The sequence below is a fragment of the Coturnix japonica genome, chromosome 1 (assembly GCF_001577835.2).
Source record: "Coturnix japonica isolate 7356 chromosome 1, Coturnix japonica 2.1, whole genome shotgun sequence".
NCBI classification, from domain to species: Eukaryota; Metazoa; Chordata; class Aves; order Galliformes; family Phasianidae; genus Coturnix; species Coturnix japonica.
The window spans coordinates 72,614,590-72,758,768 of NC_029516.1; the positions used below are offsets into that span (position 1 = coordinate 72,614,590).

The window sequence follows — 144,179 nt, forward strand, 5'->3', positions numbered from 1 at the left end:
AATGTTTGGGATTTATTTTTATTTTGACAAATACCTTTACAGAGTTTTGTTTCTGTTTGTATTATTTTTCTCACTGGGTTTTTCAGTGAGATGTTGCAACAAGCAGGCCTAATCCTTCTTTGGTCCACTTGAACCTTAGCTACTCCATCTTCTCATTGTTTAATCAGGAGAAAGGCAAAGTAAAGTATTGTAGAAATGTCAGACTTGAGAGAAGTACTAGCTCCCTTGTCCAAATCCCATTGGCTCACTCCTGAGGTATGCATGTCCCTGATGATGTAGGGCCTATTAAAAAAGACCGCATCCTCAAGATATCCCTTCCTTAAGTGATGCACTGTCTCCAGTATTTTTACAGGACAGCACTAATTTTTCATAATGAGACACATTAGGCTCCAGACCTTTAATAGGCTTGTCAAGTCTCATGTATTCAGAATGAAATTAGCTCATTTGGTTCCTGTCTCTCACTCCCCTGTTGTGGTGCTGCTAAGATGCAGATGTGGAGTGCCACGACTGCTGCTGCAAAAGGACCTGCCCAAATGTAGCCAGGCAGTCCGGTCCTGCATGTAGCACATTCTATGTGATGACCACACAGAATGCTCTCCTCCTATGTCATCCATGTTCCCTTATTGTGTCACACAGTGCATGTGGGAGCTCCGTGTGATTGCCCAAAAGAAGGGTAGGAGATGAAACCCTTTAGCCTGAGACCTTAGTCCGCTTTGCCCAGTATTAACGTTAACAATAAGCACTTTCTTTGGGGTTTTACAGCCCACCTCCCCTTGCTGCAGTGAACTTGCTCCTACCAGCAGTGAGGACTACGTGGCAGCTAGTCTGTGAAGCCTCATGAACTGGGATCTAACAAGTTGCAGGTAGGCTGATTTCTTGGAGGAAAGAGGCAAAGACATTGTTGGGAAGGGGTGTTTTGTAGGCTCTGGCGTGTTGCCACATCAAGCAGTTGAGGATGACAGTCCTATGGCTGAGAAACTGGGTACTCTCCTGGTGCTGAGAGGCTTATTGTGACTGCATCCCGCAGCATTTTGGAGGAAAAATTATAAAAGAAAATGATTTTCTGCTGAAAGATCTCCTACTGTGTCACCAGCACACCACAGACTGGCATTCCTCAGCAGTGTCCATGACACCTACCATTAGTCATTTCCAGCAGCAGTGTTCCCAAGAGACTCAGGCCCAGGCAGATGAGAGATGGGCAAGGTAAACTTGCCCTTCCTAGATCTGCTGGGATTTGCTGTGCAAGACTTTGGGTCACTTCATCTCAGAGGGGCTAGTGAGAGATACTCATCTAACACCACAGTATGTTCTGAGATCAGGGAAGGAGGGAGAGACCAAAATAAGAGAGAATAAAAATGGCTTAAGTAAGGACTTGGGCATGCAAAATTGTGTTCTTTTGTGTGCCCAATCAGCCAACCTGCCCTGCTTTTTGTCAGCTTTTCTCAATCCAGGCACATGCGCATTTTGTCCTCAGAAGGACAGAGCACTACAGCGTGTCAACACGTGCTGAGCTGGTGTCCGCGCTGTGGCACCTTGCACCCGGTCTCGGGTGAACGCCAGTCAGAGACGTGTGCCCATCTCCATCTAACAGCTGGCACAGCCGAGGAGCTTTGCCTGCCTTATTAACAGCCCACTTATCTGGAATCTGCTCACTGAGCAGAAACTGCTTCATAAATCCTCCCACAATTTGCATTCCTCTTTGCTGTCGCTCATTACCACTGACCTCACTTCTTCTGCTGGAGCTGATCTGCCTCCCACAGTCCTGCCTGCGAGACATCTCTCCATTACCACAGCCTATTAGCAGCGGCAGTGCCTCCACGAATGAGCGTGCGACTGCTGAGTCAGGAAACTTTCACAATTCTGCTCCTGTTTTCTCCCTCCTTAGCCCTGGGAGGGAGGCAGCGACAGCCGGCACAGCTCAGCCACTCTCCTTGCTCACTTCAAGGCCAGGCTCTGCATCCTGGTGGGCTCAGTGGGGTCATTAGTGGACTTGTACCCTTAGAGACACGGGTGGGAAGTGAGGTACATCAGCTGGAAGCATCTGAAAGCAGAAGTGCTGGCTAATCAACCCTTAGGTTTCCAAATTAGCAGCTCACCTGCTCACTGCATCTGCATGCATGTTTCCAGGTTTTTGGCTTTTCAGTCTGCAGGAAGCGTGTCTCTTCTGCTTCCTTCCTCAGAGTCAGACGTGAAGCAAGTGCACACAGATGCCTCCACCAAGCTGAGGGGAGCTGAAGTAGCTCAGCCTGCTTCACTGTGCTCATCGCCCTTGACCTCAGATATCTCCAGTGCAAGGGGCTTGAAACGGGCAGCTCAGGGATAAGGGAGGCAATGGTTCATTTGGAGGAGGAAAGGAGCTGCCTGTTTTCTTTAGAGCCAGTTGTGATTCCCGTACGTCTTAGGAACTGCAACATGATCTTCAGGTGTGCTCCCTGGTTTCCGATTTCCTCTAAAGGTCCAGATGTGTTGTGACTGGTATGGAAATGACTTATATTGCCTTTGCTCTGTGAACAAGCGCTCATTCTGTAATATAGGGGAGTTTTATTTTAGTGCAAGGAAAGAGTGGGGGTAAATGAAAAGCCCCCTGGTGTTCCCCGAGCTCTTTTCCCTTCAGCCCAGGCAAGCAAAGCCTATCTTTGCAAGGGGAGAAACATATTTACTTAGTATAGCAGAGGGACTGAGATGTAGCCTCATTAGAACACAGCTCACGTATAGCCAGGGCTTTCATATATAGCTTTTTTTTCTTTTTTTTTCTTTTTCTTTTTTTTTTTTTTTAACCTTCTGTGTCTTGATGGAAACAAAAGGAGAAGAACAGGGGGGAAAAAAAAAGAGAAAGAAAAGGAAGGAAGTGAATTGCTAAATGGAGGTGCTCTGCCTGCATATTTAATACACCAATTTTATTGAATAGAAGGTGAAAAAGTGCGTCTTGTTTGTTGCCTGCCTGTCAACCCATGGCAAGGAGGCATCCTTTCCCCTGGCTGGTGCCTTTTATTAGTCAATGGTTTCCAGAGTGTAATTATACCGCAGATCTGAGATGCATTATACACACAATTACAATTCCCCAGCCAGCCTGTTATTTATTAACCGGGGGGATATTTGTTCAGTTGTTTCGGAGAGCTAAGGTTTTCTTTTGTTTCTTTTTCTTTTTCTCCACTCTCCTTTAAGCTAAAACACAGATCTTGGCAAAAGGTCTGTCCTTTGCAGCTCAGCGGGAGCAGGGTGAATGGCCCATTCTCTGATAGCCCACCGCGTCCCCTAAAAGTCTTGGCAGGAGGAGCTGCAGCCCCAGGCTGCATTGCAGGGACAGCTCGTTCAGGAGGCTTTCTTTGCTGGGGTCTGTGTTTGCTTCCATGCAGCTGTGAGGGCACCTCGCTTGGAGTGACCTCTGGGCTTTACAGAGCCCCAAGGGAAGGGCTGTTTGAGACCAAAAGGCCAACGCAGCCTTGCCTGTCTTTCTGTGTACTTGTGTAACTCAAGAGTCGTGTGTTTATGCGCAGCTCTGTTTTGCCACATCTGGATACCCATCCAAAGCCTATTTTGACTTTTTGTGCATTGAGACTACTTGAGAGCATAAATTAGATACTAGGACTTGGCTGAAGAGTTGAAGGATGGATTTTAGAAGTCTTTCAGGGCAAACAGCAACTTTCCAGATTCTGTGGGCCGATCCAGACATGCAGGAGGAACAGCTTGGCTCACGATATTTTATCAGCTCCTGTTCTTTATCTCTCTAAGAACCCTCAGAGCAAAGGAGAATGGTAACAAAAAAAATATAAAGGCAAGGTTACAGGCTCAGCCAAGCATTTGGGGGCCACTGAGCACAATATAATTGGCCACCAGTTGGGCAGAGCGAGGGTACACCTTGCCTTGTCTGGTAGTAGCAGAGTGGGAAAGGAATATAAGAGCTTTGCAGGTACTCTCCCCTCAGAAATATGTTTCCTGAAATGTGGTGAGCTCTGTTAAAAATGCATCCCATCCATCTATCATCCTAGGTGCTGTCCTGCTGGGATTTTTCCATTTCCACAATATCCTCGCTTTAATAAGGTGACCAGAACAGGGCGAGAATCATTTCCTTGTTATTAATTATTAGCATGACTGCTGTACAGCAGTGTGCTCAAGGGTGTAGAGCTATAATCCCCAAGAACCTCCTCCTGAAGGGCATAACATTTCTAACCAGTGCTGCATCAGACCTGCAGCACTTCTCCCCTTGACCCTGTGTAAGTGACAGCAGTGCCCCCAGCTCCTCCTGGCCCATTTTATCCAGTTTTTAGACCCTGTCTATGTCTATGTATGGGAACATCCTTTTGATTTGACTGAAGAGATGGATTGAACTGGTAGGGTTTGTATGTATAATCCTTGTGCAGTGTGTGATTTATTTATTTATTTGTGTATGTGTGTAATGGAAGCTTGTTTCAGGTTAGCTGTCACCTGGGAAAGTGTTTGCATTATCCCTAAGTCTCTTTCTCTCATACTGGGATAATGGTGTTCATGCTGGGCTTTATTCTGCTAAATTGTACATCTGTATCCCCACTAACATCACTGCTGAAGCTGGTCCTTGCAGCCAAGACCTCAGATGGCACTTTGGGTTCTTGTTTCCATGTGGCTAACAGTTTGTGTTCCTGCCAGCTCTGCTGTTTGGCAGATACTGCCATCACTACAACCACCCCCTGGTGCCTGCTCACACATCAGCTGGATATGTGTGCCTCTGGATCCAAAAGAGAAGAGAGAAGATGTATCTTCTCTCTCACCACTGCAGCTGGAAGTGCAAGATGCCAACAGAAGCTGCTGGTGGAAGCGGGCGCATGCTGCTGCTGTGCATCACAGCAGCTACAGCCTAGACTAGTTCTGCTCCATCTTTACAAGCCTTTTGTACCTATACAGTTACAAGGACTTAAGAGCTGAACTTTCTTTTTTGCTTTTCTCCTAACAAAGACACGGCCTGCTTGGGGTTGGATTTTGGTTGTTTCTGTTTACTCTGACAATATGCTTGAAATGGACATGAGAGGAGACCCTGCCATTTGGACGCAGCATCTGTATTTTTCTCCCTTTCATTAAATGAAATGCAATGTCCATAAACAACGTAGCACACAAAGGTCTCTTTCGTACCTTGATGCATAGCAGAGCACGGTGTTGATGACAGCTCTCACATCTATTGGTTTTCTCTGCCAGGCTAAATCTAGTTGCAAAAAAATGATAGAAATAACTTTTAAAGGTCTTCGTTTCAAGTCCCAATACTTGCCCTATGTCTGAAAGATTGTAAAGATGAGATACTGGGTGAATTGTGATGTGTGCACAGCATATATGATTTAAGATAGTGAAACCAAAAGAAATATGTGAAAAACAGGCCTGAATTTCAAGGGTCATCTTTAAATGTTCACACTGTACAAGTTTCTAAATCTTTCAGTGGAGCAATTATTTAATAAATCCATTTGTCCTCAGTTCCGAAATTGAAAATTGAATTCAGTAATTGTATGTCATGGAAATCTCAAGGACTTCTAGCCACTACCTTCCATTAGACATAAAGAACAGGGAAAGAACCGATGAAATTAGTGAACGCAACACTTAGGGTTTCATTTTCTCTCGCCAGTCTCTGTCACTTTCTATCACCTGCAGAAGATGTGGTCCGTATCTCAGCTGAATGCAAGTGAAGTTAATTTCAGATGTTTGTTTATTAGACATCAAGTTATTTGGATGAGTTATATTGTTCCCATGAATTACACCGTGTGCATCATGTGAGATCATACTGCAGCGCCATAGGAGCTTGAACTGTAGTGTGATGCCTACTAATGGCTGGGGGATATGTTGTTCAGTGAAAATGATGGGTGTGGGGAAACCTGTGCCATTCCTGCTTTTGTAATCGTTGCTTTGCACAATAGTTGTTGCTCTGTAGAAATCACAAAAGACTTTTTAATAGATCTGGAGTCTTCAGTTCCAAAAGGGTGTCCACACTTCTCAGGATATAATGCAGAATCCTTTTGAGAACAGGGTTTGAGGGGGGGCTGTGCTTCTCATGGAAGACATTTTCTTTCATTACAAAAATGCTGCTGCTCATTTCCTTTTGGAGGCTTGCTATTAGAATGACTCCCTGAATAGCAATTATGAGAGAGCTGAAAAAGTTTATAATTTTTGATTCAGTGCAACCACTTCACTGCTATTAAACGTTTGTATAGAAATGCCACTACATACTGCATATATAGCGATTAATCTGCCCGTGACCAAATCAGCAACAATGTTCTTGGACACAGATATCTTAAAAACGGAAAGGTGATGATTAATTCAATTGATGAGTATGATCAAGGGTTTATATCTTGTAGTGTCTCAGATCAAAGATAATGTGGGCTTGGAGTTCTTAGCCTGGATCCCCATGGGCATGTGTCTGTGTAAGGAAGTCACATTAAAATGTGGCATAATTCAATATGATTAGCTGGTGCTGTTTAAGCAAGAGCTGTTTTAACAGCAGAGGTCTGGGAAAAGGGGGGAGAGAGGCTTCAAATGCAGGATAAGAGGCAGAAAAGTGTGTTTGGGGGGGGGGGGGGTGCTGTTGAACCTAGGGCTGGAATAGCATAGGAAAAGCAAAGCAAACAGGCAGAGCTGTGTAGAGGGGCTACAGCTCTGGGGCATGTGGGAGAGCAGAAAGGCAAGAGCTGGGGGTACCAAGAGCCGTGTGAGTACTGGGACAAGGTGCTGGAAAAATGGAGGGGAGAAGGGAGCTGCAAATCAGAGAAGAGCTGGTGACAATCTATGTACTGGTATAAGTTCTAAGGAGTGTGAAGTCATCCAAACACCAACTCACTAGGCGTATAGGACTTGGTTGTGCAAAGGCTGCTCTGAAAGTAATGTTTTTTATTTCGTTATGTTGGTGCACTATGTCAGAGGCTGGTGTTGGTGGAATGGCAGTAGAGGTTGAACGTTCCCACCAGTATTCTGTTACATGTTGTTGCTGTGTGGCAGATGGCAGCAGAAGGGCAGTTGGACAAAACAGCATCTGATGTTGAAGTGCGGATGAACGAAAGGTGTGTCACTGAATTCCACCATCTAGAAAGAAATGGTATCCACTGACACTCACTGATACTTGCTGAACATTCGTGGAGACCAAACAGTGAATGTGAGCGTGGTGAGGCAGTGGGTGATGCATTTCACCAGTGGTGACAGCAACAGCCGGGCACCTTCGCTGGTGCATATTCTTACAATTGCAGCATTCAGACTCTTGTTCATTGCTAGCAAAGAACATTAGCACAGAAAATGGTGGTGACTATGTTGAAAAATGTTTTTTTGTTGCTGAGAATTTGCTTTTACAAATAGTGCTATTGTGCTCTTTGTAACTGTTCTAGTTTCCATGGAGATAAGTAGGAGGCATTACTTTCAGAGCGACCTATGTATAATAATGAAAGGATAATAAACTGAATTTAATTTAGATGGTTGGTGAACTAGCTGACCCCTCAGCCTAGTGGGCAATTAGATAATGTTCAGAACTGCATCAAGCCTAGCTGTTTAAGGGGAAGGGAGAGGGGCAAAAAGCATCTAGTTAGAGTAGAATATAGTAATTATATGATGTGTTCTTATATTTCCCTTGGCACTTAAAATCAGAGCTGGGAGTCTTTGGCATCCAGCATTGTCTTTGTGCATCAAAACAGCAGTGCATTCAGTCTGGTATTGTGTCTTATGATAGAGACTGATATCAGGTACCTAAGGATGTACAAGACATCTCAGAGAGCACAGGTCTGATAACCTAAGTTCAGACTGCCTTTCTCCAGTTTCTACCTGAGGACACTCAGACAGGCAAATACTTGTGTTGGACAACCCATCTGCCTCTAGCTACCTCTCTAGAAGATCAGTCCCACATGGGAATACTCTTTCAAGCTATATGCTTTATTCTAAAACATTCCTATTTGTTAAGTCTTGCCATTTATAGTAGCACTTTGCAGCTTGTCCCAGAGTTCAGTGATGTTATGCACAGCAGAGTAAACTCTTGCTTATTGAGTGGGCTTTAAGGAAAAAGCTGAGTGGAACTGGAGAGGCAATTCTAAATAAAATGAAAGGGAAAGTAAGACTGAAGCTCCTAAGTCCCTTATGGATCCTTTGTAGTACCCATCCCATGTGAGCAAATATTGCAGGAGTGGTCCATAAGCAAGGGTGGCAAATTATATATGTTCCTACAAAGTCAGTACTTCAGCATGTGCCTGTAAATATTCATTTGCATGTGCACATGAACAAAACTTAGCAAAGGAATGCACTAAGTAAATCTTAAAGTAAGGACGAATAAACCTTATGTTAGTAGCACCTGGTGACCTGTCTTGTAACAACCATTATCTAGCCTTTGTTGCAGGGAATCTGGGTTGCTGGTAGCACCATTTAAGAAGGCTGTGGTGTCACTTTGGCCTCAGGGAGCAGAGGCTGTGACCCTAGCTAATATCTGAATTAAAGGGCTTAGGAAAGCTGCCAAGCTTCAACCTTCTGCCTGTTGGAGAAGGATGATTTTTTCATCCACTGAAACCTAGATGCTCAGTGGGAAGATGGCCAGCATTGAAGACTTCTGAAAGAAGACTCTGCTGGAACTAGTCTGCAGCATAGGCATTCCTAACACCTAGGACCTTCAGCAGGCTCCTGTTCCCAAGGTCAGCAGCCCCCTTCCTATCTAGTATAAAGCTCTCTCTACAATTCCCACCAGCTCCTGGGCAAGTATCCGTTTCCCTCTAGTAAAGTAAAAATAATACTGAGTACAGATAGATGAACAATTCCCTGCTCCCGCTGGCCGTACTATTTCTGATACAGTTTGATCTGGCAGGAGATAAGAAAGCCTCAGCTTCCATCATGCTGGAGAATGGTGATGAAGATGTGACACAAGGCACCAAGATTTCTGCATAGGGCACTCTGAGGCCAGCAGAAAACCTCATGTGGAAACCTCAGTTTCTGAAAACCTCTTCCAGGCTGGACTGTTCCTTGACTCGGTTGTATGGAGAGACAGGAATGGCAATGTGAGTTGTTGGGAAGTGATTGCTACAGCTCCTTTTGATCGAGTGCTGAATTATGTTGAATTGAGGACATTATTATTCACAAAAAGGCATCCTAGAAAGCTTCAAAGTGGGGATGGAAAAAAAAATCAGGTTTTAATACTAATTAGAGAGCCTGTCTCCCAGGTGTGAGGTGTTTATCTGTGAAAAGCAGGAGATAGTGTAGCAAAGAAGAAATGCACACTGGAGAATTGAAGATCCAATAAATGGTTGAATGGATTTAAAGAAGAAAAAATAAAAAAAATAAAAGAGGGGGAAGAAAGAAAAGCAGCAACAAAACCACAGATAATAAAATGTTTGCACTGAATCTGAAGGGTTTGCAAAACAGCTCAGAGTTTATTTCCAAACCTGCAAAAAAGAAACCCTGAAAATAATACAGTAATCTGGAGAGTAAGAAGGAGAAGACTCTTATATATATATATATTTGTTTATCCTCTTCCTATTAGCAAGAGTTTGACAAGTCCATTATTTCCCTTTCACACCGAACAACAGCTGTGTCACAACAGCTCTGGGCTAGCCTCAAGTATAGGCAAAATTGGCTGTTTCTGCAGCTGTTGGATGGCCCGAACCAAGCTGACCTTAGTCATACTGCTTACCTGCCTCTGCATTTTCCTGGTAGATGTTGGGCTTGCAGGAGTTTCTGCTTTGGGTTACACAGCACAGAGGAGGGCAGAGGTGGATGGAGTGCTGCCTACCCATCCCATGTACATGTGCTTGCTGCTGTCCTTCTCCTGGCAGTGTCAGGAGCATCATACTGTTCCAAGATCACCCTAAAAACCTTCTGGTTTTGACCGACGTGGCTGTATTTGTCCTTCAGCTGACCTCAGATAAGGTTTAATGAGGGAAAGAGAGAAGAGAGGCCTGGGAACTGAAAGGATGTTTTTCTGTGAGGTGCCACAGGTCACTGTTGGTTTGTATTCTCAGGCATGCAATATAGACATAGTCATGTGGCTGCTGTGTCCTGATAAGTTTTTTCTACGCATGTACTTTGCTGTTTTCCTGTTGCTTTTCCCCCAGCTCAAATGTGAGTTAAGGAATCATTACAGGCACAGAAAGCTGGAGAGGATGGATGTGCTTTCATAGCTGACTAAATGACAGCTGGCCAGCTTTAATTGCCCTTTGGTATACTCCTGGAAGATAGTTTAAGTGAAGAGATTTCATTTTGCTATCATCTCTATGGACGTGGAATGTGGATATTTTTGCTTCTGCAGTTCAGCTGACGAGCAGTAATTTGTTAAGCATCAGGAACTTCATCGCTTGTCGTTGCCCGTAGCCTCTATTCGTGATGAGATCACATGGGGTAGCATAAGGGAGAGCAGAGCAGGGATTTGACTCTTTCTGCCATACATCTTTGCACTAGTCCTATCACCCAAGCTATCTTTCTTCTGTGATCCTCTGTTCAGAGCAGAATTTAACAGAGAAAAAAGCAACTTTTTTTTCAGTGTTTTTTTTTCTTTTTTTCCTTTTTTTTTTTTTTTCTTTTTTTTCCTTGTGGACTATTCCCTTAGATGACTACAGAGAAATGCATTCAAACAGAACATTAAAGTTAAACGAGGCGGTACAAGGCTGTACTTAAAAATAATAGAAAAATGTTTCAAGTTCTCATTTGATAGGAGCTGGACAGCTCTATCACCCTAGCAGGTCGCCATTCTAATGACAATCCCCAACAAGAAGCACAGCCTGATAAAATGCACTAAGACAGAAGATGAGAGCTGCATTCAGAGGCATGAGGAGCAGCGGGAGATGCTTATTCAGTGGAGTTAGACTCCCCCATCTTTCCTTGAACTTAACATAACTAGATGCGCAGCAAAAATATCTCCAGCATAGGACAGAAATTAACATTAAAGATATAATACCATCACAGAGTTACTGATAAACCCTCACCTTTCGTACTTTGCTAATTTCTCATCAACTCCTCTCAAAAAGGAAGAATGTAGCAGAACTTGGATATGGCAGTGAAAATGGTCCAGAGGCTTGGAAGGATTTTCAGATAAGGAAAGACTGAATAAGATGAAGGAAGATATCCTTCAGAGAGGAGATGAATAAGAGAGAGTAGGTGTTAGAAGTAGATAAATAATATTTTAAAAGGTTCTCACTACTGGGACAAGAGGATATGCTTTGAAATTAAAAAGGCAACCCAGATTTCTAAGTGTTGAGAATATTATTTTTTATGGTACTCCATTAAGCTGTGGAACTCCCTGCTGCAGGATATCACGCTCAAAGGTTTAGTTAAAAAATGGAGAAGAAGAAGAAGGAGAGGGAGAAGAAGAAGAAGAAGCCATTTCTGTGGATAGTGAGAGCATTCACAGTTACATTAGGGAAAATAAAAAATTTATAAGAAATATCAGCCTTTGAGATTCAGGACATAAATCTAACCACTAACTGCCTGGGGTTATAAAGAAACTTCCCCAATGGACATATTAGTTAGTTATTTCCCATTTTAAATGTTTTACATTATCCTTGATGCTAGCCACTATCTGAGACAAGGTGTTATGGCAGTTGGACACTTGGTATGATTGGCTATGAAGGTTGCTGTATCCTTGAAAAGCGTTGCAGCTCTCTACTTCCCTTCCCCATTGTCTCCAGCTGTGCCTCAGAACCACCTTTTCTTGGCCTGCAGCAATAAGACATGACTCCTCCACTGCTATTTGGGTATTCTGAACTGTGGGGAGCCCAGGAGCAGATACTGTGATAATGTTTACCTCCATGACCAACAGCTGCCAGACCAGACCAACTGTTGTCTGTCTCCATGTCTGCAGCTTCTACCATGCCTGACTGTGTAAGAGGATCAGGGAAAGCCTTGTTTTCCTGCACTTTCCATATCCTTGATCACCTTAGTGCTCAAACTCCTTGCAAATGTTACCACGCTCTTACTGCTTCTTCTGAAGTAGTTTATAGGCATTGTTTCTCTCTTATAATTGAGGAAATCAAAACTTACATCAGTGTGGACTGATAGTGCCCAAGTAAATCATAAACTGTGCCAGCGTTGAAAATAAATCCCAACATCCCCACATAGTGTCCTGACTGCGAGACCAGTTTAACCTTGGAATTTCTCTTTGTCTGCCTCAGATGTCTGAACTTAAATTCTCTATTCAGCTCCTTACTCTCCATTTGACCTCTTTTGTACCACAGCTTTCTGTTGACATCACTGTGATCTTTTGGAAGATAATGCCTAAATGACATCCCCTTGAGTAGAAATTGCATTCTTATACTCTTCAGCTCTTTCCAAGTTTCCTTGAATTTGTTTTGTTAGTCCATAAGTGGGGGTGGGGCCATTTACCTAGGGTTTGAAACCTTTCTAAATATCATGTTTGGAAGTTAAGCTTAAATTAGGGTGAGCTTGAGTTCCTCACCTTGGATCCCGAATTAGCTTTTGATGGTGACCCTAAAACAGATGACTGCAAGATAGGGTTGTTATTTGATATAGTGAAAAGCAGGAGCTCTGTGTGATGCTGTGACCTGAATGAGAACTTTCTCATCATTGAGAACAGATATGGCTGCTCACCTTATCTGTTCTGCCCTAATGATTACCAGTTAGTGCATGTGGAACAATATAATATTGATCACCAGCCATTTGCCTGTCCCACCCTTTGCTTTTCTTATGCAGCAGAAGAGTTCTTCTCAGTATGGGCTTAACACAGCACAGAGCAAACTCCTGATCAGGGCAGAAATAGCATCATGCCTTTGTTTGGCACTGGACAAAGCAAGCATATAGAACATAAAAGTGAATGGAGAATGCTTTGTCTTGGAGAACTGGTACAGCATACAGAGTCCTGCAAAACAGGACTCTAGACAAGAGTTCACCAATGTTCAGTGTTCCCTGTGCTGACTCTGGTGGTCCCACACTTCTGAACTTCCCTCAAAACAGTGTTTTGCAGAGTGACTGTGCAGGGAGCATCATCGTTTCCCACTCTTCTTTTCACTCCGCTTTTCTTGCTCTCTGCTTTATATTCAGTCAAGCAAAATCTGCAGTGGTTGGCAAATTTAGCTGCTGCTTTGTTTTGCTCTTTTGGTTTTTTTTCTTCCCCTTTTTTTTCCTCTCAGCCAGTAGCTGTTTTATGCAGTGTGTTTGCATTGACTGACCTGCAGCCTCAGTTTATGCGTATTTTGGTCTGGGAGCTACCTGCAAACCCTTAGCTGTGAGTAGTCGATATTCATGATTCGATATTTGGGTGACATGATTGTTCAATGAGGTGACGGAGCTGTGCTTTTGTTCCCTGATTAGATGGCTGAACCTTTGTTAATTACTTCTGCCAGAAATGAAGTCTGTTGCGTGATTAAGTGGTTCTAAGCTACAGGCCTGAGATTTACTCTCTGTGAACTCTTGTTCCAATGGGACTTTGCACGTGTGATGGCTCTCTAAAGCAAGTAATAACAGCATAAAAATGACCAGACTCATATTCTATTTCTCAGTTATTAAAAATGGCTGACCTGCATGTCTTTGCTATATATTTGGTTCTAGTAAGAAAAGTCTGTCTTTACAGACCATGAAGTTCCCTTTGGGACAGAACCTCCCAGGATGTCTACAGTACTAAACTCCATCACATACCACAGTATGGTTCAGGCTGGTTAAAATCCCTTTACTAATACAATAGCAGCAAATGAGACAAAGAGATTGAGCAAGCTGGGAGTAAAACAGCCCCTGTCATTTCCTCTGCTGCACCACTGTTATGTTCTTGATCTGGATCAGATGTTGGCACACCAGTTCCTACCTGCTGAATTAGCAAAAGTGCAACTTACAGATTTTACAGTGGCTTCTATGGTTTTTTATGCTGTCTTAATGCTCTGTGGTGGAGAATAGAAGGTATCTGACACCATATACAGTCCCTTAGAGCAGAGTTGAACTATCAAAACATTCTGGACAAATTGTCAATGAACTGAATATCAGATTGATTTTCGTTGTCATGTAGTCACAGCGTCTTCAACCCAGTGGTAGAATAATGGATGTTATGTATTATTAACTGTGTGCTCAGAGCCTCAGCATTTTATCACAAACTCAAAATATTAATAAATGGAGCTATTTGAGAGAAATCTGTACTATCAGTCATGCCTGTTGTATCCACTTTTTATTATGTAAGTGAGAAAGCATATAGGGATGTGCCTTTCTCCCCAGCCGACACCCCCCAGTCCAACCATTACAACCAACCTAAGGGAAAAAGAAGCAATTTGTTTTGTTTTATTGTGAGTTTCAGTAGTTCTCACCCTAGTGAACCAGATTAAACCATTGACAAAAGACAATGTCACTCAGCATGTGGATAATTTGGGTAATGGGTGCTTTATGAACCCCTTGGAGTGGCAGACAGACAGACAGAGCTGCTGTTTATTTAGCTCTCCCACTCAACATTTCTACTGGTCTAGTGGGAAAAGGCCAAAGTTAAGATTCAGAGCAAATGCTCATACAAGAACTGCCTTACTTTGAGCATACTCTTGAATACAGTGTGGTCTTAAAATGATGCCTGATGGAAATTCCTTGCAGACTGGTGCAGTGCATTAGCATTACTCATTGCAGTAAGACTGGGTGGATTGTGTTAGAAGTCATCACTGTGATGGATGCATGGCATGCATTAGAATGAGAATCATTATGATGGACTGAGCAGAAAACACTGGAATTAGAGTTCCTGTGATGGACTCTGTGAAACGCATCGGATTCTGAGTCATCATGAGTCATAAAAGGCACAAGTCCCCCAAACGTGCCTTATTTTTGCATAGGCACTTTAAAGAGGATGAATAACTTGGCTGGCTGTTGTATCACTTACTTGCAGATCTGTGAACAGCCTCATGGTTGGAGTAAATGATGAGTCAGGATTCTTTGGTTCTGCTGCCAGCTCTGCTGCTGACTCATTTTGTACCCTTGAGTGATAAACTTGCTCTCTCTTCCCCATCATGCATGTGACGCTGTATATACCCTTTCTTATATAGTACCAAGACTTGTTTCTGCCACAGTTCTCCTGTATGCCTAATATTATGCATTATAAATGATCTCATTGTCTTTGTGAGTGAATCTGTGCAGAACAGAAGCTGTAGAATGTGTGGTAGAAAGGTACCCTATATTATGCTAGAATCCCATCTGATTGTGCAATCTTTATTATGCCCGCTTGATTATATTTTTTTTTAGCAATTGTTTATGATTTTGAAATGTCAATACAGCTGAAGGATAAGAAATGTATGTTTGCTAACATAATAGCCTATGTCAGCTTAGATATCACTCACCAGTGTTCACATGAGACTGACCAGACGCTAAGGAACTCTTTCTGTTCCTTTCTGGTGGACTCTAGCTTGGGTCCTAACGCTGACTTTATCCACCTATCTACAGTGTGTTCCCGAGCTAGTTAAAATTAAACTTAGCTATCAAAATGCTAAACTTGATAGCTCATTTATCTTTCTGTCTCCCAACTCTACATTACAATACAGCAGTGATTGATCTTGCGTCTTCAAGGTACTATATGGTATAAAAACTAAGAGAAGATTAATTAAAAGCCGTCGCATCCAGACAGGTTTTTAAATAAGTTTTAGATTTAGACAATATATCAGCTGAAGCAGAAAGATTCCAAGACCATAAGCCTGTAACTCCATGTGAGATTTGCTTTCCTTCAGGGCATAGAATACCCTGTCTCACAATGGACTAATGGCCAAGTCTGATGTGGCTGGGCAGGCCCATGGCAGACTGCAGGATGTCATCATATTTGCAGTCTTTGTCTCCAGCAGCGGTGAATGTGATGTCCTTGAGGACTTCTGCTGGCTCAAGGGAGAATGCTAGGCACATGTCCGGATGCTGAATTGGAGACAGCATTAAGATAATCTTTTAAAGTCAGTCCCTAGCTCCTACAGGCACTGAGCAACTTGTCTAGGCAGCATTTAGAAACTGTACAGAAGATTAATCCCTGTGCGATTAGACTGAAACAAAATATTCCACAGTGGAGCTGGCATTTAACCTTTCTATCAGCTGGACTTTTCTGGAATTTTACAACAAAGTTCTTAAAGGGGCAAATTTTCAGCTGTAGCGTTTGCTTTTGTGCTGGCAGTCCCCACTGTCACCCAAAGTAAGTCAGACCTAGAAGATCTAAACGTTTGATATTTCAGGTATAACTGAGATCTGTAGGATAACACTGAACAATCCCAACTAGTTTTAAGGTTCTTTTTGGCTAAAGAAAAGTACGACTGCTGGTCAGTGTGAGCTTTCTGGCATCACTGTGCTTATCCAACTAGTTCAGAAATGCAGTGTCCTCAGAAGCCCTCAGTACTTGCATCTCTTGAGCATTGAGGTCTGGGAGCATTCAAAAATCTGGCAGCCTCCTCCCAGAGCATAACAGGGGCTGAGTCCATTGGAAAGATTGCTCCTTTCTTAGGTCACTCACTGGATGCTGGAGTCTTGAGTACCTGCAGACCCTAGAGGGAGGAGTTGAAGGAGCTGCAGGAGGAGGTGAATTCTTCTTGAGAGCAACAAAATGGCAAGGCTGTTACATTTTCATGAGTTTGCTTAAAGGATGATATTTAATCCTCTTGACAGCTGAAATATACTAGCTGGATGTGGGACAGCTGCCATGAAAGCATTCAAAAGCTCCCCATTTTGCTTGTGTAGTGGCAAATGTCTTGATCGGAAATGGCTGATTCAGGGATTTTGCCTTGGGGGAGGGCAGGGAAGGGAGGGAACAAAATGAATACAAGTTGACAGCAGAAACTCAACTTTACAGGGGGTCAGCAAAAATCTCTGTGCCGTCAGTTGGCCCAGCTCTGTCCTTTGTTGCACACTGGTATAACTCCTGGCAGAATATGACATTTTATCTCTAATTTATAGTATTTAATTTGTTATCAGTATTAAAAAATAATAAGAATTCTCTTTTTTCTCTTTTCCTATCACTTTCTCTTTGTTTTCTTTCTACTTCAGTTAATTTCAGTAAGTAGACAGTGTCTGTACCATTTGGTCTACTCTCTGACACATATATTTGTTTTCATGAAGTCAGAGAATTCTTCTGAATTTGAACCAGCTCCATATTATTTTCTTCAAATATTAGTTGGTTGTCCAGGGTATGTCAGGCTCTGATATTTCTTTTCCTGTATTTTGTAAATGGGACGTGTCTTACTTTCAGTTTTGAAAAGTAACTTGAGTTAGGATGGATATCAAAACCGTATCTCCCTTCACTCTTGCACAACTTGATTGTATACTATTTTCATCAATCCCAAATTCACTTTATTTCCCTTAGCTGAGGGAATTAACTGAGCTGATTGTGCCATGTATTTCCCCTTGAGGAAAATCCTGCTCCTAGAAAGATGGCAGTCAAAGAGCTAATTGCTGGGAATGTGGTAAACTTCTCACACCTTATATCAAGCACTTACATGTAGCTATGAATGTATTAATTCCTCTCTTTAGGAATGAGTAAATCAGAGAGACTGGTGGGAAAGAGAAAACGGATATTGGAAAAAAGTGAGATGAGAAGGCAGTTGGGAATAATCATAGAATCACAGAATCATCGAATCATAGAGTCATAGAATCATGATGGAATAAGGCACACTGAAAAACAAATGGAGTGAAATACAGGACAGAAATGAAGAGAAGGAAAATAAAAAATAGTGTATCAGTAGAGTATGGAGAATTAAGGATCTATGGCATGTTAACATAAGCAAATAGGCTTTATTAGTAACCCATGTAAATGGTTCTCATCCTGCTCTTCTACTCTGTTTTCCTTTTTACCTCATCTTTCTCTGCCACCTGCACTTCTGAATAGTAGTAGCCATAACCAAGGTTAGTGCAGGTCTCCAGGTTGTACTGAGCAACCACCACAAATAACCACTGCCAAACTAAGGTGCTGCTAATGATTCAATGATGCATGATGGGAAAGTGTTGGGGGCATTAGTAGCCCAATAAGATCACTCTCAAGTGTTCCAAGACAGTTGTGTCCTAAACTGTTTACAGTTTTTACGGTCATCATCAGTACCTGATAGATGAAGGTAACAGGCAGCTGGAGGCAGCGAACTACATTACTCACAAGGTGAAGGATCAGATAGATAGGAAGGTTTGGACCTGTGGTTCCATGTGATTTATTGATAGTGAGGGCAGTAAGCTGTGGGGGTTAACCAGCTAATCAAAGCACAAAACTCTCCCTCTGTTTTTGAAGCACCTATATGCAGAAAAGTACTAGTTCCTTGTTAAACAGTGCAAAATCTGGGTTGGAATTCCTTTCCCATTGTCCAGCAGAATGAAGGACCACAGGCCTTAGGCTTCAGTTTGTTTTCATCAAGTTGTTAACATAGATCCTTCTACAGAAGCCCTACTTATCCCCCAACTGGCTTTACATCATTGCTGTAAATAAAAAATAAAAACTAGTGAAGAGATAGAACATCACAGGGGAAGCTGGAGGAACAGCAATGGGTAATTAATGTACCGTAATGTGTTACAGCAAAAGACCTCTATGCTACCTCTGTGCTTTGGGTAATGGAAAGAATCTGCCTCCTCACTGGTTCATTTATTCCACTTGTCATCATGGTTAGATCTGCACCTATAACCAAAAGCAATTCCTACCAGGCTTCTCTGTGTAGGTCTGCATTGCTGTATGTTGTGATGTACCCATAATACTCATCTCTCATTTGTGTATAGTCCTTTGTGATGAAAATTATTAGAATATAAATATTAGAGAGAATCTGTCTATACTGCAAGCAAACACTAGCTCTTTATTTACTATTTTTGACCTACTGAAAATGCTGTAGAAAGCCACCAGGCTGTCACATAGGATGCTGTGTAAGACAGAAAGCAGGCAAAGAATTCATGTACTTTCTTGTTGGATCTCATCACCATGGCAAGAAATGCTAGTAGAACTCAGACCTCCTTCCCTCATTTTGGACCATCACCCAGTCATCCCTGCTCCTAGTGACACGCAGAAGATAATAAAGAAACATTCTCTTATACTCAAAAACATTTGAAAAAAGAAAATAAATAGATTCAGTAATACCAGCCCAGCTATTTTATAACTGCCAATTCTTTAAAGCAGTGGTGGCTGCTGATATCACAGACATGAGGCTCAAAGGCTGAAAGACTGCTGGCAAACAGGCCTAGTAAAGGAAGAGTATCTTTTGCCCGATCACCAAAGATTTATACTACAAATACCAGGATGTGAATCAGATCTCTCTCTGAACTTGTGAATGCAAACAGAAGACAAGTATTGTATAAAATCAGTAGTTTCCAGAGGAGATTGTAAATAATCCCCAAAGGCTTTTGGAAAATGCAAAGCATCTAGGTAATAGTAGTAATAATAATAATAATAATAATAATAATAATAATAATAATAATAATAATAATAATAATAATAATATAATTTAGTTTCCCAAAAGCCACACACGTATGGACACAATACCAAGTGTCAGCTACTGTGGGACAAACAGCAATGGAAGGTTGATTTGTCTGCTCTGCCAGAGTCTGCTCACTGGCAGAAGACTTGAGCTTGAGAATCATAGAACCTCTGATAATTCCCACTTCCAATTAACTCTTCCATGCTTTCTTTTTTGGTTCCAATCAGAAGCAAGGAGAGAAACAGTAAAGAAAGTAGAGATATCAAAGACAGTTCCAAAACTTTTTAAGGTGATTTTAGGCTGAGCAGTCTGAGTTTAAGAGAAAAGCTGCAGTCTTATTTAATATGAAAATTTCCCTGTGGTTGTGAAATCACTTTAATATGGACTTACATAATTCCTGGCATATTTGGAAACACACTCTTTGTTTCCAAATGGGACAGCACTCTGCAAAATCTCTGTTCAGTTCAAAACTTTCTCCAGATGCTTATGTATTAGGGTGGGTACACCTAATAGTATTGGTGGTTTGTACAAACATCTCCTACTAATAGAGGTGCATGGGAGAGGTGTCACCAGTAAGGGAAGAAAGTAAGCAGTGAAGAAATCCTACATCTGACCACAGTACTCTCATATACTTGAACATTTATCCTGGTTAAAAATTGCTATGAATCAGGGGTAAGTTCAGAACCAGATCTGGGTCTGAGCTGGGATGTGGTGGTGATGTGAACATTTTCCAGGTTAGAATGTCAAAGTTTTTAGCATGCAGTGTTGCCTCAAACCTCAGTTTCTTGTAGAAAATAGCCAGTATAAGCACTGTTGAGCAAAGATTTTAGTAATGTGGATGTTGCAGCTTGAAATTTATTTTCATTGCTCCATTCCGTGCACTTTGACTCAGAGACCAGTGTGTCTACCTCTAGACCTCTGGCAAATGGACTTCATACATGTGGGTTGGTGTTTTTTCCTGATCTCTGAGGGGAAATGAAACACGCACAGAGCATGCGAAGGAAACAAGGGTGACTGTGTGTTAGAATGGCTGCTGGGGAAAAGAAGCCATAGTCACAGGAAATAACCTTAATAGAGTGAAAATTAAGAAACTACAGACAACGCAGTCTGTCTCCAGGATACGAGCAGTATTTTCACGCCTTGCCAATTATTCTGTTTGCATCAATTTTGGTTTATTTTTATTAAGTTTCACATTTCATTTTTTTTATTATGTAAGAGGGGGTATAATTAAGACAAAAAAATGGATGAAAGCTTAGAAAATATTTAATTTTTGCTTTAATAAGGGAATAATTATTATTTTTACTCCACGAGCAGGGAAGGAGCCAGCCAATGGGGTTTTTCAATCTTTTTCATGTTGTTTTGTGCCTCTAGAAAGGTTAGGAACTCTATTTAAGTGGATTATCTTGGCACTGAAAGGAAAGTGGGAAATGAGTTAGAGAGGTAGGGTTAATTTATTTCACAAATATCTAAATGTGTGCATGCTTATATTAGCTGCGTTGTATTTGAGAAATGCACTTATTTAGCTTTACAAGGTCACATTAACCTTAAGAATTAATGGAACAGACCATTAGCTATGAGTGGATATGGAAGCAAAGTCCCCAAATTGTGTGCAGATAATGCAAGCCTACTCCCCGATAGCCTAGCGGGGCCCCATTTACAGCTCAGAAAGGAAGGCAGGGAAGGACTCGTTTCACTTAGCAATGGATATCTACAAAGCAGGTATCTATGTCCTAGATACTCTCCTGCAAAATATCTGAATTCCATTATTGTTAATGGATACTGAAGACAGGACTTCTGCAGATAAAACATGGATGTTTATTTTAGGACAAGATGAACTGCACCCTAAACAGCATTAGTTATATTGATTTGAACCTTACTGACTCACAAGGGATGCTTAGCGTGGCTTCCTCAGATGCAAATTTCTATGGTGTAGATCCTCATATTTACTCAGGCAAATCCCACTGTCCATAGTGTAAACAATCTTTCTTCTACTCTAAAATCGTAAACTAAGTGCAAGCTAGAGTGACTTCTCTGATAGTCCACTCACTGGTTGCTGAACAGTGAGATGTTTTTTGTCTTACTCTTTGCTGTTACTAATCACTGCTCGACTTGTAGTGAAACGTCTCTCTCTGAACATGAGGGATGTGACTTTATTGCCCCTGAATGAAGCAGGAAAGATTTCAGCAGCCAGTGGATTATATCCTTCCAGAGATTTTCCTAGGTTGTTCAGGATTTATTGAGTACGAGGGGTGGATCTGATCTATCAACCGCCCAGTTGTTTCACTGAGGTTATAACTGAAAGTCTCAGCAACTAGGGTATGTAAGAGTTTGATCCTCTGAATTTGCAACTCCCCTGATTTCCAGGTTCAATAGGCAGAGAGCTGCGTTTGTTAATGCATTTATCATTACAGAAACACAGGCAATATTAACTGTGCAACAAAGGATGAGTGATTTCAGAAACACACTGAAGAGTAACTTCAGACGCAGAGTGGAGATTAGCTGGGGGAGGAAAAGGGTGGAAGAACCTCAGATCTGTGCTTGCCCTGGAGATAGAGGAAAGCGAGCAGCTTTCAAAGGAAGCTGCAGCTGTCAGCTCTTTACTTTGGAAGGCTTTTCTCTTTCTCAGAGGTGATCTTCCCTGGGGCTGTTGCATGGATGGACAGCCCATTTTCCACTGCTCTGAGGCAGAGCAAGGCTTGGCACTGGCAGTCTTGACCTCTGCTACCCTGTGAGGCAGTGCAGTACAGGGGACAGACAAACTGTTCAAAATTAGAAACAACCAAACATTTCCAGAAGAAAGTGCACCTTGATATAGCAAGCTAAACTTGGCTAAAGACATTGTTTCTCTAGGTATCTTACACAGGCTCTTGAAGGCAAGCTGTGGACCTGCAGTGGTCTGTAGGTCAGAAGAGTGAGACTGTGCAAATTTGAGCATACTCTCAGATGTCTGCCCAGAGGAACTGCTGAGACTGTTGCTCCTCACACCTAGAAGGCTGTTTAGACACAAGTGATTGTATGCACTTCCAGCGCTGAAGGTTAGAAAAGCAATAGGAGAGCTGCTGTGCTCTTTTCTTTTCCTTCCCTTCTTCTTTCTCTAGCAATTTTCCATTTGTAAAGGCTGATTTTTATGAAAGCTTCAGGGTCCGAAGAAATGTGCCCCATTTGATGAAATTTCACTCAGAAAACACATCAGTACTTCCAGGAGGTTGAAATGTTTCATTTAGGCTTTTTTTTTTATGACTTCTTACTTAGATTCCTATTTTCTCCTTTAAAGTAATGGTGGAATATAGTGTAGTGAAGTTAAAACACAGGCTGAACTTACTTACTGACCTACAGTGAAGAGTTTCTTTCTATACATTGTTTTTTTATTCCTTTTTGACTTTTTTTTTTTTTTTTAAAAAAAAAAAGAGACAAACTTGATCTTGTAGAACTTTCTTTGGCAGAGATTCCAAATTCTGTTTAGATCTCTTGAATCGGTGTGTTAGGTGTACACGCATTTGTTTGATATACTTCCTCCTTACCTGAAAGAGCTACCAAGCCAAAGTGGTAGAGATTTACTTGTGAAATGGGAGCCACAAGCACACGGGGAGTCATGATTTCCCACTAGGTACAGTATTTGAAATCCTCCCTTTGAGGCAGTATAATTGACTCCTATGTCTGTTGTTCCTTGGAGATTTGGAGATTCTAAATATAATTTTTTAACAGCATGTCTCTGGGGCCCTAGCTCACTCTGTTATTTCTCCCTCCCTCCCCCTCCTTCTCTTTTTAATTGTGGATGTCACATTCCAGGTGCTGCAGGATTATAACATAGTTCCCTTGCTGAACTACATTTCAGGAGATCTTGTGTCATTTTTGCTGATTTGTAATAATATCTTATTATAACAGGCTGTGAGGCTAGGCATTTTGAGAGAAAATTTCTTCTTTAATTTCCCCTCAAGAATATTTATAATTGCTTTTAAAACTTCTTGATGTCCTAAACGTCTGAGCTTTTGAAGAAGACCTTTTGGATGGCTGTACACTTTTCTCTCCACGTTATCACAAACTTCTCTCCAGATCTGTTCCCAGCTTCATTCCCATTAAGTAAAACATTTTTTCACAAGGCTTAGGTAGCTTTCTGTGCCTTCCCAACTCATGATCCCAATGGAATGGAAGGACCTTGCTTGTAGTCTAGTTGAGAAGAAAAAGGAACTAGCTGATGGAGGAGAAATATAGTTGACAACAAGTATGCTGCACTGGAGACTGTAATGAAGAAAAAGGCAGATGATGGAGTAGCAAAATAATCAACCAATGTGCAGGAGAGAAAAAAGATGGGCATAGCTGGGGACACATTCACAGGGGAAACTGAGAGAAAACAGAAAAAAAATTGCAGCAGATAAATTAGGAAATGAGGACAGCACTCTACCACCAGTCCCAAAGGATTGCTCTGTTTTCTAAGGGATGCTTTAATTTCTTGGTCCACTCACCTCTCAGAGTGAGGCTACAGAGTAGAAAAACATCCACAGAATGGCATCTCTCACACAGGAGAGATGCTCCAGACCTTCCCCTTCCTCCTTCCTTGCTCTGTATTTGCTAGAACAACTGTCTCTTCCCCTTCATCTGATGTACAGTTTGTTGCAAGACTGCAAGGATCATGAGGGGCCAAGCCAAAGGACATAACATCCTCTGAATGCTCTTCTGCAACTGCTGTGTCCCTCTGTTTAGACAGCTTTTGCTGTCTCTGGGTCACAGCATACAAGGTTGCTCACTCTGACGATTTAGACATCTTTGGAAACATGGTCCTTGAATGGCATGTTGTGCGCTACCACAGACAGACCTGGACCAGTGACTTTGTTCTGTTTCAATGGTTATATTGTTGGCCTTTGGTCCCTGGTGCATCCAGTACGGAATCCCACTATGAAGACTTGAACCCAAAGGACATCCCTTGAAAAAGTGACTGTCCTTCACTCCAGGACAGGTGTTACTTCCAGAATCCTTTCAGAGAAGGTAAAAATTATCAGTGCCATGCTAAGGAAAATCCTCAGCGCAGTGAGTGAATTGCAGCTCAAATGAACTTGCAATTTCTTGCATGCACAGAGAGTATAAGAAAGGCTGTCACAAGACTGATATTACCAGGAAGGTTTTCAGACAGCCCATCCACTGAGACATGCTCCCAAAAGAGTAGCCATACTCCAGGGAGAGACTCCTCTGTGCCTGAGAGAATGATTTCTGGCATTGATGTAACACAATTAGTAAGTAAGTAAGATCTTGGTCTAGGAAATAGAATGGTAGTTTGGGATAAGCTTGTATAATACATGTCCCTGTGTTCACTTCTTTATTCATTATACAGAAATAGCAACATGGGGTAAAAAAATATGCAGGAATAGATGAATGTGTAGCAAAAAGAAGAAATAAAGCAAGGAAAATGAGAGTACAAGTGCCAGCAGGAACAGTAGTGAAATCAGTGATATTTTGGGGAAATGTTTGTACACTATTTAGTTGGGAAATTGATCAACATTAGACTGAAACAGCCAAGGTGCATTCAAGGCACATGAAAATCAGAGCAAGATAACTGTTTGTTATGAACTGGTTATTATAGAATCATCAGACACGTTAGAGTAGTAGTGAAGACTAGAAAACAGGTATTGAAGGGTGGGTGGTTTTCGGGAAAGACAGAAACAAACATTAAATTAGTTGAGAGATTAAGGATATGGTGGGCAAATAAGTAGCAGCAAAGCTCAAATGGAATTGGCTTGGGTCAAAATTGCTTTGGGGAGGAACTGGGAAAATGCTGTCTTTATTACCCTTGGGTGTCTGAAGATCATAAATCGCTGTAACCTGTGTGTGAGAGGGAGAAAAATAACTAGGAATTATGTCAGTTTAGAAGACTGTATTTTCTGAAATTTAGATTGTAAAATAGATGCTATTAATAAAAGTAGGGACTGGTTATTCTTGAATGTGATAGCTAAAAGACTTCATCACCAAATAATCACTGAGACCCATCAGAGTGCTGCTATTCTAGCCTTGATTTCAGTTAGCAGAAAGAATTTTACAGGAGAGCTTTATATGGAACCTAACAATAGATTGATCATGAGTTGGATAGCAACATGGTAAATAACAGGCAATTTGATTTTGTCAGGAACAAATTGTATAAAGCCAACCTGATTTCCTACTCTGACAGGTAACAAGTCTTGTAGATAACGACAGAGCACCTTGACTTGTTAGGTTTTGACACTGCCGCATGTGAGACTTCCATTAGCAGTCTGGAGAAATGCGGCGTGTATAAAATTACTATGATATGGATTCAAAACTGTTTGGAAAACCATTCTTGTAAAGCAGTTATCAACGATTCACTGGCTGACTAGAAGGATCCATCAAGTTAGATTCTATGGTCACTGATAATGGAGGTTATGGAATAATGCATGCCCTTAATAAATGTTAGAATACCCTGTTGAATACATGTGTGCATGCTACAGGGGATGTGATTCAAATTCAAAATGATCTAGACAGATTGGAGAAAATACCTGCAAAAAATGGGATGCAGATCAATGAAGATGCGTACAAAGTGTTGTGCTGAGGATCAAGCAATAGTAACAGCACAAGATGGGAGTGACCAGGTATAGGTCTGCTGAGAAGGATCTGGAGGGTTACTGCAGATCACAAAATGCCTGAGTCAATAATAGTAAGTCAGCTCTTGTGAAGAAAGCAAACATCATCCCGAGATGTATAAGTAAGTAGCACTGTCACATGTAAGATACGTGACGTAATCTGTTTTAAATTCAGTCTGAGTGGGATCAGGTTGTGGATGCTGCATTTTAAGATATGACTCTGTTGGACTTGGTCCGGAACAGAAAAACAGGAATGCTTTAAAATGTAGAAACCACAGCCAGTGAGGGAAGATTGAATGAGCTGCTTAGTCTGTGAAGAGAGGAATGAAAGTGTTTATGAGGAATGAGGAAGCTACTATGAAGACAATAACCTTTTCTTTGTGCCTATGGTAGAAAGGACAAGTAATAATGGCCTAAAATTGCAGGAAAAGAGATTCAGATGAGACATTAGGGAATGTTTTTGGAGGGTAAGGGGAGTAATATAAGGAACGGATTGCTTAGGGAGATTATGGAGTCTGCCTTTGGAGGTTTACAAAAGCAGGTTAAACACATGCCTGTCAGGAGTGATGGAGGTCTGGACAGCAGATCATCGCTTGGGGCAGAGATGGGCTACGTGAGCTCTCAAGGTCCATTCAAATCCTACAGCTATATGGCTCAGTTCAAATTGAGTAGCTGGATAAATAAGAATGAATCATAACTGAGAGTTTCTTTCTATTTCCAAAGGGCAAACTTTGTTCAAGCAGAGAAATCAGTAAGTCGGCTGGACCTGGAAACTCAGAGACTTTAAAAGAGGGCAGTAGGAACACATTTAATTGAATAGTGCAAAAACATTTGGAATTTGCATCCTAGGAAAAGGGAGCAAACTTGGAGGAGATGAACAGCCAATTTATTTTAAAAGGTTAACTTTAAAAAACATCTCACCCAGAAGCAGAGAGCCTAGAAGGAGCAAAGCAGGGCAGAAACTGCAAATTCTCTACAGTATTAACAACGTTCTGAAAGTTGCCTTCCCTTCAAAGGGTAATGAAGCCATTTCTGGTGGCATTGCAGAGCAGATGGGAGGCGAATGGAGATGGGATGAGGCTGGGAGGCTGCAGAGGAGTTACAGAAGGTTTCAGTGAACGACAGACAGAGAAAGGAGTCTTCCACTCTTCCTCCACTACTTGGTACCCTTTCAACTAATGTAATCTCAAAATACAGATTTGCCTCTATTTTCCCCCTGCCCTCATCTTCTGAGAGGTTACAAAAGTATCTTGTTTCTACTTTGATGCCAAGGCAGCTGCCCATCTGCATCTTTCAGGATGCTGCTAGTGGTAGCACCTTTGAAAGGGGGAATTGTGACTTCAGAAACAGGAAGCAAAGAAACTAGACTGGTAGGGGGCTGTGAGAAAAGTCTGCCTTTCTCCTCTGATTGCCATTCGGAGAAGCAGAAGACAGGACCAGAAGCTCCTGTTGTTTGGAGGGCATACTCCTGTGGTAGTAGCTACCACCCTGACCTGGTCTGAGTAGGTAATCACAGCAAGGCTAACTCTGCAGCTCTAGGTATAGGCCAAACATGCAATAGGTCTGTGGCCCCTTTATTACCCCCCAGCAGCCTGCTGCTCTTGATAACTGCCTGCACATCAAAGCAGCCTTGGAAAGGAGATTAAGCAACAAAGAAAGGTATGTCTTGGGAGGTCAGGAAGTGCAGGGATGAAGTGAGAATTGCCATAAGTCAAACTGAGTCAGTCCCTGCAAAGGAAATGAAACAAACAGACAAACAACAACAAAAAAACACACAAAAAAATCAGAATAAAAATCAAAATAAAACAAAAACCCACTGTTAGAGACTCTATACATAGGAGAAAAAATTGCACAGCTCTAAACAAGAGGAATACTTTGCCCCTAAAAGCAGTAATACAGAGTGTGGGGCAAAGTCAGGTGGACTAATGGGAATAAATATACTGAAAGGGCAATAATTGCATGCAAGATGGAAACATTTCAGAGACCGTACAGTGTTCAAGCCAGGGAAGCTGGGAAATCATCTTCCCCAGCATGCTAAAAGAACTGGTCCATGAAATCACAGGCCTGGTACATGGTTTCTTTAATAAATCTATCCAATCACTCGGGGGTTCTTCTGCCTGGATAATAGCAAATGTAGTACCCATATTTAAGAAAGGGAGGGAGAGTGATCTAGGCAGCTGCAGGCTTGTTATTTTGGCCTCAAGGGCATAGATGGATTCAGAACAAATTATGTCAGAAAGAATAATTGAAGACATGGAATATAAAATGGGATATAGTGCAACATGCCATTATCAGAAAGAGATTGTACCAGACTGACTTGATATCTGTCTTTGATAAAGTAAGTGATGTTCTAGACAAGGGAAATGCAGTAGATCTCCTCTATCTGCACTTCATTAAAATCCGGTATGGTACCTCCTGGGAAATCAGTAGTTAAATGAGAGAAGATGAGGATTAGTACAAGAATTGTGAGGTGACTAAGGAACTGGTGAAACAGAGGAAAGAAAGCAGTGCTGGGAGGACATGGCTAGGTAAGTTCTTAAGACTTGGTCATGGTGGCCATGTCTTCAGGGACAACAACAGGCCTAAACTTTGGGATGAGTTAACTTTAAGAGGCAGCATCATCAATGTCCGGAAACACTTCAGTATCACACAGGGTATTGTAAGGACTGGGTTAACAGTGATGTGAGGGAACACAGCAGTATGGAAATCAAGGCCATAGATTTGGGCAGCATGAGTGAGTTTCACCTTCATACTGAAAGCTTATCAGTTTGAAACAAGAAAACAGGAGACAGACCTGCTTGTACCAGTCAATCACAGTACAAGTATGAGCTCACAACTTGAAATGGCCATTGGTGAGAGGTAATTGAAATTTTAGGATGTGCAAGCATATGTTAGAAGATACATGAGAAACACAGCAATACCACAGCTGTTGTATGAAGATGGTATAGACATCACCTGGAAGAGCTGGTCATCATTCTTGTCAATCTTTTTCAAGAGAGAAGAATTAAAATTGGTGCAAATGCCAGTATAATCAGGATAATGGTTAACCAGTTATGTCAGAAGAAATAAGCCTGCCATGTTTGGTCTAGTCAGATGAAAACTGAGAGGAGACCATTATTCTCTGCAAACACATAACTGGATCAAATAGAAGGGAGGGAGATGAGCTGCTTGAACTGAAGTTCACTGTTCTCATAGAACTGGTCAGCCAAACTTGTACTGGGAATTAGATTGATCTGTCCATCAGAGGAGTAGCCCAAGCATAGCCTTTCAAGGACTGCATTAGGATCAGACAGCATAAGGTGCTATGAGCACTCCATGTTGAAGGATGAGGCTGTTCAGCATGTCTCTCTGTGAGATCAAGAGCTCAGTGCCTTGTGATGTCACTTTCTGCTTTTGTATCATGTATAAACTGGCAAGAAATTTCAAGGCAGTTGTAGTTAATGCCTGGATCACGAGGAGCTGTATCACTGACTGCCAGTGATACCTGGAAGCATATATAGAGGGTTACAGCCCTTATAGCTGGTCTAGTAAATTCCTCCCCAAACTGCTGTTTCTCTGGGATGTGCCCTCAAGGTGTTGTACACCATGATGCACAGAGACTAGGGTGGTATAAGCAGGCCACACTCATAAAGCAAGCCAGGAACAGGGATTTATACCTCTTTCTCTCCTAAAATCAGGTTCCATGTGGATGAGTAAACAGAGTTGCAGCACTAGTAGAACTGCTCATGAAAACAGTTCCACTTTCCTTTGCAGGGAGAGATATTCTCTCTGTAGCAAAGAAAGTATCCACCCCATTGCCCTGTGCATTCACAGAGAAATCCCACCTTGGACAACCTGCCACTACCAATAGTGACTGATGGCTCTCCTGTATGCGTTGGTGGCTTTGCACTGAAACGAATGTAAACATCACAGGCGCTATCACTGTGAACAGTCACTTCTTCCATCCGTCATCCTCAAGGGATTTGCTCCTGTCATCCCTTTGCTTTAAGCTGGTGGAGGGAGTATCACAGCCGTTCTTAGTTAAAGGAGGAGGGGGTGAAGGCCCATCTGGGCCCTTAGTTTGATTTCATATTTATGAAACAGCTTAAATGTCAGCTTGAGTGAAAAACGACACCTTCCCAAGCTTCTCATATTAATGCCCCTGGCTGCCACCAGTTTCTTTAGGAAGGCAGCTTGTGGTTTTTCCTCTCCCTCTACCCCAAAGGCTGCAGGGGAAGATGAATTGGACTGATAGATGAGACTGCAACTGCCGATAAACTGTTGCTGACAGGAGAGAGAGAGAGGTGGGAGGTGGCCAGCACTGAGGAGGAAGGGAAGGAGATGGTGGAAGAAAAGAGAGATACAGGGAATGGTATGTATTGCAGAGAGGTGGGAGTGTGGCCTACACTGAAGGCGGGCAGAAGATAGTAGATGGTGAGGAGAAAATAAGGAAGCCAACAGCATATGCTAAAGAAAGAGGGTGATGCTGTAAGAAAAAATAAAAATAACGTGCAATATATATAAATAATAATAATTTAAAAAAATGCACTTCAGAAGCATTAATTATACATTACAATGTATGTATGTGTGAAGCAACATATAAAAATACACCCAGCATCAGTGGAAGAACTTCCTCTTGGGTCTGTGCTGAGAGTGGTGCTGGGTTGCTGTATGCAGATCTGAGGGTCTTCTGCAGATGTACTTGCATGACACTAGGGTCTGCACCAGAGGGTGGTGGGCATGGAATGGGCTGCACAGGGCTGTGGGCACAGCACTGAGCTGCTGGAGTTCAAGGAGTGTTTGGACACTGCTCTCAGACATAGGGTTTGGGTTTTTGTGGTGCTGTGTGGAGTCAGGAGTTGGACTCAATGAGCCTTGTGGGTCCCTTCCAACTTGGGATATTCTCTGTTTCTATGATTCCTTGAATATGGAGAATTACCTGTTACTCTCTCTGGGAGAAATCTGATGTAGGCTTCTGATTACGACAAACCCAGTAATTACTGGATTGAGTCTGGACAACGTTTTTGGAAATGACATGGAGTAGATAAACAGTGAGAAAGTAGAGGAAACACCCTGTCTCTTGCATAGATGTGAGGGGGATAGAGGAGAATGAGACATTTTAGCCCAGAATTTTGAGCTTAATTTTTGAGGGACACCTTTTGTCCTACATGAATTCAGAGCAAGGTGGGGGTTGCTGTGAGCACTCTGGGGTAAGGAAAACCCCCATTGTATTTGTATTCCAGAGGAGAAACACACCTGCTGATTTCACTAGGCGTCGCTGCTGGCAGTCCCCAAATTTACCTGTGAGTCTGGTGCTCTCAGCACTGACATCTGCTCCCTTTTCTGTTGCTGAAAGCATTCAGTTAGTTTGTTGGTTGTTTCTTTTTTTCCTTTAACTCGGAGGTGTTTCTGAAGTCTTACTCTGTCTAGGTTCACAACGCTCAGTACCTCTATCAGCTGTTACACTGTTTTGAGCATTCTTTTGGCAATAGCATATCACTCACTTTTCAGCATCTCAGTCAGTTCTTGTCACTTTTTCTCCCTGATTGAGATAGTAAAAAAGCTTGCTTCCATTTCATCTTTATCCCCTATGGTCAGCTCTGTTTACAGACTCACTTCTTGCTTTTTAACTTGGCAAAGATGTGCAGTCTGAAGCCCCGTGTTCCTGGGGATCTGAGTCCCTCTGTGCTGACTCTTTTGTGACATTCCTCAGCTCTGTTTCATTTCCCTGTTTAATCATCCTCCTCCTTGCCGTGGGTCGTGTTAGATTGGTTCCTGACATCACATTTATATACCATCTGCTGGCTAATAACGTGCAGGGGCTTGGTTTCTCCTAATAACAAACCAGTCTAGCTTTAGAATACTTAGAGATAAGGAGCTCTGCTTGCCAGGCAGGGGCATGCAAACCACAGTTAAACACCTCTCTTGTTACCTTAGCTCTTGCCAGCCAAACTCAATGGCACCATCTTTTTAACAGCATGAAGGGCTTTTTTTCTACATATCTTAGAATCTCTGTTCCACTACTAAACTAAACTGCATCTGCTCATTCTTTCCCTGTTTGAAAGGCCTCACTGAAGCCAAGGAGCCAGTTTATGGAGCTCAGTGTGGCTGGAGAAAGCTTGCCTCTGCAGAGGATTGCCCTAATATTGACAGCGTGATCCTGAGCAGACTTTCATTGAAATAGTTTGCTTATGTGCCAAGGAATTAGATACACCTCAGAAAATTTTCCTGATAGTGAAGCTGCTTGGCTTGCAATGCCCTGCTGCCATTTAACAACACTCTCCTTTCCTCTGGAAAAGACTCCTGCCCATGCCAAACCACAGGCTGTGTCTAGGAGCAATCTGGGATGCCGTTGTCTGGCCTCAGCCAAAAGCAGAGCAGAGGTTGCACCAGCAATTTGGCAATGTGGACAATGGGATTCCAGTTACTGGGAAATCTCCCTGTGCCTAAGTCAGAAGCCAGAAAGGATATATTTGCTTTGCAGCGTTTACAAGCTTGAGGCTGACTACCAGTCTGTGCTTCAGTTTTGGCAATGAAACTTCATATCATGATGCAAACTTCTCCTAAGGGTGAGGATTTCAAATCCAACCCAGACACAGTTGGGTGAGTGGTTCTGAGGAGCTGTCTTGCCTCCTTGCTCATCCCACAATACCAGTGACTTCAACAGCTTTTTAGGAAGAGCAGTCAGCTGAGAAGATGCAAACTAGGCAGAAAGGCAGGAAAACAAGCTTCATACCAAAGCAGAGAATCACATCAGGTTGGACATTAGAAGGAGAGGTGAGGCAGTGGCACAGCTGCCCAGGGAGGTGGTGCAGTTGCTGGTGGCGTCCGAGAAACATGCAAGTGTGACATCGAGGGACATGGTCTAGAGTGGTCAAAAGGCATGGATGGATGGATGGATGGATGGATGGATGGATGGATGGATGGATGGATGGATGGACGGACGGACAGACTATTCCAACCATAATGATTCTATGATCTAATTTTATTTTCCTAGAAAACCTTTTTTTTTTTTTTTTTTTTTTGTAGCTGCATGCGACAGTGGGTTTGAACTCATGAGGTTCTGCTCAAGTTTTCCACTCCTGTCTCCCTGGTGCCCCTGTTGCAGACCTGCAGTCACTCACGTTCCCTCTTTGCACCTCCTGGCTCCCCACGGGGTCTGTGAATAAGCAGCGCTAAGTGCTGGAAGGAAGGGAAACGTCTGGGCCATAGCAGGAGAGTGAGAGACATGGCAATTCCAAGGCTGAGGCCTCCTGAGCCCCCTGCTCTGGCAGCAAATCCTTGCCGGTATCCTCCGCTGTGAGCAGGCAGGGAAGCCGGCATGCTCCTGCTGTCTCCAGGTGGAGCTTTTACTCCAGCAGCAGCCACTGTAGCTCTCAGCTGAGTGCCGCGAAGGGCACCGCGAAGTACAATGTAAAATTACCTCGGTGCTTGAGCACACATGAGCCCTAAATAAACCCGAGCCTAATGCTCAATCCCCATCTCTCAAATCCTAATTAAACATCCACTGGTAATTCTGATGTTAACCCTCTCCACTCAGGGCTGCGTCAGGATCTTTAGAATTGGGCCCTTGGCTCTTTAGGTTCCTGCTTTGGGTCTCCTGCGTACAGGATTTAATTAAGTTGACCCAGTTTATGTCTAAAAAGGCAAGAAAAAAAAAAAAAAGAAAAAAAAAAAGATTAACCCCATACTCCTTTCCACATCTGACCTTCTAATAATGTTTGACAGCACTGAAAATGCTGCTCCGGGCTTCGGGGTGGTGGGGAAGGTCAATACAAGATCCACAGGTAGGCCTATTTCCCTTCCCTTTTGCATGATGCTCTGTGTTTATTTCACTTATTTATTTATTTAACTAAAGAAAAGAAAAACATTGCCTCCATGGCTGCCTGCTTTTGTGTTGAGTTAGTGCTGGCATGGGCACTCATGGGGGAAGAGTAAGCCAACACTTGCTGCTTTACAGGTGGGGAAGCCTTAGGGATATGGGCTGCCTCCTGTTTCCTCTGAATAAGAAGAGAAATAGGGATGCTTTGTGAGAAGCAGGTCAGGTATTTTTGTTGCAACGGCCTTCTGTCAGAATTAGGCTTTCTTGTGTTTCCTTAGAATTAGGATGTTATCACTGATGCTTTATTTTGTTTACTGGGGGAAGGAAAATGGATAAGAGATGCAAAAGAAACAGAGCCTAGGGGGAAGAAAGAGGTCAGGCAATATTTAAATAGTATGTGCTATTGTTTTCTTCTATGGAAATGACTCAGTTAGTAATAAAATCTTCTTAATAAAAGGATCAAAATGAAATATCACTGTTTTGAAATTTTAACTGGTGCTCTAGAGAACCTGAAACATTTTGTCTGTATTTTTTCTGTGTTATTTAAAAACAGATTAACCAGGTTGTGTTTTCACTCAGCTCCAGTCGTCCTGTTGTTGATGGACCTTCTTTCATGATGTTCATTCCTCCTTCTCTTTCTAGAGCACCTGAGTTTGGGACTGTTTGTTTTAAAATGCTATTCTCCTACTGTAGAGAACAGGGTGTGTTTAAAAATGTATTTGTTAGGGCAACTGGACCAACTAGAGATGGCACATAAGCTAACCAGGCTTGGCTGGTTAAGCCCCAGCAAACACATGCAGGGGTGTTAGGAAAGCAGCAAATAAACAACTGGCTATTTTGTGACCTACAGAAGGGACCCAGTGGCACCAAGTCTCTGACAGGGAGATTTGTTAGTCTTAGTTATTACTGTCAGCCTGGGTTATAGGTCTAGCTAGGATCCAGCTTTCCAAGCACTTCTGCAGGTTCAACTGGTTGAGAGTCTCTCATCTCTCAGCCTCTGCACTGCTTCCTTGCACACAGGGATGGGACTGCAGGGTGCGTAATTTCATATGACTTGCTCTAATATTAATATCTCCATGTGCAGCCGTCATTGCACTGAGAATAAACTGTTATTTTTTATTTTAAATGGTTAATATTCATCAAATGTTTATGAAAATACTTAACCCATAATGATGACAAACACGGTGCCTAATAAAGATAGAAGTGAAGATCCTCTTTGTGAATATGTAATCAGAAGAGTAAAGAAAATTACATTAAAAAGACTTCATTATGCCATTAAATGTGAGAAATGACTTTTTCTTCTCCATTTTAATTTTAGCATATTTCTTTTTTTTTTTTTTTTTTTTTTTCTTTTTTTTTCTTTTTTTGCTTTTTAAATATCCTGCCACTTTCATGAGACGGGTACATAAAGAGACACTGGCTGCTGTAACCAGAAGAACTCTGACTGGCGGCATCCATCATTCTCATCCACATTTTCACTTCATTTATCATTAAGAAAAATCAACACAATTTCTACCAATGATTGTAATTTTTTTTCTCTTTATTTTCCTTAGGGAGAGAGAGATTCTTATTACTGTCTGTGAATGCAACACGTTGCCTCAAAACCGTCTGTAGAGCTGCTGGCCCAGAGTCATTCCTCTAACTCAGGGGCTTACTGATTTGTAAGTATGTGTGCGCCTATTTTTGTCTGACAGCCTGGGGCTTGTAACTCACACCTCTGAAGCTAATAGGGTGAATCTTTGCTGTTTGAATTGAAATTTTTAAAGTAAGGTATTCTGATAGATTCATTTAGGGCTGTGTGTTGATAGGTCCAGAAAAAAATGGGTCAGACAGTAGATGGCATGTCTTCCACAACTGCCCAAAACTTCACAGTCCCAGGCCAGTCAGAAATGTTACAGTAGCTTTCAGATACTCTAAGTTGAATTGCGCTATGACGATAAATCTCTACAGCTTGATGGTTTAATGTGGTTACCCAGATTTGGGCTGTGGCAGACTTTTCTGAGGAGGAAGGAAAAGAAGCATTAGTGAACATAAACCTGGTATCAAAAAGGACTCATGAGAAAGAAAAAAGCTAGATGCACCCAAAAGCCTTGGTCTCCTCTGCAGTCTGCATTCATTAGCTTTGCCGATCAGCCATGGAGAAGGGGCTGTGCTGCTCTGCTTAAACGGGCAGCACAGCATGTGTGCTCTCAGAGGGAGCTCAGGAAGCAGCAGGTTCCTTTTAAGGAACACAGAAAAGAGGAAAGGAAGAATTTATTTAAGTTGTGTGTTAAATGCAGTTTTAATTTAAACAACTAACGTTAGCTTTTGGCAAGAAACTAGCAGTTCTGTATTTAACACGCACCTCTATTGCAACAGTGCTTCAAAACAAAACATGTTCTCATCTATTTAGGCTCTTATGTTGTACTCATCTCCATGGTAGCCAAATAACATACACCTCTTCTGCATCACCCAAGGCATGTCCCATGTATAGGTCTGCTCTTACCAAGCATTTATCTGAGGAGTATTAAAATTCATCTGAGACCTGTTCCCCTTAGTCAGACAAATGTCTCTTTGGTAAGCAAGGTATTGATCTGATGGCTCCCAGTTTGTGAAAGGCTTGAAGAGCGCTGCAGCTCATCTGTGTGTCTTCAGAAGCTTGGCCTGAGTTATGTGGAAATATGTCCTTCACAGACTTGTCATGTTAGCTCTCCTTTCAAAGCTGAGAAGAGCTTCCACGGGTGAGTCAGGTGCAGGCATTCTACGGATAAACAGATTGTGAAGAAGGCTCAAAGAGTTGTGAGGAGGAGGAGAGTCCACAAGTCAGATCTGTGACAAAGAGGCTTCCTAATCAAAACATGATCAGAGAGGCTGCTGCCTTCCCTCAGCCTACTCCTTTCCATCTGAAACTGCTGACAAATGGCTATGCTGTTTTTGCAATTACAGCTCTCTGAAAGTGATAAATTATTCTGATAATTCTTAAATACAGCAATTTTACGTGTATAATTAATACACGGGCGTGAGCACATGATAACTGGTAGGCCATGTTCAGGTTCCATTTACACCATAACAGTTCTGGAGTAGCACTATCTCTCACTGTTCATGGTAAATTGTTAAGAGATGGGGCTTACATGCTTTGAATACTGTACAGAAGTCTTCCCTGTCAGAGTAACAGAGACATAGTAGAGTTCATACGTTTAATCCCCACAGGTAAAACTCTCCCTCCCAGAAAACTGCTGACAGCCTTTTGCAGCAGTAAGGGAGAGGACCAGTCTCTCAAGTACTGCACTGATACATCCAAGAATGAGTCCTAACCTAAGAGCTTCAGGCCCTGAGTGCATTCTAGCCCTGAAGTTACCATATTTCTGGTCAAAAACATAGGTGTGGAGTATATACCAAATAGCCTATTGACTGTGCAAGGGACAAAATGCATAGCATCAGTCACGAGATCCTGCCTTCTCACCTGCTAGCATCAAAGAAAAGCAAGTCCTATGCTTTTTGTAGCTGAGTGTTTCCCCAGAGAATGGGCACTGCATGTAGAGTTCACAGCATGTGATGTAAGGCTGGCACCAGCAACAAAAAATACTCCATTTACAAAGCCAGAATAAGAATAGGAAAAGGAAATTGTATAGTAATATAGCCTCATGACACGGTTACCCATTAATGCCAGCTTTAAAGGTTAATGCAATTTAACTCGCTCTCAGCTATTACTCTGAAATAATATACCAAAGCCTCCTCTATAAGCAGATAACAGATAAGGATGCTTTATGATAAACACCTTCAATAAAACTGCAGAATTTTGCAATATTATGCTTGCGGGAGTGGCAGATTTGCCTTTATTTGTGCATATGTATGTGTATGGAGGAAACCAGAGAGGAGAAAAGGGAGCTGGAAGAGGAATTTTTGGCTCTTAGACTATCAGATAACTTGATAAATCTGTCTTGTGTGTGTAGCTTCTTGCTAATATAGTAGAAATGAATTGACATATCACATGTCTGCCGCAAGCTGAGTTTCCTTTTACACCGTCAGAAACAAAGGTGCTGCTATACAAACTGCCGACGAGAAAATTTGTTGGGTTTTATTTATTTATTTTTCCTGTGACAGAACAGAACTATGGTATGCCAGCAAAACGTAAAGCTCTTTCTCTCCCCTCATCCTGTTTCAAAGTGCTCCTACAAAATATTTCGGTGTTGGAGTTCTCCTTCCAAATAGTAAAGAAAGAAGTCAACCATATTTCACTACAGAAAACTGTGAGGCAGCTTAGAGCAGGGCTTACCATGTCTCCTTGTGGAGTACACAGTAAACGTATAAGCATGTACTACCTGGGGATCACTGTAACATTTCATTAATATGCTTAAAATACTTTGAGATCTTTCATTACATTCTTTCACAGGTTAAAGGACAATATTTGTACGACTGTGGGACAGTGAGATATTTTTATTACAAATGTTATCCTTAAAAATTTCAGTACTCAGGAAGGTTTTATATGTCTCAAACACACACACAGCAGCGTACAAGCGCACATGTATTTGGGGACTATTATTTCTTAAATCACTAGGCAAAAAGCATTTCACTCTGGAGAGAGAAGGTGAGCCCTGGTGCAAGAGTTCTATTCAGGACACAGGAGACAGATCCGCCTCCTCTGCCTCCTTTCCCTCAGAGTTTTTCCCCTTACCGATGTGACACTGTCATCCCTACTTCTTCCAAAATGTTGTTGATAGGAAGCAGTGTCAGAGTCTGGTGTGAAGCTGAAAGGTCACACAATGCTAGTGCACTGTGATTCTGTGCAGATGTGCCTTGCGTCAGCTGTTTGTCTGTCAGTTATTCCCTCGAATTGCCTTTTTTACACAGCAGATTATGTCTTTATGTTTGAAGAGCTTTTTTTCCCCTCTTGAATTGTCTACTATTCCTCAGGATGCTTTTATTTTTCTGTTCAACATTCCTCTCTTCTGCTCCAAATCTTCTTTTCCTTTTGGCTGGAATATGACGTTGCCTTGAAAAGAACCATTGCTATTCTGTGATGTATCTGGCAAGGCTATTTTCAGAAAGGGAAATATGAGGTATTTCGGTAGTACCGTGAGAAACTGAGGAAACCTCAGTTAAAATATTGTGGCCAATTTGGGTCACCACTGATTAAAATAAAAAGTAACGAATGGTAAAGTGTTGTGAGAATGATTAGGGGAAAGAGCAAAGCTTTTAAAAAGTGTGTGTGGGAGGCTTGGTTAGACTAGCAAAGAAAGACAAGAAGGTAAATACCAGGATGCAGAATTGTTTCAACTGAAAAAAGGCAGTGCTTAAGGATCAGATGAGTATAAATTAGGTAGGAAATTAGGAGAAGGTTTCTGAACTTCAAAGGGAAGAAATTCTGGCCTTCCATACAGGATTCCAAGGGCAAGGAACTTAAATAATTAAGAACTAATGCTTGCTAAGTTCATAGAAGGACCTTTATTGCATTTATATTTTAATTAATTAATTTCATGCTTCAGAGTTTCCAGTGACCACTACTGGGGTAAAAAAGGAAGTGCCTTCATTTCCTAGTCCTTTATTTTCCTGGAAGGGTATGTAAGAGTGGGAGGTAGGAATAGTGAGGAGGGGCCAACTGATCTTTCTCTAGGCATTAAGTTGGCCAAACAAGGAATTGGCTGAAGCTGAAGACAAGATAGTGTGTTTTGCTGGTGCTTTTGTTGGTATTGTATGATTGATGTCACTTGAACTAAAAGCCTTGACTGGATGTAGGATTTGCTCTGAGCTATAAACCAAGGATGGTTTAGTCTGATTGCTTGTTTGGTCTTCCTCTGTAGCTGCATGGAGCCTGATTCACTTCCAAGGACTCTTTGTGTGTCCACCTGCATGCAATTGTATGAGTCTAAGAACCTTCTAAGACCCTTCATCCTTCCCATTGCCTTGGTTGGGCATGTTAGTTTTGTGGGTGTTTTTTTGTTTTGTATTGTTTTGTTTTCATTAAATGTTGTAAGGTTCTGCTTTGTTTTCACTTTAATTGGAATGGGATTGAAGTAGACATGATGGATGTTTCTCAGCTTACTGTCCATTTCATTGTTTCCTATAGTTGTTGGAAGATGTAATCAATAACCAATACATTCAAATTCTGTTCTATGTCTGTTCAGCAAATAATTTATCTCCTCTTTATTTCTGCCACTATCTTTGAATTTTTGGGGTTATTTACTTCTTCTTTTATTCTTCCTTCTCTTCTAATCAATTTTTTTTTCCCACTTGGTTTACCTTTCTCCTTGGATTTCTTCCTCCATTCTCTACAGGTTAATCTTTCCTTTTCCCACTGTAAGCACCTTTCTCTACGTGATTCCATGGAGGTTAGTGCATGAAATTTTACAGAGATATGACTTTTAAAGAAACAGTTTTGCACGCTGTGGATATCCACATTTCTGGCAGTGTTGTCACTGCAAATCTGAATTGGATTAATGTGGAATACACAAGTTGTTTCTTTGCTTATTCCAAAACTCATATTAAGAATCTAGACTAAAATCTCCAAAAGTTCTAAAGATCATTTTATGCCCTCAAATGCTGTGAAGCATCCTTTGTTAATAAAACCCCAAAGAACAGATGAGTAGACCAAGAACTCAATCCCTTCTGTTGTCCATATCCGTGACCTACCCAGAGGTTCCCTTCAGACATTTCTAGATTGTGTTTTCTGTGGTAAACCTTTAGGATCTTATATTCACACCTGTTTGGGATGCGTATAGTTTACTTGCTGATGCTCAGAAGGATTGCAGCTGAGACATAGTTCCTGGCATTCTAAATAATGGTGGAACTTCCATAACTTTCATGTTCATTTATTTCTATCTCTATGGAATGAGTCTCTCACGAGCACCTACTGAGTGAAGGCATGCCACACCAGTCCCACATTATTCCTTTGACATTCACATTTGTCTTTGCAGTTCTTAAATGGGGAAAGAAAGAGAAATCTTTATGCCTCTGTCCTGGCTACCAGCAAGCATCACATGGAGAAGACACTGGATCTCATGTCTGGTGTTCTTGTGGCAGTAAGTTCTAATGAGTAAGAGCAGACTGGTGTCATTTTTGTTCACCTCACGTGTATCCAAAATACCTGCTGGCTTTCTTGACGTCACATTGCAAAGACCTGCTTAGCAGCATAGCTGACTCTGAATTATTACACACACACACACAAATATATATATATATCTTAGCTTTGTTTTATATACTTTGTTTTATACGAAGATTTGAGTTTGTACACAGCAGATGTTCCAGTTGGACTGAATGAACAGTGTTCAATGAATCTTCTGTTTAGAAAGTTTTCTAAGGAAAGAGATGTGCTGCAGAATATCTGTTAACTAAATGCTCATTTTATGTGAGAAAGACAAGTTCAAGTCCCTGTTCTTCTTGATTCAGACCAAGGACTTGAACTCTGTGTGAATTACATCTCACATAATTTCCCCAGTTGCAGTGCTAGCTGTGAGCAGTTAAACTCTTATTCAGAATGACAAAGCACATCATACAGAAAGAAACCAAAGATGTCATAAAATACATACATCTACATTAGCCATAGGTCTGACTGTGTTGTGTCAGGAACAGCATTGAAGAAATGCTGTATGAGACACATACTATTTTGACATAAACAAAAAGCAAATAAGAGAGAAAAACACTTTGGCTCAGACAATGTCGAGGCCTAGCAGGAAATATAACAGCCAGGAAAGGAAGATGAAAATGCAGAATAGGTTTCTGATGGGAATTCAGGCTTCAAGAAAGAGTGAAGGTAAACAAGTAAGAGACACTAAAACAAAGCAGAGAGTTCACTCCTTGATGGATAATACTCCTTTCCACCATAGAAGACTGAATTAAAAAGGCAGGGAATATACAGACTTCAGAAGAAATTTGGGTGAAATATGTCCAGTCTTGCCACTCCATCCCTTCTTTCTCTTCAGATGACTCTTTAGCCTTGTGAGAGCCTGGCTGTTCCCAGGGTTTTCATTTCACTTAAATAAAGCAACCAGAGTAGAAATAGCCTGCTCAATCCCATGTTGCATGCAGCAGGAGGATTGGAGCTACTCAGCTGAAACAGTTCAATTCAGCCACTGAAGAACTGGAGGAGAATCTGATACCATCCTGCGGGGTGATGGTTCATAAGGGATTTTTGAGTGGGCCCAACTTCATCTGTGCAAGTAAGGGAAGAATGAGTCAATACACAATTTCTCAGTGCTCCTGCACAGCCTGTGCCAACTCCGTGGCTACAAAGATGTGAGTGAGAAATGTCCTCTGGCTCACCATATTGCTGAGAGGCAGCGTGTTCTCACATGGCATCTGAACATGATAAGGTAGCCCAAAGCAATGTCTAGGGAAAAGGAAGGTGCAGACAGTGCTCGAAGGTATGTAGTCAACTAGAGAAGGGCTGAAATCACATAATTTCTGTCCCCACTCTGAAACATTCAGGCCTTCAACCTTCATATCCCTCCAGCTACAGCCACCACCCCTCCAGAGACTTCTTTAAAGAGCTGAGTGATTTCTTAGAACTGTTCCGAAGCAAATTGATTTAACTCCTTTGTGCCTAAAACTGAAACTTGCTTATTGATGAAGTACCAGGAAAAATGCCAGGTCAACAGAAAGCACTGACATTTTCTGTCTTCCCAATGCCAAAGGAGAACAAATAATGACAAGAAAATAAATACCAAACATAGAACCCATTCCACCATACTTCTTTTTCTTCATCAAGCCTTTTTCCTGTGCAATATCATGAATGAGAAGACATGCTGGTAGAGCTAGGGCACAGAGAATCAGAGGAGGATGGGTGTAACTGGCATGTGAAACAGAGGATCTTTTAGAGATCTTCTTTTAATGTTATCAGAAGCTCCTTGCTTGCTCTGCCTTTACTGTGTGTGACACTTCATACCTGTTCTGTGATGGCTGCATTCTCTGTCCTCTAAATCCTGCTGATGACAAGGACTCTATATGCTGCATTTTCACTGCAAATCAGGAGCTTAGTGCCCTGGTGAGTGAACTTGGGAATTGTTCTCTCTATATAACTTTCCCTACCTCGCATGGCCTCAGGTGAATTCAATTTTTTTTTTTTTTGAAATCCTAGAAATTGCCTGCTTACAGACTTGTAGCTTCCAACAACCAGAGTCCCGTGTGGCTCTTCTTAATTGTCCATATAAATTGCTTTCTATTTTGGACACCGGGAATATCTCAATAGCATCTGCTTCTCCCTTCTGGGCACCACCAACTGTGCATGAAATTCCCCCCAAAGAGGCCAGGTAAGAACTTTTCCTTTGTTGAAAAAATAAAGAAATAAAGGAAATTACACAAAGGACAAGCTGACTTCTCATCAGTCTATGCAGGTGAAAATACAATACAACCTGCTACTAAGCCATAAGAAAGAAGACGCTAAACAGGAATTCTCCAGCTGTTCAAATGCACCTTCCAATTAGAATGAGGTTCATCATGATCTGCATATTTACCAGGATTTCTGGGACATTATTGGTAGTAGCAGCAACTCTGTAGAAGATCTATTTCTTCTTCAACTGTTTTATCCCCTCTGAAACTCAAACTACAGAAACTCAAAGCACATTTGACGTTGCTTAGTCTACAGTCTGCAACTTGGGAGATGTGGGTATCATTCTCTTCATTTTACTGATGAAGACAATGAAATAGAGAGAAGGACAAGTGATACTTTTTGAATCTCAGCAAATCAGAGACAAAGCCAAGATGTGCGGTGAAAAGCATGTCTTCTTTTCTTCTTCAACACAGCTGTATCAATGAGAAAGCGCCTCTCCTACATCCCTTCCTTTAGATTGTTAGGTATCTCAAAATAAGTCTGTAAAGGACTGATATGTCTATCTCAGTCTTCTCCTGTCTGCCATCCTGACCATTTTTAGGAGACAGGGCAAAATCACTGCCCGAGTGATATGGCAGCAGTCACGAAAACGAAGTGTGAAAAACTGCCACATGCAGTGTCAATCTTATTATTATCAGTCAAAGCTGCATTTTCCTCTCAGCATATAATTGCGCTTTGGACTAGATGGGTATAAATTGAAGATTGGCTACAGCATAAATGATCATTAGACTGAAACTAAAACAAAGCTAAATTATCAGAGAGCCGGGGAGGGAATGTGTTTTCCTATGCACTGTGTTGGCAGCACCATCTGAGTGCCTCTGCATTATGCTGTAATGTCTCAGGTTGGAAAAAGATGTAGCATGGAAGAAAGAGCTCTTCAAAAGAAGGTGTTGGTTTTCTTTTCCTTGACTACAAATTGTTTTGTCCTTGCAGTCTCCATTGCTGTCTATTTAAGCTCTAAATGGTAAAGAAAATGCTGAAACTGAGTTTGGATGATATCAACAAGTACCAGGAGAAGGAAAAATGGGGGATTTGCTATGAATAATGGAGGAAAGTCGTGAAGTCGTGTGTTTTGTTTTCTTTTCTTTTGGTTAGGAGCCCTTCATTGCCACTTTTTGTTTGATATTAGCCTACGAGGTCCTTTTAGATTCCCTTGTGGCTTCTAGTTATGAAGTGGACATCTTCCCCCTCACTGTACCAAGCCCGGTATTTTAAACTAGGGTAGGGGAGATTTAGGTTGGATATTAGGGGAAAGTTTTTCACACAGAGGGTGGTGACGCACTGGAACAGGCTGCCCAAGGAGGCTGTGGATGCCCCATCCCTGGAGGCATTTAAAGCCAGGCTGGATGTGGCTCTGGGCAGCCTGGTCTGCTGGTTGGTGACCCTGCACATAGAAGGGGGATGAAACTAGATGGTCATTGTGGTCCTTTTCAACTCAGGCTGTTCTATGATTCTTTGATTTTTCTTCTCACAATTGCCTGCTGTACATTCATGATCAATATGCAGCACACAAAAGTCTGCTCTTTACTTTGGTACCAGTTTGTTTTTTCAGCACTAATTTCAATGCTTTGAAGCGTCTTTTTGTGCGTGTGTGTGTTATATTGGCTGTTCAGCATGCTAATAAATGTCCTTTCTCTTCATTCTCTCCATCATACTTCCCATTGCCTGTGTATATCCTTTGGTTCAAGCCAGCAGATGACACAGTAGACCACATCTGGAAAAAGAAGAAAAACTTATTTCTTTCCTTTGTCTCTTATTCAGTTTGAAAGTCCTTATCCTGTACACTGCGTAATGGTCTCAGTCTCATTAGGAGGCTGTGTTTGGAAAACATCATGGCTGTCATGCTCAGCCAGGCATTCAATTAAGCATTAGTTGGGGCTGGAAAGGGGCTATACTTTCTTTTCTTTCTTTGATTGGATACTGCGAGTCAAAGGAGCTTTTATGAAGGGTTGAACATGGTGAGTAATTTCTATTTCTATGCGTGTAAGTATTATTTTATAGCATCTAGTTACTTTTGTTATAGGTATTATGAGATAATAAATAAATAAAATATTATGAGTTAGTGACTGCAATGCTGATTCTGTTAACAGGCTTATTCTCCCTCTGTTACCTATATTTGTTTAAAGTGGCTTCATTTAACATTTATGTAGGCTTTGGTGCAGAGAAAATGTATTACAACAGGAGTTTGTCCTGAGGGATCCTTACAGTACTAACAGCTACATCATCTACTGAGGCAGGTATTGCTAAACAGTGATATGAAAAGACATTATCTAGGTCACTAAAAATCATTTTTACACACTTGTTTTGCAGTGAAATCCTGTGAAAGCTAATCCAAGTTTATTCTCTTACCTCTCTATTGACTGTGAAGACGTACAGGCATTACCCAGGCACTAGGTAGAAGACGATGTCGCCATGTTGTTTTGTTACTGCCCCAGCAGAATGGATTGTATTACTCCAATCAAGATACAAAAGGCAGATTCACACTCCCTGCTAATCTGACTTCTCTGCCCCACTCTATCAGTTGGTACAGACAGCCTGAACCTAGGCTTAATCACTTTCCCCCACGGTCAGTCAAAATATCAGTTCCAGAATGTGCAGGGGCAAAAAAAAAAAAAAAAAAAAAAAGAACAAGAAAAATCAGAATTTCTTCTTTTCTAGTTCAGCCTGTGTTTATTTTGTGTTTATTTCTCATTATGTGGCTTTGGGCTTCATCTCCTTATTTCTTTGTACTGTTCTTTTCCCATCTGATAAGGAGGGTTGATTTTAATAAAAACTTCCTAAATCCTGCATAATGCTCAGAGCCTGCAACAAGCCCACATGAAAATTTAAATTCTTACTACTACAAAATGTTTATTTTCTGCTAGGTTCCTCAGAACTGTTCCCCTTAGTGGAACCCTGCAGGAGTGTGCTATAACTACCTTCTCTTGGGATCTACGGAAAATTGCCAAAGAGAAAGACATGTATATTCATCTCAAGTTTGGATACCAACATGCTGCTGTGCTCTGTGGGTATTAATATGAGGCAGAAAGCGTCACCTGTTTCTGAAAGAGTGAAATTCAGTCTCTGTGCTCTCTCTGTTTGGGGATCATGCTCCATACTCCATACCAGTGAATAAACAGTACTTTAGAACAGTCTTCAAGAACATAAAAACCTCTGGAAAAGGAGAAGGGATGAAACTATTCCCCATGGCTGTAACAGAGCAAGGAAATAATGAGTTTAAATTGCAGTAAGAAAGGTTCAAGTAAAACAAAGATTACTTGAGTATGTCATGCAGTTTCCATCACCGGAGATCTCTAAGGACGCAGTAGATAAATAAGTTTCAGGAACGACTTAGGTGTATTTGATGCTGACCCGAAGTCAAGAAGATGGACTAGATAACCTGTCATAGTCCCCTCTAAATCTCTGAATTAGACAAAAGAATGTGATACCTTAAATTTTATTGTAGCTGCAATGGTCTAAGGATATCAGCAAGGCAGAGATTTATCAAACAATCTGAAACAGATCTTTTATTAGCATAATATTAGACTAATTTTGCATCTAAAACCATAAAACATCCTCAGATTTTCTGCCTCTAAACTGAAGAACAAGAAATTGCATGTCTGCCTATTCCACATTTTTCCATGTCTTTCTAATAAATGACAATACCTTTCCCTACAAATTTTGCCTTGCATAGTCCAACTATAGCAATGACCTAAGGATATCTGGTAAAAACCTATCTCTGGTACACTGTCTTTGTTCTTCAGAATGAACTGTAGAAATGTTTTTATGCTATCTTGAACAAGAACTGCTGAACAAAATGGTCTTTTCAAAATATTCAGGCTTTATTTCAGCTTTGATTATTTGCAGTTGTTCCAATGAAGCATGTGATATTTCATTCATTTCCAGTTTGCGCAAATATACAGGTATGTCTCTCATGATGTGAAAGACTTTGAAAGGCATTGAAATTCACTTGGTCTTTTAAGTATTCAGGGTAACAACAGAAAGAAGAAAAAAGAAAAAGAAAGAAAATTAAAGAAAGAATTAAAAAAAAAAAAAAAACACCAAAAAAACACCCACAACTAAACACAGAAACCAAAGAACTGATCACACACCGGCGTTTTGGGAAAGCATGTTTGAAAACTGCCTATGTTGAAATACAGAGTTTGTGAGAACAAGTTGGGCATCTATTAGCGGCTATCTTTTTCTTCAGTATTATCCAGGCTTTAAGAATCTGCTTAATCGTATCATTCCTGTTCCAGGGATATCACTTTTCTCTATGCTGAAAGAGGACCCTTTCCTCACTTGTCATTTTTATTCGAGGCCATTCTGTCAGGATATATTCCCTCCCTGCCATACCAAGATCCATCTCTCTCACAGTTTCTCAATGCCCAGCATTGCTGCAAACACCTATTTCTACCTAAAGAATATATTTCTTTTGGCTTCCCAGAAAGACATTTTATAATATGATAGCAGAAAGAGAGAATGAGCTGTCACTGGAAGGAGTCAGAGATGGTTTATTGTTTTCAACCAATTCCCCAAATCCTAAGAATGGAAGGTCTGTGGATTAGACTAAGTTGTATCTACCATAGTCCCACGTCTCAAATACAATGAGAATGTGCTCTTATGAAATTACTTGATGACAGAAAAACAGATGACAGAGCCTGGTACTAATTCAGTATAGTCTGTGGCCAAAAAAAAAGCACTAGAAAGGGACAAAGGGGTGGCTTACACTGCTCAAAAATGCAGACTCCTTCAAGCAAAAGTATTATCAAGGATGAGATATACTTAATGCTAATCTTAATGCTTAAGATTATTAAGTTATTGCTTATTGACTGAATCACAATAAGTAACTGTTTTTACTCTTCATGTACAGATAATGCAAGATAAAACACAAGTCTGCAAGCCTCTGCCAAAGTGGCCTGAGCTAATGTGTTTTCCTTGCATTAGTGAGTTACCAGTGAGAGATTCTGTGGAAGCCCTTACACGCATCTGAGCACTTCCTCAGGTTGTATGCTGATCTTTTGCTTCTGCTCTTATTGCACAAATTAGTTGCTTTCCAGGAGAGCATTACTGGCACTGCTAAGGCACTACTGAGGCATGTTAAAAATCCTTAGACAGAAGAGTGATTAGAGTAATCTTCCAGCTGATTTGAGGCTCCTTTAACATAAATGTGTTTTTCATTTCCAGCCCCCCCCCCTTCTTTTTTAACATATACAGGCTTCAACTTCACATTTATGCTAAATATTAGCACTACTAAAGAAATAAACCTGATGTGAAGAATAAAAAGTCACAAGGCTTTGGTCATCTGTGGAAGACCACCCTCAGAACTCGTAATATCACTATAGCAGAGAACAACATCTGCAGCCTGGAATTTTCTGTGATGTTTTTTATATATTGCCCCCAGGCCATAAGGATAAAGACCATAAATATTGTTTTGAGGTCTGTGGAGGGGCAGTAGAGGACAAGTTGAGATGTCTTCAGAGTTGTTTGTATTTCTGCAGGGGCTGTATCAATTGGACTCTCCAAAGGGTTGTTGCAATTCTGTAACCCAAACAGAAGGGGAAAAAAGCTTGGCTTCTGAAGGCCAGAACATCATGTGCTTGAATGGAGTGGAAGTCTTCTAGCCAAATGAGGATGGCACAGAGCTGGCCGTGGCTGCACACTGCCTGTGGCAGAGGGTTCTGAGGCCTTTTGAGCAGTGCCTAAACAGACTGTTTGTGGATGCTTAAAATATGTAACAGCTACCACAGAAGGACTGTTAACTATTCCAAGTGCTTTATTTTGCCTGCCAATGTAATCTCCATCTTCCTCAGGTTCAGCTCTCACAATCTGTATTTCATCCACAGAGCCCATCACGTTGAAGAGATGGGCCACCCTGACCTGATGAGATCATTGTACACAGTGAAATTAAAGCGGGCCTAGGTCTAAAACTGAGGCACTGAGTCTATTCCATGTTCTCTCAGGAAATGTTAGGAAATAGATGTTAGATAGGAGTGGACTAAGAACTGGTGTGTCTCTGTGAGTGGAACCACTAGGTCTAGAAACCTGGCAATACTGCAGGAAGTTTTGGTATAGATCTATAGACTCTTTACTGATGCTTTGTCAAGGCTATATATTCCACATGGGAGAATTTATTCTTAAGCTTAGTATTCTTCTCTATTTTTTGACTTTTAGAATGTATTATTTCAATTTTAATGCTCCATCTCTCTTTAGCTGGACATTTCTTCTTCTACCACTTCTGCAACAGGACCTTAAATTGATGTGATTGTATGTTTTGTATTTCTTTGTGGGTTTTGTAAGGGAAAAATAAGGGTATCAGATTCAGAAGTAAGACCAGCACAATGTTATACTTCCCAAGCTGCAACTAGCAGCTCTGGCAGAACTGAAATATTTAATTCTGCCTCCTTTGAGATGCAGCAATCCCCAAATTTCAGATCCAGGTCTGAACTGTCAGTATGATTTTAGAACAGTGGCTTCAATATCAGCCTTCAGGCTCACCACCATGAAGAAAGAAACTTCCTATGAAATGTTTGGGTGTAGATGGACAGTATTTGAGGGGTCAAAACTGAATTTAAAAGAAGTCAACATAGTGAAAAGCAAATTGTTTTCTGTTATGTTGTCCAGGAAGGGGGAAAAAAAGATCTGACTTGGATTAAAACAGAAATTTTGGCATGGATGATGCAATAAACTGCTTATTTCATTGTTGGTTGAGAAATTACAGTCAGGTGGTCAGTGTCTCCTTTGAATGTCAATGTCATGTTTCGTTATTAGTTATTTAATTCTATTTCAAAATATATACATATATTTCCTTCTTTGCTCTATAGAGTTGACCAGTCCTTAAAAGAGTAAGAAAAGGTTAAGGTTTGTTGAGAAAATGTCAAAGTGAAAAATTTCCATGTCTTAAAAACTTTTTAATGAAAATATATCATTAGAACTCTCCTATTACCAATCTTTGCTGTTTGTTTATTGCAAAAATTTTCCCCTAGGGACAGCTTAGAATACTAAAGAAAGGTGGGATAGGGGAAATTGTTTGCTAAATCAGGACAATCCCTACAAACCTCTTCTTTCGAAAGCCATGTTACCATTCCTCACCATGTTCTTTTCCTCTTTTAGGGTGGACTATCAATTTGTCATTTGGGTCATCACTTTCAAAGCACTAAATCCCACGTACAGTTCTGCCACGTGCACTGTAATTTAGTCCAGACTAAGACTTCTTCTATATAGAACTTTCACAGCTCTAGGCCATCAGGTGAAATCTGACTGCTGTTTATAATTTGTCCAAAACTCTGTTGTCAGTTTTGTGAGCTTTGCTTTAGCCCAAAGTCTTTATGGTAGAATAATAAGTATTATGGTAATAACTGTAGAAGGGCTTCCCCCTCCTTGAAAGCATTCAAGACCAGACTGGACGGGGCTTTGAGCAACCTTGTGTAGAGGGAGGTGTCCCTGCCTATAGCAGGAGGTTGGAACTAGATGATCTTAAAGGGCCCTTCCAAACCAAACCATTCTGTGATTTTAGAAGATTACAAAGCTGTGCCACAAGCTCTTAGAGCAACTTCAGGGAAAAACATTGTAAGTTCTGTTACATTAGCTCCACATCTGTAAAATGGAGATAAATTACACCGAAGCACACCACTAGGGGGTATTTTGAGGCTGAATTATTCAATGTTTCCAAGGCTCCCAAAGCCTATACTAGTGAAGTCGGTTGAAAAATCCATTACATTACATAGGTCTGTGAAATCAACAGTAGTAAAAAACTTTCTGTATTTATGTGCATATGCCAGTTTTAAAATATTAATAATGTGGTTTTTGTTATTGTTTTTCCAAATGCCAGATGTGTTGCCTCAGCCTCTAAAATGAAGGACAGCAGTGATAGGTTGCCTGAAAAACCAAAGCAATTCAAATACAGTACAGTGAGAACTTCAGTTCTAGTGAAGGCAGCCAACCCATGCTATCAACTTTATAGACACAAAGCAGTCCCTGTTAACCAGTGCTGGGTTTTCAGTGTTCCAGACAGTGTTGTTCACAGATGATTTTCTTAGTTACCAAAGTGAAAAAGTAACATCCAAGGATGAATTTTCCTAAAGAGAAATGCTTCATCTCAGTACAAAGCTAAGTCTCTACAAGGCTCTTCGCTCTTCTTTTCTCTCTCGCAGGGATTTTATTTTCCCTTTCATAACACCAAGATGCATCCATCAATTTGGCTGTCAGAAAATTCCCATTTTCTACAGGATTCTATTGCATACTTCACAATAGAAAATGGTAGCCAGAAACTCAGATGGCACAATCGGAGGTTACCCTTTCCATGGAACTCTGCTGTCTTCCGTTCCTACATCCATGGCCATTCCATTGATTTTCTATAGCCAAGTTCACTTTCATTTGTGGACTTGACATGAGTGTACTGTCATGCAAATTGGGGATGGAGGATGCAGGTGGACACTCAGGAAAAGGATGATATAAGGATAGAAGAGGTTCAGTGTGCACATCGCATCAATTACTTGGCTGCAGAATGGGGAACTTGGTCATCAGCTAGAAAAGGAACAATACAAATACATTTCATGTTTTAGCCACCTCATATGGGAACAGAACAGTGAACTTGCTTCACTGGCAATGTTCTTTCTGTGTGTCTGCCACAAGAGGAGATGAATACTCATTGAGTGTGCTGAATACTTGCCCAGAAGTCCTAAAAACTGCAGGACTGCAAAGGCTGTGCACATTGTCATGTGCTTCCAAGCAGTGCAGACACTTTCAGGAATAAAACTCACACTGAGGATCTGTTCCAAAGTCTACTGAAGTTGGTTGTTGTTCTTACAAGGACTAAACCAAAGGCTTCTTATGAGTATATTTGCATATAATGGTAAGCAGGAGTAGGAACTGCATTTACTTCCTCAGGGGCAGGCAGTTTTCAAAGGGAAGGAGGCAGTGACACTGTCAATTTACTACACTTGTTCTTGAGAACCTGGTGAACATGAAGAGGCCATGTTCACTACAGTTCAGTGGAGCTAACTGCATAAATGTCTAATCTTCTTCCAGTTCAATTTAGAGGAATTGTTCACACTGATTTCAAAATGATTAGATGTTTGGCTTTGAAGGTCTCAAAGGTGCAGCTTCAGTGTGAAGAGAGTAGAAAAGAAAGGGGTAGCTATAAGGGGCCAGAGCTACAATTCAGCTATGATATCTGCACTCATATGAGCTTTCCCAAAACGCAGAAACAAAATCTCCACCCTGCCAAAATGATATGAGCTATATTAGACCCATAAATAGGAGAGCAGAAAAAAGCAGGCTCTAGTTGTTTTGAAATGGCCCTCCTCTTAAGCGGTGGCATTCTTTACTTGTAGCCAAGCGGCTCCTGTAAAAGCCTTGGCTCATTCCTGTGTTTGTGCACATCAAAGAAATGACTCCTAGTACAATCCTAGCAAGCAAAGCATCCTAATGATTGATGCAGTAGAATGGCAAATGTGCTCAGCACCACTACATAAAGTCAGTTTTGATCCATGGAGCCATTCAAACCAGCAGTGGTGATTAGTAAACCATATTCTGCAGCGCAAGACATAAGCTTCCTCCTCAAACAAAGGACTTAGGAATGTCTCTGGAACAAATGTCTCTCTGAATTCTCCAGGCAATCTGTATACTGAGTTTTGTGATGAAATTTCTACCTTAATTCCAGGCTCTGCCAAAATATGAAAGGGCATAGCGGTAGTTGTTAAACCTATGCATATCTTTCTTTGCTCCAGCATTCATGGTTTTTATGGGTTGTGCTATACAGTCTGTACCTTTTAAGACAGCAATACTGTCAATACATATTTGAGAAGAGTTTTCAGCAGCTCAGTTTGGTCTAGTAAAGCCATATCTTTCATCTTGCATTTTGCAGGTGTGTGGAGCACATTTTAAAGGCACAGAGAAAGGATGCATGTCATCTCAACTTCACAGAAGATAATTTCCAGATCACTACCGTAATTAATTAAGGTAATGAAAAATTAATTTTAATTGTCAATGGACATATCAATAAACCAAAGGTATAATAAGCTGTGTAGCCTAAAATATTTACAAGGTTAATAATTGGGCATGGATTCTGCAATAAGATACTAGCCCTGGCTCCTAAAAGAAGTCCCTAGCCAACTCTATTATGCAATGTGAGACCAAAATATTGCTGTGTTAATTCTAGCTTCATTCTTTTTCATGGTCAAGTCATCTTTCTGGTTTAGTATACAGAAGTCACCTAGAATAAATGTTGGCTTCTGTCAGTAATTGCTCTCCCAGCTGTGATGTTTTCCAGCTGGGACTGATGGAAACAACTAAAGGAGAAGAGGGATGCTTTCGGTTCATACTTTTCTGGGTTATATTTCCCTCTCTGTGGGTGGGCTTGGGGAAGGGAGTCTATCAGGAGTACTGTACAGTATGATCTTTCAGCTGTGAGGTACAAATGAGAAAGTGAATAGAAAGAGCCTCAAAGGTTATTTACGATCAAGTCCGTGATTTCTGTGTTCTGGCATGGCTCCTCATGGAGATGTGATGGAGGAAAAAGACAAGAGGATTGTAAGCTTTGTGGGTGACTTTTTCTCATACCTTTTTAATGCTGATGTGCATTCTTTTCTCGTAGTAGACTTTAGTGACTTTCAGCCTTTACTGAGTGTGGATTGCACCCAGGCCCTGAGAGACTCTACTAGGCCATTAGCATCCTCTAAACTATCATTAAAAATAATAATAATAGAGATAAATGACTTCAGTTATAGGCTGTGGATAGGAAATATTTGTGAATTAGCTCCAAATCAAGATGGAGCTGTACTATTTGGGGTTTTATGTTTTAGCTGTGTTTTAGGTTTACTATAATCTTGTCTGAGGATTTGGTCCTACCTTCAAGTATTGCTAGTACTTACAGAGGAATATATGAAAAACGAATACCTTAAACAACCACAACAGCAACAAGGAATCTCTTTGGTGTATCAAGAAAGATAAACTAGGATGATATTTTCAATTTTTTTAAATATTATTTTTAAGTAGAGTAGGCAAAGTGAGGGGAAGGGGGGGAAAAAAGGCCAGTGTGCCTTCTGATATCATCTGCTGCCTCTGGATGGTCCCCAGGTTGGGCTTATTCCCCGGAAGAGGAATAAGCATAACTGTGAACTGCCAGTCTGTATGAAATGGTCCTTTTGCTTCTGTGATCTAAAAAACATTTGCAGAACCAACCAACATGCAAATTCTGCTCAAGGTCACTTCTGCAAATCTTTCTGGCTCCTGTACCTGCACCAGGCTGTATCAAAGCATTTATAATCTGGGCCCTTATTTTAACAATTAGTCTGATTTTATTGAGAGTGACTGCCCTGATCAATGGCATAAATCAGGCACGTTGTCAAAGGTTGGCCCAAGACCTAGTTAAGTTTGCACTAGATGACAAGTCTGTCTACAATTTATTTTTCTCCTTGTCTTTATTCAGAGTCAATGTGAAATCTCACCTCAGAACATGATAGTGCTTTGTGGGCTTGAAATCAGCTTTAGATAACTCAGAGTCTTGTAAATGGCCCTTTTGATCAATGAACTGAACAGAAAAACCTCTAATCAACAGAAAAAGAAATGTCTCTGTGGCCGGGGCTTCTAAAAATAGAGGAGGTACAGAACCTCAGCTATTTCACAGTGGATTTTCATGCATTCATGAAAATAATTGCGACAGTGCAGGTGTAACCCTGTAGTTAAAGCTAGTGATGTGAGGATTGCAGGGCCTGATATGCTAATTTCTGGAGGGGTTTGAAGAGAGACTATGCTGAACTGTACTTAACAGAATTTAATCTCTGCCTCCCTTGAAAGGGAATTTATATATTCTTTTCTCCTTGGTTTTGAGTTAGCTTTGAGTTCTTATGGCTTCTTTGGAACATGTAAATGTTTCTGGAAAAGTCTCTGACTTCTGCAGCCTTTCTTCACAGTAGGAGTAATAAATAAATAGAGGCTGAAGAAAAGGTTTCAGCCATGTCACTAACAGGGTGTGATGCATTTTCTGGGATCATGTGGAGCTGGTGGAAGATCTTGGTCTGAAAAATCTCAGTGGTAGAGATCTGATAGCTATGAGTATATTGCCACTTTGCCTGCCCTAGGGCAAAGGAGAGAGACAAAACTGTGTGCATACAACGTCTATGATCTGACCACCGCTACCAAGGATAGGTGGCACATCTATGCTGCTCTGTTCTCAGTTCAGATAAACTGAATCATCTTCTGTTACTTCTAGGTTTTACCTGCATTATTAAGCTACTCTGGACCAAAGGTCCATTCCCTCTCTCCCAAATTGCTTCAACTACTGTATGCTTGGTGACAGCAGGAGCTTAACAGCAGACAGTTCTGCCAAGCCCACCAACCACTTCAAAGCATATTCATCAGCTTGAGGCTCCTCAGCGACTTTAGAGTTCCCAGTGGTGTCTATCATCAATGGAACATCACATGTATGGGCAACAGAGAGCATAAGGAATAAAAAGCATGGAACCATTCCTCTGTCAATTTACTGTTAGTGTCCAGCCTGAAGGCAAACCATTATTTCATGAAGAAGGAATAGCACAAGAAGCAGCAGAGAGTGTTCCCTTAAACACAGTCCTTTTGGCAGGAAATTTGAATGAGTAGGGAAAGATGGGGTCATGAGAGAAAGTCTGGTGGAACAGATAAGAGCAAGAAGTCAAAAGCTTGAGTAATTTTATACAAATAGTCCAGCCTTGCTCTCAGCCATGCAAATGGATGTAAGGAGCATCTCCCTTCACTAGCAAAGGATTAACTCTTTAGCAGTTAGCTGCCATAATGCCAGCCACTTTCAGGGAGGAATTATGCTTATAAGGTTTTCTCTTCAGATAAAGTAGATTGCTCCCAAGTGTAGGTGGCTCTTGCCAGCCCAAATCTTTACTATCCCTTTACAACAACAGGCATTTTATTTTTTCCAACATATGTTAATTACAGAAACTGTTAGTGCAGTGCAATAAATAATATAGGATTATCAGCTGTTGAAGGACTCCAGGTCTTTAAGGACCTGGAAACACAGGCAGCAAGGTGCCAGATACCAAACTGAAAAACATCTGCAAGAATTAATATTTTCTTAATATACATAGGTTGCTCTGAAAATAATGCCTCCTATTCATTTCCATGGAAACTACAACAGATATCAAGTGCATAATAACACTATTTGATAGAGCAAATTTACAGCTACAAAATGGTGTTTTTCAACATAGTCATCACCATTGTCATCAATTTACAAGCAATGAGCCGATAATGTTCCAATTAGAAACTTTTATTAATTGTAGCGGGTAAAACAAAAAGGCAATTCAGCGCTGGGCGACAGGGGAATCCTCGTTCCTCCAACTGCCGCACCTTCCCGTCCCTTGCAACTTCTTTTGTAAGGTCCATCCCGAGTGTATTGTCCTTTAATTGGTCGTGATCGTGCCACTTGGTGTGTCGTTCCTTGGTTGGTCCTTCCGTGAAACTTTGTATCCATCGGGGCGCGCTTTGCCTGTAACTATGCAGAGTACACAATCTACCCATAAAATTAGAGTGTTCTGCAACCCTTGTGGCCTCCATTTCCACCATCACATCCCGGTCCTAATGAACAAGCACTCCACCACAATGCTACCACATCCCGGTCTTAATGAGCAAACATTTTATCACAGTCCCCCCTTTTCTTTTATTGTACTATTTTGTTTTGCTCATTAAACCGTTTTAGTTCTTGTCGACTCCTGGGCTCTTTTTCTTTGTTCTAACTGTTTTCTTAGTTCAGCCATTGTATCTATTGCTACCCCCGTTTGATCAACGTAGGTGCAACATTGTTCTTTAAGAGCCACACATAGTCCCCCTTGCTGCAATAGGAGAAGATCCAACCCCCCTTCTATTTTGTAACACTACTTCTGATGGACCACTTAAATGGCTCATGTGTCTGTACCTCTGTACCCCAACCCTCATTAATGAGACTTAATATTATTATCAATTGAGCTAGTTTAGATAGGCAGTTTCCCACTGCAGTAGTGAGTCTTTAATTTTCGGGGAGTTATTTCCAGTCTTGGGGTATCTTCTGGATTCTAAATCTTTGGATTCATTCATAATGGAGCAGACCCCTCCACATGTTTTATCTCCTCTGCCTCGCCCATCGACTCGGTTGCCTCGAGCCATGGGGTGTATAATCTTCTCGGCAGCAAGAGTATTCTTCAGGAGGGCTGGTTTTGCTTCCCTTTAAGTGGGTCTTTGGGTACTGCACCCTATTCTTTTTCCCACTGGTTATACACTTAAGTGATGCTGGTAAGGATCCAAATTCACCCCCAGGTTTACCCCCTTCTATTAAAATTTCCACGGCCACTCTGAAGGCTAATAAAACCAATTTGTGTATCCCTGTTTCCGCAGTGGGTCCACTACCTTTCTAAAACATATCCCAACAGTTGCATTCACAATAGTCAAAATATTCCCTTCTACATTAAATTCTATACTGATACGTTTATACAATCATTGTTAATTCATGTTCTCATTTTCCTGACGGAGGTTTCGTGACAGTTTTACTTTCAAATCACCCGCTGGACTAGTGACTCTCCATTCGTGATTTTGTACTGGACCCTTAACACGACTAGCATGTGTCCATCCTTTTTCAGCAGTTCTGATGGCAGTATTGGTAGTCAATAATACCAGATAGGGACCTTCCCAGCGAGGCTGCAGTGTGGTTTCTCTCCAGGTCTTTATCAGAACCCAATCTCCAGGCTTTATTCGATGGAGGGTAATGTCCAGAGGGGGTCTTTGAGTCAATTGTCCCTTTTTCCACAATTCCTGTTTATACTTCATTAATTCCGTGATATAAGCTTGAATGTTCTGATCTACCACCCCCGGGTGATCTTTAGGGGTTCCTGCATCATATGGCATTCCGTATAACATTTCGAAGGGAGATATTCCTATGTCAGCCCGGGGCTGGGCCCTAAGGTTTAAGAGGGCAAGGGGAATGCATTTTATCCATGAGAGCTTAGTTTCTAGTGTTAATTTGGCCAATGCTTTTTTAGTTCCCCATCATTCTCTCTACTCGCCTGAACTCTGTGGGTGCCAGGGAGTATTTCTTCCCATTTTATTCCCAGGCTTCATATTATTTCTAGTGATTCTTGATGTAAAGTGTGGTCCTTGATCTGAATCTATTACTTCTGTTACCCCATACCTAGGGATGATTTGTTCGAGTAATATTTTTGTTACTACCTGAGCTGTTGCTTTAGTTTGGGATGCCTCCTACATAATGTTGAGGTGGTCTATTATGACTAATACATATTTATATCTTCCTACTTTAGGAAATTCGGTAAAGTCAATTTGGACTCTAGAAAATGGCCTAGTGGCCAAGGGTCTTCCCCCCATAGGCAGTTTTCTTTGTACGGCTCTGTTTATCTTTAAGCACGTAATACATCCTTGAGTAATATGTCTAGCTAGATTATGTAGGCCTATACACATGTACTTAGTGCAAAATGATCTATAAAGCTTGCTTCCCCAGTGGGTCCGTTCGTGCAACTGGGTCAGCACCTGAGATGCTATTGACTTAGGCAGTACCTCTCTCCCGTCAGCTAGATACCACCTCCCTTCTGTGTTTTTAGTTATTCCCATTTGATTCAGTTTTTGTTCTTCCTTCGGTGTAAACGAAGGGGCCTCATCATGTGTCAATTCTTCCTGCCTCTCCTGCCTCAGGACCAATTCCCTGAGGGCAGCTTGCTTAGCTTCTAGGTCTGCTGCATATTCCTCTAGTCTGTAATCGGTCCCCTGTTGTGTCTCTAAGTGTACCACCGCTATCTTCTTGGTTTTCGTAGGCCACTAAGAGTTGCTTTATTAATTCTTGATGTATTAAGTCCTTTCCTTGGGAATTTATCAATCCCCTTTCTTCCCAAATCTTCCCAAAGGTATGTATTACCCCATAACTATTTGGAATCGGATATAGATAGTGCCCTCTTTTCCCTGTAATCTTTTTAGTGCCTGTAAAACAGCATACAGCTCGCAAGCTTGAGCTGACCAAGTTACTCAAGGTCCTTATTCCAATACCGCAGGGTCTTTCCATCTACTATTGCATAACCTGATCTTCTCTTTCCCTCCACTACTCTAGAGGATCCATCCACAAATAATTTTCCCCTTCTCTTAATTCTTCTTCTTCTAAATCTGGTCTGATTTTGTTTGTTCTTCTATCGTATGTAAACAGTTATGAATGAGTCCCACATTTTCGGTTTTCCATATAAGAATTCTGCAGGATTCTGGAGACTTGTGGTCTCCAGGGTTAAGTTAGGGGCTTCCAGTAAGATACCCTCATACTTAGAAGACGAGAATCAGATATCCATTTTTAGCTTTTTGTTGGAGCACTTCTAATATTTGTGGAGATAAGTACCTTTATATTGCTGTTAAAAGTAATTTTCCTGGCTCTTCTACCAATAACGCACACCCAACAATTGCTTGTAAGCAAGTGGGCCATCCTCGGCTCACAGGGTCTAATAATTTTGACAAATATCCAACGGGTTTCTTCTTCCCTGCCCAATCCTGTGTTAAAACCCCATACGCTGTACCACTGTCTATGTTAACGAATAATAAAAGGGTCTTTTAAGTCAGCAGGCTCAGACAGGGCATTGTGAGATCCTCCTTCAGCTTTTGTAGATTCTCTCATCTTGTCTATCCCACTTTATTAATCCATCGGTATGAAGCTTTTGATATAGGAACTTTACTTTACTGCTATAATTTTCAATCCATTGTCTACAATATCCCACTAATCCCAGCAATTGTCTTATTTGTCTCTTATTGCTTGGCGACGTCAGGGACAATATTCCTTGTATCCTTTCAGGATCTATCTTCTTTTCTCCTTTACTCAGGTAATGCCCTAGATATCTAACCTCCTCTTCCACAAATTGCAATTTCCTTTTTGATACTTTAAGTCTTTCAGTCCCAAAAAGTTCAGCAATTTAATACTTTCTTTCCGAACCTTTCCTCATCCTCTCCAGCAATTAATAGATCATCTACATACTGTATTAATTGGTATCAGGATCTAGCTGATACTCTTGCAGGATCTGTTCTAGGGCTTGCCCAAACAAATTAGGGATCTGTGAAGCCTTGGGGAGTACAGTCCACCTTAATTGCTGTTTTCTGTTAGTATCTGGGTCTTCCCACTCAAATGCAAAAAAATCCGGCATGTCTCATCTAAAGGCAAGCCAAAAGCATCTTTTAAGTCTATGACACTATACCACAAGTTGTCCCCTAATTTATTAGCAATGTATAGGATTAGCTACAACTGGGAACCTAGTACAGTGCGCTTGTTAATTTCCCTCAGATCATGAACCAACCGAATGTTCATCAGTTTCTTTACCGTTATATAGGGTATAAATGGGACATACAGGTTCCATAATCCTTTGCTCACTAATCTATCTATTTCTGGTTTGAGACCCCTCCTTCTTCCAGGAAATAGATATTGTTTTATTTTTACTGGGATTCAGGATTTCTTGATTTTTACCGTGAAAGGGGTATTTTTAGTTGTCCACACTCTCGGGGTAGTACCAGACATCAGAATTGATCTCTTGTTCATCTCTACCTAAAGGGCAGAGTTTGATTCTCAATTCTTTATTCTCTACTTCTAGTCCTATGCCTAATGCAATAATCAGATCCCGTCCTAACAAATTGAAACTCCGCTTCAGGCAGTATCAAGAAATCACCCAACCCACTTTGACTCTGCTTCTATCATTACATTTTTAACTATTCCTACTGTAAAAGTTCTCCCTTTTGCTCCTATTACTTTTGGTAGTTCCCGGGAAGGTTGCATCCGAGGGGATCTTTGTATAGTAACGCTTCTGCTCCGGATCTACAGAAACTCTACCTCCTCAGCTTGGGGACCAATTTTCAATTTATCAAGGGCTCCTGTTGTTTCTGGTCCCCAATGATATAGAAGCCCCTGACACCCCTATAGTCTTCTTGAAGACTTTCGATCTCTCATTCTAACCCGCAGTCCTCTCATGCTGTCCCTTTTTCCTGCAATAATAGCATATTCTCTCTCCTCTCCTGTTTACAGGCTTCCTAATTTTTGCTGTCCTGGAATTCGATTTTGCGTCCATCCCCCATTTTCCTTTCCAATTCTACCTACTTTCTCGACCGCTCTACCATCATCCTAACCTGCCTATTATGTCCATTCTTCGCCCTTTTAATTATTACCTTTGACTTCCTCAAAGTTCATCAAGCCCCCGATCTCCTGCCAATTTCTATCTTTCTAGTTTCTTGCGATATCTTCCCAAGCCTTAGCTACAATCTGTGTTTAGCAGAGCCTTGCCTATCGGTGTATCGGCATACCAATCCTGAATATAGTTTTAAACTTTCTTGTGAACCTTTCTAAGCCATTCGTGATGTGTTCCTCCTTCTTTTGTCTTTCATTAAAACTTTATTTATATTCTGACCTCTTGGGCACTGCCTCCCAATGCCCTGGATAATGATAGTTCGCATGTCGCATGTGAGTCCCTATGATGTTGATTTTGATGTCCATGCGATTCCTGTAAGGGCCATTTACATTATCGCAGGCAGGCCCGTGGCATGCTTAGCATCAAATGCGCATCCTGCCACGGCCTTATCATACACTCTCTCTCTGCTCTGACACAGTATACTAGTAAAGATGTAGTTCCTCCCAGGTATAAACATTTTGCCCTCAAAGAACTGATCTACTCTGGTCTGCAGCACCCCCAGCGGATCTTCTAGTACTATTACCCATTTCCTTCTTAAAACTCTCTAACATCCCTGAATTAAGGGCACTGATATTAAACCCCATCGAGGTTTGACCTTCCATGGCATTGTCTCTCTAAAGGGTGAAGTTATTTGTCGTCCTTTGCCCGTTCCACAGGCCCTCCCCTTCTATCTTTCTTACTTCCCTCTCTCTGAAATCCATTGCCCATGATCCAACTTGGGAAGGAGAAGTAGGGAATTGCTTGTACAGCATATGGTGGGGTCCACTAAGCCTCCTTCTCCCTCGAGCTTTACGTTTTCGACATCTTTTCGTTTTCTGTCGTCAACATTAAAAATGGGATCCTAATACCCTACTGGCGAGTGACCCATCACTGCTGTCATTAGTCACTTCGTTCTTGATTGAAAGGGGTTTTGGAGTTTACCCAAAATTTATTGCTGTTGTACCCAATCTTCATTCTAGACCATACTTAGCCACCATACTGCCGCGGTCCAATTTGTGTATCCGCTCCAAATTCTATACAATTAATAAATCATCTTTGCTTCTATCTTTATTCTCATGTTCCTGGATAGTGTCAGTCCAGGCAATTAGGCATGAACCTCTAAAGGATGATCTTAGGGACATGGATGTGCGTTTAGAAGTGTGGGTGTGTAGATTTACACTGCCCCATCTCTCTTTACTTCTTGCATCTCTTGTTTATTCAATGTCTGTAGCTCCCCTAGTGCCCGTAGCTCAGGAACACCTAAAAAAATAATCATCCCTAAGTGTTCCGATAAGCTTCTAGGAAACACCAATAGTAATCAATCCTAGTGCTCGTTACTTAGGGGAACACCTAAATAATAATCAATCCCTAGTGCTCGTAGCTCTAGGGAAACACACTAAATAATTAATAATCATCCCTGATTGCTCGTAGCTCTAGGAACACCTAAATAATAATCAACCCTATGTCGTAGCTCTAGGAAACCTAATTAATAATAATCATCCCTAGTGTCGTAGCTCTAGGGGAACCGTAATAATGATCATCCCTAGTGCTCGTAGCTCTAGCGAACACCCTAAATAATAATAATTCATCCTAGTCATACATCTAGGAACGACCAAAGAAATAACCCTCCATATATGCTCTCATAGCTCTAGGGGTGTATTTTTGGGTTTGTGTGTTGTGAATAAGGTCCCGCTGTATACCCTGTACCCATCCCTTCCGGCGTGCCTCTCACTCAGTGTGCATTCACTCCTTCCCCTCAGGTCGTGGCCCACCTGCTCGGCGGCTAAGGAACCGCCTACTCTGTTGGGGTCCACCACTCGCTCGGTGAGTGCGCTGTCCGGCCCCCCCTCACAAGCACACAAACTCGCCACACGCCGGATCCCAACCCAGACGAGCTATACTCCACCAGTCATGCTCTTCGTCCGGACTTCGTCACGAAAATTTAAAAGGGCTTAACGACTTCTTCCTTGCTTGTGTGTTTAATTAATTTCGGCGGAGTTCGTCGGCAGGAGATAGGGGGGATAGGACCGAGGCCACCTGATTTAGCGGGCGCCCCTCAGGCTCGGTTACCCACGCCAGTATCCTGTCCTAGTCACTGCACCATTAATATGTCATCAATTTACAATGCAATGAGCCAGAATGTTCAATTAAAGAAACTTTAATTAATTGATGAGCGGTTAAAAACAAAAAATGCATCAGCGCTGAGCGACTAGAGGAATCCTCGTTCCTCAACTGCCGCACCTTCCCCCTTGCAACTTTCTTTTGGTATATGGTCCATCACCTAGTAGTATGCGTTATCGTATTTGATGTCCCTTTAAGTTTGAGTGTTGATATTATTGTGTTGGATGTGTGAGTGTTTTGGGTGTTTGTGGGGTTGGAGGGGGTGGGGTGGTCGCGTGATCGTTCCACTTAGGGGTGTTTCATTCCTTGTTGGTCTGAATCCAGTGAAAACTTTAAGTATCACATCGGGGCGCGCTTTGCCTGTAACTATGCAGAGTACACAATCTACCCATAAAATTAGAGTGTTCTGCAACCCTTGTGGCCTCCATATTCCACCATCACATCCCGGTCCTAATGAACAAGCACTCCACCACAATGCTACCACATCCCGGTCTTAATGAGCAAACATTTTATCACAACCATTAGCTATGCATTTTTGCCTGCATACTGCTCTCATAAAAAAAAATCTGCACCAGATAAGGCAACCCACAGTTTCACAACTGCTATGATGGTGTCGTTGCTAGATGCAGTCTGTCTTTCATTGGCCCAAACAGATGGAAGTCAGAAGGTACCAAATCTGGACTATACACTGAGGACAGTTAGCAAAGATTGGCAATGTGTTCTGCTCAAAGGCCAACATAGTGTCACAGGAGGTGTTACTTTCAGAGCAGCCCTTCTACTTGACAACACACAAGGTATGAGATCATCAGTCTTTAATCCACAGAGACTTGCTGTATGCTTACTGTGCTGTATGGAGTGGCACTCTGTGAGTGGTCTAGACAAAGCCAGAGTACTTTCAGGGCAGCCAGGTCTCTCATTACACTCTCCTGTTGATTTTAAATCAGAACAAATTAATTGCATGTTGTAAACTGGTCAAATGTGACAGGTTTGCCACTGCTCCCCTCCTCATTACCACATGCAGCTGTGCATCAGTGTGTGCCTTGAACAGTTCTTCGCTCTAGAAGGGCCAAAGGGGTATGAGATGTAGAGGCTGTTGGCTGGTTCAGTTATTGCAAAAACACAGGAGATGTTTTCTTGAGCAGTGAGTCCTTACCATAAGAAAACAGATACTCTCTGGGAAGTATTCACAGAACACTGGTTCTCCTGAGTTTTCACAGCAAAGAGAAGAGCTCCATGAATTATCTTCAGCTGTTTCCTGTTTCCTCTTCCATGTGGGCGTGTGGGCCTGCCTAGTGATACCCCAGTGCAGTCATTGTTGAAGATGCAGCTGTCTAAGAGAGCTCTCTCTAAGAGAAAACTCTCTAAGCTTTCTTAGTCCCACAGATCCTCTCTCATCCCCAGTGACTGTGAGGAAAGATTTCATGACTGGCACAGAGAATATAATTATTCTCCAGTGACACAGTAGGGAGTTATTCCCTGACCTTCTGATCCTTTGACCTCTGTACTCTGTGCACATATAGGAAAAGGGGGGGTGTACCCATCTCCCCGGAGGAGAGAAATGAGGTCTCAAGCAAAACACTAAGTAGTATTTCCACTTCTTGCTAGTTCTTGTTGTATGGCAGGAAGAGCAAACAGTGGGAGCAGAGGTGCTTAATTTCCATGTGCCTCTGCTGAAGTGGATACTTTCAGAACAAGTTGTTCCCAACTTATCACATCAAAGGCTTCAAACTATCTGCAGCACAAACACGCCCACATTAGGCAAATGAGCCTTTTGTTCATTTAAAACCAAGCACTGTGTTCAGATATCAATTCTTCCACAACCTACAGTCCCTGAAGCTATGGATGTAAAGAGCAATCCTGTAATGGATGCTGAAGAGGCCCCAGATACAAGTGCTGAATTCCTCTCTGAAGTGATGTCTTAGCACTGGTGCTAACACCTGCTCAGGTAACCCTCTCTCCCCCCCTGCTCTTGTTTGCTTGATATATGAAGGCTTCAGGTAATTCTTTGTGCAACATTTCAACAGCACCATCTTGCAGCGTTCTGTCTCTTGCTTAACGCTGCTTGTAGTACATCATTAGGCCATCTGCAGGAGACCCATTGTTCAGTGTAGCACAGAATTGAACTGTGCTGTCATGTGTTTTGTTTACAGGTATTGCAAATGAGTCATACCTGTCCAGGTACAGATAGCAGAGAAGGAAAGCCTTGTTGTTGTAGTCTGAATTAGAGGTCGGCATTCACAGCAGGAGTTTGCAGGCTGATGAACCAGTCCAATGAAAGGCCACCTTCCAGATGCAGGAAGCATTTCACTGTAAGTGCACATGCTTCAAAGCAGGAAGGGCAGCACCCCTGGAGCAAGCACTGCTGCTCTGGGGTCAGCCAGCTCCCATCCTGAGAGAAGTGCTGGTCATAAAGTGAGCATGCCAACACCATAGGTATATGCATCTGCATGCTCTCCCAAACTTGCTCTTGTCTCTCTGTCATCATCATTGCAGTGGTACTGTCAACTCTGGAAACAGAATCTTGTCATAATGGGCCAATTCAGCTGCAGATTCTTTTGTGTCTCTGCCAACCTGAGCAGTACAGTGTACACAAATTGAAGGAGCCACAGCAATCAAGCCCCGATATCCATTTCCTCTGGACACTACCAGTGAATTTTCTTCATGATGAAATGGCTCATGCTTAGCCTAAGACTAGAGGCCATGTTTAGGGGTTGTTGGATTCCTTGTTTCAAAATTGACCTGATTATTTCTGAACTATATGATGGGAGAAATATTTTTAAAGGACTATTTTAAAAATCAAGCTTGCCACAGATTTACAAAGCTAGATTGTATTTTCCTGTGTATTTGAACTACTTCGTTGCCAGGTTTTTCAGTATTTTTGGCTGCCCCTGCCTAGTGAACTCAATGTGAACTGCAGGCACTGGCATCTCAGGAAAACTGGTTTTTGCTTCACAAACACCAAGGGAGTGAGCAATTGCAAATAACAATCTAGTCATACAGCTGCAAGCTGCATCCCAGAAACATTTTCCACCACCCATAATTTCATCAGCGTCATTTTTAGGCTTTGCTTCAGTCACCCCATACTCCAGCACACATGTGCTTTTGACCTGCTTGAGTGTGTTTCTCCCCCTACATGCTCTGCCCTTGCAAGCCCTCACTCCCCCATCTTGATGTATCCACCAAAACTGCTTAGCTCAGCAGCAGTGAAAATACAGAGCTACACCATCTTGCCAGTATTTAGCCACAGGCTTGCAAAGAAGTGAGCATGCATCAGGCCTGGATTAGTGGCTTCCAAAATGAGCTTTTCGGTCACAATATAGCTAAGAGCTCTTACTCACACTATAAATGTTATTAATGCAATAAGCAATGTTAGAACGGGAATCTTTTTCCACTGGAAAATACCAGCTTGAAAAAAAATCAAAATAAAATTGCCTAAAGGATATGTTTGGTATATTTGAAAATTTCAAGGCAAACCTTTTTGAAATGACTCTTAGAAGCTTTATGTCAAAGTAAAATCTATGCTCTTTAGAGTAAAGGTCTAACAAACAATTAAAAGGAAGTGTGTTTGGTAAAACTTATTTGGGATTTTCACATTTCTCCAATTTAGTTTGTGAATGAAATTCCTATTAATTTTGGGCCGAGGGGAAAAAAAAATAATCAGCATGAATTTTATCTTGCTGGCTTAGAATATAAGATAAATGATTTGTTGTCTGCAGACCACTTTACTCCCCATGAACTTTTGAACTAATTGTCTGATCTCAGCTAAGTGCTATGGATAGAAGAAAGTTTTGCTTTCTTGTGATAGGAGGGCTGAAGGAAGCAATGAAGGAAACAGGAAGTATATCTCTGGTTGGCGCTCCCAGTAGAAGTAGAGTGACTTTGAAGGCGTGAATCTGCAAAGAAGTTATACCCTCACTAAATTCAGGTCTTCCAGAAGCAAAGTAGGTGTGACTAAGGAGCTTGTGCTGTTTTCTGTCTCTGCTCTGCTTCATGATGTTGGAGAGGATGTTACATTTCTTTCCTTCTGGATATCTTTGTTAGGTGGTGTGGACTTCTCACTTGCATATTTATTCAGCATCTATCACAGTGGGAGGCCCTGGATGTGACTGTAATACAAACAACACTGACAAATCCGTGTTTCCATGGTAGGCTAAAAATCTCTTCCTTCTGAACCAAATAATGGCAAGGGTAAAAATTACTTACTTTACATCCATAGATCAAAAGCCTTCCCGAGCACTTCCTGTAAAAGCCTTCCTTGTAAAGTGGCACTGACTTAAACAGTGCTGTGTGAATTGGCAGCCAGTTGTGGTCTGAACTTTTATCTCCTGGATGCTAATTTGGTGAATGCTGTCAGTTGCTGAGGGAGGAAAGACGGTAAATCTTCTGTATGTTCTTCCCCCCCAAAATAGGGAATTATCTGAGTTGCTGTGTGTGAAGATGAATAGTCACAATGATTTTTACCTGTCCATATTATTGAAATCCAGCTTTTGCATTCCAGAATTCAGAGAAGCTGTTCCATAGTGGAAGTCCAATCCTTTGTAGTACAGAAATGAGCCAATGTTTGCTAAGAAAAAGGGAGGAGGGTTCCCTCCTCCTTGCAAACGTAAAATGACTTCCCTTTTAGCTGACTTTTAGGACAGCGCAAATACATGCTGCTGTCCAGATCTGTGCTCAGTGCAGAAGCACTAGTATTACTCATGTCACACCTCTCAATTTTGTTCCTTGGTATTCCTGGGACTAATGCCAGACCACGGTGTATGACTTCATTTAAGGCACAAAGGTGGCTTCAGGAGTGGCTTTTCCTCATTGCTGGACCATGTAACTATGCTCAGGACTTCACTTATTACCTGTCTCTTCCTTTGGATTAAATTGTTCTCTGTGAAAAATACTCTGCAGCCTTTTCTTCATCAAAGTCCAGTTTTTTTGATTGCCAAATAGAAAGCAAGAATTCCCAAGAGGCTCCTTAGGCTGGAATACCAACATGATGGGTAGAAGAGCTTTGCAAGACCAGCAAGAAAACTGTTAAGCCTCACCTTTGCTTGGCATGGTTAAGAGAAATTTATTTCTCTGCTGTGATGTTTGTTTGAGCCACATAGTGCTTTTTAAGCATTGCCATCAAATCTTCTTAGTTTGAAGCACCCGAGTCTTGAGGGAAACATCAGTCTTCCAGGACTACTACTACCTCTCTTCTGAACAGAGTTTGGAAAATGGATTTTTTTTTCATGAAATCTAAAGTAGTGTCAAAATAAAAATACTGCAGCAGCCTTTAAGCATAAACTTTGGCCTCATCTTCTTTTCAGTAAATTGAAACTATCTTCCCATGCGCTATAGCCCGTACATTACTTCTTGATCTTGATGCTGCTGTTTTAGGTTGGACATCTGTTTAGTCCCAAACAAGTGTCCCAGTCACCTGATTCCATGCTCTCTCTACATCAGGATTTCTCTTGATTCTAGGCCAGTATAAGAAAATACTATCTTTTTATAGGACTGGACTACCATCTCTGCAGTCACTGAGCTCATCCTCTTTCCTGAGGTATGCTTTGCTCAATTTTCCAAATACATACCTGAAGACATCTCATATGCTGACCTTCCACATGTAGTTCTAGACCTTCAGATATGAAATGGTAGTTCCTAAAGTTCCACACATCCATAAAAGCAGTGTTTCTCCCTCTGGGCTTGAGAAGAACTTGTGTTACTCTATGCTTTCAATATGTTCAGCTCAAGCCCATCTCTGATCAAATGCAAAAAGGTGCTTTCCAGCATGCATGGGAAGATCCCTCTCATAAGCTATGCTTTCTCTGAGGATGTGTCTGAAGATGTCTCTACAATGAATGTCTCCCTGTAATGTTCCCGAGAAGAAAATTGTATGCTACTTTGACACTCGGTTTCTAGCTTAGAGTTGCAGGAGAAAGGCTGAAAGATCCATCTCCCTCTTGAAGCTGGATGGATGAACTGAAGCGGCAGACAGAGCCTGGAGGGAGAAAAGAAAGAACTGGTATGAATATTAATACATATAAAATATATACTATGTGATGCATTTCTCTTCTCACACATCCAATGATCATCTATCCTCCCTCACTCCCCTCCCCTCTGCTCTGCTTCACTCTGTCTATGGAGTAAATGTTGGATTTACATTTTCAGTCTATTTAAATCTCTCATTTTTGCTGCAGTGTAGCAGGGGAAAAGCCTTAACTCTCTGTTTGCTGCACTGCATCTGTCAAACACTGAAAGAGAACAAAGCTTTTCTCCCAAGCCATCTAACTAACTGTTTCTGCAACCTTTTGGTCTCTATTCCCGATAATTCTTGCTGGGCAAAGGCCATTGAACCTGTCTGCAAATATTCTGCACTTTTATGAAACCAAGTCCCCTTTGCCACCTCTTTAGGTTTTTAAAACCAAGTATTTGAAGTACTGTACAATTACGAGTTACCAGGTCTTGGAATCTTTGCAACTGAAGTCCATCTGCATCTATTGAACTTATATAATGCTGAAGAAAGTTAATATATTCACACATGTTTTTAAAGTAAGGAAGTGTAGTAGTGCAGTATTTAGGCTTGCCACCTACCCACTGAGAAGATCCCAAGTGAAAACAATGCAAATATAGTTTGCATTGAGCATTCTTCCATGAAGTACAGGGTTAGGGTGTATGATCCGTGGACCTGTGCCTGCACTATTAATGTTCATGCACTTGTAAATTCCAGAAAAAAAGGCTTCAAATTCTGCCTGGACAGAAGTTTGGGGGGCTGATCTGTCTGCCTAGACTGAAATATGATAACTCTGACAGTTTTCTTGACTTTCTTTTTCTCATGGCGTGACATTTGTGAGTTCTCATGAATGACTAAAGAAACCAGAAGGAAGGAAAAAGGCTGGGGCTAAAATAATTTGTAGCATTCAGTCTATGCTAGATTTTGTGTCCCCTATAACTAAATATGAGATGTATCTAGTGAAAACTTTGACATTGTCTTCCACCCTCCCCCTTCCTTTTGCAACCTTGCTTGTGAGCAGTATCACTCAAAAGGAGAGATGATATGGATGCTCTTAGGCACATGTGTCTCAGAGACTGCACTGCTCACTGGTATGAGGATGTAGGGGGACAGTCTGTCAAGAAATCAGAAAGAAATGTGGCAGTTTAAATGACCAAGCATGCAATAGCAATTGGTGAATACAGCACATGTCATGCAGTGCTGGAAAATATCTCAAGAGCTTGATCAATGCCGGCAGCCACCAACTGTGAGCACTGGACAAACAGTTAACAGTGATACTCCAGGCATAGGCAATCTGCTGTTTTTCCCTTTTCCATTTACCACAGATATAGGATCAACTAAAACGTCTCCTTGCTTCCTGCTTGATGGACAAAATGCTGTCAGGGAAAGCCTGATGAGTGACTGACACTCTTCCAGCTGCAACTTCCACTATTCAGTATAGTGTTATATGATCAAAACTGGTTATACAGTTCAGCAGGAGTGGGTGGTAGAGGTAAAACAACAGGAACATTGGGACTTTGTGCTGCCACTGAGCAGATTATTCAGGTCTTTTGAACTCTGCTGTTGCATTTCTTTATATATGGAGCAGGCCAAATCAGGACAGGAGTCCTGGCTCTTAATTTCAGTCTAGGACCTCAGAGGAGTTGGGGCTCTGGTTGTTGCTCCTCTCTTCATGGCAGGGTCAGAGGAACAGCAGGGTACTGCTTCCCTCTCTGTTAGCTCTCTCCCCTGAGCCACGTCCTTTCTCTACCTGCCCAAAGGGAAAGTATGATGGAGATCAAGTGTAGGGGTTACTGGGTGATCACCTGGGAGGTAAGGTCTTTGAGTTAAAGGGAAACTGGAGAAGCTTTAAATTTGTCTCAGATCTCCATCCTCCCTTTCTGCCAGAGCTTGCAGCGTCCTGGTATTTTAAGATGTGATTTTGACTTGCTGTGTTACGTTTATATATGATTCTTGTATTGTGGTTGTACTCAGCCTTTGTGTGCTCATTGAGATGATTACTTCTGCAGATGTGTGATAACAAGTAGGTAGCAAGTAAAGTTATAAGGCATCCCAGTAAATAACTGTAAGATAAAATAGTGACTACCTTATTGTTGCTCATGGATCACTGCCCGGTCTCTGTTCTGGGTGTGGATTGGGCTCCCTGCACTGCTGTAGGATAGAGTTATTAAAGGCCATAATAATATACACATGCAAGGTGAATTGCAAGGAGGTGGGAGAGTAGAGACGGTGAATTAAGGCTCCCCAAATAGGCTTAGGTCTAAGTGTTTGCTAACAAGCAAGCGCTTGACTTGGCAACATTAATAATATTCTTTTATGGTAGGTTTATATATGAGCAGGAGGGAAGATGAATCACATTGCAGAAATAAAGTCAAGCACTCGTGATGTTGAGAATTGGCTTGGCTGGTTAGGGAAATAAAGGGCCCTTCAATCAGGGAGCAGAGAGCTAATTGTCTCATTAGCTTATCTGTCTGAGTTGTATTCCCCAGAGAAGAGGGTGGGAGATGGAAAGGAGACAAATGAAATAAATGAAGCAGTCCTCTGGGAGGAGGATTTTCCCTAAGAGGAAGGGGAAGGGGCTGTTAGCTGTATAACAGCATGCTTTGCTGCAGTGGTTCCAGGGCTCACCTACTAAAAGACAAGGCTTAGAAAGGAAGGGGAAATACCCTGGAAAAAAAGGAGTGGTGAGGGGTAAAGGAGAATGACTGAGGAGACCTCTGCTCTCTCTGCTTCTAAGTTTCCTGTCCCTCCCTCTCCTGACTTGGTTTTAGTATCTCAACAATATGGTATTGTGGATTTCATATAGAGAAGTATTTAGCAGATTTGACAGACCAAGCCAGAAGTAATTCCTCTGCAATAATCCACAAATCTCTTGGCAAAGCCACTTGCATTGCTACATTGGCATTTCTCCCAATAATATAGCATCCCGGGAACAATATTGCAGGTGTGGTATTTCCATATTTATATATATAGCTCTAGGATTTATCATTCATATTGTGCTTCAAGGTTTCCTAACACCACTTTAATGCAAGGAAGCAACGTAGCACAAGGGGCCTTTCTATCAGCATTAGACCGAGATCCTTACAACATTAAGTTTATATTCAGCAAGACATGTCCTCTGGGTTTTTTTTCAGACCTACAAATCTATTTGCATGCCTCGGGTGCCCCTTTTTCTTGTCTCTTTTCCTAAGAGGACTATTTCTGGTCCTGAATCACAGGACTTATTCTGCCACCCGAACTAACAGCAGCATCTTGTGGAATACCCGCTATTGTGCAGTTTCCTTGCAGGGACTCCATTAAACTGGAAGCAAGTGAATTTCAAGAGAAGTGCTGCTCAGCCTTCAAGCCTTGGGGCTGAGGGCACAGCATCTGTCAGGAGATGTGTTCTAATCCAGATCTTTGCCCAACCTTAGTGATTTGATAAATGCTAACCTGCTGAAGTTAAGCTTGCTCCTGATAATATGACATTAGTCCCTGTAGGTATCATCCTACAAGCTTATGGGTAGATACAGAAATAAAAAAGATTTTTTTTTGTTCTTACCATTTAATAGGAATAGCTGTGAGTCAGGTTTCCAATGAGTCAATGGAAGCTGACTGCTGAGATAATCCTCCAAGCTACATGTTCACTGTGGAACCTAGAACTGCATCCAAGCAGGACATTTCCAGACAGCTTCCTGGCATTAACCATCACCACTACTAAATAGTGCAAATAGTTCTAGAATGAATGAGGATGTAGTTTTCTAAACCCTGGCTACAGTGAGCTCTTCCTGTATTGTATTTCTTGTATTTCTGAAATATCACCTGGAGGAAGATTGGCTACAAAGAATGACCTGGGGAGGGAAAAAAAAAGGTTACAATGACCTGAAATGCTCCAGTGTGTTTGCTTGAAATGCTTACTGTCCTGAAATGTGTTTTGGGGGGGGGTTTGTTTTGTTTTTAAATCTTTTTTTGTTTTGACTTTTAGAAGGCTAAGAAACCAACTGATTTCCTTTGATAAAACTTGATAAGCTGCTTATCTGATAGGAATATTGAAATTTGATGTTCTCTTTTGGGATGGCAGGGATAATGTAGGGTTCCATTGAAATCTGTAGCTGTTCGCAGCAGGAAGTCATTTGCAGTCTGATTCCACTGATTTCATTGGGTTTGGATAATTCCTAGTGAAAGGCTTCTAGCCATTTAAAAGCTTGTTGCAACAAAACCCAGCAAGAGGTTCATTTTAATTAGTACTGGCTAATGGTTAAAAAAGGATGTGACCATAGTCTCAAAGACAGATCTGCAGGACAGGCGCTTCTTGGGAGTTTTTCTCGGAGATGACATTCGCAGTCATTTTGCTTACTGGCATCTGGTGCTTATCAAAGAAGTTTTGTTTTGAAAACCAAGAAAGGCATCATGTCCTGTGAATGTCCATGTGTTGGAAGGGATGTCCACAAGGACAACTAGTGAGTAAAAACTGCTCAGCCTTCTTCCTGTGCTGACAGCCCCTCAGAGGGATACGTACCTGTTTCCATGGCATCAGCCATTTTCTTGGGTTTCTCCCTGCCCTTGCAATGTGTCTGCGTCTGTCTCTCTAAATCCCCTTCCCTTCTCCAAGGAGGAAAATGTCATGATAGCAGGGTGTGGGGGGAGAATACAGGCTTTTGGAGTCTGCAACCATATTGGGCTGTCATCCAGCCCACCACTGATCTCAGAGGGAATGAATTCACCATCTGTAGAAAGACCATGTCTCACTGCAGCCATCTGTTAAGCTCCTCAGCCCACTTGCACTCTGAACAATGGCAGCATCTTCCAGAAATCCTGTAGGAGAGCATCCTTCCTTCCTTCGTTTAGGTGACACTCAGCACACAACGCTGCCTCTGAACAAAAGTATCAGCAGTTCTGCCAGAGAGACAGCTTTTCAAGGCACAACTTTTTGTGCTCCTAATCTGAGCACCATAAAGAGCATGAAGACCTGGGAATAGCTGTAGCTGCCTTGAGATTCCTGAGACCCTGAGACTCCTAAGTTTCTCATATTCTGTGGAATGAAATGGATCTTGCAAACTCCTGGGCTAACTGTACATAGATGTTTCTCCTCAATTCTATTGAGTAGGAAAAATAATGTGAGTACCACCAGCACTGGCAAAGGCCTTGCTGCCCTTTATATGGAGGAGACACTACAGAAAAGATCCTGACAGCATCACATCATTGGCTTTGAATTGAACCTGATGCACAGGCTGTCCCTTCCAAGCCTGTTACATTCTTGTCCGTGGTCTACTGGGAATCATCCATTAATCAAACTCTGCATTCCTGCAAGAACTCTGATTTATCTCTCATGCTATAAGCTGCCAGGCACTGGTAGAGCAGAATTTAGGCATCCAGTGATTACTAATGTCTCAAAGGCAATCTAGATATTCTCCTTATTAAAAGGATTAGCCAAAACAAGCTCATGGCAACCGGGCTGTTCTTTCAGAAATTCTTTAGGGGTGATTTAACTCAGACATCTCTCTTCAAATTCATTACAGTGCTGGCCAGTCAGCCACATCACCATGACACATAGCTAAGTAAGAAACCAATCTAATGGACCAGTGATGGCCCCTCTCCAAAGCCAAGGACTTCAGCTGGACCTGATGGCAGAAAGCTGAAACAGCATCAGACGGAACAAGCTAATTCCCCAACAAGCACATGTCATCTTGGCTTACTTTAGCTGCTTCCCAAGAGCTGCTGCCACTTCCAAAGCCACGTGATGCCTGGGATTGCAGGGTGTTTCCAGATATTGCTAGGTAATTCCTGTCTTCTTCCCACCCCCACACAGATCATTTGCCAGACTCTGAAGGAAGGGAAGACTTCTCAATTAACATTTAAGAGAGACACTTGCTTTTATTTCACAAGAACAGGGATTTGCTCTTTTTTCAGTTACTCTGCCACCTCCGTCCTTTGGTGGAGTTAAACTGGGAAGAACCTCTCTCTTTTTTCCCTATCTCACCTACTGCTGCTTAGCCCTTGCAATCTGAGCACCAGCCTCAGGGCAGCTCTCTCTCCAAATTCTGATTTGAGAAGTGAGGCCCTCCCAAAAGACAACACAGGGGACAAAACTCAGATCTGAACTGAAACAGGGAAGGAAGAGCTGTTGCCAGCAGGGAATAGGGCTTTGCTTGCAAAGGAGAGGGTGCCCTGATAGAGATGTCTCATGCCACTGAACGCTGCTGTTAACAGGGGAGTGGATGTTCTGTCAAAAAGCTGTCAGGGAGTCAGACAAATATTTAAAGAAGCAGATTTCCTCTTGAGGGTGAAGAAATACTGCTCAGCGCTTGACAGTGCAGCCTGGTAGCTCCCAGCCCCAGGGATTAATATGCTTGCAGCTCCTATATCCGAAGGACAGTGAGAGAGGGCAAGGAGATGAAAACAGAAGGAAAACAGCCAAGTAATTCCTACATACAGCAGTCACATGTAGAAGAGAGTCCTGTGTTTTGCCTACACAGAAACAGACCCTAATCTCTGCAGTCTTCCTAGAGGAACAGATATGTGCCTGGAGAGCTCATCTACTCTGCAGCCACCTCCTGTGAGGAGGGAGAGGTAGATGCAAAGATGCATGGGAGGGCAGCTGGACATGCATAGCTGCTTTGGGAAGTACATAAGGACATTCCCCATCCATCAATTTATGTGCAGATTCTTCCTGAATTACATGCTGAGACTGACTCATGTACCTGAGTTTGTGCTCTGGTGAGGTCTCATACTGTGCAGAAGGAAACTGTCTATAAACAACAGGGCAGCATTTAATATCCCCAAGTATAAAGGGTTTCTAAACTTATCTTGACAAAAGCAATTGCTCTGAAAAGACCTTCCAGGTAAGTGTTTTGTATTTGGTAAACAGTGTGTGCAGGCTGAGAGGCTGAAACCCAAATTCAGAGCTACACCTGTGCCCCTGGCTAAAGGATGCCAGTCAAGTACTTGTCTGAGTGGGACAGTGTGCATCAGCTGGCCAGCCTGCTATCTAGAGAGGCAAATATTGGATGCTCACAGGCTCTGCAAATGCCTTTCTGCATGCAACTTCCCTCAGACACTTACTTGAACCCTGTGTTTCCCCAAGTTCATATAAGGGAAACACCCTTGTAAGCCTGGGCTCTGCAAGCATCTACCACAGGACAGTTAAATATTGACCCCTTTGGCAATGCTGTATGTATAGATCAGTAATTTTCTCCCTTCCCCACCTTCTCCACACAAAGTCTGGTGCTCCAGCTCCTTTCCAGCCACTGACCTAACTCTCTCTGTTTCCAGGGACACATGGGCCATCATGGGGAAAGGACACACTCTGTCTGTGGCTTGGTAACAGAGGCAGCAGCAGAAGCACGGTGCACGCAGATTGTAAGTGGATTTGAATATGGTCTCTTGAAAAATATGAGATAGCGCACAATATGTTTTCCTCGGTGCCGTAATGTATTTCAAACAGCTCACTTCCATCTCCTGCACTTTAATTAGCATGAAAATTGGCCAGTTCCACAATCCCTTTAAATACATTCAGTGTGTTACCAAATATATTTCAAAAGCAGTTACACACAGGCAGGCCAGGGCCTGGGGGTGGGATACAAAGCACTCCCCGTTTTGTTCCAACTCATTACTAACCTGTGTCGTGGCTGATACAAGAGGCTGGCACACTGGGTTTTGTTTTTTAGTGGACAAATGTTACCAGGCAAAAGCAAAGTGCACCAAGCATCTCTGGCTGATGGGCTGCAATGAGTAGGCGGAAAAAAATAGAAGCCCCTCAGTTCCTCATGTGCTGCTTGCTTGCTAACCTAAGAGGAAAGCTGTCCATTTAGGGTACATCCAGTACTGACACAGCTGGGGAGGGAATAGGATGTTATATGGGTGTTGGCAGGTGGGTTTGATCCAGCTCATGAGGAGCTGAAGGGGATTCCTGATCCCCACAAGAAGAACCAACTTCTGGCTGGTGACACTATGAGTACTGTCCACTTGTTGCATATGGTGAGGAATATGGAGGGAGGAGGACCTGAGGGAACAGCATGAAACTGTCAGGGGAAGGTCAGGGTGGGGGTTAGGAAAAGGTTCTTCATCAGAGGGTGGTGGGGCAGTGGAACAGGCTGCCCAGGGCAGTGGGCATGGCCCCAGGCATTCAGAGTTCAAGGAGTGTTTGGACAACACTTGTAGACATAGGGTTTGAATTTTGAGTGGTCCTATGTGGAGCTAGGAGTTGGATTCAGTGATTCTTATGGCTTCCTTCCAGCTCATAGAAACACAGGATCATTAAACTGAAAAAGATTCTAAGACCATCAAGTCCAACCACTGACCCTTCCCTACCATGCCCACTAAGCTGTGTTCCTCAGCACTACATCTACATGTTTCTTGAACCGGGAATGGTGACTACACCACTTGCCTGAAAGATGTGTTCCAATGCTTGAAACTCAGGTTATTCTGTGCTTCTAGGACAGACTTTTTTCCTACTTGCTAGAAGTTGTCCTGCCTAGCCTGAACGTAGCCTTGTCCTGCCAAGAAGGAGAGGAAGAAGAGGGCAGGGAGGAAGGAGCAGAGGGCCCAGCGAGACTTTCAGAGGCCTCTGGCCCATTTTCCTAGTCACAGTGGGTTTTCTGCTGTGCTGTGAAAATACTCCAGTGACTCCCTCCCAGACTGTCCCAGTGCCTTACAGCTCAGGAGATCAGAATTAATGTGCTGCTTGGCCTGTGGGAAAAACTAGGATTTGGGGAGTCTTGGGGAGGAGCTGCAAGTCCCTTGTAGAATCAAGCATCACTGTATGCAAATGTGGGTAATTTCATGGAAATGTATGTAATTTTATGCAGATTTAAAAGCTATTGACTTTCTGTCACAAGATGTTGGCAGCTATGGTATTTGTTTGAGTCTCTTTCTTTCCCTATTTAAGCCTTTTTCTTTTTTTTTTTTTCTTCTTCCTTTTGGAACTTCAAAACTTTAAATATTCATAGCACCATTTCTGTGAGTCACAGGGAGAGACTGCAGCAAGCTGAAAAGTTCAGATGTTCGTCCAAACTTCCTCAAAGTGCTTTGGGATAGGAAGTGGGATTTGAGAGTGGGATGTTTTCTGATGCAGTATGCAGAAAATCTTTTCCCACCAGAACTCAGCAGGAGCTTATGGGTGACCGGAAATTTTCCTAAGAATAAATGAAGCTTGGTCTTTTTTACTAAGAAAGCATCAGAAAATATTTAAGTGGAAAGGCAGAGGAAAGATTGCTTCATCTATCTTTTAACACAGAAACCAGTTGCTGGCATCAAGCTAGAGCCCTGGTGTTGCTTTCTGCGTCTTTGTATTTCTTGGTGCTCATTATGCCAGCGCAGTGTATAAAGGAGTAAGAAGGATCCGTGAATAATACGTGTGCCAAAGTAAAGGCTGCATTCCTTGTTAATTATATGCCATAGTACATTTGTGGAGGTGAGCATCCTTCTCTGAAAGCTGTTGGGTAAGACCTTGGTCTCTATTTAAGGATAGCTGCTCTGTGCAAGGCTAAGCCTGGCTTTGGAGATACCATCAGTGGGTGCTAGAATGAGAAGATGAATGCTGAGCCTGGAACCATGTGCAGGATAGCAGAGCATGATGACTGCAATGCAGTCAGTGCAGTACCTCATCCTACTGGGACTGGGGGAAAAAACACTAATGATGGAACCTTCCCGTAGGACCTTAGAGCTGGGATTTGTGTTTGTGCTTTCCTCTAGCAGTAGCAGGACATTCACTAGAGAAAGTGGAAGAGAAATCATGTGGAAAGGGGTGAAACAAGGGCAGAGGATAGCCTGAGCCACAGATACAATAGTGAGTGGAGATGGATGAGGGAGGAAGCATGTGGTCCTGCTCATACTGAAGCTCCAAACCATTACAGGATGCAATACCTTGCTGATTCGGCTTACATATTTGAAAGCACATGATTCCAGGCATGGGGATCTTCACAGTTTGCATGTTGGTCTCTGGTAGCTTTATTGGAGATATAAATCCAAAAAACACAGGAGCCTCAAGGAATGACTCCCTTACTGGGGTGCAAAGGCCTGAATTTTACTGCTTTACAGGCTTGATGCAAAAGTCATGTATTTTTAAGAGGTGATTTGGAAATGGCTGAAACTATTTTTCTGAAATGGCATGAAAAGAAAGGTCTTTGCAGCTGGCTGAATTGAAATGAGTTAATTTGTTCCCATCTGAATGTTTGTTTTTAATGATGCTGGAAATATTATTCTGTTGTAAGACTGAAGTATTGAGCACAGCTAGAACTCTTGCCCGAATTACTAGTTAGCTGATAACTAAATCTAATGAAAAGTAAATCATGTACGCACAGGCCTTAATAAAGCCTTGCTTTTCTATATCCTTCTCCCCTTGGCTGGAATATCATGTACTATCTAGTGTAAACCTTGAGCTTAAATAACAAGAAAAATTGGCTAATGAAGTTGTTTTACTTTTTTTTAATGGTTGGCTCAGGAGGTGTCTCAGCCCACGCACTGTAGTGTTTGTCCTCTTTTGACTTCCAAGGCGGTGAGACTTTTTAACAAGTTAAGGAATTTGCATCTGGGTCTGAACTTGAGACACTTTAATGCTTGGGAAGCAAGTTCCACCATGAGTGGCACTGTGGGAGGAATGAGCTGCTAAGTCTGGACTGAGATTTTGCCCTGTATATTTCAAACATCCTAACTCTGGAGTGAGTCAGCCTTTGCTTTCTGATTCAGGAAATTCTTTATTTATTTATTTTACTTCATAATAGACAAAAAAACACTCAAAAAAGGAAAAAGCTCCCTTTTGTGAAAGCTCTTGCTGTTTTACTTTTTTATCTTCATTGCTGTGGAAACTGCCACAGAACCGACCTCCTGTCTCTGAATTGTTCTTTGTTTTAGATTCAGTTTTGTAGAATCTTCTTCCATCACTAAAAACTGATGACATCCATCAGAATATTAGTTGAGAATAGTTCTGTGCATCAGTGTTTTCCATAATAAACAGCAGTTCTGTAGGGCCTGGACTGATACATCTATCCCAGTAAAGGATTGATTCTGATGCCACCTTCAACAACTAGTTTGCTCCTGCTATTTTTTCTCCTGTAAAATGCCAGGATATCCTTTCTTTTCTGTTTGAGACTTGCTGCAGCTACCCATTTCCATCTGTTGAAACTCCTCAGAGATCACTGAGTCCTACCCCCCTGCCAAAGCAGGTTCCCTACACCAGGTCACACAGGTAGGCATCCAGGTGGGTCTTTGATATCTCCAGAGGAGACTCCACAACCCCCCTGGGCAGCCTGTTCCAGTGCTCCGTCACCCTCACTGTAAAGAAGTTCTTCCTATGCTCCAGTTTCTGGCCGTTTCCCCTTGTCCTGTCTCCACACACGGCTGAAAAGAGTCTGACCTCACCACTTTGCCCCCCACACCTCAGATATTTATAGACCTGGATCAGGTCCCCCCTCAGTCTTCTTCTCTCAAGGCTAAACAGACACAGTTCACTTAGCCTTTCTTCATAGGGGAGATGGTCCAGGTCCTTCACCATCTTTTTGGCCCTCCGCTGGACGCTTTCCAAGAGATCCCTGTCTTTTTTGTACTGGGAGCCCGGTACACATACTATATACATATATACACATATATATATATGTATATATATATATATATATACACACTAAATTAATTTGAATGCAAATGTAATTCTATTTTTAAACCCTAGTTTTTTTCTCAAAGCATTCATAAGTTATCATAGATCTATACAGCAACAAGACAGTCATCTCTGTCTGATATTCCTGATATATGTCAAATTCAAGACCTCTTGCAAAAACTCTGCTGTGGACACAGAATGCATTACAGGAGAGGAAAAGCATTTTACACCTTTACTGCTGGTCATTGCTTGACATAGCACATCTGCAAGGCACAGGATCACCCAACATGACAGAGTACCGTGGGGAAATGAAGAAATGTGTGTTTGAGCTGCAATTCAGAAGAGACTATCAAAAGGAAAGGTAACAGCCAAAATAAAAGCCTCATTCTCTGTGATAAAGGCTGCTAGCAGCAGAAATGTCAGGGGTTTTGTGTTGTGTTTTTTTTACCACTGTTCTTCTTGTCTGTATTTGAATACACGTTAGTGAATGTGGGTTATTTGTTTTAAAGTCTCTTTCTTCCTTTTCAAAGGCTGTCTTCCGACTTCACTCTCTGTTTTTGCTGGAAAGCTGCATTTAGTAATGTAAATGCGATCCTTCCCCGAAGCAGCTGCAAAGAGTGGCACAATTCTGTCTGCACTTGCATCAGTAACACACATTAGCACAGAAAGAGAGCAGATTGATGGAAAGCATGGATGATTCAGAAGACTTGTAATGCTTATGCCCCATCCCTTCAGCTCCAGGATATCAGCTTTTGCATCTAAGCCCTGGACAAAGTCCAGTGTCCCAGCTGAAGGAGCAGAGCAGGATAACCCGATGCTAGTAGATGTGGATGAACAGAACATGAGGACAGAGTAGGAAGCTGGGTCTACTTAACAAGCCTGTAGGTAAACAGTCCTCCTTCTTTCTAGTCCCTGATATAAATGCAGTTAAATGAAATATTAAGTTCCTCTCTTTCACGTAGTTCCTCGGTGTGTGAAGTGGTAATGAAGTTTAAATGACAGACCCAGCCTATCCATCTATTTTTGAGGTCTTATTTATTTGTCCTCGAGAATGATTTTTTAAAAGCACAGACTTGTCAGGTCTCACAGATTTTCAAATGACTCCTCTGCTCACTTCCATCTTATGCTCCCTTCAGCCAGTCCTATGCCTCGTGAGCTTGCAGCACAATGTCCTGTAATAACTTACTATTTCTCAGGTACGTTTTTGTGTTCTGGTGTGGGCTGAACTGATTTCTCAGCAAGGTACTAGGGAGTGAGAGGAGGTGCCGTACCACTGTGCTATTAGGATGTATTCTCCCAGATACATGGCCCTGCTATACCATTGTAAGACCTTGTATGGAGGCCACATGAAGCTCATTTTGGTGTTCTTGTTTCCCCTCCAGTTGGAGAATGCAAACCATACTATGAACCCCCTCCGATTGATCACAACCAACCAGCAGCTCATGGCCAGAATACTAACTATAGAATACACAAACAATGTTTTTTGTGGTCAACTTGTGGTCAATTTGAAAGGATTTTTTTGTATGTTTCCTTGGTATGTGTCTGTGAGGACTTTTGTTGTTGTTGTTTTAAAGGAGAAAAAAAAAACAAAACCCTGCCAAAAATGTGTTGAGTATTTTCAAATAATGAGTACATTCGAGGAAATTTTGATTTTGCTCAGGGACCATCTGCGCGCAGAGAAAAGGGACTAAATTCTTTCAGCAAATTACTGGCTGCAAATTATTTTCTCAGCGCTAGTTACGAGTGTTGGAACTGCACAGCTGAAAAATGCATTATTAAGCTGAGAACTTGAGATTGAAGCTTGTGAATTGAGATTGAAGCTTGTAGCTTGTGAATTCTTTTGTTTTAGTTTTTGGGTTGTTGGGTTGTTTTGTTTTATTGTTTTTGTGTGTTTTTTTTTAAATGTGTCCCATGGTACATGGATTGAAAATGTCAGGAAGTTCAAAAGAAGTTCCCACATACTGAGGTACCCCAATAAGTTGGACAAGATCAAATTGTAGAGCATATTCATATGGGAATATATGCAAAGGGATAAGGTGGCAGCTGTTTGTTACAGAAATGAACCATCTTAGCTGCTGATGTAGAGATAAAATCTGCTTAATAGATCTGAAGCAAGAGATGCTGTGCAGGTTATTCAACTCAGAGATTACCATAGCTAGCAAAATCCGGAGATGGATACTTGATTGGAGGGGGACTGGTTCAAACCTACTGAGCAGTGTGGGAGTTTCGTAGCCTGTGGAAGGCAGCCATTTCATTTCACCAAGATATGGGGAGTGAAATGGGTGGTGGAATTTCATAATATGCCCTGTCAACCAGCTGTGTTTTTGAAGTCACTTCCAAGCTGTTGTCTCACATAGGTGGGCGCCTGCTGCCAACCCTGCCTCTAATCTTGCTACTGGCCATCGCTCCCAGAGGCCAGATCAAACCTCTGACTTCCAGCACCTAGGATTCAGATTTTTAGAACACGTGTAGATTTATTTTCCTATTAGAGAATATTGTGGGGAAAGGAATTTGTGTGCATGTATGTAACTTCTGGTTCAATGAGTATTTCATTTTGAAGAAAACAAAATGTCTTTCATGTGAACTGTTTCTTCTTGCATTATTTAATGTGTCACAGAATGCATTTTCTAGAATTATCTAATGAAAAGTAGCCTCGTAAAGAAAAAACAGAGCTGTTTTCTTCTAGTCCCAGCTGTCCCCCAAAAGTTCTGGCTTAGTTAACCTAATTTCTTGTCACTTTTTGATTCTAGTAGAACAGCAAGGCCTGTTGTATTAAGCTCTGTAATCACAACTCACTCACTTTACTGTATCAAAAAAAATATATCAAATTGCATGTTGCAAAATAATCTCGTTATTTTTCAGTTAATTGAATCCAGGAATACTTTAATCAAGCTGGGTGTAGGCCAAAAAGCCCGCTTGTAGACCTTATAAATGTTCAGATATTGATACAAGCCTTGCAGCTTAGTTTGAGCCTTGGAACATTTCCAGCTCTTGAAGACTGGTCTGAACATTAATGGAGGGAGAAGTAGAGGTAAGATTATGTCCCTTCTTCATATGTAACTCCTATGCATTTCAGCAAAACAAGACTCAAGCACTAGCCCCATCAGAACACCATTAGTTGCAGGCCTTCAACCAGACTCTGTGCCACTGATGACAACCCTCTGAGCTCTGGTAGTCAACCACTTCTCAATCCATCTCACCATCCATTCATCCGTCCCACACTTTCTAAGTTTCATTACGAGGATGTTGAGGGAGATGGCATCAGGCTCCTTGCTGAAGTCAAGGTATACAACATCCACTGCTGTCCCCACAGGTCTACACAACTGGAGATGACATCATAGAAGGTGACAGAGTTGGTCAAGCATGATTTCCCCTCTGATAACCTTCTTATCTTCCAGTTTCTTGGAGAGGGTATCCGGAACAAATTGTTACATCACTTTTCCAAGGATGGAGGTGAGGCTGCATGGCCTACAGTTTCCCAGATCCTCCTTCTTGATGTTTTTGAAGACTAGTGTGATGCTGGCTCTCCTCCCATCTACAGGCATATCTCCTGTTTGTCAAGACCTTAGAGAGCGGTACAAGAATCACCTCTTCAATCTCCCTCAACACACATGGTTGCATCCTGTTGTGGTCCATGGATCTGTGTGCGTTGATTTTGGCTAGACACTCTGAATCTTCTACTTTCCTTTTAGTTTATTGATGAGCTCCTTGTTCATCCACACATGCCTCCTGCCACCTTTCCCCAGTTTCTTACTGTTAGGATGAATCTTTAGCTCAGAAGAAGTGGTTTTTAAGTGTCATAAATGATCAAACTAAGTGCTACCTAACATAAACAGATCTGAACTGATCTCCTTCCCAGCATGCTGCAGTATTCAAATGTGGGCCCAAATCCAGTATTAGAATTAATCTGTAGCACTGTGCAGGTGATGGAAAGAATTACTAGAGGGATTCCAAGGATCACTAGTTCAGCCTGAGATTCAAGAATTACTTGAGGATTATGTTAAAATGAAATCCAACAATTTTATTTTTAAAAAATATCTATTTGAATCCTTCTATTTACTGCCTGTCATTCCCATCTTATCCCAAAGTCCAAAATACTTTTTCCTCTTCCTCTTTCTCTTCCTTTTCCTCCCCTTTCTTCTTTTTCTTTTTCTCTTTTCCTTGTTCTCTGTATTTCTTCTATATATTTTCTCTCTGCCTTCTTGTCTCCTCTCTCTCTCTTCCTTCCTTCCTTCCTTCCTTACTTGCAGGAAAAGATCTCTGAATTTCTGTATTCACAGAATCACAGAATCACAGAATGACCCGGGTTGGAAGGGACCTCAAAGGACATGTAGTTCCAACCCCCCTGCCTGCAGGGCCACCAAACATACCACCTTTACTAGATCAGGTTGCCCAGGCCCCGTCCAACCTGCCTTGAACACCTCCAAGGACGGGCATCCACAACCTCCCTGGGCAGCCTGGTTCCAGGACCTAAACCACTCTCCTAGTAAAGAATCTTCCCCTAACATCCAACCTAAATCTTCCCTCTTTTAACTTAAAACCATTCCCCTGTCCTGCTATTGTCAGCCCTTTTGAAGAGTTTACTCCCCTCCTGGGAGTAAGTTCCCTTCAGGTACTGAAAGGCTGCAATGATGTCACCCGCAACCTTCTCTTCTCCAGGCTGAACAAAACCCAACTCCCTTCAGCCTGTCCTCATAGGGGAGGTGCTCCAGCCCCCTGATCATCTTCGTGGCCCTCCTCTGGACCCTTTCCAAAATCTCCATGTCTTTTTTGTACTGAGGGCTCCACACCTGGATACAGTACTCAGATGGGGCCTCACAAGAGCCAAGTAGAGAGGGACAATCATCTCCCTATCCCTGCTGACCACCCCTCTCCTGATGGAGCCCAGGATCCCATTTGCTTTCTGGGCTATTCCTAACACTGAATTTCATTTGTTGAAAGACTTCTGATTCATTTGAGGTAGGAGGTCATTTACTGATTCCAGAGACACGTATAACAATAATATTGGCTCTAATAATAGCCTACTCAAGCTCTGAAGGAAAACGTACCCCTTCTGGAACCTTATGTCTACACCCCCAAAAGTGACTTCACTCCTGTGAAATGGTGGAAAGTTTCCAAGTTTCCAAAAAGAGTGGGAAATAGGCAGAAGCAATCAAGTATTAAAAGTGAGAAAGCACCAGGAAGAGAAGGAAGGAATTGGAGTGGTTAGGAAGACAGGGTTTAGGAGGCAAGGGGGAAAGATGGGGAAGTGACAGGAAAGATCAAGAAAAGAAGGGGAAAAGGTGACAGCATGTGTGCTTGGGAAATGAATGTAGAGAATGAATAGAAAGCAAGGAGGGGGGAGTGTGTGCGGAGGGAAAGATTAAAAGAATCAGTAACAGAAAGAAGTGAAGTTGTCTAACATGTAGAGATGGGAAGTGACATGTTTGTTTGAATTCTGGGGCTGCTCAGCCCAGCTGCACTCTGGTTTCTGCCTTTGATCAGCTGCATGGCAGGCTGGTGTCAGATCAGAAAGCAAATGAGATGATAAAGTGGCTGAAGCTGCAGTGAGTTTAACAGCAGCGGAGTGGCAGGGGATGGGAGGGAGGAACTGCCGAATGAGGAAAGCGCTGCCTGTGCTTTAATTCACGGAGACCTGGCGGTGAATGCAGCTGCAACCCTGCAGAGAGGCTGTGAATGGTCTGAAGAAGAAGCCTGGCTGCATTGATCATCTATGGAAAAAAGACCCATTGCTCTATGCTTGCACCATTATCAGCAGCACTCTTGCCAACCGCAAGCCTGGTGGAAGCATCAAAGGGGTTCGTGGGCTGCCAGAGTGATTAAAATATCGACACCCGCTTTAGCTCTTGCCTGCTTTAGCTCTGCTTGCTTTCCAGTTTTTGGGTTTGCTGTGGCTAGCAGAGAAATATAGACAAGTGTGAGAAGCTTTCCTGTGGCTGGCACCTATCTGTTATGAGTTAGGAATAAATGGACAGAAAAAAGGATGCTTTGCTGTGGAGAGAAATGGTGAATGTTCTGTCAGCTACCTCAGATAGCCATTGGGATGAACACTGTTTTCTGGCTTCATTCTGTGTTTTCCCTGTTGTCTGGGAGGGAAAGACTATCTGTGGGTGGAAATCTAGAACTGCAAAGGTACATTAAAAGGACAAAGATCCCCCAGCACCTAGCATGGTTCAGCCACATGCTGACCTCATAGCCATTTTCAGGTACAGGGTCCAAGCAGAAGCCTTGGAGGCAGGATGTGGATCTGGGAGGGAGTCCATGGAGCTAGTGGGAACTGCATGGGGCTGGAGGTGGTGCCTTTGGCAAGGTGAAGCATGGATGGTCTTGAGCACTGTCAGCTGACAGGGACATCCTATTTAGTGCAGTGTCCACTCTTGTCTGTACAGACCCCTTTTTTCTGGAGTGAAGCTACTCAGCCTTTTCTACTCAGTGCCCATAGAAAGAGTACCTAAAGCTGATCAATGAAAATATAGCCTCTGCTGCAGTGGGACCCGTGAGGTGATACTTACAGCTGGTGCACGGATGCATGGTTGTGAAAAGAAGATGCTGGGCTTTAGGACTGACTGTCACACAAGATTCTTGCTTACCTCGGTAAACCTTTGTCTCCTCCCAGCATGGGAGCCTGGCTACTTGTCCTGGCATGGATGATGGTACGCCAGACCTATGCTCTGAGAGTAGGCAACCTCATATCTCTGACTCCTTTGTCCCATCTTATAAAGCTGAATTAGATTGCCCATCTTAGTTCCTCTGTAGGGTGTAAGGTTGCCTTAATGTCCTGGTAGCAGAGTCTGTTCCAGGCAAGTTGCGTCCCAGTTCAGGAACCCAAGTGCTCTAAACACTTCCTGGCACAGATGCTGGGTTTTTGACAGCTCTATCATGCTGTTCCCGGAGTGAGGATTTCTACAGCGATGTTCTGGGGGCGGAGGTTGAAAGAAGTTTAGGATATCACAGAACTAATTAAATGCAAACTAGGCTGCCTGCAGAAAGCCGTGCATGCTGGTTGCTATGTTTCTGGCAGGAACAGACTGGGAGAAGGGGGGCTGAGGGGATGCTGTTTGTTTTATCAGTTTAAAATGAAGACTCCGACAAAGTTCTGGTTACTCACCAGCCTTTGAAATGTGGATGAAACATGAATTCGTGCAGCCATAAAAAGAAGAGAAGGGAGAAGCAGAGGTAGGATTAGGATCGATGAATGGATGGCTCGATATGATAGAGAAGGGGTGTGGGGGGTTGTTTCTGTTTGTATTCATCATACATTGTTATCTCTGCATTGACAGATGCTTTGCCTTCTAGATCACCTCCAATTAATATGGAGGTTTTGTGCTCTCCTTTCAAAACAGTTACTTGTAAATTACCTTGAATTATAAGCCTTCAGAGCACTTGGAGCTTGACAGAAATATACTCTGTGCTCATGTCAGCTACCTGTCACCAATGGCCAGCAGGATTTGGTTTCCTTTGTGAGGGAGGAACTGAAAGGACTAAATAAGCACACAGACATGTGGGCATCAAGACTCACTAAATCAGCTCTTCTGTCATTAGTCCTCTGTGGGTAATAAGAGGATATGTTAAACACAGTTTTCTGCTTCTTCACCTGAGTAGCACTTGTGGGGATAATTAAGGACTTGCCTGAGAGTAAGATTGGGACAGACGAGAGAATGAAGGACTTTGAGGAGGGAATGAATAAGCTAGCTGGGATCAATTCAAGAGTGAAGTTGGCTTTGAAGAACACCCACTGAAGGGATGCAACCTGCTGGAATGAAGGCGTTCCTCAAACATCCATGTGGAAATCAATGCTGAGCTACCTGGGGTTGCTTTCATGCGAATCCCTAGGAAAAGGAGAATAGACCAGTTCAAAGAATAGGGCTTCAGGGGTGATAAGAAATGTTTTAAATATCTTATTGAATTGTGGAAAAACCTGGCTGGTGACAGACACCAGGATGAATAAAAATAAGCAGAGACAGCATGAGAAGGAGATGCAGGCACCGCTTGGTTGAATGTTACATTCAGGAAAGCCCATTAAGCACAGGACAAGTCAGAACTGTACCAGATGGTTTGAGATCTATAAGAGTGGCAGCTATAAATGTGGGGGACAGGGTGCCAGGGGCACTGAATAAGGATGGCCAGGATGATTTAGAGACCACATGTCACCTGTCACAAGCAAGGGATGTCCTGCCAGCTGGCACCCCTGCTGTGACATCCCTGTGCACGTGTGTTTGAGGGTGAGCACTTTGGTGGTGAGGCAGCATGGCATGCCAGCAGGCACGGCTGCCTGTAGTCTATCCAAGTACAAACAGTCCAGGGCATAGATGCATCTGCAAAGGGCTCCTTGCCACATGGAGAAAATATGGCTGTGCAAGGTGTGACAGAGGCCGAGGGCTTTTCAGGAAGTCTCCTGCCATCTCCAAAGCCACTGTCAGGAAAGGAGAATGCTAAACTTGCGATCACTCACTGTCTTTCAAAGGCTGTACCCATCACCAATGCTGGAACCACCCCCTCCCTGCTGGAGGACTCTTCCCCTTAATGATAGCGTCCTGCTCTAATGAACAATTTCTGTGACAGCACAAAATAAATGGGGAACACTCTGAATCTGAAGTTCGTATTGAATTAAATATTACAGCATTGATTGGGTTATTCATTTAGCATCTCACTCAATAAACATCTCTTGCAGCACATGTTTCTCCATTTATCTTACCTTGTCATGGAGGCCAGGCTTACCCACCGCATGCGGCACTGCTGCCCAGCTCAGGCAGCGGGAGGAAGGATGTGTGTGCCAGGAAAGCCAAGCTCAGCATTTCTTCTGAAAAGCAAGAAATTCGCTTGGGAGTTACAGAACAGACCAGAGCTCTGGTCTTCAGAGGAGAGGTACTCATCTATCCCAGAACTATACAAAGCCAGAGCAGAAATCCAGGGTCTTGGCTGAGCTGTGATTCAAGACAAGAGACACGGGGAGAGATGTATGAAAGAAAGGTAGTACAGTGCTGAAGGTTTATCTATGACCCTTATGTGTGGTTCTCCAGGGGCTCTTGTTTTAATGCCCCAGTAAGTCATTTTCGTGGCTGAAAGAACGCAAAACCTAGTCTGATCCTGTTACTTAATCAGGAATATTATGGGAGGAGCAGAGCTATTTTAAGTTTCACTCCTTAAAAAACACTTGTGAGGCTAGAAAACCCCATTAAAATGTCAATGTAAATCCATTTGGGTGTAGGCAGTGAATCCACTTTCATAGGCACAGAGTGGAGCTAGCCTGTAAAATGCTTGGCAGGCTTTTGGGCTCCATAAGTAATCCAGGAACCATTCTGGGAGATGGAATGCAATTACTAGAACTAGTTGATACCAATTTATTTAGTGAATTTGCTTTATTCTGCTCAAGATCTGATCACGGCTGCCCAAATTTGTTTGTTGCTTGTATTTGTTCATTGAATTATTTGTGCAGGTAAATTATAGCCTATTAATCATGTTTATTATGACAGTGCCTAGGGATTGACCAAGAATACACCCCCTCTACCTGTTTTCTGGGTAGCGTGCAAAGACAGAATAATAGGCAATCCCTGGCCTCATTTATGTTTGGATTGAATGCTTTGATTATTTGCTATTTGTCAGATGCTGGTCATTCAAGTTGTTTAGCATTCTTTGTTTTCCTTAAACCTGGTAACAAAAGCTCTTCGAGTAAGAATTAAACATTACAACAAAATCACTGGAGCTTTGGCTTTCTCGGGTGGTGGGTGGTAGGCTGTGACAGTGGAGGTGAGAAAATTCACTAGGAAAGAAAGAACAGTCAGACCCCAATTTTTCCAAATAGCTGCATGTCTTGCTGAGTGGGGGAGTGCAGAAACTGTATACAATAGCAAGCTCCTGTTCCTTTTTCTTCCATCATGTTTCTTTGTTGTTGTTGTTGTTGCACGTACCTATACAAGAATAATTGACTATGTTGAAGTCAAAGCTGAGTTCTTCCTAACTTGGTTGTTTAATGCAGGGACTCAGAGCTATTGCCTTGTCCTCAGCTCAGCATTCTCCAGATCAGCTACAACACTGCTCACCAGTGAGCAGCCTTAGTGGCACATATTATTCTCCTGAAAATTCTACTTTTTTCTCTTTTTTTTTTCTTTCTTTTCCAAAAAATAGTGTTGTTGTGCAGCTCTGAATATGTGCCTTTCTCAGCTGATAAGAGACGTCTTCTTACCGCATCTGGGGGTCTGATAAAGCCACAACACTGGCTGTCTACTTTCTCCTTTGATTTGCCTTCCCTGCCTCCAGGATGGGTTGCAATTGATTCTTTTCCTTAAGTCTGCTCTCTGTAGTGAGCCTCCATCATTGCATGTCGACCCCTTTGCCTTCTCTGTTGCCCATTTCACTTCTCTTTTTTGTTTCTGTCTTTTTCCCTGCCTTCTATTAATTTCTCAGCACCTTTCAAGTGTCATCATGAAAATCTGTGGCCAAACTGTGAAGGGTTCTTTCTTCCTAGTGGGCAGTTTCTTCCCTTTCCTTATGTTCAGATGAAAATGTATGAACCGGAATTCTCCTAACTACCAAAGCCAAAATGGGCTAAACCAAACTCCTATCTGGAGAGTTCCTGTTCACCACAGCTTATCATATAAAGCTGACCCCAATCATGGGAATGATTTTCTACTAAATGAGAATAAAATGGAAAAACAACTTCAAATTTCAAACTGGATCTCCACTTTCCATTTAAAGCGCTGAACTTGAAATATTTAATTCATCCTTGTTCAGCTGGAATTTAAAATGGTGTCAGAGTGATGAGTGCAGTACCTGGGACCATCATTTTAAGACTCACCTCTAAGCAAGACCATCTCCCCAGTGGAGAACAGGATTAGGTGTTTTCAAATCTCAGCTTTCATGAAGCCCTGCAGCAGCATCCAAGGCATAATGCTACTTTTCTTTTTTTTTCCTCCATTTCAGGCTTAAATTTTATTTAGTCAAAATCCCAGGGTACAATCCAAGGATAGCCTGAACAATTCCCATGGCTGTTTCTCTGACTTAACTCTTATGAAGACCTTTGACAACTACTAGTATTCAACACTAGAATTTCGCTGGCTATAGATGTCAGTTCCTTTAAGCTTCAATTATCCTTAGCTTTTCTCCCTCTCTTCCTCTCTTTTTCTCTTGATGGGCTGCTGGCTTTGACACACAACTGACCACAGTGAAGTGTCTTTCTTTGACAGCTTGCTCGTGGTTGTTATTTATCTCCCCTCCCATGCCTTTTAGCACCCTGGTTTCTTTGCCAGATATAAAGTGAACCTCAGGGAAAGCAGAGTCGAAGCTGAGAGAGGCAGGAGAAGGATTAATCCCAGAGGAAACCATGATCAGCTGAGTTTTCAGTTTGAAGTTCTGGAGCTGGAGGGCTGCATTCCCTGACGGACTAGAAATAACTGCAGGTATGAAGCTTGACATTAATGCATCGTGGCTTAAATCCTTTTGTGCTCACCAACCCGAATTCACTGTAGTTACATGGCACAATGAAAGGTGCAGGCCAAAAAGAAATAATAATAACAGTAATAACTATGCTTTGTCTGGAGAGAAGATAGAAGCATTTCAAATCATTTCTTTGGTGAATAGTTCTTCCTGGTGTTGATTTGATTTTGTTATACATATACAAAGCATTCAAGCTAAATGCTTCTGCTAGCTCAATTACTGTAGTTTACTTACCAAGGCTCTGTTAAATGCTTTCAAGCATAAGTCCCTTCTGTACCATTAAGGAAGCTTTCCATTTCTGTGATACTGTATTAAGCTTCACACTTCCACTCCCCCGTGGACTTGGGCTTGTAACTGGATCCTAATACATTCTATTATGCAAACCAAAAGGATGAGGAAGGCTGGGCTATAGAAGGACATTTAGGAACTGCTATCCTAAATTTCTCCTAGCAGATAATTTTGTGCCACTTAATCATTTCCCAAATTTTCAACAGTATGCCTGAAGCCTGGCTGTTTTACCTGACACCATGTTTTCCTTGTGTTCATTGCATTTCAGTTAACATGGTGGCTTGAATGAGGAAAAACACAGCCAGGCTCCTCTGAGGAGGCTCCTTGACCTAGTTACTGTACAAGTTCTCAATCCTGTAATCTCAATCAATATCTCAAGTGGACATTGAGTTTTAGGAGTGAGGGAACGTTATTACTGACAGAAGTAGGAAAGAGGAACTCCACGTTCTTCTGCTGAGTTTGAGACAGAGAGCCCTCGCAAAGCATTCATGGCCAGCTCTCCCCTGTGTGAAGAGAAATGAAACTATATCCCCAACAGCCCAGCAAATCTCTGTTGAATTTCGTCTAGTGCCACAAAATCTGCTTTTCTGTTGGCTGGTGTCTCAGAGTGTTAGCTGTTTGCAAACACGCTGCTACCCATGTGTTTATTTGTGATTATCCCAAAGGCATATTCGCATATTCCACAGACACTCCGTGTTTTAGATTAAAATGAAAAATCGTATGGAAATGTAAGCAGAAGATGCCAGTGACTCTGCTGTGTTTAAAAACAAGGACTGGGCTGTGATATGGCTTTAGTGACTAACCACAAGGGAAGAAAACCAGCAGACCCAATATGGGTGAGTTGACGAGTTCCTGCTTTCTAAAAAGAAAAACCCAACCAAAAGGCCCAACAATAAACAAACAGCAAAGTTTTCCTATCTGGAGGCTCACAACATTTCCTGAAGTGTGGACTACCTCCTGTTTGAGAAGCTGCCTTGTAGATGTCTCCCCTTTCATTCAGAACCAGGGGGGATGTGTTTCCTCTTCTTGGCAAATTAATAACTCCCCTGCCACAGCTCCAGTGATCGCTTAGAAAGAGAAGTCATATGCTGAGGGTATTTTGTGTATTGTTAACATCTTTAAATGTGCTTTAGCATCTGGAAGCAAGAATGAACCACAGGACCGTCAGATTTGCATCGCCTGTGTTTAACATCTATGAGCTCAGAAACTGAGGGAGGAAAGAGATTTTCAGAGAATATCACCGCTAAAATCTGCCACAAGGCTAATGAGAGGCTGGGTTAGAACTGCTTGGGTAAAGCTGCTCTTTTCTGCATGCAACTGAATCCTACTTGTCTGTGCAGAGGTGTGCCCACCACGATAAAACAGTAAATACATAAGTTAATCAATACTTGCAAAGAGAAATACACTAGTAGAATCATGAATCAGTAAGTTTGGGAAATACCACTAAGATCAATAAGCCATGTCCTTCAGTGCTACATGTATATGTTTCTTGAACACNACATCCAGGGATGGTGACTATTACCACCTCCCCAGGCAGCCTGTTCCAATGCCTCACCACTCTTGCTGAGAAGACATTTTTCCTAATAGCCAATCTGAATCTCCCCTGGTGCAATGTAAGGCCATTCCCTCTCATCCTATCACTGTTACCTGGGAGAAGAGGTTGACCCCCATCTCGCCACAACCTCCTTTCAGGGAGTTGTAGAGAGTGATAAGGTCTCCCTTGAGCCTCCTCCACAGACTTGATTCTCTCAGCTGCTCTTCTAAGACTTGTGCTCCAGATATTAAACAAGGCTGGCACCTGTACTTCCTATGCTTTCTGTTTATAATGCATACTAGATGCAATTGCCATGTAAGGTTGCATTTGCCATGAGGCAAAAAGACTCTAAGTGAACAACAAAGCACTGGCTAAACCTTAGATAGTATAAGGCTTATTTTTAGCAGTGATTGATAGTCTCTGGTCTAACTATGAGCTAGACCAGAAAATTACCTACTCCATCAGGGGGCAAGCAGAGATCATGAACTTCTTTGTATGGAATCCCTGCCACCTTAGTAGTCTCCTCTGATGCATGTGTCCTCATATAAAACTTTGATAATCTTGTGGCTGGAGGATGTTTTGAGGGAGCTTCCACTTGGGGTTGCTCATAGTATTCCCCTGATTCTGATGTCTTTTGATTTGCAGTACTTGAGTTATCCTGATGCTTTCATGGGGGAGTGTTAGGGAAACTGTTGATCACAGCCTGAACCTCTGATTAACCATCCGAGGCAAGTGATAAGTCAGCTGCAGGAGCACAGGTGAAGATAATTCAGCTGTGCTTCCAGAAGGGGTGAAGCCTGAATCCACCTCTCCTAGATCCCATTTAAGGGCTGACCACCACTAAAGTAGCATCTCTTTCTGGAGGTTGTTCCTGTGTGGAGTTTTTGTGGTAGGCCTCAATATTGGTGAGCATCTATCTTGACTGTGAGCCTCAGCATTGGTGAGTTTTTTCTTATATACTCTCTGGCTATCCATTCACTTTGTAATTACAACTATACATTTGTATAATTGCAACTATACAGGAAGGCGTAACTGCTTTCATGCAACAAATGAAATATGTATGCGTCAGAAAGAAGTACCACTCTGGAAACTGTAGCTATCAGCTGCCAATAGTTTAACACACAGATCACTGTCCTGCAGGGCTGGGAAGCCTGCAGTGTGGTTTGAGAGTAGCTAATCCAAACTTTATCTTAATTTTAAATCAGATGGTGCCCTATTTCCCAGTAATGGCCATAAGGCAGGCATGTAGATGAGAAATGACAGCACATGCCTGTGCCTGGTTCAGGTTGCATTTGCACAACTTCATCAGCTGGTGCTGTATGGGTGTACAGATGTACAAGCTGAAACATTATCCCCACCACTCTCCTCTAACACAGCATTCTGGAAACCCTGATTTTGAGGGACAGAGAGACAGATTTTTATTGGGTGGTGGGAAATCCTTGCCTGCAGTCCACTATGGCTTTATGGCATTGCATTAGTAGACTGTCTACTCACATGGCATCAGTGAGAGGCACAAACTGCTCCCCATGCTGTGGGTTTTCTCCCTACAGCTGGATGGTGGGTGGCAGTGAGTATGTGCTAGGTTCCTTGGTAAGGAAGGAGCAGCAGGTCCATGTGAGGACCGGTGCTTGAGCCCTCCCTCCCAGCGCAGGGACAATCTGTAAGGATGCTGTTTAGCCAATACATATTTTCCTCTTTAGTATATAACGGTAACCTGAATAAAAGGTTTGAATTACAAAGCAGGCTCACCCAGCACATTCTGTGAGCAATGACTGCCATTTATGTCAAGAAAATAAAGAAGAGGGGGACAGAGAGTGTGAGCACATGGGCAGCAGCAACTGACCATGAGGGAGAGCGGGCAATTGAACAAGCTGGAAGGGAAAGGCTTACCCAGCTGAAATGAAATGAAAGAAAACCACAATGATAATGGAAATTTGATACAAAAAAAAAAAAAAAAGGATAGATTGTTATTATTGGAAAGTCAAATGCTTTGTTCCAGCAACAAAGCAGTATTGTTCACAAAGGCTGTATAATGATGGCTCCTCTTCCCCTTTCCTGTACCTTCTTACCTGCCTTGCTGGTGAATTGGGCCTGGAGATGTACATTGCAAGGGAGCAGGAGGAGGGGATGGACAGCTGTGGGGCTGGGGCCACACCGTGTCCCTCTGTGTCTCACCCCAGACTTCATCCCCTCTCTCCATCTGCCTCTCCTCTTGTATCTCTCACCCAGCCCCTTTGCCATTCCCATCCCTTCTCTTCAGGTGCCATTCTGCCCCTGCCCCTCTCTCTGTCCTTCCTTCCCTCCTTTTCACTGATGTGCTCTATTTTTCCTTCTGTCTGCTCCCTCCATCTCCTTTTTCCCACTTCCCCATCCCTCAGCTGTGCTCTCCTTTCCCCACTTCCCTCTCGCCTTCTCCCTCCCTGCCTGCGCCCTGTTACTAATGTGCAGTAATGGTATGGCTGGAAAGTCATTTGCGCTCCCCTTCTCTTTATTTTTTTTTTCCTGCAGTATTATTAAAACTGCTCCATCACTGGCTGTAATGGGAGCGTCTGTATTTTCTCCCTCGCCTGTATCCCTGACATGACATAATGCCTGCCCTCACCAAGACGCTATAACACCAAGGTAATTGAAACATAACTCACCGTAAATTACAGGCCCTTGTTCCACGCAGGGCCCTGGCCATGCTTCCTGGAGCTCATTCCAACTGGAAGCTAAACATTGCTTTAAAAGGGATGCTTAAGCAAAACAAAGCCATTTAAAGACCAACACAAACATGGAGAGGGAGGGGAACAGGGGGCTTGTTCTCTCCTGCAAGCGCAGGCTCCTGCCTATGCAGCAGTAGATGCTTCCTATGGCTTTTCTTTGCTTTGTGTGTACAGAGCTGGTACACCAGGGCTGAGGTGTCCTTTGGGAAGCCAGCAGTAGCAAACAGGAAGCTTCCCTGTCCACAGATAGTCTGGGTCCAGCGCAGGCCATAGGAACAACTTCTTAGTTCCCATGTTTTCTCTGCAGGTTGCAAGGCTTTGTTGGGAAGCTTGCTGTGCCAGTCAGATGTGGCAGCCTAAGGCTCTGCCTATCCCTGTGGGTCTGAGTTCTTCCATTGCAAATGTGTGACAACCAAACACAAGCCACAAATCAACATGGGTTTTAGGAGCCTCAGCACTGCAAGAGGCCCCACACATGTAGCAATGGACAGGAACTAAAGTATTTTGTGACCACGAGACTTGGAAGATCCTCGTGGTTTTGGTCACAGGTATCTGCTTAGTTACCTCGGGTAAGTCATGTCTCTTTCCTCTGTGCCTCAGTTCCCCCTTCCATAAATAAGAGTAAAAATACCAGCTGCTTTTGCAAGCAGCCTGTGGACCAGTGATATAAAAAGTATATGAAGATGAAGCAGGAATAACAACAATACAAAGCCCTGGGCCTTGGCTGGCTCTGTGCCCTTCAATAAAGCCAGACCAACATCCCATGGCTCAGCTACCCCTCCCAGTGGCATAGCCCAGTGAGCTGGCTGGGTTGGGTTTCAAACTATCATCTCTTGAAATTTTAAGCAAAGGCACTAAAAACAGTGTAGTGATTCTTCTTTTGTAATAGAAATGAGTATCTGGATACTTTGAAAAGGTCAGGATTAGACAGAACAGCCTATCTCTCACAAGTATGAACTGGAGTCTGTCCAGGGCCTTTCCATTCATTGTCAATGGAGACCATGGTCTAAATGCGTGCCTTGATGTTATGGGGCTGGTGTTGTAGGAACAACAGAGTTTTGTGAGAAAAAGCCCTCAGTGCAATGCCTCACAAAACACAAAGTGCTTTATACCAGGGAATGAGATTTACTGTTTGTCCAGGATGAAATGGCAAAAACTCAGGGAACTACAGCCTTGTGACCGCTCCAGTTTTCCCTGGAGCCCTTCACAGCTAAAACTGCTACAGCCAGCAGCCTAGAAGACACTGCAAACTTCTCTGGAAGAACCAGTGGAGTTCTCTAAGGGCTGGCACTCAGGCAGCCAGGTAAAAGTCCCTTTGCTGTGATGCTTTCTGCTGGATATATCCACCAGGGCTCCATGCTGTGGGTGATGCACAGGCTCACAAACAATTACTGCTGAGCAATGATGGACAGAGGTTGCAGCTGCAGAAGCAAAGCCTTGGCAGCAGCCATTCTGCAGTGTTAAGCAATGCATTTCTGAAGCAGTTCTGTCAGCAGAGAGCAGCTTGCTCATGGGGCCTTAGAGCTGCTCCATGGGTCTTCTGTGTTCCTGGTCCATGGTGCCTTCCCACTGCCCTTCTGGGCTTCCTGGGGACAGGAGAAGCCAGGCTGAGGACAAGGAAACGTTATGTGAAGAAGCCTAGCCTTCTGTTCAGTAGGTTAGCACCTGAAGCAAGTTGATGCTCTGTACCGTGCCACTCCTGCTCAGGCAGCTGCAGCAGCAGTAGCGTGGTAGTGCCATAGGTGCATGCTCTCCCACCCCCAGTTTTCCCTGGTGCCTGCTTTGAGTTGATTGCTTTCTGTGAGGCCTGCCACATGCCCCTTGAAAGCATTTCCATCAACCCTCTTACCATAGCTAAGGTTTCAGCAATCTCACCCCTCCTCTCCTTGACATTATTAGTTTATCTTTGTCCACTGGCAAGGTTCCCGAGCAATTCAACAATAACAGTTGTTTCTCCGTGGCTGAAAAAGTCATCTCTAGCTCTGGCTGTTATTGATCATCTTACAGGAACTGGACATTTTCTTTTTCCTTTCCCATTTTTTAAAATACATATTTTCAGTCAATTTTACCGCTCGTGAAAGACTGATAGTGTTGACTACAGCTAGACTTAGCTCTGTATGGCTTCCCTTGTGCACACCTCTCTTCTAACACGCTGCAGCACTGGCCTGCAGTAGCTTCTGGCTCTCCCAGCCAGGAGGTGCTCTGTCTGGATTTATTCACTAGAACAGGCTCAGTGTTGGTGGGACAAGTCAGGGTGATGTGCTTTGCCCACTGCACTCTCTTCCCAGTAATTCCAGGCTTGTACTGAAATCAGACAAAGCTGTGACTCATCTCACAGCACCGCTGTTCCCTCTTCTCTCAGCTTCTTCAGTTCACAGCTCTTAGCTGAGGCCAGCCGGTGTGAAGCAAGCTGTGCAAAATCCTGGGATGCCTCCTACCCTTCTGCCTCCCATGCAGGCAAATGGCTGTCGAGCTTCAATCTGCCCAAGCAAACGGGGTGGCAAAGACAAGTGACCTACTTCTTGAGACGCCCTGGTACTTCAGCATCCTCGCTTTCCATCAGCCCTCCAGGAATCACGTGCTAAGCCCCTGAGGAAAGCACTGAATTGCAACTCCCATGTCAAATCACCATTTCTAAATGAAATACTAAAAAGTTTAACCTGTCATTTCATTTTCAGGGCATTGTTCCTTTTTTTTCATTTTATATATATATCTGAACATAAATTATAGCCTGTTTGGTGGGGGTTGAGAAGCATTTGAGGCTAAAACTGAAATTGAGTTTTTGATTTTGAAGCATTGATTTAAAATAGAGGGGAGGAATTCATTTTAAATCAATTCAGAATTTCTGGTGAGAACATACTCATTTTTTCCCTTGTCTTCTTTCTCCTCTCCTCCCTCCCTCTGTTGTACTCTAACAGGTAAAGCAAAAATAACAGCAAGCAAGGACACACATCAGCGATGCTGAGGTTTTCATTAAAATGTTTTAAGTTGAGGCCATGAATATATTCATCTTCCACCCTCTGTGGGGGAAGCGTAGCACACGTGTAGCAAGCCTGAGAACAAAATGGCTGTATTCTCAGCAAACCAACTGGGATCCCAAATATTTAGTGCTAAGATCTCCCTTTGGTAGTCATGTGGCTGGGCAGAGATTCACACTGTGAGCATTGCCTTGCCCTAGGAGCCTTGCCACCTCCAGCCCACTTGATGGCCTTGCAGGGACCAAGCTGTGGGCTCCCCATCCCCACAGCAGGCCTGCCCTGAGCCCTGCAGCCAAGCTGCCTTGCATTTAATTGCATTGCCTTCCTCCTTGGCTTGTTTTCTGCCCAGATCTTGTTTGTCCCGCGTCCCTGAGGAGTGCTCTGGGCTGCTCAGTTAATTGGAAGTGGCTAAAGCCATAGGCGGCAGCTATGGGGGTGGAGTTGGTGGTGTTGGCTTCGATTTGAGGATGCTGTTGAAAATCTTTGTCTTAGTTTAGCAGTCATTCACTATTAGGGTGAAATGCTTGCCTGGGCACCTGCGGGGGATTTCTGAGATGTCCCAAGGGGCCAGAGGAAGTGATGGCAATTAGTTTAATCTGTGCTGTGCTTTATTAAGAGATGGTGAAGAGTGAATGAGCTGGAAAGGAGGAGAGGGGAGTAAGGCTGAGTAAAATGATGTGGGAACAAGTTGTATGTTGGGATGAGGAAGGGCAAGGAGCATGCACACACTGCCAGTTGTACAAAAAAGTGAATGAGAAGGAAAAGGCACAGCAGTAAAATGTCTGTGACGTGTGCATCTGTAGCATGAGGGAAGAGTAGAGAAGGGGATGTGCATAATGCAAGTCCTTGAAGCCAGCTTTGCTGGGGGAGGGAGCAGGCTGGAGGTGCATGTGCTGGTAAGCCAGCTCCTGGGCATGGTGACTGGGAAGGGCTGCAGAGATTCCGTTTATGCTGATGACACATCTTTCCACTTGGGCAAATGGACGGATTCCCTTTCTAAATCACTCCAACGTGATTTTAACAGCAGGCAGAGGTGGCTTTTGGATAATAAATGGGTACTAAACCCTAAAGAGACGGAGGCTGTGTCATACAGAACAGATGGTAAATTAAAAAGAATGGAAGCTTGTGACTTTGCTTAGCTTTGCTCTGAGCCGGGGAACTCTCACTCTTGTTATGCTAAGTATTTAGTATTTACATCAAAAGGTTGCTTCCTTGCCTGCCCTGACGTGGAATATCACAATTATGTATAATAGCATCAAGATCACACTGATTAGAGAGGTGGCAGGAACGGCGAGACCGCATGATGATGATCATCATCATCATTCTTATTAGTGATCATCAATAATTAGTAATTGCATTGTTTATTCTTCATCAGTGGTGGTAAAGGCATCCAGACGTGCCAAAAGGTTTAAAAATCATCTTGCTTTGTTTTGTTTACTGACAGAGGAAGTCTCCCTCTGTATTTGCTTTTTCACTTGGCATTGCCTGAGTCCCTGGTTCACCTTCTAAAGGGTATTCAGGACAGTGGTTTGTGCCCTCTGACTTCAATGGGATGCAAGCATCTGCTAAGGGTTAAGAAGATACCTAAATACAGTGCAGAGCCTTTGGGTTGGGCCGTGCTCTGAAGTGCAGCCAAGACGACCTGCTGACAGAAAGGGCACCCGTGCTACCTGGCCAGATCCAGATGGTATTTAGGGAGTTGTGATGTGATTGTTGTCATTCTCAAAGTGTGAGCAAGTACATGTTCATAAGCCAAAGGTGTGTTCTGGTATTTCTCAGGCTATTGCATGGCCCTGTGGACTGGGAAAACTGGGATTGTGGGACAAAATTTTGTGAAGGGTCTTAGTGAGAAGGCATGCAAATACATGAGCAGAGGAAATTACTGCTTTAAACACAGAAGCAGCCAGTTGAAGTAACACTGTTATTGCTTCTCTGTCTGATATACATAAGACGGAGCAAATCCTAACAACTGAAGACATAGAGGCAATTGCTTACCACCACCATAAAATATTGATCTTCCACCCCTCCCCGAGCTGAAAGTGCTGTTTCTTTCAGGTTTGGGCTCTTTTTGGAGCCTTCTGGGGTCAGCAGGGTCTCAATTTGGTTGTTCAGTGTTTTCAGAGTGGCATATTGGAAGTTGTTTGTACCTCTTTAGCAGGTATATGAGGAAGAAAGAATGAAGACAGCACTATCAACCTAGAATTTTACTTGGAAGATCTGAGAGAAAACAATCCTTCATCTTCTGGGACTTGAGTTCTCTCATAGCCTTGCTGGAAAAGATCTTTAAACCAAGTGCTTCTGTCTCTACTGAAATCTCAGAGGGAGAAGAAAAGGAAGAAGATGAGAGTGCATTATGTTTTGATTGTAGTTCCACATAAAAGGGCATTTATAGCCCAAGCTTCTCTGTTTTGCAGGCTCCAAATCCCCACAAATTCAGGGCAGTGTTCTTGAATTTGCCTACTTAATGACAAATACATAAACTTACTTTGAGATAAATTGTCAAGGAAGCCCATGAAAGCTGGAAGAAGGAACTGGACAAGAGAAGAACTTAAGCTAATAATTATTTGTCTGTTTTAATTTAAAGTCTTTAATTCTCCTCCCAGTCGATTTATGCACTTCGGAGACTGTGTATTATATACCTATTTTAAAAATAAAATAACCAAGAAACATAATTTCCTTTAATGTTTTGAGGGGAGAAAAATCCAAGAGGTGAAACCCTGATGTTCAAGCTGAATTACTGTTTCTGTTATTTACGATGAAGGCCTGTAGTAACCAACAAAGAGGAGCTCTTCAGTGTATCCATCACCATACAAATGTGGGGTGCAGATGTTCCCTTCCCCTATGAGCTCATTGACTCAACAGACAAGACAAATTCAGGCTGCAAGATGGATCGGTCACACACTCTGTACAGAAGTGGGAGATCCAGATATGCTTTCAGGAAGCTGAGCGTGCAGCTAACCTGCTGATGGAGTAGTGCAGTCTAATAGGATGATTGATGAAGCTGGAACATAAATACATGTTTGTTTATTATGTCACTACAGCCATCTTTGTGAAAGGACTGTGTTTTTAAACATGAAAAACGCCCTGGGAATGGTCCAAAGAGTAGAAAAGAAAGGATGGAAACAAGTAGGGATAAACAAACAACAACAAAATAAACCACCCTGCAGGTAAGATTATTTGTTGGGTTGTTTGTTTTTTCTGTGGGCATTATTTGGTGAGGAGCTTAATAGAAATTCAATAATGCAAACTTACTTTGATCCTTTGATTTGTTTGCATTTACACTCATAATTTTCCAGGATTTAGATTTTCATGATAGCAATAAAACAGTAACCGTGCTCTCTCATCAATTAATAATTTCAGTGGGTTTTCCACTGGTAAGATATGATAGGTTCAACAGTAAAAACAGATCCAACGAATAGGCAAGAAGGCTCTAAAGAAAAGAGAGAGGACAAATATAAGAAATGAAAAACGTAAAGACCAAAGCTTGAAAAGCAAAAAATAAGTAATAATCTTCCATGTTAACTGTTCTACCACTCCTTATTAGCATGGTAAACTTCCCCTACCAGCTCTGACACTTAGGCTTTTAGAGAGGTACAGAAAAGCAAAGACTTTGGTTGTACTGATGCGGTCAGCAGGTAGCACTCAGGACACACTAATACAGATGCTTCAGAGTGGATTGAAGTACCTTGCCGTGGTTTTCAATCCTATTTGTGGACCTTGGAAAAACTGCCTGGTGGAGGTACAGATCCCTTTGTCAGAAACTTAGGTTTAGAGACATTAGAGTGACTTTTCTTTTACTTTTGTGTTTCCTTTTGACACAGCCCATAAGCCATTAGCAACGCTGAATAAGTTGAAAAATGGTGCGTTAGATAACGGAGCCTGAATAGGGCCTTTAGAGGCTGGTTCTGCACAGGACTGACAACTTCCAGCTTCAGAAGTACACACATTGCCCGTGAGGTTACATCCCTGGGTCTGTTTGTAGAGACAGGCTGCTGTGCTGTCGGAGTAAGCTGTTAGTCAAAGCCAGAGAGAGTGCTGCAGTCAGCTAAGAAGGTCAAAAAGGCAAAGCCTTCAGTGATCAGAAGCGTTTTGGGGTTGTAACAGCACTCAGGCTTTTCTGAACTATCCTAACATGTTTTTTTCCCCCAGGGCTGTTAAAAATATATCTCTCCTTTTAAGATTGTGACAGAGGTGTACAGATAGTTCTTTGAAGAAGTAATTTCCCCCCCCCTCCCCCCTTTTTTTTTCCTTCAGATTTTCAACTTTCAGTGTCATTTCAAATTTCAGAAAATAAGTGTGGAAAACAGGCTGATGACAGCTTTGTGACATCCACCCCTCTGCCTCTGAGTGCCTTTTATCCAACAGGAAAACAAAGCATTCAGTTAAGGAAGACTGGAAAAATTAAGGTACGCGCTTTCCCTTTCTCCTCTATCCACTTCTCAGCTACCTGTGCTTATCATTTGCCTGGTGATGGGATTTTTGTCCGCTTTTCTCCACCTCCTATAGGTTTTAATCTATCTCATCTCCTACCTGTTTCCTGTAGGGCATCGAAACTCAGATGCCAGCTCCATTAAAATAAGGTTGAGTGCCTCTTACATTATAAACAGCCTTGATTAGTGGCAATAGTATTTTCGTCTCATCAGCAGCAAGTTCAAGGCAACTGCTGTCCACGTTTAAATGAATCCAGCTTTGCAGCCATATTCACAAGCATAGAAACAGTGCTGCATTCTGTGCTTAATTACATTTGTATGGGGTCTCACTCTTCAAGTCATTTTGGAGAAGCTGGTGCTATTGATTTCATAAAAGATACATAAATCTGACTGCCATTTCTGCTATTAAACTTCAATAGCTGGCTCTCTGTTGGACCTTAAGATCTGTCTCTTCCCAGGAGCTGGTGTGGAATGCACAGGGACACTGATGTGCTTTTGTTTTAGGAACTACTGGCCAGCAGGCCTTTTTCAGGCTCAGGTTAGAATGTCTGTTCTCAAGGCAATTAGGATGGACAAAAATAGCTTCCCTCTGCACAGGCAGAGGAAGGGGAGCTGGTCTCACTCAAATAAGGGGGATTTTTGTTTTGCTTGAAAGATGTTTGAGAGACAGAAGAGGTGTCATGGATTTAGTCAGGCAGCTGCACTGCGCTCTGAGCAGCAGATCAGTCTGCTGATGCATAGGTGGACCAGTGTGGAATGGATGGGATGGTTGTACAGATATACAATGAGAAAAAACATGAGCTTTTTGCACTTTGCTTCTGGTTTTGAAGGCTTTGATGATTCTGGAACTTTTCCTCACATCCCCCTAAGCAAAAAAAAAAAAAAAAGAAAAAAAGAAAAAGAAAAATCAAACTAAACTTAAGTTGGTTTTTTTTTTCATATGTGTCTGTTGTGGGTAAAACAGTCTCAGTTCAGGGAATTTCACTGAATTTGATTTATTTCCAATTAACATAAACCTTTATTTACTGATTCTGGTGTTGGAAAACAAAGAAGACTTTAATAATTAAACACTGAGGGAAGTTTCTTTCTTCCCCCTTCCCCAGGCTCTGCTTCAGTTCAATACCTTTCTCCCACCAGCTCTCCCCAACCCCATTTTTGTAGGTGGCTGGGTTGGTTTGTGATGGTTTCTTGTTCTTTTCTTCCTCCTCTCCTTCCTTCTCTTGTGTTTCCTGCTCCTTTCAGTCTGTGTATTCCATGGACCACAGTCCCTTGGGGTGTTGTTCTTTCTCCCCTGTGGGTCCCCAACAGCCAGGAGCACCTCCCTCTGAGTCCTGTTCCCAGTGCACCCTGTGCCCCATCCTGTAGCCCTCAAAACCCTGCAAATGATACTTAAGCCAATGCCTTTTTGAATGAATTGGAGGAGAGACTGCTGCATTCAGGTAATTGTTGCAGGCAGGACCCTGGGAGGAGAAGAAATCTGACAATATATGATGTAAGGCCTGGGGAAAATTCCAATGAGAGTCCATGGTGTCATGCTTTGTATGTGAGAGGAGGGAATTTCTACCTTATAGAGTGCTATATCCATTTTCTCACAGTAGGAAACCAAGGTTAGAAGGTTGCTAATTTTTTTTTGTTCTGGAGAAGTCTGATGGGAAGAGCATTAGACAGGAAGCCACCAGGAGCCCAGGTCTGCTCTCAGCCCTGCTGCTGGCTTCCTGGATCCAGCACTTCAACTTCAAAATGCTTTTTTCCTCATAGGTTCTCCAGACTTTGCCTGTTATGGTGTGTTTAGTCTGGAAGCTGTGCAGAACAGGCTCTGCCTCTCTTGATGAGTGCAACACCCAATACAATGGAGCTCAGTCCCTGCCAAAGCCTTGAGGCACAACTGTAATACAAATAATAAATAATAATACTGTTAGCAACAGAGCATACATATTTATATGAAAATGTACTGATGCAAATCACCTTTTATTGACAGCCCTGCTCAGCATACACACAGTGATAGGATTACATTATATCTGTGGCCATAGCTTGATGCACACAAAGTGCAACCCATGAATTAAACCAGAGATGATCTCTGCTAAAGGCACCAGCATCCTTACTCACAAGCTGTAGCAGAAAAACCTCTTGACTAACATATGGCTCCAGAGACACCTGGCCACACAGAAGGAGTGTGAGAACAGGAGCTCCCCTCTTTTATGCATCTGGGTTCAGCATGCAAGGTCTGGCACTGCACTTCCATGCACTGCCCACACATGGATGACAGTCAAGTAGGGAATAGTCCTTCCTATCTCCTCCTTTATTCTCTCCTTGTCTTCCATCCTCTTCTTTCCAGTCTGTGGTCAGGAAGGGATGTCAGTGCTGTGTTCTAGACTCAGGAGAAATGCAACCTGGTGTGTTTCCCAAGGCACCTGTCACTGTGGGAAGATGTATTCCTCAGCAGTATAAACCCTTTTGCTGTAGCCACCATCTCAGGGCCAGAATCTGGGCACTGGTGCAGAGGAAGCTCTGAAGAACACACACCAGCACCCAGACACAGTGACAGATATTCTACGCCGGTGGTGGCATCTCCCTTAGTCATCAGCATGGAGTGTGCTTCAAGCAGCTCCACATAAACACCGCCTTCAGACGGCGAAGGGAAATATTTTAACTCACCCACATCCCACAAATGCGACTACAGATCTCTCCATGTCAGCAACAGAGCTGTCATCGCCCTCGACAAATAGACAGAGTGTTGCTTGTTTTTCTGTGATTTCTTCCCCATAGCCATCTTTGAGGTTTCTTAGGTAAATCTGTGCCTTTTCCCCTTGTCAGGAAGCATGTATACATAGTGGAGGAGGCAGTCCACCCATGCACAGACGTCTCTCTGTCTCCTGTTGTCTAAGGGAGATTCACAAAGGCAGCCAGAGGAATGATTGGGTCCCAGATGCTCAAGAGAAAATGGCAGAGTAATTCTCCACTGCTGCCTACATGTGCTTCGAAAAAACATTAGGAAAGAGATAAATGCATAACTGAAAGGTGCTGAATAATTTGGGGAAATGGGGTCACGCCCACCCACCCATTTGTAGAGCTTAGAGATCTGTATAAAGATGCAAATGAATACATCTGTTGTGTCATTAAATGCAACTGCAGCAACCTAGATGAAAGGGAAAGAGAGTGAGAGAGTGAGGGAGAAGTGCTGACTGGTAATAGCACCACAAAGTTGTCTTCTGAGATGAAGATCTGCCAAGTGCAAAGCCCTAGGCTAGTAGTCTGGGTCTGGGTTGAGCATGCGTTTATTCTCTCTCTCATTCCCTGCTACATCTCATAGTCTCATGGTGGTACGCAGCTCTTTGTAGAAACCACAGCCCCTCATGCGCTTTCTATGAAGGCTGTGGGAGCGGACTGTTGTGGACCCAGTGGTTTAATCACATTTCCACCACCTTGGGGAGTGTGGCTATGTTGGCTGCTCTGCTGCAGGCTGGCATTTTGCAGGGAAGGAAGAGAAAGGAGTCACCTGTGCCTCTGATGGACAGCAGCCCTCTGCTGCCTGAAGCGCCTCTGGGAAGGGAAGGGGGACGAGGTCAAGTGACAAGGCGAAAGCACAGACTGCTGTGAGTAATTGAACATGGGAGTGATCCTGACAGTGTTTCTGGCCCCTCTGGCTGCCTGGGTGAGAGTCAGCTGTGAAGCCAAGGTCTGAAAAGATGTTTCAGAAATGTCAGGGCCACAAGAGACTCTTCATGTGATGCTTGGCAGCAACAGCTTAGGAGGGGGTGGGGGCACGAAGTTCCATCACATACTCAGCAAAACAAAGAGGACACCACAGCTACCCCTTCCCTTCCCCATAATTTCCATCACCCTCTGGAGACCAAGGATGGCCTAATCTCCCTCAATCCTGAACAAAGACACAGAATGGGGACTGTTCATAGAATCATAGAACCATAGAATGGCCCAGGTTGAAAAGGACCACAATGATCATCGAGTTTCAACACCCCTGCTATATGCAGGGCTGCCAACCAGCAGACCAGGCTGCCCAAAGCCACATCCAGCCAGTTCCTTATCTTATTACTTAGGCTGCTCTCTCTATTGTTTATACAAGTGGACTGAATGTAGAATAATCTTCAATTTCCCATATAACTGTCTTGAACATCTACCTTCTAGTTAGTACTGGTTGCTTCCATTTCCCTCCTCCTCTCCTTTTCTTCCTCTATATGTTACGTGAGCACTCTGAATTTCACACCATCTCTCTTTCTGCTCAGTCATATTGAGTTTTCCTCCCTCACCATCCTCTTATGGGACAATGTCACAGTGGCCTCTGATAAACTTTGCTGAAGGAACTCCCAATTCTCATTCATACATAAATCAGTATTTATACAAATATAGAGAGATATTGTATGCTCTCTCCTAATAAATTGTACTTTTGACATTTGGAAAGTTAGCTTTTTCAGAGGACCAAGTATATATATATATATTATTGCTTGGCATCACACTCCCTGTGCTCATACTGAGAATAATCAAATCATGATTGCTGGTCCCTGTAGCTGCTTTCAGGGGCTACAGCTTCTACTGCAACAGGTTGAATGAACATCCAGTGAGTATAACCTTTTACTAACTTCATCAGCCCTGGATCAGTTGGGCAGGCATGAGTGATCACTTATTTTTTGTGTGTTTGCAGGTGCAGAGATATTCACAAATGCAAAAGCACGCCTTAATGTGGCGTTTTAGTACCTATTTTTACTGTTAATGTTGTCCAAAAGCTCGTGCAGGTGCATATGTCTACTTTTCACAGTGACTTTTCCCTGCACTGTTATTAACTAGTCATACACTAATCATCTTGTTAAGAGTGGATCATTGAGTAGTTCTTCTTTTGAGTTATTTATAATTGTCCTAAATGTTTCTCTGTCTTAATTTACGATTCCCAGACTATTTCCTATTGACCTGTGGGTATCAGTGTAATGCATTCATCAATGTGTTTAGTAATTCTGTATTTTGTTTCTTTATACTGATTTCTACATTTGTCCATCTCAGCCTGAATCTCTCATTGACCTAAAACCCAACCTCCAGGAGTAAGCAGCAGCTTCCACATCATCCATTCACTATTCATTGTCCTTCCTAATGAGAACAACATTAGACTTCTACCTCAACACGACTGAAATGATTTCACGGTAGGAAATGATCATCTGTATACTTCAGAAGCACCGGTGATGTTTGCTATTCAAATTAGAATCCTTTCATACTAACTGTTTTATTATCACTATTATTATTTCTATTTGCTGCAGAAAAGAGGAGAATCATTATTTTCCATCAGTTCATTTAGCAGTGGCTGAAAGTTTCTTCTAGTAAACACAAGGATCAGTCTCTGCTCTGAAGAATCAAGTAAGTACAAAAACGCAGTGGCATCTTTTATGCAAAGCATCACCCCTATGCCTTTACTCACTGTGCTTTTCCTTAAATGACTGTAATGAGACTGTTAAGCATTCCAGCCTTGTGACTAATCCCTGCAGGTTTCACCGATGACAATAATATCATATTTCTTCTTATCAATGGGAATTTCCATTTCCAGCTTACTTGTTACCCCGGAGTCTAGAACTGCTGTATAAGTAATAGGAAACCCTCTTTTTTCTTTACAACTTTAGCACAGCAGCTCAATTTGTTTGCAACGTGCTGAGTTTGAGTTCAGATTGCATTTACCTTCTTAGCACCTTCCCTTTGTGACATTAGTCAAGCAACCGCCTGGCCGATCCAGCTTGGTTCTGACAAAACGGAGGAGCTTTGAGATAGAGGCCATTCTGCTTATATGTGATTGCAAATATATATAAAAGACTGAAAGCAGCATTATGAAACCTCCAGCAACTCGGCTACATGCTGCAGCCACTTATTTTCCAGTGACACCACAACACTCTTTTTCCTACCCACCAGCTGGTGGGAAGTGTCAAGCAACAATGCCGGAAGATCACAGGAAGAATTGCTGCCGTCAGACTCCAAACTTAATTACAATGAGAGCAACTCCATCATCCCTGCTGCTACTGGTCTTGGAATGCTCTTGTGCCAAGAATGCCCCTTCATTCCTTGGTAGCTGTTGGTAGGTGGGAGAAAGGATGAGCAGCACTGCATCACAACAAAGGAACTGCTGAATCAGATGTCATCTGGGAATTCTTTAGCAGTAACACCTTTCATGCCAAGGAATCATACTGACCGACTAGCACTCCTCCGTTTTCACAGCCACCGTACAGATGGAGCTGTTTTGTCATCTGTCATGCTGACACAAAGCTGGGACAGACCAGCAGCATGAGAACTCCATCTCCTGATCTGGTCACCTGAGGAAGTTTTATCTGCATCTTCTTTTCTTTATGTCAGACTGACATAAATTGGAATTTGATGTTCACAGTTTTCTGGTGGTAACCTTGGACTAGAAGTGGGTGATTATCAAACACGGACCAATGAATTCAATAAAGCTCTGATTTTAGGAAGCACTTGAAAATGTGGCTTTCTCTAATATCTAAGGTATTTCTTGTCTGGCAAAGGATGTAAATACAGCCAGCCTTAAGCACGTGCTGAGATACACTTGAGGTAAAGACCTCAACTGGTTAAAAAATTGTAACCATACCACAGTGGAAAATGACGATATAAAGCATTTCTCCAGGGCTGTCTGGCACTAATGTCTTTAATACAGCAAGCTAAACAAACTTATGTGGCAGCAGTGACTGTGAAGAAGGACTTTTAACTTGCCTACAATAACTACCTTGCTAGGAGCTGAGCGTTTCAGACAGTATGATGAATAGAGAACAAGAGCCAGTAGAAGATCAGCACGTGGAGGCAGTGTGGAAAGCAGATGTGGATGGGGCAGGGTGCAGAACGCAGCCATAGGAGAACCTGCCTGGAAGCCAAACAGTGACCTCATAAAGTACATGCTGGCAGCAAAAAGCTTGGCTGCACAGGGAAAGATCTGCCAAGCTGTGACTTAAAAATGCAGAAACAATATAAATAAGTATGAATGCATGAGTATGTATGTATAAATAAAATGTATACGTAATGGCCTGCAAAGAAGGCTGGTAAAGGGTTTGTGACCTCCTATGAGTCCATAGCAGATTCAAACCGTATAGGAGGATAAGAAAAAGTGTGGCGATAATATGTGTATGATGATACTGCTTACACCATAGTTGTTACTGCAAGTTAGCGGCAACATAAGACACAGGCAGAGTTAGAAGAACCATCACGTTACAGAGCTGATGGAGGGGCCAGTGTTCAGTGCTGAAGCTCTCTTGCTCTCTGTCTCTGCTTACATTCCCAGCTGATGTTCCAGTGCCTGTAGGTCTCCTGCTGTAACCTCAGTACTGTTCATCGTGCTGAGCCATACTTCCAATTATATTTATAAGCCTATTAGTATAACTTGTGATCTATTCATAGGCAAGCAATGAACAAAGAAAGAGAGTCAAATGCAGCCAATAAATTGCCTGCAAGAAGTAAACTGTGCCATCAGCAAAAATTTGTATCTCTGTTTTTTTTCTCTTTCTCTTAGATCGTTAATAAACATATTGAACATCCCCAGTCCTGATGCTGATCCCTGGAGCATCTTGCTATTAACCTCCTTTCATGGAGAGAATTGGACGCCTATTCCTTTCCTTTGTTTCTTACCTCTTATCTAGGCTTTAATCCATGTCAGGACTTTACCTCTCACCCTATGGTTACCAAGTTTCCTTAATAGCCTCTTGTGAGGGACTTTATCAAAAGCCTTTTGAAAGCCTAAATAAATTATATCCCCCCCCACCCCTTCTCCTCAGTCCAATATTTCATTAACTCTTCCCCAGAATCCTAATAGGCTAGAGAAGCACAAGTCACACTTACAGAAGCAGGCAGACAGGTTTATCTCAGTCGTGTTAGACCCATCTAGAAGCCTTCTAACTCTATCTTTAATGATTTTTCTTTCAGTGTTTTCCTCCTTGTTCAGAAGTAGAGCTCTCTATTTTATAATTGGATCATCTTTAGCTTCTTTGTTAAACATGGTTACAATAATTGTTCCCCTCTTGCCTCCTCAGTCCCACAGGCATTTGTACAAAAAGCTGTTTGAATGAGCACTACCTTCTCATTCAAACAGCTAATGGTCCAGCTAAACTGAACTCTTTGTTTCTCAGGCATCTGCTGATACTTATCATCCACTTTGAAGATCATATCTTCATCTGCTTTGTCATCTTCTCACGTCTCTGACCCTTCTCAGCATGGGACTTTCAGAAATACCCCAAAATTGCTTTCTCCTCCCACGCTTTTTCCACAGGTGAAAAAGCCCAGAGGAAGAAACATTAATTGCTCTCCATGAGCCAGAACCCACTCCAGATGTGGATAAGCAAGAAAGTGACTAAAGGAGTAGGTGAACTGATGGTGGCTCTTCTACCTTTCCAGGTACCAGAATGTTGTTGACAGCTCAGCCTTCACAAGTCAGCCTACTGGATTAATCGAACAGTCCTAAAGCCAGTGCTGATGGCTGCTATCCAATAGCCTACCATGGCCAGTCAGTGACTTTCCACCACCTTGACAGAACTGATGGAAAAGTTTAATTAGGGCTGAGGGCTCAAAATGACAGACACACAGAGGAAAAGCTGATTTCTACCAGTGCAGGAGAAGCTGAGGTCCCAAAAGAACCTTTTTCATGGCAAGGGCTGATGGTTTGCTTCTCCTCCTTATTCATAGGCAGCTCTTCTGCTGCAATAGAGTATTTTCAGTTCCAAACTACAAGAGATACATCCAGCCTCGAGGCAGAAAAAACATGTGGCCAAGCTGTTATCATGAGAGAGGAAAATCAGGCCTGCAAAACGTCCATTTGGTATTACAGACAGAAAGGTCTCTTAGCTGAACCCTCACAGCTGCTGCACTCATGCTCAGCAGCAAGTTAACATCCTGCTCTGTAGTGCTGGGCCCAAAGGTTGGCTTATGCAATGAATAACATGCACAACTCTTCACTATGTGCAGGGATGCAGTTCAAGCCTGCAAGACATTACAAATTACAGCAGGTCCTGAATCACATCCTTGAATGAAGAGGGTTTGATAGGATAGCTGAGCATCCTAAGCTTGCCCATGTGTCACTAAACTAGAAGCTTTCTGTCTTTCCTTCTCATCTGGCACCTTTGCAGGCACCTACCCTGGGAAACTACCCTCCTACTATTCTCCTACAGGACTCCCACACCTGCACTGCTGTGTGCTGGAAGATGCACATTACTGTGCTGCAGATGGACAGGTTTCTCAACTGGAGCATGGTAATGCACATATGGGAGGCAGAAGCTCCTGATCCATATTTTCATTTGTTTTGTTTCTTCTAAAAAGGCTCTTCCACAATATCAAAATTTGGTGCAGTCTTTTAGAAAGTTGATACTTGTGTAAGACAGGGTGCACTTGGCCTCCTCTTGGGTTACTGCATGGGAAGCTGTTGATCACAGCCTGAACTTCTGATTAACCATCTGAGGCAAGAGATGGGTCAGCTGTGGGAGCACAGGTGAAGTTAATTCAGCTGTGCTCCCTGAAGGGGTGGAGCTTGACTCCACCTCCCCTAAATCCCATTTAAAGGCTGACCACCACTAAGGTAGCGTCTCTTTCTGGAGTTTGTTCCTGTGTGGAGTTTTTGTGGCAAGCCTCAACATTGGGGAGTATCCATCTTGACTGAAAGCCTCAGCACTGGTGAGTCTCTTCCTTGTATATCCTCTTACTATCTATTCACTTTGTAGTTACAGCTATACTTTTGTATAATTACAACTATACAGTTACACATGGCTCTCTAAACAGAGTCACTAGCTCTACTGTGTCATTTTTCAAGTCCCTTGTAGATGGAGATTACCACTGTAAGGATGTGGTAGAGTTGTGTAGTCTGGGCTGAGGAACTTTGGGAGAGGAATCTTTTCATATCCCCACAATGGAGGAGCTGCAGTATGTCAGTCTAAGGAGGTCACTTCATTTGAATGGCTTGCAAAAATCCATATATATCCTAAATGCCTTCCTGGGGTAGAGCAGATGATGGCTTACCACGCCTAGTCCTATGTTTTGTTATGAAGTCTTCCTTGGTTGGGAAATTCCTATGCTGTGAGAGGGATGGCTCCCTAACCTGAGCTCCCCTTTGTAACCAGCTCTTGTCGTTTTGCTCGCAGGGGGTTGTCAGGTGCCCACAGAGTCTGGGCACAGATTTGCCATGGAATGATTTGTTCAGCAAAGCTCCTTATACCCTCCTTAATCTCCATTTTATATCTCCCCTGCTGCACTTTACAATCTCTTATATTACTGTAATTTGGGCTGGATTTCCATATTTTAGAAAATGCCTCGCTAAATGATGGTATCTTTCCTCTTATCCATGGTGTTACTTCTCAGCATTACTTCCTACCTGTGGGGAGAATGTATATGCATCATATGGAAGCATGTTAAGACTGTAGTAAATGGCCTCATGTCATTTTGCTATTCCATCATTCTACTATGCACATCATGTAATACAACTGCAGTGTTTCTTCCTGCAAGACTTGGGGTTCCTCTCAAGCCAGAGTCATTTCTTTTACCTACAAAGATCTCTTGCACTTAGAATCATAGAATTGTTTGAATAAGAAGGGACCTTTAAAGGTCATCTAGTCCAGCTTCCCTGCAGTCAATAAGGGCACCTACAGCTAGATCAGGTTGCTCAGAGCCCCATTCAGACTGACCTTGAATGTGTCTAGGAATGGGGCATCACCACCTCTCTGGGTAACCTGTTCCAGTGCCTCACCATCCTTGCTGTAAAAACACTTCTTCCTCATATACAGTCTAAATCTCCTCTCTTTCATTTGAAACCCTTTGTTGTATCATCACAGTCTCTGCTGGAGACCCCCTTTAGGTATTGAAAGGCTGCTCTCAGGTAACCTTGAAGCCTTCTCTTCACCAGGCTGACCAGCCCCAGTTCTCTCAGCCTGTCCTCATAGGTGCTCCATCCTTCAGTACATTTTTGTGTCCTTCCTCTGGACATGCTCCAGAAGGTCTGTGTATTTCCTGTACTGAGGGCTCCATATCTGGACACGGTTCTCTAGTTGAGATCTCACCAGCACAGAACAGAGGGGCAGAGTCATCTCTTTAGCCCTGCTGGCCATGATTCTTTTGATGCAGCCCACAATACAGTTGGCTTTCTGGGCCAAGTCCTCACATCTACTGTGTGAGCACACTGCAGGGCACACTTTGTCCTATAGGCTCCATGTGAAACAGCTGGCTGGGACAAATACAAGATGCAATGCTTGAAAATTCCCTGGAGGCTGCTCTTGTATCGTGACAGAAGCATAGCTCAGGAATCTGCATATGAATCCCTGGAATCCCATATTCAGAACCTGTGCTGCACGTGTGATTTTTATGCCTTGAAGTTTCACATGTTTCCTGTTTCACAGAAGTCATTAGGAAGAGCTATTGACAAACAGGAGCTGTTCAAAGTGGAGCAACCAGAATGATCAAGGGACTGGAGGAATTGATTCAGAAAGAAAGATTAAAAGGATAAAGTCTGGAGAGATTGGTTAAACAGCAACTACTGAGCACATTATAATCTACACATACTGAAAAAGTATCTCAGAAACAGGAAAAGACCAGTACTGTGATACATGGGGACACAAGTGGAAACAGGCAGAAATTGAAAGTAACTTGAATTTTCTCTTTGAGATTAACTTTCAGACAATAGGGAAAAGAGAGATGTTTACTGTCATTACTCTAGCCTGATGGCAGTGCTTTAGAAACCTGGCTGCTCTCAGTTTATAAAACCTAGGACAAAAAAGTGGCAAATACATCGTAGAGCTAATAGTGGGTCCAAGAATGGTGCAGGTATGCTGGTGAGGAGGGGTAACCCAAAGTAACTGTGGGTGAAGCAGCTCTCTTTCAAGAGCCCCGCATAACTCAGGGGAACACCCTTGACACAGCAAAACATGCGATGTACCTCCATGGGAGTCTGCTGTCCTCACTTTGCATGAGGAATGGCTTGTGGATAAGAGCAGTGCTGCTCTGACAAGGGCCACGTGCACAAGTAAGGTTCCTGCAGTCCTCACTCACCATCTGGCCCATGGGTTCTGGCATGCTAATATCATTTGTTAGTTTTAAACTTGACTACACAGCATGCCAGGCTGTGCAGCTGAGCAAGCCTGCCCAGATGCTTATCAACTGCAAATTGGTGCAAATATCTATTTATATCAGCTGAGGCTGTGGGCCACTCTTCCTAATGAACCATGTGTCCACTGTACACTCATAGATTCACAGAATTGAAGGCTAAAGGGAATATTAGATCAGCTGTTTTGACCTTCTCTGCATAACATCATAGAATCATATCAGTGGCCGCTAGTTTCTACCCAGTTACCCATGGATTGAGCCCAGTCATTTGCCTTTGACTGAAACATGCTTTGTGTTCAGTTAACACAGTACTTGTTGAATGAGGTTTGCTGTTGATCTCAAGACATCCAGACATGGCCAATCCTCTCCTTCACGCGAGTCTTCCTTGCTGTAGCTAACCAGCTTTGCTCTTTAGTAGAAAGCACATGTTTTCAATGTGAACCTGCCCTGCCCAATCAAGCATTATCTTCCCTAGTTACCTTCTCTGGTAGTCACGGTTTGCTTGTGCTCAAGCCACAGTGTCCAATGATTTGTAATAACTTTTATGTTTAGTCAGTTTTCAGGCAAAAATCTTTTCTGCAACGGGTTATAGAAGGTTCATAGTGAAAATTATGCAGAATATTTGGCATTCTCCATAGAAGTAATTGTATGTTAAAAGTATGTGTATGTTCTGTGACTTTGATAACATTGGCTGATCAGCTCACCTGTTTGTCTGATCAGTCATATCATCATAGAATCATTTGAGTTGGAAGGGACATGCAATGAACAGGGCCATGCACAGCTCCATCAGGTTGCTCAGAGTCTAGTCCAGCCTGGCCTTAAATGCCTCCAAGGATGGAGCTTAGACCACATCTCTGGGTAACCTGTTCCCATACCTCATCTCCCTTACTATAAAAATCTTTTTCCTTACATCCAATCTAAATCTCCTCTCTTTCAGTTTGAAACCGTCTCTCCCTGTCCTGTCACAGCAAACACTGCTAAAGAGTCTGTCCCTTTCTTTTTTTACAGCCCCTCCTTTAGGTTCCACCTATCTTAATAGCTCAGCATTTCCCTGTGATATCAGTAGCATCAGTACAGTCCATGACGTGTCTATACTGCAGCATATTTGTCTCTGTTGAAGTAAGTTGGTCTCTTCACATGTTTCCTTGAATTTCTCCTTCTGGTTGTTGCCATTGACCATACTGGTATAGAAACACTTGTGATCTGATCCAGCACAGCTGCTCTTAGAAGCAAAGCTACGCTTAAGAAAGGACACAGAAGGGTTTTGCTTACTATCGCTTTTCTCCTTCCAGCTACTGGGGGACCTGGGGTACAAACATGAGCCTAGGCTTTAGGAGTCATTATGCCAGCAGAATTGTTTTTTAATGGAGGCGGTGGAAGGATCTGTAATAACACATCCAAAATGCACTTTCTGCAAATAGTATGCAACACTGACTTAAAATTTGCCATGTCTACAAACATCCCTGCCAGTAAACTGATTTGTGAGATAGCTCATGGAAACACAGCAAAAAAAGGGGAGTGAACTCAGCAGAAAGGAATTAATTACAAATTCGAAAGAAGATTTGTGGGTCATTCCTCAGGACCTGCTAACAGATTTAAAGCAGCTTAACAGCGAGCTGATTTGGGGGCATGCTTTCACAGCCCCCAAGCAGTGCTGTGCAAAGGTGTCTTTGCTTGCATGGGAATCTCTCCTGGTGCATAGACTATCTTCTGGGTGACTTATGGGCAGAGGCTGCATCTTGCTTCTGACCTCAACACCTTTCGTGGGCATCTAGGCACTGCCAGAGGCACAGTATCTGAATGTGATCCGAGTATCGGAAAACAGAAATAAAACTAACAAGCTCTCTGCCTTTTTCCCTCTCCTCTATAGGCCGGAGGGAAGAGAGCCTGATTATTTTATGGGGTGATCTGTTTGTTTAGACGTGTGAGCGTGCTAATGAGTGGGCTGGTGTATGCCTTGTGCTTTGCCACCCGAGTGGGTGGGCGCAGAATGCTTAGTGTTGGAAGGCTGTGCTGGGGAGATGAGTTCTCTGAGGAGCGAGCTAGAACTGCTGTGGATGCTCTCAGTCTTCCTGGGAGCAATGCAACTCATCCAAAGCCTGTGGAAATCCTGTATCTGGCATACACAGACTGCATCCTTTGAGTCAACAGTCTGCTTGCTCCTGCACAGTGCTGCTGCAGCAGAGTAATGCAGAAAGGTGGATTTCTGCAGCAACTCCAACAAAACCTGTGGCCAGCGCTGAGTATTGGGGCAGAGACCTTGAAGGTGACTCTGTCTTCACTGGTGGCCGGTACAAATGAGGGAGCAGTAGGGTGATGTTCTCACAGTAATCTGTGTTGCTAGGGAGACTGCAGGCTGTGTTTTGTCAACTGGAGCTTTTCCAGGATGCCTGGCTTCTTCACTAGATATGAGCTGCAATAATCAGTCACAAACGCTTGGATCACTGTGTTGAGACCGGTGTCTGATAGGATAGGACACCATCTTCTGGCAGGATGCAACTGGAAAGGGGTGTTTTAGTGATGTGTTACACAGCGACAAGGTGTCCACGGGGTCTTCAAAGCTACAGGTGGACTTAAGAGTTGGGCTGATGGTGTTATGGAAATGCATAAGGGCTTTGAAGTGTTTGCTTTCCTCTTGCAAGCATCGCTTTGTTTGCCACTTTCCTGCTTTCTCCTGCTTGCCACAGCTCTTCCTTCAAAGGTTATTTTAATGGAGGCATGGTACACAGCATTTCATAACAAAATAAACCATTCTCAGCACATGGAGATATTGTCCCAGCACAGGTGCTCCTGCAGTGCAGCCCCAAACTGGTCTGAAACCTGTCTGAAAGACAGGCTGCTCCGAAAGTAATGCCTCCTGTTTTATTATGTCAGCTCATGATGTTAGAGGTGGGTGTTGGTGGTATGGTAGCAGAGGTTGAACCTTCCCACCAATACTGCATTACAGGTTATTGCTGTGCAACAAATGGAAGCAGAGGGGCGGTGTGATAAAACGTGGAAGTGTTAATGAAGCAAAGGTTTTTGTCACTGAGTTCCACCATGTGGAACAAATGGCACCTACTGACATTCATCGACACTTACTGAATGTTTGTGGAGACCAAACAGTGAATGTTTGCACAGCGAGGCAGTGGGTGTTGTGTTTCATGCAGTCATGACACTGGGGAACCTTTGTTGGTGCAGATTTTTGCAAGTACAGCATGCAAGCTCTTGATCATTGCTGGCAAAAATGCACAGCTAATGGTGGTTACTGTGTTGAAAAGCAGTGCTTTGTAGGCAAGAACTTGCTCTGTCAAACAGTGTTATTGTTCTCTTTGTATCTACTGTACTTTCCATAGTAATAAATAGGAGGCATTACTTTCAGAGTGATTTATGTACTCATATTTCCTAATCTAGTCCAACAGCTCTTGTGGATTTAAAAAAACAGTGCATTTTGATTAAAAGAAGAAGAAAGAAAATAAAATCAGCAGGATAAAAAGGAGAAAAAAGGATTTTCTTCCTAACTAACAGAAGATCTGAAATACATTAAATGCAATAATGGAATTCCAGATAAAAATGTGGATCTGGGGCTGCAAGGGAAGATTAGTAAAATTCAGGTAAACAAAAATAATCATGTAAAAAATATCTTTCCAGAATGATTTGATTCCTTTTAAAAAAAGCTTCCAAGCCCATCACTCAGTAAAAGCGTAGGAAATTCAAAGTGAGTGTGATGGTATGAGAAACTCTAATAACAGTAAATACAGAATTGCACGGTGAAGCAACCTTAAGCCTGACTCCAGCAATGATTTGAGAAGAATCAGACATTCTGAGACTAACCTTGTCCATCCATTACCCGCAGTGTCATCAGATCAATGGCCACAAAACTAGAATGCTTTATTCTCCGTCGCTCTGAGGTTGTGCTGACTCTGGCCCTTCTTTACAGCCATGCACGCTCTACAGAAAAACACATATTTCACAAATTCCTCACCAGACAAATAGCCCATTGAAACCATCACTCTGCACTTGTCATTCTGATTCTATTTACCCCAATTAAAAAAGGACTGTGAAACACAGTGGAGATGAATCTCAGCAAAGCAGACCCTGACACCTTGGAGGTGTGGGGCAGGGCAATGAGTCTCACTTTCCAGATATAAGGATCTGCATGCCAGCACAGGTACTTGCCCAGGTCCCCCAAAATGGAGGAAGCTGATTTCCCTAACTCTGCTTCAGGCCTTAACAGCTTCCCCACTGCTGTGCTGATTCTGTACTTCTCTGCCTCTGCCCAGCATTGCAATGTGCTCTGCAGTAGTGGGATTTTGCCATTTTGCAGTGGAAAGGCTCTTTAAAGGGGGCACAGGGGCTGGTTTGGAACTTCTCTCTGTTACTAGAAGGCTATAAAGAAATTTCTGAATTCATAGGCTTCCCCATGCAGGGTACTGAAGGCAATCTACTTTAGCAGGAGGGTTGGATTAGATGATCCCCAGAGGCACCTTCCACTCACTAAAGTTTTGTGGTTCTGTGATTCTGTGGCTGTAAGAACCAAAGCACTTTCACATGTTCTGTGTGGACCCTACCTTTCAGCTGTGCACAATATATATTGGTATTTTTAATGTCCTGTAATAACTACAGCTGTTCTCTCTCGTTTGCAGGCCCTGCAACAGAGGGGAGCAGTAGGATGTGTGGTCAGGAGCTGAGAATATGGGCTTAAAGGCATGCAGAGGATGCCCAGGGGCCAGGAGGATCTTGTGGCTCCTTGTACATGGCTGTGTAGTAGTGTTGCATGTAACAGAGATATCCCTGCTACAGACTGGAGCCAATTCTGCAGGTGTCAGTGAGCAGCTAGGAACAGGAAACCTGGTCCAACATTGGCCTTGACACCTAGCACTGTGGCTGGATCCAAAAGACACAAAGCATTACTTCGAGCAAAACAGAACTAGAGTATCTATTGGTTTAAATGAACATCAGCCAAAAGAAAGCTGCCAGACCAAAAGCACTGGACTAGACTTTGCTGTGAACAACATTTTGTACAAAAAGAAAAACCCGCTGTTCCAATATCACTGTTTTTCTGGCTGGGTTTGATGATGACACTGGTTGTTTTCTTCACAGTTCACGGGGAGAGCCATCAAGAAATAGTCATCTTTTTCCCTCCTCTCTGTTGAATGGCTCTATAACCTTGGTGTGAATTTATGGTCTGTCATTGCCTTTTGAGATGCCATATGTGCAAGAGAATGAGAGGGAAGGAAATGCTTTGTTTCTGAAAATGATGCCACACTTACTACTATTACAGTGCTGTGGACAATGTATATCATTTAAAACAGTAAGAAGAGGTCTTGGGTGAAGGAATACCCTGTGGCAAACGCAAATGTCTCTTGTCCTTTGGGGCAAAGGAAAAACAGAACAAAACCCCCTGCTACTTAATGTAATTCAATTCATTCCAAGAGGGAGAAAGTTCTCAATTGTTTTTAATTATTTCCCATGGATAAATCTTCTCTGACAGGAAAGATTCAGCAGTACTCAGTGAAGGGCAAATCCTTCTATGGGTAGGAACTCAGTGCGAGTTTCTTTTCAGCCCGTGGGTGACTTTCTAACCAGGAGATTGATGGGAAAACTCCCATCACACCAAAGTATTTGAGTTCCTTGACCTTGCTTGACCCTACTGATTTGTTGTCACCTTGTGGATTTTGCTAGTCCTATCTTAGCCTGCTTCTAAAACAAGGTCCAAAAGAAACTGCAAATATCTGTCTCTGCTTTTGATATTCTTCTAGCTGTTAACTATTATCATTGTTGTTATTAATAGTATTAAAACAGAAGCTCCTGGAATAGAGCCCCAGTGAACAAACACACAAATGAACAAAACAACAACAAAATTCTAGATCTATAAGGTGTAGGATTTATTTTCTGGCATCATTTGGACAAATGACCCATAGCAAAATGGCTTAGCCTTCACAGCCACTGAAGCTGGATTGCACCTCTGAGATCCACTCCCCTGTGCTTGCAGATTGCATTGCATGAGGCAGTGTCTAGTTGTGTGTGCTCAGGTGTGTATGTGTGTACTGCTAATGTACTTCTTATCTCTCCCCAATCCTTCCTAGTGGAAGCAGTGTAAATGGCAGCAGAGCCTGATGGTTATGTGCCAGGTTAAGTATAGGTGCAAGAAAAAGTCTTTTCAGCCATTAACCAATTCACTTATCTATTATGTCCCACTAGGAAAAGGCTGGAGGCCGCATGGAGACAACTGGAAAGTTAAATCTGGGTTGTGGTGGGAGTACTTACAACATGTAGAACACGGGTCCAAGCAGTCAAGCAAGCTGTTCTAGCCAGACCTAGGATCTGAACTACAGGATGTATGCTGCTTCCCATGCTTCTTGATCCAGGAGCTCTGAACTGACTCAAAGCTGTGCTCATGGGACTCATGGCCAAGTTGCAGATCCCAGCTGAGGGACAGAAAGGGTAAGCTCTAATTCTGTGCCATGATTATGGCAATCATTTTGGATTATTTTCTATTCATACTTCTTACAGCTGTAGCACGTGTCGTACAGCTTACGCACACAATTTGTTAATCAGACCCATAGTGTAAAGTGTAAAAGTTGTTTCTGGTGCCCATCTATAAACTATGGATAGGTCATTTTTCCTATAGTTACTCTGTCAGGTACATGTAGACAGAGAACATACACACATACACAAAAATTACCATGGCAGGATGCTGTGTCTAATGGAAAAGAGTAGTGATCAGTAAGGGTAGCAATAATATTTAGTTCCTATCACAACTTGATGAAAAATTCTCAACCATTGTTTTCTTAACAATCTTTTAGCTTGGTGTTAAAACCAGAGCTTTACCAGTTTAAATGCATCTCCAAAAGAACGTGTTTGTGAAGAATCTGAATGTTGATAGAAATGGTCGAGTTATTATGATTCTTTTTTTTTATGATCTTGGTGAGCAAGAACTGGTCAGTTATTACTACTAATTATTGTATTAAAAAATTGTAAATACAATACAATGGTGATAGTTTATTTTATTTTATTTTATTTCTCTGTTTTAATATTTTTCTAAATTTCCATCAGATAAGATGCAAGTCCTGTGAAGAGATTCTAATATACCAGTTCAGGGTTTGCTTTAGATAGTTTTCACGGAGTCTTGGAAGCAGCACCTATACCACATGATCAAAACCAGTGGGATAAAACCCAAGAGAACCCCAGAGTCACCCATGCCCAGGTGTAAATATGAGTATCTTTATGATTTGCATTGTGCTCAGTACAGTGGGAAGCTAATCCCAGTTCAGGGCTTTGAGGTGTTATCACAAAAGCAGTAATGAATAAACAAGTTAAAATAAGACACGGAGAAAAAAGAAGCAAACACATGTGAACAGCGGGAGAACACAATAACAGCAAGATGCTTAAATAATGAAAAGCATAAAGAGCAAGCAGTTCATCTGCTCTTCCAGGCTATTAGAAAATGACATAATCAGTGTCAGATCATGACTTTAGGGTGCTCTTCTGTGAGGTCATCCCCTGTGCTGGCGACTGACCAATGACTTTCATTGAAACACAGCCACATAGATAGTGAGGCACAATAATTCCTTTTTTAATGGTTACTTGCATAAGTCTAAATCACTCCATCTAGATAAATAATAAATTCACATAAGCAAGTCTAAATCAAAGAGGCTTGGGAAGGGGTCACTGCATGAGCTGGACTTGCAGTCTTAGCTGCTGGCTGGGCGATGCTGCAGTTGTTTATAGGAGTGCAGTGCAGTCCCCTGCTGTGGCTGAGCATGTGATTCCTACCCAGCAGGAAACTTTTGTGGTGGCTTTTCACTTGTCTTTAAGGAAACAAAATGCCTCGTTAATTGTAGGTGTGGGTTGACTTCTTCCCACTGAGCTAGAAGCAGCAGAAGCCCTTTTGGCTTTGTGGGAAGAAAGATACAAAGGTTTGTCCCAGTCCAGTGCTCTGTATAGAGGGTGAGGCAAAACAGCCAGTCCTGGTGGCTACAGAAGGCCTGGAAAGAGCAATCAGTTTAGGGTGAGTGCTGTGTACAGACCTTGTGCAAGGAGGTGGGATGAGCCTGCCTGGTGTAGTCCTGAATGTAGATAGCCACAGAAACATGAGGGGTCCCTCTTACAGCAGTAGTCAGATGCTTTCAAAAATTCTCTTGGGTTAGACTCTAAAACTGAGCTAGAGAAACAAAAGAGGAAGGCACAAAACTCTGGATTTGAAGTGCCAAGCTTGTAGTGAAAGCCAGGCACTTGTGCTGTGTGTGGAATGGATCTGGTGTCTCAACAAGTTAACCTGAGTCTGCCTGCTACTCTTCTCCAGAGAAAGAAGGCAGTCAGCTCCCAAAGGTAGTGTCTGTGGTGGGGAACTCCCTGATGGATGCTTCCTGAGCCATGTGAGGAATCTGGGAGCCTCGAGTGCTGATCAGAATTACTACTTAGAGAGCTGTGTATGTACAAGTGCAGTCAAGATCATCAAGTGTTGACCCCAAAGTGGTGGGGGTGACCTCTGTGTTGCAGCAGGCCGTGCCAGAGAGCTGGAGGGAAGATATTTTTAGGGCATCCCACAAATGCAGTGTGTAGCTGCTGCTACAGTGGAAGGGAAGCAGGGGTAGACCCTGCAGACCCTGAGCTGTGTATATTGATTGAGGAAGCAGGCTTCTTCCATGTATTCATAGAGGCTGGTTTAGCCTGAGCTGGGACTCAGAGACTGTGTCTTTCTTCCTCAGGTTATGATTTATGACTTCAATCCAATTTATGGCCATTTACAAGAATGCTGAACTGGCTGTAAATCAGTAAGAGACCATAAAATACTCATGAGAGCTGCTGAAATCCATCTGGGTGAGCTTCCTTCCCTCCCAAGAGCAGCCAGATGAGGGCAGGAAGATGTAGGCCTCCCATCAAGCCTCGCAGCAGCAATAGGGCGTGGGGATGTGATGAAGTGCTTGGATGGAGGAAAGGGCAAAGGCAAAGAAGGCTTGTTTTGAGGGCATGTGAAAGGCAGATGAGCCGTTGCCGAAGAACTGCTCTGCAAGACTTCAATGGAGGAGTTTCACCCAAAAGCAAGGCCCACCTGGATTCCATAGCAGCCAGTGATTTTCTGAAGGTAGGTCAGTGTTTTTACTGAGTCACTGTTTTTTGTGATAAACTTCCAGGCCATTTTAATTTTCACCAGGTATTCCAATTTTTGTAGTGGATACAATGTGTTTAAATCACAATCCTCATGGATCTTTTTAAAGTAAACCTTGCTTACCCCTCAGCAAGGTGATTAGTTCAGGCTCAGAGTGTAAAGGAACTCCCCCAACCAAGGAACATTGTGCCAAATTCCTTACCATCAGCAACAGAAGGTGGTGCAGTGTTTATCTAAAAACAAAAACAACTGGGGCTGTTGGGATTAAAAACCCCTCTTTGCCTTGACTGCAGTGCAGACTTTGTCCCCTAGCCCTAAGAATGCCTAAATTGCCAAGTAGTAGGTGACCATGTATGTAAGTGCTTATGGAGAGATTTCATTTGCTTAAATGTAACCCAGCAGAAATAAACACTTCCTTTTGCATACGCAAAATGGAACACAGATCTTTCTTCCTCCTTATTTTAATGTACAAGAGCTGCTCTGAAAGTAATGCCTCTTATTTCATTACGTCAGCCCATAATGTCAGAGGTAGACGGTGATGGTATGGTAGTAGATGTTGAACCTTCCCACCAATATTATGGTACAATGTGTTATGTGCTTCATCCCTCTGATCATCTTTGTGGCCCCACTCTGTGCCTGCTCCAACAGCTTAGTGTTCTTCTTGTGTTGGGGACCACAGAACTGGATGCGGTACTTCAGGTGGGGTCTCATGAGATCAGAGCAGAGGGTCAGTATCACTTAAGCTTCCCAAGTGGGGATACCATATTCTTGTACAGAGCTGTGATCTGTTTGGCTTTTTTCCTCTTGTTTCTTGGTGAAAAGAGTACTAAGCTCAGTCAGGCTGCCTAGGCAAGGAGATCTAGAAGTGTGCAATCTTACTCCTCCAAAGTAATGAGGTTTAAGCTGTTTGGTTTCTCCAAGTAGTCTTAGTATGTTAGCTGTATGTGACTGGTTCATTTTTTCCAGTTTGTCACACTGAAAGATAGATGAAGAGTGCTTGTAGTGGAAATGTTAAGTCGCTGCTTGAACAAGTGATTGAGCACCTGGTAGGAAGGCAGGACAACCCAAGGGAGCTCAGGTGCATGCAGTGCACCTGAAGGAAGGGGTAGAGCCAGGATCCACCCCTTCCCTGACTTCATTTAATTGTTGGCAGTGGAGATAAGGACATTCTTGCCTACCCGAGGTCTACCATAGGTCGGTGATTTTTTTTGCCCCCCTCCTTTCTTGCTGTGTCCGTGGTTGCTGTGTTTGAGCTTATCCTCACTCGCTGCAGCCTGGATCTTTGTTACATCATTGCTGTGCTTTCTATTGCATTATAGAGCCAAGGATACTCTATTGTTCTCAGATATTCAGGAGCAATGTAGACAGCCTTCAAACAGAATAGCTGGGATAGACTTGTGTATTTAACACCCACCCTCTAGGGCTTTTCCATACTGTGATCACTGTGTGGTGAAGGTCCATAAATCAGGTGTCTGTCTGACATGAAGTGTTCAGTAGTAAGGGCTAAGAAAGGGCATGCATTGAAAACCCTAGTGCTCAGCATGACACAGGGCAAAGGGGTTGCTCTGTGATAATTCCTTCTTCATGTCCTGGGTACTGTGTTTGAACCAGAGCTCAGAAAAGGATTGACTTAACGCCCAGCAAGGAATCCTCTCATGAGCCTTGGCACACTGTCCCAGGAGGTAATTACCCTTGCTGTTAAATGTTGCTAGTCCAAATCTGCCCAGCTGCAGATCTGTGGCTGTCTAGCTGATTGTACATGTGCCAAAACAGTGCAGTGCTTCACCTCTGAGCCAGTAGTTTGGATTAGTCTGGCTCAGGAAGCCACTCACCTCTGGGATACTGCTGCATTTTGCCAAGAGCAACGAACCCTGGCCAGTGCTATGTCTCTTTTCCTTCTTGTGTGCAATGCCTTGGGGAGACATAAGCGATTGTGCTGTCTATGCGCTGCCTGTGACCCTGTAGCCCTGAGAATGAAATTCAGGCTCTGCTCTACTTCACATTCAAAACAACAGCAGAAAATAGCTTCCTCTTTCTTTGTTTCTGTGGGTTCAGCCCCGTGGATGATGATAATGAGAGCAAGCGCTATGGCTGAGTGGTGAGTGAACAAGCAAGCCAAAGGAGAACGTTTCTCTTACATCTCTGGCCAACATAGGCTAAAAAAGCAATGCTGATCACCTGGCTGCCTGGACAGGGCTAAACCCACACCAGAGGTGAGGTCAAGAGTAAGGGAGGGAAGATACAGTAAGATGCTGGAACACTAAAAGCAACCTGACCCTCTGTGTTGAGTGCGCCATTTGATATAGGATCCAGGCTTTGGGTTGGAGCCCACTGATGTACGTATTCCTCAGATGCTGTGGATACAGGACTTTTGGGAAAGGAGGCACACGTTAAGTTAGCCTGGCTCAACCTTGCCGGTTCTTCACTGCTTTGCACTTGTCTGGGCACCTTCCAAGTTATCACAATAGCAGAGGCATGTTCACTAAGTCTTTAATAGGTTGCCTGAAGATCAGGCCATCTTTTCTCGATGCCTGCTTAAGAAATGAGCATTTTCCTCCTATTACCACTTATTTTCTAAGGAGACTTATCTCTTAAGGTATTTCTTATAGACAAGCCAGCAATGTCATTTTCCCACGATATAAGCATCCTGGGTTGCAAGTTTCCCTCTCGCTGACAGATGTTTTCCTTTTTTTTAACTAGAGGAATTAGATAGCCATCATCTCACAGACCTACAGCTCACTGCATGTGCCCTTAATGCTCTGTGGGGAGTTCAGTTTAGAATCAGGAGACCTGAAAACCAATGATGTTATGAGAACATTAAATTACCGTTAAGGGTTGGCTTACAATTAAGGGATTATATAGTGCGTGGTCTCTGGCAATGGAATATTCTGCCCTGACACCTGCAGCCTGATGTTTTAATTCAAAATCTAAGGAGTCTGCAGCTGGTTTGCTCTTTTATTTATTTCAGATTAAGTTGTGTGAATAATGGATTTTTCAATTCAATGATTAGACCAAAAAAAAAAAAAAAAGTTAGGTTCCATTGACCAGAAATGCCTTATCAATCCAAACTGAAATAGGAAATGTTCATATAATTGTAAATACAGTGCTAGTTCATTTTCTATAAGAGTTTATTTTTATAGGCCTGGACTCTTAAAAATATTTTTAAGGTATATTCTACTCATCCTTCCACATACCTCAGTTTCTTCTTTTATCAAGTAGTATTTGTCAGAATTGACCTGAACGCACTGTGAGCATCACAAGGGAGATTTTTGTTCTGCTAAAAAAAAACCACTGTGCACAGGATATCCTGGTGGGCTTGGGTTTGTGAGCTGACTGTTCCAGTGAGTTTGTATGGCTCCACGTTTATTTTCTTCTGCTAGCACAGGAGCAGAATCTTAACTTCAGGGAAGTATAAATGCTAACGTGTTCTGCAGCACTCAAATGTAGTTTCAAAGTCAAGCTTTACATAAAGTAAATATTCCTCCAAGTTAAAATGAGGTACACCAATATGCTGGAAGCCTCCTTGCTTCAGCTGCTCTCCACAGATGTAGCTGATTTGAACACAGTAAATACCTTCTTGTACGGAAAGGTATAAACTCACGTTGCTTCTCCCAGAGCTGAGCTGGGCGTGTAGGACGCAAAAAGTTACTTTGGTAAGTGAGTTAAATGAATCTGGTTGTGATGCGTACACAGGAAATTCATTTATTGAAAGTGATGAGGCAAACCTGCCATCTGATTGTTGCTGGGCAGGTGGTGATTTGTGATTACTGTTCCTCAGTAGCTGAGAATTATGCACATTCTATTACATTTGTTAACCCATCTGCCCTGCTTTCCCCCATACACTTTTAGAATGTTCTCATCTTTCAGCCTGTTAGCTCTTTCTGTAAGGTAGTCATTTAACCTGCATTTGTACAACTAATGTTGCTAAGTCATATCCTAAGTGTGTCTTTGTGTTCTGTCTGTGTCTGTCTGTGGTCTTCATTGGGTGACTGAATGCTTAGTCTTTGGAAGAAATAGCTGTAGTTCTGCTCATACCAGTTTGAGGAGGGTAATATCAACAGCTGGATTGTTGGCCAAATGAAGGCAATTCTTGGATTTGTTGATCCTTCTCAGCCAGGCATTGGGGTTCAGCAGAGATATCTAAACAGAGGATGGCCTTGCACTGTGTGCTGTTGGTGATTTGTGTGTGATGGTTGTGGGGAGCCAATTGTTTGGAGGATGCTCAGGCCAACACTTCCACTTGAAGCCAGTCTTTAAGGTTGCCTTTTTTACTATTCATTGGCAATAGTAACAGCATTTGTTTATCCTAGTCTCTTGCCAGCAGTTTCCAAGGAGATTACTGCAGTAGACCTGTCTGTGTTTGGAGAGTGGTGATGTGGAGGTAGACCTCTCACCATCATGATCTGGTGGTTACTTAAGTCAATATGGATACAGATGGCCAGGAATTGTTCAAAGCTAAAGGGAAACAGCAGCATAAGATACAAGAAAATGCGAAGCACAGAAGCCAGCCAGAATTAAACAGGCCAACTTTGTGCACAGTGTCTAGGCCGTTAGTAACCAGCAGGGAAGAGCTCTCGAGGTTGGTTCAGGCCTGGCACACAGCATCTCACAGTTGGCTCAGCTGTGCATTACTGCAGATGGTTGCAGCTGCTGTTGTACTAGGTTTCTCCAGCCCACTGTTATTACCTATTGCCAGATAAAGGGGGGAAAAAAGCAGGAAGTGGTATGGCTTTTCTGAGCTTCAGCCTTAAACCAGCTTCACCCATTCATGATGCTGAAACTGGGAAATGGTACTTGTGGCAGTGCATGCAAATTGTCTGAAACGGGGTGAGTTCTTTTCAGTTTTGCTCTTTTGCTTTGATTTCAGTGCTAGCTCTCATTTTTTCCTTGCCTGTGTTTTCCCTCCATGTTTGACCTTTCCTCCCCAGTCCCCTGGCCTTTTCTATTCTAAGCTGATAAGAGGGAGCTCAGAGTTGATATGCAGGAATCCCTGGACACAGCTTTTTTTTTTTTTTCATCAGTAGTTAATTTTCCACTTCTTTTATTTCCTTTGAGATTCAATACATCTACTTTCATGCTTCTGTGATTCAGTTTGTGGAGGAGACAGACAAGGAAATGCTGAATAAATCTCTTGCCTTCTCTCCCTTGATCCTTTACTCCTATCTCTGCATTGCTCCCTCTTCTTTTCTTCCTTCATACACTACAGTTTTAGTACAGCTTTGGTTGGTTTGTGTTGTTTTGCTGTTTTGGTTTTTATTTGGCTTAGGACAATTACAGGTGCTGTGAAGGAAATCGGAGATAGTCATTTTTGGTTGAGTAGAAGCTCTTGGAGCTCCAGTCCTCCCAGATTCACTGTGCATACTTTAGAAAGCTGTTGCATGACTTCACTCAGAAGCTTCACTGGTCTTGCACAGTGCCGGTTCCTAAGGAGTATGTGGCGTGAGTTAGTGTTCTCCAAAAATACCATCCTTTTAAGGCTCTCATCTTGATAGAAGAAAAGGTTTATTGGACAGGAAAGTCTGCATGTTGTGGAATTGCATCTCCATCAGTAGGAAAGAGGAGGAGGGAGATGGGAGTGAGAGGGAGGGGCTGAAGAAGGAACGAAAATGATCAAAACGTCACTCCCGCAACATTAAGCTCAACTCTTTGCATCTAATTTATCACCTTCTCATCTGCTGAGACTGTGTAAATACAGTTCCTTGGGCTACTGTGTCCCTGGTATGTTACCTGCTCTTCTTTTATTCTACCAAAGTCTGTTTAGTTTATGATCTAACATAGTGAACTGCCATGTCATTACTGGTGGAGCGTTATACTCATCTAGTGTTTCTAGCATCTATGTTAAAGTAGCTGAAGTCACAGGCTTAACATACCTGTTGAGTCTGAAGGGAACATGTGGTGGTTCTGAACAAGCATCTAGTGAGGTTTGTTGTTTTTTTTTTAGGAGGCATGTCTGAGGGAGCACATATGGGCATGGTACTGCCAAACGCATTTCGAACTTGTCTGAGAGAAGTCTGTTCAGCAGCCAGACAGGACTCAGACATAGCATCCAAATAAAAGCAAGCAAATATACAGATAATTAACAGAGATCAAGAGGATGCAGGATCTTTATGCCCGCACTAGAAAGATTTTGGATACAGTAGCCCAAATGTTCCACTTGGTTTAATGGAGCCGACCATGCATTCTGCTGGAAGTATTCAATGTGATGAGGATTAGCATTTGGGCTGTTCAAGGGCTTAAAAACCTCTCATGTCTTTTTTTTTTTTTGGTAGTCAGATGGGCTGATGGTGGTTGAAGTGTTCCCCTTAAGCTAGTGCAAGCCTTTGGGATTGCTCTTTCAAGACCACAGAATGGAGATTGATCTTAACCCACTAGAGAAGCCCTGATAGGAATATTCACAGCAGGATCCAAGCTGCCTTGGTGAAATCTTATTAATGTGTATTACTGTGTAAAGTGATCTCTGAGCTGGAGATGAAGATCCTTAACCCTGTTTTAATCTAATTCAGGACGTAAATCCTTCTCCCCATACCAACCTTCCATAACTGTATCTTTCCCCTGTCTTGAATATTCAGTGAACTGCCTGAAATACAAACAAATCTGTACAGCTGATCTGGTATACAGATCCCTTGCAATGTTTAATACTTAGGCGTAGCATCAGGGAAGTATCTCAATTACCTGATGTCATGAGTAATCTTTGTCTTGGTTTGACTGTGGAAGTTCTTTGTTCCTAAATTGAAAGTGTCCTCAGCGTGTCTTGGTGAACAGCCCTGGCAGAACAGAGGGCATACTAAACCTGAAAAAATACTATAAGCTCCAACCATGAGATAGGTAGCTTCTTAAGAAGGCTCCAGGAGGAATTAATTCTCAATTGCTTTCTATTGCTGAAAAGAGGAGATTTATGGCATTTTTATTCAGCTATGCAAACATGACCTGAGCTCCGGGGAGAAGTATGTTCTCTAAATCTGGAAGAGGATCTGTCAATGAAGCAAAATGCTTATGCCCCTCAAAGGGCAATCTCTGCTGTGTACTAAGGCGTCAGATATCTTGAATGAGTGTATTCTGATAAAAGTTTAAGCCAAGAATTAATTCACTTTTGGCTCCAGACAGACCTGTCAGAAGAATGGCTTATTTAGTGTTGTGGCTGGGCCAAAATATTGGTGGAAACAATTGGATTTTAGCCAGAACAGGATTATTGGTGATAGTGTTGCCAAAACTAGGTAAACAAGGCACCTATACTTTCTCCTTCACTATCACTTTGGTCAAAAGCAAAATCTTGGTTTTTAAAGATTAAAAGATTAAAAACAGAAAGCCCAACCAAGTTCAGAAACCTGGTTGATGAGCTACTTTTTTCTTTCTGTTGCTAAAAAAAAAACCATTTGTACTATTGTTTAGCTAACACTCATGGTTCTGCATTGACATGCTTGTTTATGTGCGCTTTGTATCTTCTGTTTACTACATGTACTCTGGATATGAGTTTATCTCTGGACTGGGTTAAATTTAACAGTATTTGCATGACAAAATCAAATGATGCTTGATGGAAATGGGTATCATTTGGGACTGTGTGATTTATAAGATAAGGTAGCAAGTCCTGGATGGGCAAGATGGGAACTATGACTGGCAGTAATGGAGTCTCACTCGAGACAAATCTGAATTCAAAATACCTTAATTCAAAGTGAGTCCCAGAGATTAAATAAATGCAAAGGTTTTATTGACAATGATGTATGGGAACTGAAAATAAGCAAGTATAAGCTGACCAATCCACCTAGGGTGCTAGGATTCTTTGCAAACATTTAAAGGATTGGGCAAAGGAGAAGTGAGCTTGCTTTAAGATGTAGGAGTAACAAAGGGTTATTAGTTGGCTTAGGGAAATAGGAATAATAGGATGAAATTTATATTGCTGTGGGATGTAGAAGTAAGAAGATTCACATGACACAGTTGAAGGGTGTAAAAGAAATAAGACAAAGTTTACACTGGTTAGGGATGTAGAAGTAAGAAGATTCACATAGTTTAACAGCGTAAAAGAAATAGGATGAAATTAACCATAAGAATAAATGAGGTGATAGGAAAAATTTCTCTTAAGCCTTGCAGGATATGGTTTTCCAAGGAAAGAAATGATAGTATCATCAGTCAGGCCATTATTTTTGAACTGAATCAGTCACTAGGGAAGGTACTTTAAGCCCCTGTAGCATCTGGTATGCAGAGGTGGAAATGAGAAGAAAAAGAAATTAATAGACTTTGATTGGTTTCTCCGGTGTATATTTTCTAGTTTAATTTCTGACCTTTAAGAGTCTCCTGTGTGTGTGTGATGTTTACTACATATGGTATGTAGTTATGTGTAATATCAAGAGTGAGAAATCAAGCTCACAAAAACCTAGAAAGTTGTTCGTTGCTTGGTTGGTGGGTTTGTTTGTTTCGAAAAAAGAAGTGGTGGTTTCTTTTGCATGTTAGCTGTGTTATGAAGTATATAAAAAGTCTGTTAACAAATTGTAATGGCTTTCAGATATGAGCCCACTGGTATCACGCAAAAAAGGAATCTGTCTCAGAATGAAATATTTAGGAAACTCAATGTATTCAGGGAAAACTGAGAAGGATCCTAAGCATAGGCCTTCCTTATACAGTGAAGAAGATTTCAGAGGAGAAAGCAATGGCAAGATTCTATCGTAGCAAGTTACACAATCTGCACAGAACCATTGTGGTCAGGGAAAAGGGTAAAACATTCTTAATGAAGATGATTTTCCATCCTTGTAATATGAAAGTAAGCATGAGTACATTAGTGCTCTTCCCAAGGTGAGCAAAGTTGAACAAGATGGAGTCAGAGGCAAGTTAGGGTGCTATGAAGGAAGGGTATGGAACTTATGAAGTGTTTGAGAGAGAATGCTGAAATGTGTTTTACATGAAGAAATAGAAGGTTAAGTGGAATAGGTGGAGAAAAGTAGGAGGCTGCAGAGAAGTGTTAAAGGAGTCATGTTTATTTAAAAAGATCTTGTCACTGAGTTGAAAATTCATCTTTCATTTCTCCCTCTCCAAAACTTGCATGTTTCAGAAATCTCCAGTACCTCTACAGGTACATTTCCACATGCACATCATGTGCTGCCCATCCAGAGGTGAGCTGTGTTTTGCATGTGATCTCCTGCTACTAATGATCTGGCTTTTCTTTAGTCCTTTCACAAAAAGATTATTCTTTCAGAGCATTTAGCTTCCTTCTCCCAGTCAGATCAGATGAGAAGTTTGGAAGAAGAAACGCAACAAGTGAGAAAAAGTGAAGTCTGGGTAGATGAACTTAGCTTATCTGAGCACTTGGAGCAGGTCAAGAGGAGGGCCACTGAGATTATCAGAAGGCTGGAGCACTTCTCCTGTGAAGAAAGGTTGAGAGAATGAGCGAACTGGGCTTGTCTGGACAGATGAGCTTAGCTTATCTGAGTTGGTTCCAGAAAAGGGGGACCAACTTTTTACACAATCCAATAGTGACAGGACAAGTGGAATGGCTTTAAACTAAGAGGGGAGATTTAGGTGAGATATTAGGTGGAAATTCTTTAGTGAGAAAGTGGTGAGTCACTGGCGCAGGCTACCCAGAGAAACTGTGGATGCCTCATCTCTGGAGGCATTCAAGGCCAGGTTGGATGGGGTTTTGGGCAGCCTGACCAGGTGGGTGACAACTCTTCCCACAGCAGGTATTTGGAACCATATGGTCTTTACATTTTCTTCCAACACAAGCCAATTGATGATTCTATTACTCTGACACTCAACAGAAGTAGTACAAGATCTCTGGTAAGTGGAAGACAAAGTACATTCAAAATTAGGGAAGTGCAAGTGGAATATAAAACAACTGTGACGCATAGTCCTTGCAAGCCCTCCTCAAGGGCTTAGTCCTCAGGCTAAGAGAATGGAAGTGACCATCTTCTGGTTTAGATGTCTGTTTTGTATTGGAATAAAAGATTGCAATTCTCACAACTTTCACAGCAGTGGCTTGAGGCACTACAGGGACTCATGTGATTGTAGTTTGGGGCATCATTTTTCCTGTCTGCCATGCTTTTACTGACACTTGTCCTGTAACTCTAAAGACAGGCAGTCCGTGTTGCTCTTGGGCTGAAATCTGATCAGTCTGGTTGTTTTCACTCTGATGGATAAGCCCTGGACCCATTTAAACAAACTAGTTATCCTTAATGCCTTGAGCCTGTTGTGAATATGTGCAGTGATTTGTGGGTATGTGGAGCTTCATCCTGCTGTCATCCTGAATATATTTAAGTAGAATCCCTGATTTCCTAATAGAGAACAGTACTGTTTACCATATTTATCCTCTTCCGGCAGTGGCTTTTAGGCCTTGGACTGTAAGCTAATTCACAAGGATATGATCTCTTATCCCAAGGCCATTTCTTCTTTCCTTACAAGCTCTATCTGCTGCAGGGTGATAGAAAATGCCTGGCACAAGCTGTTGAGCCAAGAGGGATGGTACAATTCCTTCCACCCATTAAGGAAGAAATGAAAGATAAATAGTAGGGAACCAGAGGAGGAGCATGAAGGCTCTTTTTTCTTAGCACAGAAGGACTGGGGTGTGTGGGGAGGGTGGAAAGGGGGGGGGGGTGGAATCTGCCAGGGTGAACACTGCTGCTGTTGCTGAGTGATAAGCCACCTAGTCAGAATCAGTTGGGAAGGGTGTCCTGGAGAACAAAGGCTTTTCTGGTTGGCGTGCTGAGAGGCAGGGCGGTGAAACAGCTGGCAGTGTTAATAGTGAGCCAGCTTTGAATCACTGGGGTCTCCAATCTGTGCCAGAACTGACAGAGCTGTAGAAAGTGGAAACTGGTGAGAGACTTACAGGTGCTTCTGTAGGTAAAAAGGGCTGGGAAGAGACTGGGTAGGACCTGATGGATTACAGAGCTAAGGACAGGAAAGTTGGGCTTAGATGTCGTAACTAGAAGTACATATGGGAAGGTAAGCAGTATACGATAAGATGGGATAAAACTTGTTTCAAACACAGATATTTTCAATACAGTATAAAGAAGATGATGTTCCCTTGGCTGGAACTAATATTCTGAATAATGTTTGGAGTCTTGTTTTCTGCTGTCATAGTTACTCATCAGTACCACCTCCACATGCTGCTTTCCTTGGCTCATAGGTCTCCTTTCTCTGTCAGAGAGAAGAGGAAGAAGGATCTTGGTATCTCCCTGCTCTTTACTGTTGTCTTCTTGCCTAGCAGAACTCAATTGAGCACAGAAATCAGATACTGCAAAGGTAAATAGTGCCCAGATACTCACACACGTGTTCTCCTGTGGTATTAAAGCTCCTGCATTGAAAAGGAATAAGCATTTCAAACACAGTCTTCTAATATGCAAGTGAGATGAGGGGATGCTGTGATAGTAAAGGATGAAGAGATAAGCTGTGTAGCGCCTAATTTGAAGACGTAGGTAGTTGTTTCACTTCTGCTCCTTAGTCACTACTAGCTGTGGTTAGCTCGGGAATGCAGCTGGAGACAGATTGTTGATGAGACAATGTAGGATGACATCATAAAAGCACCTCGTGCCTCAGCCCCTTGTCAGGAGAGGCTCACAGGTGTCTGCTCCAAAATTATTGCTGTTGGCCCCAACTTTAAAGTCTTTATTCACTCAAAACTTTCAGCATCTTGCAATGATGTTTTGCCTGAGTAAACAGCAGCGGGATTTTGCCCATCTATCAGCTGGAGTAACTCTTCAGAAATTCCATTATTTAGAATGCTCAGCTCTGGCTTGCACACAACCCTGCTAGGGCTGTGATTACAGGAGGGTCCTGTCAGAGGTTAGTAAGCTTGTGGAGGGAAGGTCTCTATGGGGAGACAAGAAGATGCAGAAAATGGCATTGCTTTTTTCCCCATTCTCCTTCCAAGCAATATGAGGCAGCCAGAAAATATCAACTTGCACGTAAATTTGAATCTATTTTTTATGAGCGTTAGACAGGAGTCCTTTTATTTGCAATATTTAGTTTTCTGAATTAGGTTAGGTTGGGAGGAATCCACAGTGCTTTTCTTAGTTGAATGGATGTGTAGCTTAAGTCCCTGAGTCAGCTGGAGTATTACCAAAGGAAATGAGACAAGGGCTCTAATAGCTCTACATTCCTGCCTTGAAATGAAGGCAACGTGGACAGTTTGAGCTGAAATTCAAAGTGAAGGAACATGGAATACTCTATCCACAAGGCAGTCGCTGTTTAACTGATTAAAGAGGAAGAACATGATATCCTCTCTAACAGGAATAGGGGTGCTTTTAATTGTAGCACGCACTCTCCATGTAATTTACATGGTCCTTGTCTGCCTCAGCGATGAGTTCCACAGATAATAATGCACTGAGAGGTGTTGCTTCGTATCAATTAATTTTTCTAACTGTGAACTATCAAGTGGCAAGGAGTTGGATGCACTGTTTTGCGATAAATTATTTCTTAGTGGTTGGCCTCAGAGAAGGTGAGGGGTGGTTAATTATTTGTTTGGCTTTAGTGGTTAAGGACTTAGGTCAGAAGGTTTAACCTCTAGCAGGCAAATGCTATTGGTGCACGTGTGCAGGTGCTTTAAGTTGCAGCTGCCTTGGTGCAAGTAAGAAGGCTGGCAGATCTCTATATGGGCTGCAGGAAGAGCTGGCAAATGGGGAGGCTTGCTGGAAAAAGGAACTTTCATATTACTCTGATTTACTGCAAACTACGAGGATGCAACAGTAAACTCTTCTACTCTCTTCCCATTACTCTTATTTATACTTAACATCCAATACTTTGGCTGTCATTCTTTAATCAAGATTTCTTTTAAACCTGTCTGAGTTGCTTGGGGAAAACCCTGGGTAAATATTGTTATTAGTTAAGTAATAAGACACAACAGGGTGTGAAATATTACCCCATAACTCATGCCGACTCTGTAGCAGTATGTTGAGTGGCACAAGGCCAAATGGCTTTGTGTGTTATTTTTTTAGTGAAATCAAATTAAAAAGACACCAGCAAAGTGTCTGTGTCTGTTAAAACATGGCCCTAGTGGTTGGGGAAGAAGGGAGAAAGTGTCATTTAGTAAGGTGTGTTGTCAATTGCTCACTTTTTAATTTAGAGGATGGTGGAAAGTACTAAGCGGAGAGCCCTGGAGATAGATGTCCTTCACTTATCTAAAGGACAGATTGGACAGAAGCAGCAATGGGGAGCAGCTGCCATTGCTGCGTGGCAGCAGGCTTGAGGGTTCCACCTCGGGTGGCTTATAAAGGGTTCATTTGCAGAATCCCATTCAAACTTGGGTTACTCAGTATGAACTGCCATTGACTGTGGCCTATTAAGTTGCTTTCAGGCCCACAAGTTGCCTTGCCGGCATCTGTCAAATTGGAGGAACAATTGACGGAAACATTTGGAAAACACCAGACAGGTTTTCTGCTGATGACTTGAGATTCCAGATAGCTCCCTGGGACTAAACGCAGCCTCTGCACAAGTCAGATGGTGCTGTCTCATTTATGTTCAGTTAGTAAGAAAAGGGATCCTTAATGAGTAGGCACAGAGGCCTGTGTTAACTGCTTTCTAAACTTCTGGAGCATTAGGCGTCTCATCCACAGCTCTTTTCCCATTCAGCCTTATATACCACAGCATGCAATCTCAGCTGCACTGGGTGGGTGTTCTGGCTGGGCTTGGCAGGGCTACACTTTAGCTGCAGAGATGAATCGCCCTCCTCTGAGCTTTCATTTCTGTTTTAGTTCAGAATGACCTTCTGCAAAAAATGGGATTCTCATCTCTTCCTACATTTAATAGTCCATTTGGTAGGGACAAGGGTCTTGAACGCTTCCAGGAAAGGGCAGATGCTCTTGAGCTCTCTAAATCACGTGTCCATTTCAGAAAAGAACTCCTTGAACTGCAAGGAAAATGTTAAATTTTGCTGTAGTCCTTGGAGTTTTTTGTTTGTCTTATACAGACAGCTGCTGTCATGTCCCTTACCCAAGACCCATTAGCTACCCAGCAGCTTCTGATTCCTGATTCAAAGTCAGGCCAGCAATGTAGAGAACCATATAAAAAGATGCTCATTAATCCTTATTTGGTTCCTCCTGTAGGCTTTTTTTCTTACATGGCCAGCATTTCTCACATGCTGGACTCCCTGTGCAACAGGAAGCTTTCATTTGCTTTAGTCCTTTAACAGCCGAGCAGTTTATTTGTGAAGCTTGATGCATTTCTTACTCTCTAATGCAAAGGAAAAAAAAGTCTAGCTAGTGAGCTTAGAGAAGGGAGTATCCTTTAGTATCCCTTTCCCTACAGAAAACATTGCCCATCTGGACAAAATAGCATGGAGGCTGACAAAGTGCTTTCTCAATGCGATTTGAGCCTGGGAGAATTCCCAGAGCAACTTCATATCCTTTGCATGTGCTTGCATGTGTATGTTGGCTTGCAGTTGGCACAGAGATATATCAATATTCCTGATGACAATAAATACAGCTATTAGGATGAGTCGAGGGCTTTTCTTAATTGGGTAACAGATGAGCAGGCGTATGTTGCTGTTGAATCCATCAGCATTAACTGGGCAGAGGTAAGTTTGATCAATACTGACACTTGAGTGCATGGGTAGCCACTGGAAAATATTAATTTACAATCATGACCGGCACCTCTCATTAACCAGAAATGTGTTAACCCTAATTGGTTCAACGGGGTTCTGCTGTACTACGCTGTGCTGCTCACAGTATTTTCTCTTGTGCCTAAGCCAGAATTTTACACTGATGGGAACTTGATGGTACTGAAGCCTGTGCTTTGGGTGGCCAGGCTGGCAGCTGTACTGCAGTATCCATCAGGCGAAGAAGGTGTGCAACGCACACTCGCCTGGGTATACTGCCCATATGGCTGTATAGACACAGGGAGCTGTGTACTTGTCTGTTCTTACCTTATGGCCAACTTGAATAGGAGTTAGGTTGAGTAGGAGTGACACTGATTTATGCCATCTGCGAGTCTGTGTCACAGATCCATAAGCATTCACATACCTTTGTGTCTGTGTGCATGCTTGGGTGCTTGCATGCAGATATGGACTGAGCATGGTGATGGCAGCATTGGGTTGCCCTCAGATCTGTCAGACTGTGTACACAACACAGCTATTAATAGGAAAAGTGCGTATATATGTATGTGTGTGGAATATGTATTTATGAGCGTGTGTGAAAAATGCTTCTTGTTCTTTAATGCCAGCAATGGCAATTTGTTTTCTCTACCACAAGATCCTCACAGCAATCCATTCAAAGCAGTCATCTTTGGTCTGTGCCATAAATATGCATGGTGTATATACAAACATGAGCTGTGAGAGTTGAAATCACCTTGTAATTAAGGCCCAGGCCTGACAGTGAGGGAAGCTGAATTTTCTGTTAGACCTGTGTCTGAGGAGATAATAGACTGCTATCTAAGTCCCCTGGGGATAGAATGGGAAGTAATGGGCTTAAACTGTGGCAAGAAGATCTAGATTAAACATTAGGAAAATCTTTCCAGCAGTAAGAACAGTTAAGCACTAGAGTGGGTTGCTTGAGAAGGGAAGTGGATCTCAGCTTCTGAAGGTTTCTTAACAGCAACAAATAAAAGTTGGGTAAATATCTGTAGTGACTGGTTAGAGCCACCAGGCCTATATATCTTGGAATGCTTTCCAGCTAAGTTTTCTCATGACCTTAGAAGTGTAGATGTCTCTGTTTCACCTGTATATGGTGGGTGTTGGAGCTGTCTGCAGTTACAGTTGTTGCATTTGCTACAAATGGTGTTTCTTGCACCTAGAGCATGATCCAGGTTTGCTTATGTTTCTGTTGATTGCCAAACTCCTCCAGAATCCCCAGCATTTTTTGTTTGTTTACTTGGCCCTCCCGTCAGCCCACTGATTGTTTTTTCTTTTACTCTGTTATCTATTTCATAATTGATTTCCAAAACATTTGACTTTTAAGAGGGTGGGGAGGAGAAAGAGCTATTACTTTAATGACTTGTAGATTAGTAAACAGTCCTCTTTTCCATGGTGCATATCAACATCTTTGTGTTTTCCTCTGAAGTTAAAAAAAAATAGATTTTGCCTTCTTAAACCATCAAAGAGAACAGACTACATCTAATGGGCACTTCGAAGGGGTGCCTAATGCCCTAGGAACCTGAGGGAGAACTGGTAAAGCAACATATTCTAGAAGCTGATTGTGTATGTGAATAATTCCAGTGGAGCTGTCTGAAAGATTTATTATTTGGCAAAAAGATTAAATGAAAAGGAACAACTGTTGGCTTGTTTGAATGCCTCCATAGCAAATGAGTATGGCATACGGAGATTGAGAAACAAGGTCGAACTCTTCTGTATCTAACTCTTGCTGACCTGTAGCCTGAATATCTAGTATTCGTATTTGTATCAATGTTATGTCTTGAAGCATCTTTCACAGAAACTCAATGGAGAGGTTTTTCTGACAGTTTTGTCTGTTGTTGTTGTTGATACACAGGAATGAACGGGCTTCTTGTACTAAAACTTGTAGCTGGAAGGAGCTTTTCATGTCAGATAGGAATCTGTGATGAAATAGGCCAGCTGGACCTGAGTACCAAATAGCATGGTGGCCAAGGGTTTTACTAAGGAAGCTGGAAGATGCATAAAAATCCCCATCTCCTTTGTCCCCAAAACATATTTCTCAACTTTTTCTCCAACTGAAGCTTTTCCTTAGTGCTGCTTGAGGGAGCTATTCTACTTGGTATTAGCTGTCCTCATAATGAAGTGGAGAGAAAAGTTAGTTGCGTAGGCCTGCTTGAGCATTCACCTGGGATGTGGGAGACTGGGAAATGCAGGGACAAGAATCTCCCCAGTCAAGCTGAATATCTACCTATTTGTTATGCTTGAATCATTTCTTCTTGTTTTTTTGGAAAAACAACTTTGACAGGTCTTGTTTTCCCCCCTCTGCACCCCCCCAGTGGGCAATGACTCATTACTGACTCAGAAGCTAAGCAGGCTCGCATACTCTTGGTGGGGGATTTATACTGAGATATCTGCCCTGGCTGGCTCTTGCAGCTCTGGAATTGGACAGCTCCCCATTGTATGTAAAAGCCATAATGCTTACTGTGAGCATCTGCTCAGGTTCACTCTACCAGCCTACCACCGACCACATCTGCATGGCCTTTGTGAACTGAAGAGGTTTAGTTAGCGTACGTGAGAGGGCATTGATGGGGTGGTGTGGAATAAATGTGCTGATGTGGGCAATCTGTTGCTCTCTGGTACACAGCTTATGTAAGTGGATTCATATAGATGGAAATAATACAGGGCAGGGAGCATCCATGCTTTTGGGGTGCTTAAGAGGCTGAAAGGGGCTGCATTATTTCTATGAGGACACTCACAATGTTCCATGGAAGCTCTAAGACAAGCCAAGCAGTCAGAATTTTACCATGGAGTTACTGACAGAAAAGCACTAGGAGAAGAATAATTGTGCAGTCACCATGGTGTTTCCTGAGCCTGCCCTGCCTCTGGCTGTATTATACATGGCACAGAGTGAAAAATTTTTGGCAATCTAAAAAAATAGTATCTGGATAGTGTTTCCTGGTCATATCTAGGCAGATGTGCTCCTTGTCAGAGCAACACTGACTTCAGAGACAGTTAAAGCAGCCAAGGCACTGGTATTGGGAGTATAGAGAAGGAAAGAGATAAAATCTCATGCAAACAAGTGTTGGCAGTCAATGGAATTGTACTTCCTTTTCTAAGGGCTGAATCTGGCATCATGTCGTACAGACTTTAAGAGATTTATTACCAGTTTGGCTTGATCTGTGACAAAAGATTTATGGCTGGGCTGAAACTGCCCAGAAATTGTACTTCTCTCACTGTACCAGCACTGAATCTACATGACAGAGAAACATCGTCTAAGTCAGGAATGCTCAAATGGTGGATATCATTCAAGCCAGGTAGCATAGTTATCTCTAAGATAGAGGTTTATTACAATAAGAAGCCCTGTGACCATTTGAGAGAGCCACTAAAGGCTCCCTGAAGGAAATCGGGTGAGGAGTCCCAGGTTCTCAGAGCCAGGTCAAAGCACTGGAAATGATGTTGAAACATTCTTTTCTTGTTGAGGAATATCAACAACCATGGGATAGCAGACCTCAGGGGTAGGGAACTTTCCTTTTTGTCTCTTTTGGAATATTTATTAATCAGTGACCTGAAAGGATTTACAGTAGAGATATAAGAACTCCTGTTTGCCAAACAGTGAATTTAAAGCTTTTCTCCAGTGAACCTTTTTTCTAATCTTTACGTCAATTCTCCTCCACACAGGCTCAGAACTTTCACTCAATGTGACTCTCCCTGTAACTGGCAATTCTGAAGTTTCAAAAGGCTTTTAATTGTGCTAGAGCCTCTGAATTGTGGGCACTTTCTTGATCAGCCCAGAAGTCTCTGTACACATCAACCTTCCCAGAATCTGTAGATGTTCCTCCCCTATGCTTTCCAGTCTCTTGTTCAAGATAAAAACTTCTTTAATATGTAGTAGTAAAAATCTAATGTAATTGACCTCTCTTATCTGTACTCTGGGTTCAAGATGCTGCAGTAAGACTGTATAGTCAAAAGTAGATCTGTGACTAACCCACTGAGATGAGGAATCCAGTGTTCACTCTAAATATGGGAGAAATGGGATCTGTCTTTTTGTTTGTTTTCTATGATAGCTGCAGGTTACTGCTTTGTCATACCTGCCAGGGCAGGTAAAGGACAGTGAAGCCGTTTCTCAACTCATGGCACTGTTTAGAGGGCATCTGTCTTGAAATACCTGAGCTTCTGTACTCTAGCTAAGCTGATGGCTGCATTTCTGTTTACAGTGTGGCTTAACTGAGTGGAATTTTATTTCCTGACTGCACAATAAAAGGCACAAAGGTTACTACTTCTGGGGAAAAAGGGAAAGAATGGGGTAAAGGGGGAGAGAGAGGACCTTGAATACACACAGTTCAATTCCAGGGTG

General features: G+C 42.5%; 4 long non-coding RNA genes across 4 annotated transcripts in view; all 4 read left to right on the forward strand.

Annotated features, from left to right (window-relative positions):
* The first annotated feature begins 627 nt into the window (after window positions 1-627).
* Window positions 628-76,677, forward strand: LOC107320349. Its single transcript, XR_001558227.2, has 5 exons — window positions 628-673; window positions 763-863; window positions 35,228-35,335; window positions 52,826-52,920; window positions 76,459-76,677. It is a non-coding gene; the product is annotated as an uncharacterized LOC107320349 (long non-coding RNA).
* A 19,867-nt stretch (window positions 76,678-96,544) lies between these two features.
* Window positions 96,545-102,875, forward strand: LOC107320342. Its single transcript, XR_004308910.1, has 3 exons — window positions 96,545-96,653; window positions 97,044-97,305; window positions 101,870-102,875. It is a non-coding gene; the product is annotated as an uncharacterized LOC107320342 (long non-coding RNA).
* Window positions 102,876-103,968: 1,093 nt separating this feature from the next.
* Window positions 103,969-109,542, forward strand: LOC116654051. The gene is made up of 3 exons (XR_004308912.1): window positions 103,969-104,120; window positions 109,155-109,291; window positions 109,406-109,542. It is a non-coding gene; the product is annotated as an uncharacterized LOC116654051 (long non-coding RNA).
* A 4,180-nt stretch (window positions 109,543-113,722) lies between these two features.
* The window catches only part of LOC107320336, a 32,447-nt gene continuing 1,990 nt past the window's right edge, over window positions 113,723-144,179 (forward strand). The window contains exons 1-3 of the long non-coding RNA XR_001558224.2: window positions 113,723-113,792; window positions 122,391-122,633; window positions 124,901-125,277. This is a non-coding gene — a long non-coding RNA (uncharacterized LOC107320336). The remainder of the gene's footprint in view (window positions 113,793-122,390; window positions 122,634-124,900; window positions 125,278-144,179) is intronic.